Source organism: Thermobia domestica, chromosome 1 (genome assembly GCF_964235325.1).
Source record: "Thermobia domestica chromosome 1, izTheDome1.hap1.1, whole genome shotgun sequence".
In the NCBI taxonomy this organism is placed as follows: Eukaryota; Metazoa; Arthropoda; class Insecta; order Zygentoma; family Lepismatidae; genus Thermobia; species Thermobia domestica.
The window spans coordinates 313781887-313911938 of record NC_137454.1 but is presented as its reverse complement, the minus strand read 5'-3'; the positions used below and the strand labels follow the sequence as shown (position 1 = coordinate 313911938).

Genomic DNA, 130052 nt, shown 5'->3' with positions numbered 1-130052 from the left:
AAAGGCAAGATGTAGGTGTGAAAAGTGTAATTTTAATGACGTGTTGCATCCCTTGAGTTGAAAACTGCGCACCATGTTACTAACAATAGCTTCATAATTTTCAGTCTTTACATTTTCAACAAAACCTGAACATACCGATTTAAATGCCAGCCAAGCTAATTTCTCAATTTCAGAGAGTTTAGTTTCAAAGTCTTCACTTTTCATGGCTGTTTTATTACTCCTTTAATTTTTGCCTCACTTAAATTTGGGAATTTCTCCTCAAGGTGCGTGAAAGTAAATACCTCCTGTATCTAGTCTTCAACAAAAATCTTCATCAACCCAAGCTTGATATGTAATGGTGGCAAAAATCAGGGTTCACATTTTGTTTACGAGGTATGTTCTTGGTGCCAGGGATGAAATATTATATTACAGACATAGTGGTTCGCTTTGTCACGGCTGTCCCACTCACATAGAAAACAATACTTTTTGCACATTTGTGCCATTCCTGTGAAAATACGAATAACTTTCAAATCCCAACACATATGCCATTTGATTTTTTATATTCAATGAAGTCCAATCTCGCATTCATAGCTTCATACGTCTCCTTTGTTAAGCCGCATATGTTATAAGAACAGATGGGTGAACATTTTCAATATGGAGAAACACTGCCTTCAGACTTAGCTTTGAGCTGTCAATAAACAAGTGCCACTCAGTGCGATTATGTCCATGTCCCAAAGAGTGAAATAAGCCATCTACATCTTTGTAATAAAGAATGTTTCCATTCTCAACAAATCAGTCCTCAAAATGACTTTGTCGTTTTCGAAACCAACTTATTTTAACATCTTGAGCTGAGAGATTCCAACCTTGAAGCCTGGTGCTCAACAATTCCACTTTTCTTTTGGGAAGATTTAGGAGGGATCCGCTTTACGTACAAATCGTTTAGCTCTTGTGTGATCAAATGAGGTGAAGTTGACTGCGATGTAGATGGCGGAAAGTCTACATCTTCGCCGTTGTTTGGAACGTCTGAGGTATCTTCTTCTGAATCAATAGAGTAATGTTCTGGAGCTTTAGATAGTGGAAGATCTTCACTGTAGGGAACTGGTCGAATAGCTGACTTTAAATTAGGGTACTGTTTAGATTTAGAGGAAAAACACTTTACATCTGTCAAGCAAAAGTAACACTCAGTTACATGATCTCTTTGTTTGTACCAAATAAAAGGAACAGCAAATTTCATAGAGCTACGTTTTTCTTGTAGCCAGTTTCTCAAATTCCTGGAACACGTAGTGCGACATATGTGTTGGGCCCAAGACTTATCTGGTCTCGAACCTTACATCCAAAATACAGTTCATAAGCTTATTTAACTAAAGGTGCAAGGCTGCTTTTTTTGAGTTTTAAATGTAAGTTCACCACGCACATAATAAAATTATTTTTACATGCACGACACACTGCACTCCACTGGACGTGGCTAAACATTTATTCAACACTTTCTTGAAACCCAGATGCACAGCACACACTACCACAAAAAGACACAACGTGGTAAATCCGATCGTTCCAAATGAAACACAACTCACTAAATAACAATACAATCGAACCAAACATTACTCAGATGCTAGAACATCTGGCAGCAGAGTTAGGCAACACAAATCTGAACTCGCTTATTACTAGATGTTAATATGCTGCTACTTGAAATGAAGACAAAGAATGAAGATAAATATGAGAAACTTGTGTTCCCTATTATATCGCAGAAAAAGACTTACGCAATAGGAGAAAATTGGGGGATGAGGAGAATTCCTCTTTAAATAGTGTATTCCTTCTGAAAAGAGGAAAAATTGTTGCTTGGATGATGTTTAAATGAGAGTATATTATGAGGTGTATTACATATGCAACAATTTTTATCTTAAGCACATTTTTGCCCTCCCTTCCTGGTCTAGTGGTTAGCACGCGCGCCTTCGGTGCATGGGGTCTCGGGTTCGATTCCCGGTAGGAGAACATTAAACTACGTGGTGGCTCGGATTCCACCTTAAACTGTAGGCTCACGTCTCATATAGCCTGGCTGCTGACAAGGAACGCTAATTTTCAACAACCAAAACAAACATTAATCATATTTCATCACCACCCGCAAAAATACGTTATTCACAGTACAAAATTTCAAACTTTTAAATTTTTTACAAAATTGTTATGTGATACATGAAAAGTAATTATAGACTTGAGTTTCTCATGCAAAAATACGTAAGAAAATTATATTCCCATGTAAAGGACAGATTTCGTGTTCCACAGTGACGTTCAGTAAAGTGTGTCGTCAGTCAAAAAGGGTTGAGAACCATTACTCTGATCAATCAATCAATCAATTCGCTTTCCTTTTGATTGTATTGAATGCATTGCTGATCGAGAAGACAATAAGTACTTTTCAAGTGCATATGAAATAAGGCGGGGGAAAGTCAAGTTGACGTTTCGAAGTAGACAGACAATTATAAAGTAATGTTTGTATTATCTAGACTTCGGAATTTTAGGCACCAAAAAGTTTAATTTTAGGCGCCTAAAATAGGTACTAAAAATAGGAAAATAGGCGCTAAAAATTAAAAATAGGCTCTAAAAATAATAGTATAAATTATTACATACCCCTTTTTATTAACATCTTTTGTTTTCAGTGAATCAGGTGATTCATTCAGTACACAACTTGCTCATTCGTAATTTTGGAAACAGTAAATTACCAACAGTTTCTCAAAGTTTTCGACTGTCAATCTCTCTCTTTTGTCTGTAAGGATCATCTTTGCTGCCGAAAACGATCTTTCCACTGAGACAGATGTTACAGGAGCATACTTAAATTTCGATACATTTTTCATTTCCACTTCGTCGGGGATGGTTTCATCCTCTCCCATCAAAACTTTCCCTATACGAGCCAACACAAGAAATCCCTCATTCTTCTTCACTACACTTTCCCACTTACACTGCACTTTTTCCCCAACTTTCCCCGTAGCACTTTGGATTTTCTTTTCGGCTTCGTTAACTACTGACACCTGTTCACTAAGTGGCTTTCCCGTAGCTTCCAACTTAGTGATCGTCGTAGGTAAGAATGAAAAATTTGACTTGATGTTATACAAGATCTCTTTTGAGAATGGGATCTTTGAAAAGTTCCTTCAAAACTGAAACACTTGCAATGTTTTCCACACCAGGAAGTTCGCCAACAACACCAGCAATAGCGTCCAAGTTCTCTGCGTAATACAAAGCTGCTTCAAGCCATGTTCCCCAGCGCGTTAGGACAGGTTGTGGAGGAAGAGAAATGCCAGGCAGTTTTTCTTTAAAGACAGCGATTCTCGATGGGGCTTTGCAAAAAGTTTTTTTCATGTTAGAAATGAGGGCATTGACTTGAGGAAATTCGTTCCTGATTGTTTCAGAAATTCTATGAAAAGCATGTGCTACACAGGTAACATGGATGAGGTTGGGGTAGAAAGGTTTTAGGTTCTTAAACGCAGCAATCATGTAAGAAGCTGCATCTGTGCAAAGAAGAAGAATTTTAGAATCATCCACACCACTAGGATACAGAAGTTGCAAACTTTTGTTCACGGTGTAAGCAATTGTCTGGGCACTCACTTTCTTAATTTCCTTGCTACTTAACAAGTGAGGAGTTGAAGGTCCATCTTCATCAAGTTTTCCTACAACAACATTCACTATGTATCTATTGCATGCATCAGTAGTCTCATCGACGCCTACCCAAATGCTGGAATCGCCAATATCCTTTCTGATTGTATCAAGTGTATTGTTGTATTCAGAATCCAAACACGTTTTCCTGAGTGTTGACTCACACGGTATCGATTGCTGGCACCACTTCTGTAAAAACTGTCGGAATGTTTCATTTTGAAGTGTGTTCCATGGGATGTTGGCAGCGACAAGGGCTCTAGCAAGATCCGCATTAAATGTGTTCGCAGTTCCAGATTCAGATCCAGATCCAGAAGGCTGAGTTAACTGTGTCTGTTTCTGTTGTTTCTTCGCTTTAGATTTGGCAAGATGTCCAGCACCATCAATGTGTTGCTTTAAGTGGCACTTCTTTTCCTGAGAAACCTTAAAAAAAAAAAAAAAAAAAAAAAACGCTTAGAAATATATTTTCAAATGCTTCTTACAAAACTAGTGAAGATGGTGGCGTTTTAACTTTAATTTCGGTTTCAAATTCTCTAATTTTCTTCGTGTACATTGCGACTAGTATTTTCAAACGGGTCAGTTCGGGTCAGCTTATTGTTGGACACCCTCAGTAACGGGTCGGGTCAGGTCAGCCTAACTCGGGTCACGAGTCTGGTATCGTTAGACCAACTCAGTTCACCAGTCGGGTCGGGTCAAACTATCTCGGGTGACCCGACTCGACCGGTGAACTGAGTTGGTCTAACGCTACCCGACCCGTGACCCGAGTTAGGCTGACCTGACCCGACCCGTTACTCGAGGGTGTCCAACCAAAAGTCGACCCGAACTGACCCGATTGAGAGCACTAATTGCGACAACTACCATCACTGTTTGCTTGCCTTTCTGGTCGTAATGTGCTTTTTTTTTTTTTTTTTTAATCGGTGAACGTTACATTATTGATTTAAAGTTGACAAAAAGGCAAACTTGTTGGTCTACCTCGTTAAAGACCAATATACCCCAGTCCCATTTCGAATCAGAACAGATCAAATAAAAGACTAATCGATGAGCATTTTACTTCAGAATAATCCCCAATTTACAGACAGAAGCAATAAAATTGTATATCAATATCTGAGAAATAATATTTAATTTTAAGCACTGTAACTAATTTAATTTTAAGCACTATATTTTATTTAATTTCGAATGCTGACACACTCCAACTTGGCAAAAATTAAAACATAATTTGGCAATATTTTGTTTGAGATTTGGATGCCAAAATAATTGCATGAAAAATTTCAAAATATCGTCCCTTTAAAATTTTCTTTAAAACTGTAATTTACAAAATTTTTAACTGATTTGAACCAAATTTTCCCCAAAATATGATTAAAATGTTTCAGTGTGAAAATCAGTGACCTGTCAAAAATTTAAAATAAGGGCCGTTTTAAAATTTCAAAAATTCAAAATTTTTGCAACTATCAACTGACAGAAACCAAAGTTAGAACGAAAATAAAGTATTAGCAATGCCTTAGTTGAGCGTGAACATCAGCATGATACAATAAATAAAATTGGCGTTTTTTAATTTTTTTTTTTTTTTTTGGAAATTAGTTGTCTCTTGCGGCCCTGCGACAAAAGGTGTATGGATATTCTTCATCAGGAGAGAGAGAGAGAGAGAGCAATCGATTAGAATTCCTTTTTTTTTTTTTTTTTTTTGGCTTTGGGGAGAGAACATCAGAGACAAATTCTTCCTTTCTTAAGATCTGTCCTAAAATAAAATTATCCGCAATTGTAATTCTTGTTAGACGAGTGTCAGACTGTTCTTTTCTTGCCCCTGTGTGGAATTTATTTGTCTGTAACTATGGATGGAAATCAATAGCATCTTAAGACAATAGACAGTAGCACCTCGAGCAAAATTGATAAATAAAAAAACAAAGAGACAAACAAGTTTCTGCTTCGTAAAACAAGTTCTGAGACAATCTATGAACCTCAAACGCCGTTATTTAACTATTAACAGATCTTTTCTTTCTTTTTCGAGAAAAATAACAAAAAAAAAAAAAAAAAAAAAAAAAAAAATGGCCTTTAAACATTTTTCCTATCTTTTATGCTTTTCAAGATATTGACATTTCTAGTTTTTCTTTCAAACTGAAATCCTCGTTTTTAGATATTTTCGGGATGAAAGGATATATCCAGTTTCCTTAACTTTTTAAAGATAATCAATATTGGCATTGCACATTTCTTCTTTCAAACTTTTGGAACTGTTGGCATTTTAAAAAAATTGAATCTTCCTTTCTTAACTTCTTTCGTATTTTTTTTTCTTTTGAAAAACGAGATAGCAAAAATATGTTTTCTTAAGCTCCTGAAACTGTCGAGTAATTGCTGGCATTAAACATTTTTCTCCGAAAAGAGGACCCCTTTTGGAGTTACTGACACAATATGTCAACTTTAACTTACATTGTTTTTAACCTTTACCGCTTTTTTTCGGGGGGGGGGGGGAGTCCTTCGGAAAGAACCGAGAATGCCATGTCCGCTTTTCTCAAGATCCCCGAGAATCCCTAAAACTGTTGAATGTGTAAGTCTAGACACTTTCTTCCATTAGCACTTTCAAAACCATCGTTCATATATTTCATTTAAGCAGGCTGCTAGAAGTCTTTACATTTTAAAGATTTTCCTGTGTTACAGGATTATTTTTATGTTTTTTCTTAACTGATCTAAATTCCATGTAAATTAGATTTTCACGAGTTCAGCAGCTCAGTAACGTTGTCTCTTAAAATAGTTAACCTCCCATTGATAAAGGTTTTACTTTAGCTAGCTATACAGAAACAAGGAGGGGGGGGGGTGTACAATTGATTTAATTAAATTTATAAATTCTGTAAATAAAAATAGCTTTTCTTACCTGCTTGCTGCACAATGGACAAAAGATTATTCTTCCATCGTATGTTAGATCTGGAAATTCTTGCAACCACTGGCGAATCAAGGTACTTTTTGAAGACTTCTCCTTTGGCATTGTTGCGTATGATACAAAACTTCTTTTTAAGAATCCTCAAGATCTGTGACTGGGCTGTAAGCCGTTGAGTCCAATTGTTCATGCGTTGTAGAGACGATGTATCGTTCTTGAACTACGTGTTTAAGATAAATCACTGCACTGACCCGAAAATGATACATGGATGGATACTCCAGTCAACTGAACCGCGTCACTTCATGAATCGTTTCTGTTCGTGGACTTTGGTTTTTCCCAAATATTGAAAGCGAAGACCCGAAGAGATTCTTGCTTCAATAGAGCTGTGTGTTGATTTGTGAATGTGTGTGTGTAAACTATTGTCCAAATTCCAGAGAGCTGAACGGATCACAGAAGAGCTGAAGTGAGCCGCTACAGAAGAGAAAAGGTGGAATAGTTCCAAGAATGCAGAACGGCAGGGAGGGGAATATTGGTTACTGCGATATGCACTTAGCAATAGCTTTGGTTTTGCCCCTGGGGAAAGAGAGACAGACAGAAAGAGATAGAGATCTTTCAGTACAGTGTCTGCAGGATGCAAAGGGATGGTTTGTCTTTGTCTTTCACAAATGGGCTTGACCTTGAGCAGAAATAGCTCAACTTTTAGAAACAATTTTTTACATACAACCACCCTCTGCGTTTCACTTCTTCATACGAGTTAGACTAAAATTAGCCTCGACAAACACACTCACTCTGCCTTCAGATTTGTCAATTAAATTTCACTCAACACTAAAAAAAAAGTTTATTTAAAAAATACAGGAATTTTGTATTTTTTGCAGTTTTAGGCATTTTTAGGCCAAAACGGCCAAAATAGGCGCTAAACTCTATTTTAGGCATTTTTAGGGCACTTATAAAGTGTTTTAATAGGCTTAATTCCTCATGATTCGTAAAGATCCGAAGTATTTTTTACTTCCTATAAAGGGAACAAAATAGGCATTTGCCTTAAAATCCGAAGTCTAGTTATAACGAATAGGTTTAACGCAAGAGATAAAAGTTATAGGGAAACTATTTTGAACATATAATACAAGAAGATAATTAACATAGGCCATTTTCATTAGTGTAAAAGTATACTATTTCCTGCCTGGAGATGCATTTCGATTGATAATCTTCATAAAGAATTGTAAGTTGACTTCATAACAATATGCTTTCCTATCAGCTGAATTGTCTCTGAACATTCTGTGTTTTCTATATTTCACTTACAAGATACATTCGCCAAGTATCCCCTCGAGATTCGTGTAAAATTGATTTAAATGCAAAGCTCTCCGCGGTCCAATGTATATTGTACTAATTTTAGAGACTCATACCGGTAAATTGCATATTTATGGGCCTTCATATATCCGAAATTCAATCATACACTACCATAACGCTTGGGACACAAAATTGCTTTTAGTTTCTTTAGATGTAACTGGACATGAATGTGGAAATATGCAGAATAAATTGGATTAAGTTACCACATCCCCCCTCTCCCCCCGGCATCATACTGGATTCAACTTTCAGTTTTTTAAATGGGAATAGGTGCAAGTGATACATCAAATTCATGTACAATTTTCTCGGAGATTCACTGGTGTAATGAGTTTTACTGTAGCTTGTACCGTTTGCAAGATATTGCATGTTAAATCCTTCCAGGCACTTCGCGAATAGACATTGCAGAGTAATATCAGTTACGCTTACGTTTTGGTGTTGACAAATCAAAGCTAGTTCTAACTGGAAAAATACTGTAGGTATAAACAAACTCTATAACATTGGTGTCATAATGTTATTACATTTCTGTGATGATTATTATTATTCCCATGTTATATTATAACAAGGAAGTATTGTACTACGGTCAAAATGCCTAATGTGAATACCCAGATTTGGGTGAAGACCTACCATTTCCGTATTGACATCTGTGTGTTTGTATGTATGTACATTCAGAGAACATTTTGTCAACGATAAATGACGTAAAATATCACATATACACACGGGACACTGCATAACTTTTATTTAGTTCAATATTCGTGAAGTGCCTGACATTTAACATGCAATACCTTACAAACGGGACATGCTACGGTAGAACTCACTACAACAATGAATTTCCGAGAAAATTGTACATGAATTTGATTTATCACTTGCACCTATTCTCATTTGTAAAACCGAAAGTTGAATCCAATATGGCGGCAGGCCCGCAACCAGCCATAGATGTTTGGGGGGAACAAGTCGTTAAAAATTCTCTTACAAATATCTAAATTGTGTTTTTGTATTGAGTCTGGAGGTGGCGAAAAGTTTAGGGGGGCAGGCCCCCGTCTGGTTGCAGGCCTATATGGCGGCAAGGCTGGATAACGTCAGAGAAGCAGTACTTGATCCAATTTGTTTTACATATGCCTACATCCATGTCTAGTTACATTACGGTTGCCATTCGTTCCGGAAAATTCGGGGCCGTAACGGAATCTAGATCTGCGTCCAGAAAGTATTTCTCGGGACGCTTAAATGTCCCGGATTTCAGCGAAGAAAAAAAGGAAGGGAATATTATAGTTTGCTTTTTTCACAGGATTAGGTATATAATTATTCAACTTTTGAATATGGCAATTCAAAGTTGAAAAAAAAACGAATACATAAAACATGGATTTAATTAAATTCACGATTTAAGTACTTTGACGTTGAACGAAGCATTCTATTCATTGGGCCAGGAACAAAAGATTTTACTCCCAATCTTACTGTTATCTTCAGTACTCTGTTTCAATCTGCATCTTCGGGGCGCGGTGGCTCAGTGGTAGAGCGTTCACCCTCTGGTGCTTGGGGTCCCGGGTTCGATCCCAGCCCCTCGCCAAGTGAACTTTGTGGTGGACAAACACCGTGTGCATGGGTTTTCTCGGAGTTCTCCCGTTTCCTCCCACTTTCTTCATTCCATCATTTTAGTCATTACTCGTCATCACCGTCTCCTTTAGCCTAACCGGCATAACCGTGGGACGTAAAACTCAAAAATTTCATTTCATTTCAATCTGCATCTTGCTTTAATCAATATTTTAATCAATAATCTCTGATTGATATTTTTGGTAATTTTCTGCTGACCATTCAAGAAGAAAAATATATTGTTTTAACTAATAAAACCGAACAGACATCATAACTTGAATGAGCTAAAACAGACCCTGACAGCCACGAAACATAACAGATCCTGATAAATTAAAAAAAAAAAAAAAAAAAAAAAAAAAAAAAAGTAATGCAAAATCTGATTGTGTAATACTTGAATACCTCTACTTAATGGAACAAGTAATTAGTATAAAACACTTCTTTTCATTTCAAGCATTTCAAAGATGCTTGTAATTTAGTAGCGTCCCGGATTTTCAGTTTTGAAATATGGCAACCCCAAGTTACGTCTAAAGAAACTAAGAGCAATTTTACTAATAAAACTTTAGTTGACCCAAGCAGTATATATATTTTAAGATTATATATACTGCGTTGGTCAGTTGGAGTTTTATTAGTAATCTTGAATTTTCCAAAGCTACAATGAATAATTTACAAGAGCAATTTTGTGTCTGAGCGTCAGTAGTGTAAATGATTGAATTCCAAATATATATGAAGGCCCATAAACATGCAAATTACCGGTATGGGCCTCTAAAATTAATATAATACACATTGGGCCGCGAAGAACTTTGCATTTGAATCAATTTTACACGAATCCCAAGGGGACGCTTCGCGAATTTACCTTGTAAGGGCAAACCCAAATTTAATGATTATAATTCAGGAACCGAATGCCTGCATACTATAACACTTCACATGCAGACTAATCACGTTGAAGTCTATCACCATGCCACGTTTAGTCAAGATCGGATTAGTTTTAACGATAGACTATGATATACAATACTCTTTCACTAAGTCCAAAGCCAACTTTGACGGCGAATAACTCGGGAACCGAAGATCTACACAAACTTTATTTGATATTCATACTAAGTTGTCAAGATCGGATGAGTTTCATTATTCGTGTTATTCCTTGTGATTATTTTTATTTTTTAAAAAATTCAAATAATGAACGAAAAGAAATTAAAGAAGAATATAAAAAACATTGATTGAATTTTCAGTTGTCCGGTGCTCTTCAAGAAGTAGATATATCCAAATCCTGCAGTTCCATTTAATTCTAACTTAATTATAATATGAAATTTCTGAATGAAGAGCTCCTTCGCGGTTATATGGTTAGTGTCCGTGCTTTTGTCGTGGAAGATCCGGGTTCGATTCCCTGTGGAAGCTCATATGGTTCGGATTCTATGTTAAGCCGTAGCTACCGGGCTCATACAGCCTTGGTGCTGAAAGGGATGTTAAGCTAAATTCAAATTTTTGAATGAAGTGTGTTGTACTTAATTACCTAACAAGTATCTATTCGTTATTATTTAGGATACACAATAACGCAACTTTCTTTATATAATGGTAACAATTCAAATCTCAGCTGTGATCGGCAGCATCTCTATTGGAATAAAACTCGAACTATGGACCTTTTGAGTTTACTACCGATATTAACGACATCATGCGGTGCAGTAATAAAGCTTTTGTTTCCACTGAGTCGACAAAAAAAAAAAAAAAAAAAAAAAAATCAGTTGGCGAAAGAAGATTCAGTGTGTTGTAACGTGAACCCGCTTGAAGAACATTCTTATCAGTAAGCTCAAAGGTACTCACTTTTTTTGCTCCTTCAGATCCTTAGATTTTTCAAAACATTCCATTAAACGTTGAACTTCCTCTGACAATTACCACCATTTTCAAAGACCTACGTAAGAAGCAGTATTTTGGTAAGGATGGAGAGTATGGAAATTAATGTTTACACTTTTTAACATCTTATTGTTCAACAGAATATTATTCCAACTTCTAACTAGAGTGAAACTGTCCAAATTTAATTTTGGTTCTCTTGTTCGAAAAAAAAAAAAAAAAAGTCTTGTATGCCTGTACAAATGATGATTGCTTTTTTTAAATCAATTTGACTTTCTTTGAGTCTTTCAGGTGTTTCGTTGGCATGCCGAATATCATCAGCTGGCTGACTGACATATCTTCTTTGAGTTATTGTCAACTATGATTATAAACTAGTTCGAAGTATCACCTCTAAACCAATAGTAACACTTACAGGACTTCAGAGAATTTAGCGATAACTCAATTTCGTATAATAATATTAAAAACATACGATTTTAATCCCACTCTTAGTTCACGATATCATACGCACTCAGACTTGGTCATGCTAGCATTGTAGAAGTAAATAATCATATCCTATTGTTCTGTTTGTCTAGCAGTCATGGGTTATACTTGCTGTAGTCGAGTGGCTGTATCAATAGCATATGTACTTTCAGAATGGGAGAGTCAGGTTCGATCTGACGTTAATTTGTACGTCCACGTTTCGTATAGCCTCCGCGCTGAACAGGATTGTTGGAATTTTTCCCAGCGCAGTTTTTTTTTTTAAAGGGGAAGATAAAACCCACCCAAAAAACTTCCAAAAATATATATACTTCAAAACTTGAATTGGAATGTTTAATTTCTTAATCGTATTTCTCAGTACACGCCTAGTTTCAAAGATTTAGCTTAAAATATATATGTATTTATCAAAAGGGCTCTCGAGAACAATACCATTTAAAAAAGTTTGGGAATTGTGCATAACGAATTTTGTTAGCGCTCGATCAAATTCGCTGTAATAATAACCAACTGTAATCTGGAATATAAAGCAATGCGACTACATTCCCTTTCCTTTTGTAATACATACTCGTATATTAATATTAATATTTTTTAAAAAAAAAATCTCCACGTGTCAGTTAATTACAGTGAAACCTGTCAACTTGGCCACCTGCTTATCTTGGCCTAGTTCGTCTTGAACCTGCATTTTCCCATAAGACATTCATTACTTACTACTCTATAAGTTGGCCACCTGTCTATCTTGGAAGTTGGCCACACTGAAGCTGTGTTTATCCTATGATGATGATGATGAATTTACCTGCGTATCTTGGCCACGCAAAATACCGTTTTGTTATTTTTCTTAACTCCTTCGTATTCCCATATGAGAGGCAGATGTTCTGTATTTGTGACTGGAGAAAAGAAGCAAGGATTCGCGCGATTTGCTCTTGGAGGTCAATGGCCAGAAGACTACCCTGATAAAGGGGTAGTGAAGGAAGATGTGAATAAGAAAAAGCACGTACAGGAATTCAGGAAATGGTTGTACGTATTTGTTTACCCTGTCTGTTTTGGTAAAACCATTAGCTAGGCCCTATATCAGCTCCTCTCATCAGTGGGGAGTTTTAGTAATGCCGGAAAATTCTCAAGGGTAAAACTAACCATCTCAATTGTCAACTATTGGCACCTGTCGGCTTGTCAAGAGATAGCGGAGTTTTTGAGATATGAATTCCCTCAAGATTTTCTCAAAACATCTTTTGCTCCGAGGGAAACAATTCTAGCTCCTTAACAAGAGGTAGTAACTACAATATTAGAATGTGCATATCTGCCAAAAAGAATAAAATAATACGTTTAGAATGAAACACCATTCAGTAACTGAAAAGAAGTAATATAAATTGCATATGAATTTCTCAATTTATAACTTAGCTTTTCTTGTTTTCAATCTAAATAACTCAGCGTGCATCAATTTCAATAAACTGCGTACATACGCTTCTATTTCATGGTTGTTTCTGTTATTATCTTTTCAATCCGAATAATCCAATGTACCAGACTAGTTTTCAGGAAGAGAAAGGTATGCACATATATTAAACATACTATAGTAATTTTTCTAGTACTGTATATTTTTTATGATTACTCTATATGCATTATTTATAAGTAGCTGTTGTGCCACTGCTTATGAAAATTTTACAATCAAGTAATACTAGAAATCCTATTCTAAAAATACACCAATCACACTTGTTTTCTGTAAGTTGGCCACCTGTCTAAGTTGGCCAGTTTTCGATGGAACCGATGGTGGCCAACATAGACAGGTTTCACTGTACAAATCGAAAACGCTTCACTTAGAGGTATATTTTCAGTAGTTTCCTTTTCTATTTTCTCATACACACACAAACGAAAAAGAAAAAAAATAATGAAATTATCAGTTTAACGCCCCATGCTTATGCCTGTTAGGCTCAGGGAGAATCGGTGGAATGAGAATGTGGAAGCAAACGGGAGCATCCCGAGAAAACCCAGAATACTACATATGTTGTCCACCACAAACTAACTTGGCCGGGGACCCCACTCACCAGAGGGAAGCACTCTACCACTGAGCCACCGTACTCCGAACACAAGCGAAAAAGAATTACATAAAAATCAAATGAAATCTTCTCTTATGATATTTACAAACGTTGTAATCCAAAATTTGAATATAAACTGCTACAAACGCTTTACTTAAAGGAAATTACTAAAGATCTACCTCTATTTTTCAACACTCAACTTAGATGATTAAACACACGAAAATGAGTTGTATTAGGAACGAGGTCGGGAATCTACTGCAGTGTGACATATTATATGCTACTTAAGTCCTTTAATCGTAAAATCTACTCTTAAAAAGCAAATTGCTAACAGGAAATGTGGTTTTCTTAAAAAATAAATAAATAAAAATAAAAAATCAGTTCTTCATATTTTTTAAGGGTCATTTAATACAGACGCTTTATCTCTGGCTCCTGACCTTGAGTGTTTTGAGGGAAACTAAAGGAATTTTGAGTCCAGATGGCTGATCCAAAGATTTGAATCCTGAATGTATTGGAAGATTTTGTTCCTATTCTATATTGTATAAAATTGTCTACCTCTTTGTTCAACTAACTCTATGGCCTATGGAACCCGGAGGTTTAATATCGCATTCACGAAAGCTGTTTTCAACCAAACTGAATACAATTGCTACCTTGTATTCCTATTTCTGCCAGATCTTAATATTGTTCTCTTTGCTCCTAGATCTTCTTGACTGCCTTTTTCCGATTTGGATTCCACTTAAAATTTTAAAAGCGTTCTTACTTCCCTCCATTCTGACTACGTGACCTGCCTATCTGGGCCTCCTAGATCCTAACAGGGTTAAGTAAACCATATAAATAATGCATTTCTTCGTTACAAAATTTCCGCCATTCCCATCGCTCTTGGATAAGAATATTCGCCTTATGACTTATGCTCAAATACTTTGTGTTCTTCCCTCAAAGTAAGCGACCATGTTTCGCAACCGTACAGCACAACAAGCACAGTTATGATTTTATATTTCGTTTCAAATTCTTCGACAATTCGCAAAGGCAAAACATTTTCGATTGAATGGTAACAAAAGTTTCCTGCTTTAAGTCAACATTTAAGTTATTTCTGGATATTATTTTGTTCTATTAATGTTGACTCTAGATATCTGAAAGTATTTGATATTTTCACATATCCATAATTTGCAATATTACGGTCACGGCGAATTTCCATGTACGAGGGCTGGAAAGAAATAAGTGGCATCCCGCAGAGATTTTTGTTCGAGCTGCTGTTGGCAACACATGTAGAGGGTGGGTGGAGCTATACAACGCGGGTGGCAGCGGTAGTGTAGGTGCTGCAGTGATAGTAGTGGAGTATGTTGAATGTAGGTTGTCAAATCACACCGCTCTAAATGAGATGTTTTCCAATTTGGAACAACGTGCATGGATAAAGATCGAAGTGACCCGTGAAAAAAAAAAAAAAAAAATGTCACTCTGGACTACGTGAAGCATGCGGTAATGACGCATTGCTGTAGCGGACTGTGGCATGTTGGGTTGGCTTGCAGGACATGATAGTGTGCAACAGGAATCAGGTGGAGGTCGACATGGGGTCGAAAACCGAGTCATTAAATTGATTCAATCTTTGCTGCATGTGGACAGGTAGGAACATCGCACACGAATGTGTTGCGGAATGTCCTCGGTTACCGAAAAATTGCATCGCGGTGGGTACCACGCCGCCTTACACTTTCAAAAGTGGCACAGATACGCCCTCGCCGGTGATCATTTGGCACATTACAAATGGGAAGGCCGCGTGTTCCTGAATAGGATCATCGCACTAGACGAAAATTGGGCGCGCTCTTGAGCCAGAACTTAAGCGCCACCCGTCGTTTCCTCGATTCAAAAAGCCTCGTCAGGAACCGGAGAATGTGAAGGTGATGCTGATAGTGGCAAACGATGTACGTGGTGTCATATTACGGCAAGCAGTTCCTCCAAACCAGACCGTAAATGTAGTGTACTACTGCAGGTTTCTGGAACATTGTCCTACACTACGCAGGAAACGACCCAATTTCATAAGGGACTCATTTATTGTTTTGCATGACAACGGCCTGTTGTCACAACGCAGTTGCTGTGAGGAAACTGCACGATGGGAATGTGAGGTTCTAGAGCATCTACCTTATTCGCCGACTATGAGTCCATGTGACTTTCATCTGTTTCCTATGGGAAAAAAAAAAGAACCACTCCGAGGGATGCGTTTCCGCACCAGAGATGCCATACTTCGAGCTATAGGGCGTTCTATTGCAGACATCAACAAAGAGGGCACCGCTGCTGGTATCCTGCGACTTCCCCACACCTGGCAATGGATGCAACATGCTGCAGGAGATTACGTTGAAGGCCTGTAGAAGTCTCATGATTGTACAATAAATGGTCCACGAAAGATTTATATGTTGCCACTTTTTCCTTCCAACCCTCATTTTCTCTGCATTTACTGTACCTGCAAGTGTTTAATAAAACCTCTGCATTTCTTTCTACTGTCCTCGTATCATCCCTTATCAGATTTACATAAGCAAAAGTCATAACCTGGTAAGTGCCATTCAACTCTAGGTCTTGGTTGCTCTTTTGATTTACTAACGTTTTATTTTATGGTTCATTTAAACATATCTTATTTTACTAGCTTATTCGGTATACAACGTTTCCTTCTTAATCGAGTTGTACCCCTTTCTGAAATTAATAAATAACTGATGTACCGGGGTACTGAATTATCATTTCTTTTCAAGTATTTGACGAATGGTAAATATCTGGGTTTAGGATGGATTTTACCTAAATCGCACTGATAATCTCCAATGTCTAAGAGGATTTTATAGGATGTTGACAAAAGAGAGATGAAAGTAATCATTATTATTACAATTAGTTATGTGGCCTTTCTTGTGACCCACTTCTTTGTACTTTACAAAATTTTTACTTTCTTCTTTCCAGAAATCGAAGTGAAATAAAATCTAAGTTTTACGGCCTACGCTTATGCCGGCTAGGATAAAGGAGATTCACTGTGATGATGAGAAATGAATGAAATGGTGAAATGAAAAAAGTGGGAGGAAATGGGAGAACTCCGAGAAAACCCACGCACACCGTGTTTGTCCACCACAAAGTTCACTTGGCGCGAACTCGGATCGTACCAAGGACCCCACGCACCCGAGGTGAACGCTCTACCACTGAGCCACCGCGGCCCTATAAGCAAGTGACAATGGTGGAAAGTGTGTTCCACGAAATGCGGATGGGGCTTCACGGATTCCCTTTGTGCAACAAGAGAATTCCGTAATTTGATGTGTACAATAGAACATGAATGCTTACATGGTATTTTAACAAAATTTAATGAAATCTAATTTTATCCCATAAATCCCACTAGGCTTATTTGTTTAAAGACTGGGTTTTACACCACCTTGGTGCATTTAACGATAATCTGTATAAATATGTAAATGTTGTTATGGACAATGGTCCGGTACCGAAGATATCATTTTCTATGTCCAAGACCTGTACATTTACGTTGTAATTTTTATGACCAGACAGATTTTTCTATGCAGTTAAGATATAATACGTAAAGGACGCCATTATGAATAGGTGTAGGTTCAATTTATAAAGAAGAAATTTTGTGAAAATATAAAATAAATGTTGAAAAGTATTCGAAAATAACTAAGTTTAAATCTATTTTACTCTGTGAGTTATCATTCAAGAGGTAAATTACGTCTTAAGCAGTTTAATAATCCTATTTTGACAAACTTACGGCAAATATGTAACTCTGTCCACAATCAGGGTTGGCAAAAACCACGATTTTTATTGAAAAAAAAAAAACGGGTTTTTTGGTTTAAATAATTTGCTCTATGTATTTATATCACATATGGAAAGAAATAAGTATATTTCGCCGTGGTGTTATTATGCAACAACAGGTTTATGCTGGAAAGGGTCACATAAGCTTCAAGCGGAATCCAAATCGCTTCTTCTCTGACATACGAGAGAAATTGTCCTCCATTTAAATTCGAAATCGGGACTTATTGGTCGTAAATGCGATACGTCTGCCGACACACTCACGAAGGACTCCTGATAAAAATACATTGTACCGATCTTTACATACTTGTTAGTATAATTGTCAAGAATCATTTCAGAAGAACAAAAGGATAAACAGTTGCACAAGTGAAAAAAACATTATACAAGAATTGCATATGGACAATTTCAAAGTATTGCTGAGTACAGAAGAATTAATTTAGTCTAATTAAGTTAACTACGACTTTTATTAGTCCAAGTTAAAGAAATATGACGATTTATTTTGCATGTCAGTACGAAAAGTGAATAAAGATACGAATTATTTGAGTCCACTTTGGCTCTGACCCATTTATACATAAATAGATACCAAAGATACTTCTCATTTCAATAAATGCCTCTCGAGGGATTAAATTCCCCCCCCCAAAAAAAAGTTGTTTCGATGTATTTTATCATTTGTAAACATTACTAAAACGAAACAATATTTAGAATTTTTCTTTGATTGCAATTTCATAATAACCTATTAAAAAATCACAAAAGAAACATTCATAAACTTTAAAAAAATAACCGAAAGTTGATTTTGTAGAATAATCTGAGTAATGAATGGGGAATTTAGGTCTGAATATAATACGAATAATATACTTGAGTGAAACATGATAACCTACAAATGTGTATTCATCTAGATTATACGAACACTTTTACTTTTACGAACATTTTTCGTTTTTTGTTTAAATCAGCCAAATAGTTGTCCAGAATAGTTGAAGTTACTAATATAAATGTTACATGCTAAAGAGGACAAACTTCAAACCAAGCAAACATGGCTACAGCAAAAAATTAAATTTTCTTTCTTGTGCTCAGGTTTGTTTTCATTATTATATTACTTACCATTATGATGCAATATTAGATACATTTTACAGACTTATAAACATAAATATGCTTATTTACATATTTTCTCCTCCAGGCTAATCATTGGGTGGGATATATTTAAAAAAAAAAAAAAAAAAAATCTTTAATAAAATAACTTAGTTTATCTCCTCTTCCGGATTTTAAGAGAGAGATACATAGTGTTAAAAAAAGAAGTTTATAACATTGCTTGATTACCAATGTTGCGTTTATGTCGCATATCCAGTGTTCTGATTCTCAGATTATGTTTGTTTATTTTATAATCTGAAACACTATTGATGCCTAATTGCTAAAATAAAATAAAAAAAAAATGTGTTTGAGTTCTCTCATAGACCTTTATTGTACGTACACACACTCACACAGCATTTACACACACAGGAATAGTACAGTTGGCAAACAGATTACATTTTGAACTAAAAAGATTGTTTCATTTCCACTGCTTTTGAGTTAGACTATCAACTGCTATCAGTTGTTCTGAAATGTTCTTCATCAACCGTGGAGTAAATATGGCCTTCTGCACTGAGGAAATCCAAGATGTTTCTGAAATTAAAAGAAGGTATACAGTAACAACAATAATATATAGTAATTAACAAGTCAGTTAACCTGACAAATTAGTAATACCGATGTTTCGATAAATAATTTTACATCTATAATAATTCTACAATATGATGTGTCAGATTGACAAATGATAATATCGAATATGTCAAATTTTTAAGATTCAGAAATCAAATGTGACACGTAAACACTAAAGTTGTATTTGAACACACTATTGTTGAATACACAAATAATGAAAATAAATACAAAAGGTTAGCCCACATTTATGGAAACGAATTTTCCACTATGATAGAAGCAGTGTTTCCAATGAAGGTGGTTTTCATTGAGGATAGCTTATCAAGTTCGTCTTATATTTCTTGCATATTTTTCACAAACCAGACACTGTGCTTGAACGATGTTTCGCAACTGCTTTCTTCAAATGCACAAGAAGTTATTGGTGCACCATTCCAAGATTTCATAAAGATATCTTTGAAAGCGGGCCCATGCAACAGTAATTAGAGCCGTATGGCTGAACGCTTTATCTTTGTGAACGTACATTCTTGAAGAAAAAAAAAAAATATAACAGTTCGAGGATATACTGTTGATAATATGCTGCATTTACTTTGACATTTGGCGCATATCTATGAAGCAGAAGTTAACTTTAGCAGAAACATGCCGCTATGAATTTATGAAGGAAACTTTCGTGCCATATGCGAACCCAGTTTCTTGGGTCCTTCGGATTGTGGTACACAGCACGTATCTGCCTGTAAGTTAAAAATGTATATCTAGGCTTCATCCAAGGTCAGAACATATTGCCACTTGTCACCTGATAAATACTGTTTATACAGACGATTGCACTACATTCTGTGTTCTCGGATGTGTTTGGTGAAAAAGGGAACTTGCGAATTATGTCTCACAAATTATTCTTTGCGCGGTTTTGAATTCTCACTCTCCTTGAGTAGATGGATTTTTCTTGCTGACCAGTCATGTCGAACCGTATGAACTTACGTTTGGTCCTGGGGTTTCGTCACTGTGGAACAACTTGCTTACTCTGGAAGTATAGTATTGTGTTTGATTTTGATCACATTAGTGATAGCCTAAGGTTCTCAGACGTTACATTAATTTAAAGCAAAGTCCTCTTCATGACTGAAGTTGAAAAGCGTCAGCGGAATCACTGAAAAACATCCAGTAACCGTATACTCTTCTTAGATATTGTGAGGGTCCCCGATAAACACAGGGTACAGTTACAGTGTAATCAAATTCCAATGTAGGAGAGCTCCCGAAACTATATTTTCGAAATCATTGTATGAACAACGAACTTCACTCTTAACAACGTACACTGTAATGTAAAGGCTTTTTGCATCCTGCATTTTCTTTCTCACGTCACGATTGTAGCCCCCTTAGAAATCGTCCAAATTTATTTATTTCTACAAATGTGGACCGACCCCCTGTGAATAATAAAAGTACAACGAAACTCTTAACGTGTCATAATATTGTAGAATCTAAATTTTTTTCGTAGGAAATATACTTATTTTCTATAAATTGGGCAAAGCGTTGGAACTTGTTTGTATGGAAGCCACTTATCATTGAATGCCATTAAGTAAATTGCGAGTGCTAGACCTTAAAGTAAACCTTCCCAGTTTGGGTTTTTTGTTGGTAACTTTAAAGAAACACATTTCAAAAGTCTACATTATTGCTGTTTGACAAGGTCAATGGTCAATGTTATGTAGAGGAGATACGTAGCGAAGAATAATTGGCTTTCAATTAAAAGCGACTACTCAAAAATACACGAAACTATTGTTTACTTGTCATTGTATGTTCGCAAGCCTTTCCAATTTTTCACTACAATCCGATATTATCTCATTCTCATTGGTTGTACGGTTTTTTTGAGCCACAGATTTCCTTTGTTTCTTTAGAAGTCTAAAGTTTCTCTCTCTGTTGAAGAATATTCACAGTAGATGAGTAGAATTGAACGGAGTCATGTTACCAGGTTCTTCAATAAGTTTTGTCGTTCGATATGAAACACAATAAATGTATGAGGTGATATACCTGTGATTAGTCAATGTACTCTCTCTAAACTGCAATACACTTTTTACAGTGCTCTTCCAATTTATGGATATCCTCCTTGAAGTGAGACTCTGGAAGACTGTCGAAATATGCGTCCATGGCTGTTATGACCTCAGCATTCGATGCAAACGTTTTTCCACGCAGGAATTTTTTGAGATATGAGAACAGCCAGAAGTCTGAGGAAGCTACATGCGGCGAACAGAGTGGATGTTGCACCAATTCGTACTTTAATTCATTGATTTTGTCAGTTGTTTCTGGAGCTGTGTGACAGAGTGCGTTGTTGTGATGGTAAAGGATTTTTCTTCTGTAAACCATTTTTTTTTCCACGACGTTTGTCATCCAGCTGGTTCAAAAGGTTACAAATAATCTGCGTTGATTGTTTTATCTGTTTGCAGGTAATCCACGAACAAAATTCCTTTTGCATCCCAAAATACCGTTGCTAACACCTTTTTCGCCGATTTCTCGACCCTCACTCGCTTCGGAGCCGAAGTACCGGGTTCACACCCTCCTTAGCCTCTGGTTTTGATTCAGGATCATGGTAATAGACCCACGTCTCATCCACTGTAATGAAACGATCTACAAAATCTTTTTCAAATGTTGCTGTGAAAGTCATATTCGCGTGTGTTTTTGTTCCATTGTTAGCGAATGCGGCACCCATTTTGCACACAGTTTTTTAAAACCTAAAACGTCAGCCAAAATAGATCTCACACTGCCTAGTGAGATGTCTAGGGCTTCTACTAAATCTTTCTCGGTGACTCGACGATCTTCCAAAACCATACTATGTATTTCTGCTAAGATTTTTGGTGTGAATTAAGCAAAACTCATCTTTCTACTGTTCTCAGTGACGGTGAAGAGTCCTTATACACTTTTACCAATCATTTATGGATTTGTTTTGGAGAAGCACCTTCCAAAACTAGGAATTTTATCACTGCACGATGTTCAAGATTAGATACTTTTAGATTTCTCGAACATCGGTTAGTACCAGGGTGGATTGATTTAAATCAGTCTGATTTAAATCACGATTTAAATAAAAATCGTTGATTTAAATCGAATTCCGAAATAAATTAAAGTGAAAATAAGTAAAATCCCGTTTCTGTTCTGTTATTTCGATTATGGAAGTTAATAATCGTAATACAATGAGACTCAAATGTACAGTATAGTATGAAAAAAGTGTCATGCAGAGGATGATTAGGGAAAATCCCGTTTTGAACAGGTAATGGAGCAATTGCTTTCTTTTCGTAACATTGGGTTTGGGTTTTAAAATCGTTAACTATTCCAACAGGGAAGTCGCCATCGACATTTAAGACGAAAATTATTTTTGGTGCGTGTCTGTTTGTTTGTTTCCAGATAATAGGGCGTATTTAGAGGGGTCCTATCCCCTCTCCAAAATTTTCTTTGTTAATTTTATAACTTTCGGCGAAATTTATGTATTTCATGGCGCAAGCTAGTTCTGAGTTTTTAAAAATAGGCCCCTGTCAAGTATCAGTAACTTTTGTGAAAAAACTGTCATTTTGATAAACGTTGCTGTACTTTTTCCTTAATGTTTAACCTTTTAAATTATATCACCTATTTTTAGGTGATAGGGTAGAATCTTTATCAGGGTGTCTACTGGTCATGAAAGTCATGAAAAAGTCATATATTTTGCTTAGTGGTCATGAAAGCCATGAAAAAGTCCTTTATTTATCCAACTGGTCATGAAAATCTGAAATCTCAGAGTATATTTTTATACTTCATACTTTTATACCCCATACTGCATGTACTGAAACAGTTGTATCAGGTCAGTAATTGTGAGAATTTCCCCCACCAGTTAGTGCTGGCTAACTGGTACTTTACTGTCTTCCTAGCTGCTCCCCATTTCATCTTCTAGTCTCTGTAATATAGTAACAACTTTTTACTGTCCAACTTTCTGATCTGCTATTTCTTTACTTCTAAGAAATGTAAATTGTGTATGTTTGGAACTCAAACGTAAAGCTCTCAGTAACTTCAGAACTTGATGGAATTGATGTTCAAATTAACTCATTGAAAAAGAAGTTGAACTTGTGATATTCAATCAAGATGTCCATTTTTGTGTTCACTTTTTTTTAAGTTTTGACGTGATACTAGTATGCAGACTGTGAGAAAAAAATATTTGTAAAAGTACCCTTGAAAAAAGAGAAGGAAGAAGGCATCAGACCCCATCCAGGATGAAGGTTCCATTATGAACAAATTCAGTAGGTCTTATCAGTATGTTTATGTACGCTAATTTCAAATATGACACGATGGAAAAGAATTGTATATTTACGTAATCAGTCTTTTCTTGTAAACGAAAATTATAAATTTAGAATTCAGAGTACATAAAATGCAGATAAAAAACCTAGCTGAATGTAACGGGACTGTTCACAAGATTTTTTTAAATCTATAGAACCTGGTAAGCCTTAAACCCATACTTGAACCGCAATTAAAAATGTGTTTACTGCCTTTTAAATTGCTCTTGCATTTTAAAATTAGTTGTCAGCTAATCGACATTATGTACATTAGACAAATAAGAACATAATGTGATCTTCATCTTAACCGATGCACCACTGATGGTAGGGGTTTATTATTACTAATGGTAAATTTTTATCGCCATGGTCATGAAAATTTGAGCAAAAAGGTCATGAAAAGTCATGAATTTACTTTCTGGTATTCCAGTAGACACCCTGTTTATTATTCGATTAAAAAAGTACCAATAAGGCTTTTTACTTCGTTTTCTTCAAGACTGGAGGCATTTTAGAACAGGTTACATATGCTATCACGCCATTCTGCGTTGAGGCATAGTGTGTGATGACGTCATAAATTTAAAAAGATATTTTTTTATGCGTATTATTATTATTTTTTACGGGTTACATTTTGCATTCAGAAAACAAGTTTTGCACACTCGTTCAGTGCACCCCTTAATAATTTTCAGATGTTTTCAGATCTCTGCGTGGAAATAGCAGGGACCAGAGGGGCAAAAATGTTTAAAAAAGATATTTTTAACAAAAAATAGCTTTTTTCGTGATTTTCCTGTCTCAGATGGAGACATATGAATGGTACCGTTTGAAAGGCTGTTCTGAAGAAAATGATGTACGTACTATGCTCCTAAGACAAATGCTCCAGGGATGTTTCAGGAAACTATTATCTGAGATCCTGTTTTATACGGGAATCTGGGGTATTTGGGTAATATTACTTTTCGCGGGCTTACTTTTGCACCTACCAGATTGAAATTTTGCACATTTACTCAGTGCAAACCTCAGTATTTTTCAGATTTGTTTCAGGTCTCTGCCTTAAAACAGGGGGAGAGGTCCACAAAGATTAAAAAAAAAAAAAAAAAAAAAAAAAAAAAAGATGTTTTTTTAAAAAAAATCCTTTTTTTCGTGATTTACCGAGACATTTGAAGGGTACAGTTTCAAAATTTGTTTTATTTTGAAGAGAATAATGTACAAATCATGATCCTAGGATAAATAGAGATGTCTGAGGAAATTTTTATATTACATCCGGGTCATCTGAGGCATTGTGGGAATGTTTTTAGCTCATTGTTAAACAGTTTCTTCACCTTTACTACTCAAGATAGAAGCTTGAAATTTTGTACACACATTTAGTACACCCCTTAGTATTTCCCAGTTGATTTTGAGAGCTGTACGTTAGCACAGAGGAATCCAGAGGGGATCAAAATTTAAAAAGTTAAAAAATGCCGATTACACTCAAAATTTCCCGCTTCAGGGACGTGATAGGGAAATGTGAATGTTACCGTTTCAAAAGCTGTTCTATTCTAAAGAGAGTGATGTATGTACCATGATCCTAGGAGAAATAGGAATGATGCTGTAGCTGCTTAACTGAAAGTCTATAATTTACCTTTAAACAGAGCCATAATTTAAAAGGGTTAAGAAACATTGTTTGGGATTGATATAGATTAACGATTGGGGATAATTCAAAATTCAACCCCAATACTTTCACTTAAATGGCATAATTAGCATTTAATACTAATTCCTAATGCTTTTTCTTCAGTTCGTGACTTGTATTATACGAGAAGAAAGATTTGATTTAAATAAAAAAAATCAATTTAAACCAAAAAAATCAACAAAAATGATTTTTTTTTAAAAAAAATCATGATTTTTTTCCACCCTGATTAGTACGAAGTGTAGACGGTCACTGGAAAATATGCAGATTGGAGTGGAAGGGGATGTACATCCCATTATTTCTAGCACTGTCTCCTACAATGGAAATTGTGCTGTAAGGCGATTGTCAACGATCAAAAAGAACGCATAGTATCATTAGGGATTAGGGATTTCTGGGCTGTCGTCATCATTTGAATGAGGGATGACATCCCTCGGCGAGCACACAATCCGATGAAAGGGAAGGCAGGAAGCGGCATGGGACCATTATGTTAGGTACCATCCCGGCATTTGCCTGGTGTGAAAGAGGGACCCCCCCCCCAAAAAAAAAAACACACACTCCAGATGGCTGGCCTGAAAAAGCTGTTACACTTTTTCGACCGAGTGTCTCCACCGGAAATCGAATCCGAGACCGCTCGCACCAAAGGCGAGAGCGTTAACGACTACGTCACGCGGGGCTACACATAAAGCAAATGTTTGCAAAATCATCCACATATACCGATCACTGTTCTACAGTCCGACAATACAAAAACATCGCCATTGATCTTTAATGATTAAATCATCGAAGGTTTAACATACTACCTTAATAATCATTAAAGGCCTGACATTTGCATTTATTTCAGACCTCACCGAATACATTATTCACCACTATAGCCGCATTATTCTAAAAGCTTCCGAAGGTTTCAATGATAAAAGAATACTTACTCGATCTCTTTTGCATTTAGCTTTCCACGTAGGGACATAGCCAGCTCATCCTTGTGTAAACCAACATCAGATGTACAGGCCTATAAAATAACAACATTCTTGTTCATTCCAAATGGTTCATAGAGCAAAAAGGAAACGTAGGAAAACATGAAAACACAATCTACCATAATGCATCTCATTAACATCAAGAAATCCATAATTGTTAATAATGTTTGTTGCTGGCCCACCACAGTAAAGCAACTTGAGAAGATGCTTGAATTAATTACTACGTTCTTTTGATGCAGAAATTAAACAACCATGGTGCTATATTTCCATTTATATTATATTATTCGTATGTGAATGTACATTCATGAGAAATTTTCCCTATGCAGAATGTGACTTATTCAAGACAATGAAAAGTCAAATAAGTGATGAAAGAAAAGAATACTATCCGTTCTGTGGCGAGAATTTACATAATATAACGCCGAAGATAAGTGGTAATGTATTAAATATTCTTCCGCGACATATGAAACCTCCATGGTGTTGATTTAATTTCTACATCAAACGAAAAGACATGGTAGTGGAAATTTTAATAGTTTATCCCAGTCATTCTTCTTTCCTATTCTAAGTTTATTCTTGTAACTTTTTGCTTCCGATAAAATATACAAGACAGAACATAAAAGTTAATGGTCGAGTTAACAGCTGAAATACACAAATTTCCAAATACAGTACGCGAAAATGCCCAATAATCTGCAAAAACATAAATAAGTTAATCACTTTATTATTATTATTATTATTATTATTATTATTATTATTATTCCGCCTGGAATTGAATGTGTTAAACGGTTTCGGTTACCTTCATCAGTATATTTAGGTCCTTCAAGTCTATTATAGTAGTTGATTGAAGTTCGCAGTCAATATCTGACATCATAATTGGAATTACTATTCTCATTAACAAAAAGTGTTTTTAGATTTCAGATTTAATTATTTTATCATTTTAACTCTTTTTGTCCTTGGTTTGCTATTTACGTTTATAATACCTAAACTCTATTCTAAAAATCAGTGTTGAACATTTTATACATTTACCTCGTAATCAAGAGATTTCAGTTTGGCCTCTTGATACTAGTCATATTAATGATGTTTCTCATCAATTTTAATGGCTGTAAACACACCAATCATTCGGATACTCAGAATCTTAGTAAGATATTAGAAATTAACGATGTAGTTATTTACATATAACTATCTGCAACCTTGTGGCTGAAACACAATGTAGAATCGAGAAATAAAAATTCTCACACTTTAAAAAATCGTAGTTCAGGACCGTACAGTGAATGTTAGTTCGAGATCGTAAATTGAATGTTTGTTATTTGCGATCGTACGTTTAAGGACTTTTTATTGCCTATAAATTAAGAGGAGAAAAAATCTTACTACCGAAATACACACTTAACCCATCAATTTTATTCTACATGATGGACAATCAGAGAATTTCATAATCACATCTTTTATGTAGCAACAAGTTTTCTTTAGATGTGCTAAAGAAGAGGTGATGAATGCTCGAAATCGCAGATTTTGTGCTTTTGACTGTTTTAACGTGAGAATTTTTATTAACTGTTTATAAATATGAATCCCATTGTTCCATTAGTAATTATACAGGGTTAGCATAAATGATTCATTCGTTTTGAGAACGCTATATTTTCACAAGTATTACACGTACCCACATGAAATATATATATGAAACGAACCACAAATTCACCAAGTTTGTACTGTGTGGCAGTACGAGTCCATTATCTATCCCAGTTCGTGACTACCTGAACGATGAACTTCCGCATCGCTGGACTGGGCGTATTGGTGAGAATGATCTAGCTTTGTTCCCCTGGCCTCTCCCAGATCTCCTAATTTAACGCACTGCGACGTCATCCTATGGGAGTACGTTAAGGATCTTGTTTACGTACCCCCACTATCGCAATCCTTAGTGGAGCTTAAAGAACGCAGTGCAGACTATTGACAAGACTATGCTACAAAAAGTATGGAATGAGCTCTAGTATCGTCTGGACGTGTGTCGTGTCACCAAAGGGGCACATATTGAACATTTGTAGAGAATGTATAAACTTGGTGAGTTTGTGGTTATTTTCATATATCTTTCAAGTGTGTTCGTATAATACTTTTAATAATAATATAGCCTTTTCAAAATGAATGAATCCCTATACAATACTGAACTATTAATATATGAAGTACATTAAGCTTTCCAATTAAAGCAAGCCTGTAGCACGAATAAGATATTATCGTTCATTACCTGCTCGCAAAATACAAGATTTTTCCACTCACCGCTTAATCGCATACAAATTTTACTTTTGTTTCGGTGAAACTACCTTCTATGTTTTATCTGCATATCACGTTAATTTGCTGCCTTTGAGTTGTTCTCAAATTCAGAGCAAAATTTTTTAAAAACACAAGTTACTGATTTGTAATCTAAACTACCGGGATATATTCTCACCTGTAGGGTTGTGTATACTAATTGCTGCTGTGGAGTCAAACCATCCGCACCTCCTCCCATCATACCACCTAAATTTCCACCTCCAAAACTAGTTCCCATCAGCGAATTGGGTAGATTGATCTCATTTCCCAAACGAATCGGATTGGCCTACAAAACAAAAAAGTTAAAGAATTAAAGACAAAACATGGCTCATTTATTTTACAAATGACTAAAATGTTTAAACTGCACATGACGACAATAGTATAACTCATAATTTATTACAACTGATGTATTGGGAGATCAGACTGTGTTAGTTTCTTCTTCTTTTTTCTGAAGGTAGCTATAACACTGTTGGCCTACATAATAGGAAGAAAAGTTACGTAACTATCATAGTTTGTGTCGTTAAAAGCTGACTGATAAAACAGACGGTTGCTTCCGTTAGTTCGCCTCAATAAAAGCAAAACTTCAATGAAATTTAAGTGGACTAATGAACAATACATCATTTTCCCAATTGCAGGAATGCTATTCTAATTGATACCAACTATTAGTAGGCTGATGAAAATATCAATAGTTTTTTCGATTGAATATAGACATGATTTTTGAGAAAGAAAATGTCAAATATTATGTTTTCTACTAATTAGTGTAAATGAAGTAGGTAGTTTTTTAGGCAGTGAAAAGCACCATTTATTTCTAAAGTAAAGAAGTATTTTCATACTTAATAAAACGATACCTTACCCTAACAAATTTTCTAAGCAACTGAAGTTCCTTAAAGGATTTGTACTGACGAAAGCAAGTCATCGTTACAACGTCCAAGATCAAAATTATTCCTTTTACCCGTTCGGGTGTTTCAGTCAGTACAAACTATTTTGATAATGAAGGTATTCAATGTTTCCAACAGCATTATATGGTCTTCATAACAAGGAAATTGGACTAACTAAAGAGTTAATCTAGGATTTATGAGAAAAATAAGTAAGAAGAGAATTGAACTGGTACATCTTACTGATTCTTCATATAATGCACTTACCTTTATTAACGTAAGTCTTTATCTTCTTTTTTATTTTTAAATGGGTCATGAAACAATTGAGAGAATAATTTAGTTCCTGCATTTCCCGAAACGTAGATACTACAGTTTACCTTAAGTACTATCTACAGGGTGTATCAAAAAAGGCTTTACAACTTATACCTGAAGAGGTTGAATGTGGCTTCCACTGGTGATGCGGTACACATTGCATCTGAAGTCTCACTTGCTCTACAACGTCTTCAGACGTACGGGGACGACCTGAAGATTTGATGTGCCTTACCGAACATACAGTTTCAAATAAAATACTTACGCCACTGATAAATGATAGGCCTACAAGGAAGATCTTTACCATACTTTGTACGAAAAATACGTTGCAGAGTTGCCGCAGACTTGGATTCTTCAAACCAAAACACACAGCTTGCACGCTCGGGACCAGTAAAGGCAGCCATCTTTACTGCAAGTGCCGCTAGCACTTTCGGTGGCTTACTTCTGAACTAGTGTACTACGTGAGACAAAACTTGATATATTTTGCTACAAAATGACACCAAAACCATGTCTGTAAGATAAATGAATAAATCAACGAGTTTTCAAAGTTGTAAAGTCCTTTTTGATACACCCTGTATTTTGAATGCTACAATATATCATACTTATTTTCGAACCTGTTTCTGCTGCAGCTTCTCCGCTTTCAGATTACAATGGATAACTTCTAAGATGTGAGCTGTCAATTCATTTAGATCCGTTAATGGCCTGATATTAAATATCATAATATGCTTCATATTATGTTGACTTCTAAGGGATCCAATAATGCGGCAATAAGTTTTCTCTACCAGCCGTGGGTCACTAGATTCCTAAAAGAAAATTCACCAATACTAAATATTGCAGGCATAATTTAATATTATATTAAATAAGTGTTTTTGACAATGTGTAAAAATGAAAAGTGAACGTATTCATAGTTGCTCAATATAACCTTACTCCTTTAAACTGTTCTTGTTTTACGTCGCATGCGAGTGTTAAGTGATTTATCACAGTTTCAATAATTTGAGTTAGATACACGTGAGGTAGAAATACAATTCGTAGTCCAGCAAAATCTATGCATTTGTGCAATTTTTGTCGTTGGCAGGATTAAATATACTAACTCACATATAATTGTCATATATGACAACGTAAATCTTTGCTTTTGTGACGATCATTTTAGAGAAATGCTTGGCAAAACCTGTAAAGTTCTTGTATCAGAAAAAAAAAAAAAAAAAAAAAAAAAAAACTTGGAATCCTTGGGAAATAAAAAAAGCACAAGCAGAGTTTGCAACTGAATTCTGTAGGTACCATCTCGTTTGGTTGTCCTTCCTTCGATAATGTAAGAAGAAATATACAGCGTGTCCATAAAAATACTATCTATCTATTAAAATGCTACGATAGCAATTGAAATGCCCGAGCTCCAACCTATAACTATGGCTTTCAAATCTTTCATTTACGGTTATGTGTGATTTCACGTTTAACAGAGACAAACATTTTAAGTATGAGTACTTTAAATAAATCAGTTAATATATCTTTTTCATAGCGTTTATGATATAAAATTGTTGTTCAAAGCCTTTGCATTTTAATAAGCCTTCTCTAAAATCAATGCACATGAATTGTGATTCCATCTTCTGAGTTCTTTTAAACTATATGTTGTGGAAATTTATGTGTTTGTGGCCAATCCTTTCGACAATGAGATCTCGGAAACTACAGGCTCTAGGAAGATGACGTTTTCACTGATCGATTGGAAATTTTGCGTAAATTGTCCAGTTCTAATTGAATATTTAAAAAATATGGCCGTTATTTCTTTATTACATTTTTTAGGGTACACTGGAAGCGTTGAAATTAAAAATAAAAACTAAAGCATCATATCCTACACGTTCTACATTCCAACACTACGTTGTTGTATAGGGATTGCTTATGTCTCAGGCGTTTATTTCATGGCCAAATAATAATGAAAAAGGAACGATAACCATTTCTCCAGTCTAACCAGTAAGATAAATCTTTATTTTTGGAGTGTTTTACCCAATGAACACCATATATAACTGGCATTATAATTAATTGTATATGTAATGTATTTGCTTATTACATACTGTACTGCAAGAAGAAAGAAAATACTGGTCATGCATGAATTAGAAACTCCAACCGGAAGTAGGCTCAAATCTTGCAAACGGTGCGAGATATTGAGCTCCCCTTTATGATACGCCTTGCCGATTTTTTTAAAATCAAGACTTCTTTCACTTGTGTCTGTAAAGGGACATGTACAGATGTTGTAAAGAATGAGAAGGATATTTATGCTCATATGCGAATGATGCGCTGTGTAGTAAGCGCAGGTTCAGCTAGTCATACTTTAAAAAGGTACTACGTCGCTTTGGATAATCGTATCTAAATGAAATTAGCCACAAAGCTTAAATATTTTTTACTATACCTCAAAGACATTGAATGTGGGCCCCGCGAGTGGCGATGCAGACATCGATATTCCCATTCACGATCAGCTACAGCATATCTGATCAAATGGACTCGATGGCAACACTAATACGAACTTGCACTTCTTGCAGGTTTTGAGACAATGAGGGTACATAGACAGAATCCTTTACGTAACTCCATAAAAAGAAGTCACAGACCGTCAAGTCAGGAGACCTCGGTGCCCCTTCTAGAAGACATCATCATTTCCGGCACGTCCAATCCAATCTTCCTGGAAGCCGCTCATTCTGATGTTCCCGAACATGTAAATGCCAGAGAGGTGGTGGAAAATAAAGGCGTTGCCTTCTTCCAATTGTGGAAATAACCAATCAGTGAGCATGTCAAGATAAGTTGGACCTGCGACAGTGGCCTCTCGAAAGAAAAATGGGCCATAGACTTGACGTTTCGATACGGCACAAAAGACGTTCATTTTAGGAGTCTCTTTCAACTTCCAAAATGACCTGTGGATTCTCGCTCCCCAAAATCCTAACATTACGCCTGTTCACTTTACCACTAACATGGAATGTCGCCTCATCACTGAAAATCCTGATAGTTTTCCCTGATAGTTCTTCATTATCCTTCGTTATAATCATAAAATGTTTACAGAAATCTAATCGTTTTACAGTGCCGTAAGGTTTCACCTAATGCATTAATTGCAGTTTGTAGGAGTGAAACTTACGGTATCTTACATACGGTGGACTTAGGGATGTTCAACTGCTGACTAGCTCTACGGACAGACTTCTTAGGGCTACGTACAAATGCCTACCGCACTTGTTCCACAATTCCCACATTGACAGACGGTCTCCCTGAATGGCCTTTCCTCTGATAACATATGTTATACGTCTGATAATATACGCCTAATTTATTACATAATCATGGTCGGTTTATTTCCTTCAGTAGTTACATTACTCCAGTAACAAAATGGTACTTCATCAAATTGGTAATCAGTTTCGCGAGTATTCGCTTACTAATAATTTAACTTACCTGGCCTTCCATCCAATGCAAAGCTGATATTTCACCCGTTGTGTCAATAATTTTGTAGGTCGTTTTCGTGGAATCAGTAACAACGCTACTAATAATACCCACAATGGTTACCTGAAATTACAATTAATTAAAACATAAATAATCCTAAAAGGACAAATTAATTAGTGTGCTGTAATTCCGTCTGGTTAATCTAACATCTGTTTAGAAAAACGAAGAAATGGAACATAGGACGTCTTCAAGGGGAGAACATATACTTATTGTATTGTAGAAATTGGAAACAGCAGATCTCCTAATACTTTAACTGTTTACAATGTAATAATCTTCAATGGTAAAAAATATTTTTAAGACACACAGGATTTAAATTCGTCTTCTCTTAATAAAATGTTAAAAATAATCACATGTTGCTGCCACTTTTACTTGGACTTTGAACCAGAAAGAAAATCGGTGTAATTCAATAAAGTGGAGAACACACAAGCTTCAATAATAGTAATCAAGGTTAAAATTAGCTAAAGATAACATTTTCCTGATTCGTAAATATGTTGACATAGATTTTACCTTGATTCATAAGTATAGCGTTAATTTCAAATAAATCTTTTTTTTTTTTTTTAATTATTATTAAAAAAAATGAAAAATGACTAAAAGATTGTTGAAATACATTCTGAACAGTAAGTATGTACATAGTTCTCCGCTCTAGTTCTATCAATTAACTCAAAATGAATATATGTACAGAAAATTTATCAATTTCATTTCTATTGTGCGTGCCTTTTTCTGTCAATATATATTGTCGCAGTATGCGTGTCACGACACTCCAAAATTATAGAAAATGTTAAGATTTAAAATTTATTAATTTCATTAATTGGTTTAAGAGAGAAATATTACAATGTTTTGTTTATTATTCTAAATTGCTGTAATTAGGTTGCAGACATGTTATATCATTATTATGCATTGCTGATGCTTGTTGTTTCTTCTAGAAGTAGACACGAGTCTGCAGTGTCATAATAATAACAAAACAAATACGAAACATATGAATGTCAAACGTTGTGGAAATTCTGTAAACACAGACACATAATTAAAATTAGGTAAAAGTGGAAATTTCGCAGACATAAGCTGTCTAGAGAATTTGGTCAATGAAAGAAAATGCAGAAATTGTGAATAAGCCCAATTTCGGCTCAGAGATGTAAAACGTCAGAATATGCAATCAAGAACAACAAAATTCGTCATCACGAACATGATGATAAAAACCTAATGTTTGAGGGAATCAGGATCAGTTCTGAGAGACCCGTAGAGGATCAGTTTCAGGCGGTCTCTAACATCAGTCACCGGAGAGCCATTTGTTGGATCAGTCTCCATGGATTAGTATTCTCAATAGAGTCATTATTGAGATCAACAGCGAACTACGTTCCAGTGGACATCCATCCACTGTGAGGAATTGGAAGACGAACTTTGAAGTCTGAAGTTCGAACCTCGTTCATCAAGGTATGCTAGAATAACATCTCTGATATTCAATCTTTGACCAATTCATAGATAGTTCTATGCAATGCGAGTTAACTATTTTACTTAATATCACACATACAAACATCCTACTAAAATTCTACTATAAATGATAATTGAATAAATGAGTACCATAAAGATAAACATTCTTAAGTTTAATTATATCACCTTTCGCATGTCATTCAATTAAAAATCCTAAAAGTTTTAGGTTGGTGGAGATAGAAGGAGTTTCTGGTTTCCTACCTACTCTGGATAGTAGGTAGAAGCAACAAATACTGTGCAACTAGTTTACATCCCTATATTTAGACCCAAGCACAGTCCTTTTTGTTGACAATATATATATATATACTACTTCCCACTCTATACATTGAATTGTGTTATATATCGGCTTAAAAATGTAATTTTTTGAATTGTGGAGTTCATCATATTGGCCATTTTCTTCTTTACTGATCTGATACATGGAACTAAGCGCATAAATAGTCCCTTTCCAAGCAACGTACTCTTCCCAAACATAGAGGCAATTTTTCTTGTATTTTATTTCCGGGCTTTCGCCAACTGCGTCATTCTCGTATACACTACAAAATTTGAATCCGCTTTCACTGCACTAACTCTCAATTAAACTCAAAATAAATGTTTTTATTTTCCACTTGACATTTCATAATTTTTAATCTGTATTTAAAATAATATTCAAATAAAAAAAATCGACGGAAAGTTCTCAGAAAGCATTGCTACGGTTTTAGCCCATTAACGTACAGCATCCGAAAAGTCGGATGGCGATGCGATATATTTTGTTGAAGTGCTAATTCATTTCCAAAATTTTGTTCTTGTTACAGTCTTCGCGACATTTAGTACTTTTTCTTTAAAAAAAAAAAAAAAAAGCCATGCAGTACACTTCTTTCGTGTAAGTTCACATAAAATAAAGAATATTTAATGTCAGGTCATCCTTCAATTGCGCATCCTAATTAAAGGTTAGACTATGAAGTTTTAAAATCCAGTCGCTCGATTTATTACTTCTTTCAGTAATGGGACTATGTGAGCCGTGGCCTTATAACTTAATGTGAAATACATACTCATTTCTTGTACTGGAACTCACACATTAAAGATGCCTGCTTACACTAGCAGGTAGACCCGGATTCGATTCCCGGTGGGAACATGTGGTTTGGATCGTACGTTAGGTTGTAGGTCTACTTTTCTTATAGCCTCAGCGCTAAAAGAAACTACATTTCAAACCAACCAACATTAAAAGATGTAGAATTCACTTCACGATTAGATTTCACTTCAAATCGTCCAGTCACAACACAATTGGTTCCCATCATATTCTCATATTTCTTCATTTTTTTAAATATGGGATCTATATGCAATATTATTAGACCCGTATTTTTTTCTTTTTGCTGAAAAAATTCTCCGATATACAGCCTTCCAAAATGGCTACCCTCCTCTCGGATTGCTCGAAAAACTGAAAAACATGTCAAATTAAAAGTTTTATTGTAGAGAAACGAGTGTACTTAGTAATATAATTGCAATAGTAGGAAGAATATAAAGTAGTGTGTTTCGGTGGAAGGGCAAAATTCGTCTGTTGTCCCAATAGGAATCGCGCAATTCACTCACAATGTTGCCAACTTTGGTAAAAATTTTGCTAACTTCAAACCTTTTTGGTTGTCCTCACGAGCCATATATTTCGCGTTAAATCAGAAACTATGCGTTAAATTTATAATGAAATTCAGAAAGTTGATTTGTATCAATACAATGATTTTTACATGGGTAAGGGCGATGCACTTCGGTTGGCATTGTTGCCAACTTGGTAGAACTTTCATTTGTTTCCAAATGTCACTACGTGCTTTTCATTTGATATCTGGTAGTCATTAATGATTGTAAACATCACATGAAGCACAATTTTCCCCATATCGCCACAGTTTTGGAAAACTTACATGTATTTCAATAAAAGCTTTTATCTCGTGCATTTTTGATAGTTTGTAACATTTGAGTGTGAATTTCACTTGATGTTTTCCATTATTAGTGAAACCGAAATGTCGAATAAAAACTACGCCTGTTTAAGTTGTAATAATAATAATAAGAATTTTATGTCTCGGTTCAGACGAGCAGAAAAGTCTGTTGTGGACCCGCGCGAGCCGGCAATACATTGGTTCTTATCATTCATGCCACACGAGCAGACTCTCCCGCGCGACTCTGCTGCGGACTCACAGCGGGCAAAAATTGAGTTCCGGGGACTGCTGGCTCGCAGCGAGTCCGCACAGGTGTAGCGGGTCGGCAAACAATTGCTGGCAATGAGTCAAACCACACGAGCAGACTTTCCCGCGCCCGCAGAAAAGGAAATCGAGGAACTGGATGTAGAACTATTCATTAACGAAATACAAAAATATCCCGAGATATGGTATTTAAAGTGTGAAAAACATCGAGACAGAAATAAAAAGCGAGAGGTATGGAACAAGATGTGTGAGACCGTAGGCCCTATGTGAGAAATTAAAGAACAAAGAATAAAAACAGTATTGGTATGTATTATTATTACTTTTTAATGTGAGAATCTAATATTCATGTTGTGACATAGTGACAAGAGTCAAGATATCATTAAGTCTTAATTGTTTTGTTTTTCATTTGTTTGGTTTTCTTTTTGCTTTGTTTTGTTTTTGTTTATCAATCCCTTGTCTGTGGTTGTCTCTGCTGTGGTGGCCTTCCCTTCCCTGTCCTTTTTTCTCCCTTTCTCATTTACTTATGAAATAAAGGATACGAAAATAATAATATTAAAAAATGAACATTCCCAATGATGATACCTCACCGGTTTTGAATGCTCAAGGCACCGGTTGAGAGTTACGTGGCTGAGGGAATATAATAATAATAATAATAATAATAATAATAATAATAATAATAATAATAATAATAATAATAATAATAATACATTTCTCAAATCGTTTTATAGTTATTCGTAAAATATTTGAACCACCTTTCCCTGATGATCGCATTTCAATAAAAGTGTACTTACAAAACTCCATTAGATACTCTATTTTAGGCATAGATTTTGAACTCCCCTATCCACTTAGATTGTAAATAAATAAGTGGAAATTTTGATATATAAATTACCGTCCTTCCTCTTTTAGCAGTAGAACATACGAAAGCCTTGAAACATGTTCCATTGTTTTACGTAAGAGTTCACATTTGGAATTCACATCTTTAACTTAACAGACTCTCACACACGGCACTGTATGAATAAATAACGGGAAATGTTACAATTATAAAAATAGTACCCTTTTTTCACCTTAGAATTGGACTATTTGGAAACACTAAACCAAATATTTTTATTTACTTAAGAGTGTCTGAGAGAAATTACATTCGGAATTTCACATCTCCAATTTAAGCGAATCCTCACATTGAACACTTTCTCAATATATAAAGAGAAATTTCACTACTATAGAAATGGAATGAAATCTGAGTTTTACGTCCAACGATTATGTCGGGTAGGCTAAAGGAAACTGTGAAGATGAGAATGAATGAAATGGTAGAATGAAGAAAAAATGAAATGAAATCTTTGAGTTTTACGTCCCACGGTTATGCCGGTTAAGCTAAAGGAGACGGTGATGATGAGTAATGAATGAAACGGTGGAATGAAGAAAGTGGGAGAACCCCGAGAAAACCCACGCACACGGTGTTTGTCCACCACAAGTTCACTTGGCGGGAGCAGGGTTTGAACCCGAGACCCCTTGCACCAGAGGTGAACGCTCTACCACTGAGCCACCGCGGCCCCAAGAAGAATGAAGAAAGTGGGAGGAAACGGGAGAACCCGAGAAAACCCAAGCACACGGTGTTTGTCCACCACAAAGCCCACTTACAGCGAGCTGGGATCGAACCAGGGACGCCACGCATCAGAGGTGAACGCACTACCACTGAGCCACCGCGAACCCACTACTATAGAAATCCGCCTTCTCCTCTTCAAGAGAAAAATAAAAAACGCTGGAACCTGTGCTCCATTGTTTTTATTTAGGGGTTTACATTCCGAATTTTACATCTCGAACCGAAATAAATTCTCACATTCTGCTCTTTGTGAATAAATAAAGAGAAATTTTACTGTTACTGAAATGCTTCTCTTACTCTCTTAGGAGCGAAATATTTAGAAACGCTCAAATAAATGTCTAATATTTAATTTATAGTTGGCAACATATGCCAAAAATTGAAATTAGTCACGCGACAGTTAATCCACGCTAGTGGACGCTAATAACAATTGAAAATGTCTATAAATAGGTCCCCGAATGTCCTGCTTTCTGTATTCACACAAATGATAGTTAGTTAACATAATTAGCTTACATTTAATGGAACAGCTAACATTTGAATTGGTGGCATCGGAAGTCTTATGATGGTACCTTCTGCTTTAATTTTATCACTTAACTTATTATCGTTAAAAATTCATCAAACGAAGTGCTGCTCATGCGAAAATAATTTAAAGAACTTCTCTTTGTCATTGAGTAAATCAATAAACATGGAAGACAATTGTACCTAAAAATAAAATAAACTGTTTTCTATGTTGGACTGAAACGCCCGCCCGAGTTCGTTGCGAGCCCGCAGCAGACTTTTCTGCTCGTCTGAACTGGTTTATCTGTGACGTTCGCGCGAGTCTGTTGCGGGCCCGCAACAGACTTTTCTGCTCGTCTGAACCGAGCCTATTATTGCAGAATCTCTCGTAACTCAACATATCAAGTTTGAACTTGTTCAAGCAGTTCTGCTGCAACCACGAAACAGTTTGTTACGTGATTCGATGTCGTGAACATCGTTTTAGTGTTCTCTAGAAGCATGAAAATTATCACTGGTAACATGATATTATAGTGCACTAATTACAGTGTTTGCATGAATAACAACGAAGTCTTATTACGCAAGATAAAATTTTTATCGAGAATTCTTGCTACCAGTGAAAACAATTTTCATGCTTCCAGAGAACACTAGGACGATGTTCACGACACCGAATCACGTAAAAAACTGTTTTGTGGTTGCAGCAGAACTTCTTAAACATGTTACAACTTGCGGAGAAGATATCACTTCGCTTCTTCAACAAGTTCGAACTAGATGCGTAGAGTTACGAGAGGTTCTGCAATAATAAAAAGAGACATTTTCTTTTTATGAGATAAAACCTTTTAATGAAATACACGTAAGTTTTCGAAAACTGTAGTAATGTGGGGAAAATTGTGCTTCATGCGATGTTTACAATCATCAATGAATACCAAATATCAAATAAAAAGCACTTAGTGACATTTGGAAACAAATGAAAGTTCTACCAAGTTGGCAACATTGCCAACCGAACTGCATCGCCCATACCCATGTAAAAATAATTATATTGATGCAACTCAACTTTCTGAATTTCATCATAAATTTAACGCAGAGTCTCTGATTTAACGCGAAATATTTATTTTATTTTCCATTGTCACGAGCCGATTTTGGGTCCCGAGTTCGAAACCCTGTAAGTCGAAAACGAAGAGAAATTCGACTCATGTTTATCGGAACTTTTCTACTTGAATTGATGTCAGCATTCAACTTTCAAAATTTTCATACTGCCTTTCAAATCGCCTTGTGTACAGGACCTAAATGCCCACAGGAAATATTTACATTCCAAGTACAAAAACCGAAATTTCAGTAATTAATTGCGAACGTTAGGGCTGCAGCCGCATGAACGGTTAACAGATATTAAATACTTAGGTACTTCTCCAATAGTTGGAAAAAAAATAAAATAATAAATGGTGGGGTTTTTGAGAAAATGGCGGCCAAACATGGTGTCTTAATGAAATTTTCAGCTTTTCATCATACTATAACGTAGGATGTAATAATCAGAGAGGTAAGTCCTTTACATTTTCACGAAACCTTATCGAGTAGATTTCGATGCTACAAGAAGGTGGTTATATGGCTCGTGGGGACATAAACAAAAAGGTTTGAAGTTAGCAAAATTTTCACCAAAGTTGGCAACATTGCGAGTGAATTGCGCGATTCCTATTGGGGCAACAGACGAATTTTGCCCCTCCAACGAAACACACTACTTTATATTTTTCCTACTATTGCGATTATGTTATTAAGTACACTAGTTTTTCTACAATAAAACATTTAATTTGACATGTTTTTCACTGAGAGGTGGGCAGACATTTTGGAAGGCTGTATATTGAAATAGAAATTTTTCCAGTAAAAAGAAAAAATCGGGGGGGGGGGGGTCTAATGTAGTCTCTCATTTTAAAAAATAAACTAAATCTGAGACAGTCGTGTGGACCACCCTGGACAATTTGAAATGGAATCATTCTGCATATCAATTGGAAGTCTACTGATCATAAGAATTCCAATAGTTTTTTTCCCATATCTATTAGCTTTAACTGTCAGCTGTCCAATGACGTTAACCTTACCTGCTACGACTCATTTACCCTGAAATTTGAGACATCACTGCCGTCACATCTACAAAACGCTCAATTTTTAGGCTACTTGATATTATATAAAAAATAGAAAAAAAAAAACAAACAAAACAAAGGGAAAACTATTTCATATTACTTATTTTCGAATTATCCTACAAACCCGTGTGGTAAAACTTTTAAAAACAAACGAACAAAAATATATAGGAAATAGAAGATGCAGAGCACACTTGAAAAGTCATTATTTCATATCAATACCTAATTGTTGTGCGAAATCTGTATGAACTACGAGACAATTTATAACTAAACGAAACTAATAGAAGTCTTTGCTGGATAATATAAATTGAAAACCACCTATATATAATTCATGGAGTTGAAGTAAGCAATCATACTTACAATACTAAGTTTCCGAAAAGAAGGTTATTTATTATGTCTTACATTGATCTTTTTCCAACACTACACTTTAAAATCAGAGTAGAGATTGGCTTACATCATCTTCCATGACACTTCTATCTTTATTTTACCTTCACATTCATTTTTATATTGGTATTGGCAGTTAAAAAAAAATCTCTAGTTTCCTCTTTGAAAATAACTTCTGATCTGAAACCTTTTCATTGATGGATTAGAATAATAATACGGAAAAAAATGGGCTAATACTAATTCTGTACTAGTTGAATTATTAAAAAAACAAGTAAATTGTGAACGTACCAGATGAACATCGCTATCACCTATTTTCAAACCGTCCTCTGGACATTCCAGTATCTGTTTAATAGTTGCAGGTACTAAATTCTGTGCTCTCTGAACCTGTAAAAGAAATATCCACCACACCTTATTTATATAATTTACATTTTCTCTCCAAATTACAGTGTAACTATAACTCATACAATAACTATAGTATAACTCATACAATAAGACATTGCTCTATCTTCAACATTCTTCGTACGAATAGTAAACAAACAATATACAATAGTCTCACCATATTCAATGTTCTTCATGAGCTTAATTTTTCATTTGAACTTTCGTCACAACTACTGTATACTTCAAGCGTACAAAATACATTACTTAGATCTTACGTCATATGTAAAAAGTCAGTAGTACATGGGTTACTGTTTCGTTATTTTCACACGAGTTGGTTCACCCACTCACTCTAAAGAGAAAATCATCTTGTGTAGGATCAAGTCACGAGAAAACGGCTGAACCGTTTGCAATAAATTTTTGGATATAATTATTAACTACCTCGAATTGGATTTCTATCGTGTTACTTTGATTAAAATGCATTCTAAGAATGGGAGTTGCGAGCGAGATGTCATAATTTACGCGAAAAATGTAGACGTCAAATCAGAAAGATGAAACTTGGTATATAAAATCCTTATTAAAAATAAGAGATAAATCCCAGGACAGGAGGCGCATTTTCAATATAAATAAAAATAAAATGTAGGTATGTCTGATGACCAACTCCTCCTAGCCCTCTGCACCGAATCTGATGATTTTTTGGTACATGGAAGGACTGTGGCCTAACTTAGTTTTATCATATTATCGAACATGGGAAGTGAGAAGGAAGACACAAAAACACTCGAAAAAGATCGATATTAGTGTGCAATCCAATTTGCTGGGTCACTGAGATGAATAGTGACACTCTCGTTCCATTTAAGTCCTAAATTCATTCTCCATCGGATAGAGGAGCGAGTCAAGGGCAGGGTTTCTCCAAGTAGACTTACCTTAAAAACCGGAAAGCATACCTGGGTTTTAAACTTTATATAATATATCATTGATATAACCAAGCTTTATTACACTGATTTTCTTTAACGAAGCTATTGGACTTTCGTTGTATGAATTAGATTAGACACTTCCACATATTAGATATACTTCGTACAATTTTTAAGACCATAGTGAAATTCTGTATGTATATAAGAAAATTCTACCAGAAAAGCTCATAATAGTATACATTTAGCACATACTCAAGAGAATAAAATGATACCATCTCGATGAACAGCTTCCTTTTTTTTTTTTTTTGTAAGAAGCGGGGGGAAGAGGTAGCAAATATATTATTCTTGGAATCAAGTTATTCCCAGCACAAGTTTCTAGATCAAAGACATACCAAACCGTAAGCTGTTTTCAACTAATAAAGCGCCCATTTCTCATTGTTAAAACTTGACAAAAAAATAAATAAAAATCTCTCCTAAAGAACATTATATTAGAAAATTTATGTATCAGAGTTATTCCACAAGTAAATAAAAATTCACAACCATATATAGCAATTATAAAAAAGTGCCTGAATCTTTTTTAAAAAATTACGAGAATAATCTTGCAAGATCCTATTATTTCTTTATTTTTATGCACCAAAAGTAATAGACTAACAAGTATTAAATTTTAAAAAGGGATGGATTAACTTTATATATGTACACCCATATACAAGTATATATAACTCCACAAGTTGCACAAATTATATATTTGTGCAACTTGTGGAGTTATACGAGGTCTGCTTGAAAGATATATGGACTTGGTTCTTTAAGTGGATTATAGGCAAAATAGTGGTACGCTGATTATTTAATCATGAACATATGGTCTTGGTAGTAGATGATTGTAATCTCAGCTATCTACAACAGTTATTTAATTTTATATTTATTTATTTTATTTTATTATTATTATTATTATTATTATTATTTTTTTTCATTCTGTCTTTCTTGAACATGATTTTGTCCACACTTTTGATTTTTCTGGTAGCTGAATTATAAGAACTGAGAAACATGGAGCAAAATACCTGAAATTTCTGGAACAGTTTGGGAAAATCCTACATCAAGTGATGAAAAGAGTACTTTTTCAGTGGCACAAGAGGTTCAACGAGGGACACGAGGATGTGGAATAGGAAAAGCAGGTGTCGTGTGGTGATTGTCAGTTGATTGTTCGAATGATCGCCAGTCACTTGGGCACAAAAAAGGACAATATTTGGGAGATTATCACCAAAGATTTGAGCATCACGATAAAGCACCAAATCACAATGCTTTCTTTATTCGGCATTAATCCTAGCCAAGAAAAATATCGCCGTCTTGGAACACCACCATATTCACCAGATCTTGCCCCCCCCCTGTGATTTTTTTTTTTTTTTTTTTTTTAAATCTGCAAGTTAAAAAGGATTATTAAGGAAACATTTTGAAGGTGTGGAGGGCATCAAGATGATCATAAGGAGCATAACAGAACTTCAAAAATCCCAGATCAATCCTTCCAGCAATGCATACTGGCGTGGAAGAGACAAGAGGACAACTTATAATTTGTTGTTTGGCATAGAAATAAATTGTTAGTGCCACCAGTCCAGTTATTTATTAAAAAGCCCTTGTACATAGTTTTTTAATATAATATTCTTTTGGAAACTTATTTTTGTCCAGATTCAACACTGAAGTCTGTACTGAAAAGATGGTCGGCTTGTCACTTAGAAACAATTTACATTTCAGTGTGTGATTGATCTGAAAATATTTTGCTGAGAATGACTTGTTCTCAATAACATAATTGTTAAAGCAAGAAAAGATATCTAACTTATTTTCATATCGATCTCAATAAGGTGGCACACTTGTCATCGAAATGATAAGAGAAATTTGGGATCTGAATAACTGAAAACTATTTATTCTCCAGAAAAGATACGTGATCATTTTACAGTGCTAAAAATACACTCACTATGAAACCATAATATAGTGGAAGATAATATTACTCACCCTTTTCTTCTCTCCTTGACTGTCGGATGGGGAAAACGTGGTTGACGAGTTTAAGAATCCACCTTGATTCCCACCACCAAATCCTGAAATACAAAATACTATGTATATCTGCTGCTTCCCTTTGGCTTAAAAATGGCTGTTGTAGTAGAACCCATAGCAGAACATGCCGCGATCTGCGATATGATCGCAGTTTTTTTTTTTTTTTTTTTTTTTCAACGCGTAAAGCGTAACTGAAGGCTCTCCTTAAAGTTGCAGTGACAGATTTCCGAGATAAATACTCTGTTGCAGTAAAGGTATTGTTTTGTTTGAGTATACCATATGTGAAAGTTGAGGTAATGTGATGGAGAAAAGATCAGCAGCAAGGGATGGACTTAGTAATGATATTGGAACAACAGACCAGCTTACACACGTTATCCTAAATGGACCCATCAGATTATATTTAAAAAAAAAAAAAAAATCCTTAAAGCTGCTCTCATTACAAAATACCATATCGTATCACATCATAAATATTTTAAATCTCCTTTTTTTTAGCAAAACTCTTTCAAAAAATGTGCCTTCACAGGTTGTTAACTACAACTAGGGATACCGCTGAAAACTGTTTACCATGTAACGCTGTAATAAAAACATGATAATATCTTTTCTTTCTTTTTCTTTTTTTTTTTTTTTTTTTGAATTCCTGCAGAAAATTTTTGACTTACAAAAGCTCATCGCAGAAAGACAATGAAAACACCGACAGGGGGACATTATTTGATATACTCTGTGATACCACCAGGTTAACGGCGTTGTCAACCCAACATAAAGTTGTATTTTTCAAATTGCACTACGTCAACTTATTACGTATTTCAAATCTATATGTTAAAACGAAAACTTACAATATCACATTTGTTATTCACTGTCGCAAACTAAGAGGACTCCAGTATTACAAACGTTCAAATTTTGATGACCCCTAAAGCACTTTACTGTCTAATACTTGTATTATAATAAATTGATGAATTTCGAATGAATAGGAACAAAGTTACAAGGGATTGAAAGTTTGACTTTTTTCAAAAGCCTACCTCGAAAAACTGCTTACATAAGTACCACATTCAATACCTCAATAGATAAGTACCTTATAAGTGATTCAACAGATGTTAGGATCACAATGCCATTTATAGTAATTTTGTCTCAAACCGTTCTAGTAATATCACAAACAATGGTAAAGTTTGCAGAACTGCTCAAAATTATGTAATTCCGAGAATCTTTTCTAACCTTCCTGCCAAAAACTATTGTTGGGATCTTGGAAAGAAAAGCAACAGTGGTTTTAAGAAGTTCCCAAAAATACGCCATTTTAAGTGATCTTCATGTCTTTTCAAAATCATCTACGTGATTGGATGTGATATATATATATATATCTAAAGACCTTTGAAGAAAGTTAAATTGTCAATTCCTTGCAACACTGATTCTACCTGTTCGAAATATGTCACATGGTGACCGTAGTATTTGACACTAAGGTACACTGGATATGAATTGTCAGTCTTACTTGCGTTATTGCTGTTGTAGAAGAATCCAAAATTTTATTTCTTCAATGTTTGTGATACTGCAACGACCTTAGTTTGCAACATTACATAATAAATGTTCTATTATAAAGTTTTATTTAATATGTAGATTTGAAATATGTAATAACTTGACGTAGTTCCATTGGGAAAAAAATGAAACCCTGTTGAGTTGGGTACACTGTTAGTTGGTTGTATTCCAGAGTGTCAGACAAGTCCCTCTGTGCTGAGTCACTCTGTTCTATATCATCACTTACCCTCTGTGCTGAGTCACTCTGTTCTATATCATCACTTACCCTCTGTGCTGAGTCACTCTGTCCTATGTCATCACTTATAACTGTAACACTTAAGGTCATTTTGAAAATATGTGACTCCTATAAAAATTTAAACTGCATTATTACTCTGGAGACACGTTTGTACTTCTTCAGAATCACAAATTAGTTCTCAGCAAAATCACATTGAAGCACTAAACATAGTTTTTCAGCCCCTACTTTTCCTCTGTATTATTGTTGCAATTTGTTGAGATATTGGTTGATTGATTCAGCTTATTGCTTTCATTGTCCATTTCACAAGTTCGTCAAGGAAGGTATCAATAACAATTTCCTTAATGAGTTAATTTTCCTCACATGTCGCACATATAGCCTCAGATAAATCACCTGCTACTTTTTCCAGTCCAAGTGTTCGTAAGCCGAGTCCTCCCTTTCTGGTACAGTCACTACATATCTCAAACACGTCTCTTGTTGTACATCACAGACTAATAATGACTTCACAAGTCCAATCAAGGTGCCAAATGTCACACCTTAAAGTAAGTTCTTGCAAGTTACCACGCAAAGTGCAAATCTGGCACAATTTACGCAGGCAGACATCTCTAGATGGGTATAGTGGTACTCCTACTCGTAAAGGCATAAAATTTTGATCTTCCAATGTAGAATATTGAATGTTCCTTCTTATATATGGCGAGTTTCTTTAATACTGCGAGTCATGTACTTTTTCACTTTCACTACTTCTTCCCCTGCTCCTGTTAATAATGATAATGTCTTTTTTTGTTGGTGCTATGGCGAGAATAGTCCCATATGTGCTTCAATCACAAAATAATAACAGGATCCGGTCTTCTAAACACACTTTTGCTGTGACCTCACGTTCCTAGTACCATGCAGATGGTGCAAAATTATGCAGTATCATGAATTTTATGCATGATACGTCGCGTTTCTAGTATCATGTATTTTATTGCAGATGGTGCAAAATTATAAAATGTGGTGCAAAATTTGTACCTTTGAAAGGAACATTGGGATAATTGACAACTTTTAAGTTGTATCATTTCATTGTTGGATTTACACGATTCAACAACCAAATTGATGTTTGATATAAATTTCTAGCAAGCTACAAGCTTCTTTTGGTTCATTTCTTGATGGAATTTCTACTTTGAAGAATTTGGTCACTTATTTTATTATTATTATTAATTTTAATTTACTCACCCACAGCTGTAGTAACTTTGTTGTGCTTATGGTTACACACAGCTTACGACTTGACTTCAATAACTTAACTTCTATAGTTGATTGAATCAGGGAATCCACATACAAAATCTTTATCATACACATGGGAGACTTTTTGTTGTTCCGTTAGTGTTATCGTTGATATTCCACCAAAGCATTAGAACACAGAAACTCATCACTTGAAACATCTTGCTTGATTTTGAAAGTCTTGAAATGAAACGAACATACTTCATTCCAACCTGAAGTTTTTTTTTTTCTTTCTTTCTTTTTTCGCTAATCTTGTATATCACTCTTTTACGGATAAGAAAATAGCCAGCACACTGCACTTTCGTGTTACCCAATCAGAAGACATTTCAAACTCAGTCCTTTTCACAAAACATGCTTAAACTCAATCAATCAGCAGGATTCTGACAAAATCTTACATGTACTGCTGGACCACGAATTTGGTGAACTGCTCTATTTGCCTGTTGTCAACTGAAGTGTGAATTCATGTGTCCTCCCTTTTATATCCTAGGCCAAACACACAAAATTATGTAGATGGTCCAGATTGTTCCAGAAGACCTATCATAATTTGGAAGGTTCTAGCTAAAGAAAGCCCAGAAGAATAAAAACATTTCACCAGTACGAACTGTTTAATTTATAGTTTTTATTCCATCACTTTGAGCACATTGTTAAAAGGTTTTTTTTTTCTTTCTTTTTTAAATCATTATGAAAACTACCAGAACCAAAGTGGCGTGTTTCCCTTTTCAGGACATTTACAGTGAGAGCGAGAGAGAGAGAGAACCTTCTGTCCAATTCTCAGAATGTTTGGGACAGGTGTATCTGAGACAACAAAGTAAAATACAAAACACTCCGATGAAGACATTAGCACGGAAGATGAAACATAAATATTGTTTTAAAACCTGTTGAACTCAAAAGTGAAAGCTCTCTTTTTCAGGCAATGCAGTATTGTACTGATCAACATCAATATTTTGGAACTGGTATATATTTTTTTTCTAAAAACAGAACATTTAGAAGACTACAGCAGGATAACTTATTCACATTTCCAAACGAAGAATATCATGGGGATCAGTACATTATCTTTCAAAATAAACGAAAAGGAAGAAAATATCTTGAACCGTTCAAAAGATAGAGCATTTGAATATTTTTCTGAAATTCGCACGTGAGAAATGGTGTCATCTTCGGCGGCCTGTATCTAGGATCAGGAATATTTTGAACAAAAAACTGTCTGAATTTTAACATCTATTAAATTCAATAACATCTGGGACTATCGAGGTAGCCTCCCCGCCTGAATTATTAGGGACTTTGTCATTAGTAATTAGACTATACAGTAGCAATAGACTTCTTCAAGAATATAATCTAAAATGTAAAGAAAAAATAGAAATTTTAATAATTTAAACAAATATTAAACTATTACATCTCACACGTAAACCCACTCTTGCACTTTACTAATGTCATCATACACAATATTACATATTGGTTACTACTATTTGCATTACATTGCGTTACTAAACTACCATTTACATTACACAGTTCACTATGAATGTATTCTTAAAATTCCGTCACACTGTAGCTATATACAATTTCGTATTAATATATTAATAAAGTGTTTGGAAAACTGCGTATTTTTAAAACTACGTATAAATACTGACTACAAATTTAATATATTTTTTTTATTCCATTGCATTTAAAGTTTTGCTGAACCTTGAATAATTTGACGTATGGTGTTTCTAATTCTGTATGTGGCTTGAATTATAATCGTTTACGTTAGAACGCAATATACCTAGTCATACCATAAATATTGCTTCAAAACTTTAAGTACATTGATATAAAATGGTTCGAGATATTTTAGTATCCTAATAATATGAGATACATGCATGCATTATGAACCAAAATCACAAATAATTATTCAAAATGGCCGCCATCAGTGTGCACACAGTCCTTAAGTCTTTGTGACCACTAATCAATTGCATTACGCAACACATCGACTGGAAAATCTGCTGCTTCCTTCCGAAGAGACCGCTTTAAACTTTCAATATTGGGACGTCTCTTTTTACAAATCATCTCCTGAAGCTTGGGATCACAATTTGTAGTCCAAAGGGTTTAGATCCGGAAGTGCAGAAGGCCAATCTGAAGTGGAAATGAAGTTCAGAACACTAGCCTTCAGCTTGGTTGTCCGTGTCTTGCGTGCTAGGACTGAGTCTTGCTGGAAGTTCCAGATCTATCGATGGAAGAGGACGTAGGTGACATTCTTGGCCAGTCTCTCAAGCACTGTCCGCTGGCACACTTTGGCTTACGTTTTCACCCCCTTAACGCAGAAATGGAGTTCCGTTGTGCCCTCGCAACGCACACACCACTACACTGTGACTGAAGCAGGATGTTGACTCCTCTGGAACCTTGGAGCCTTTTTAGCAGCTCCTCTAGAGTATGTGGTATATACCCTGTCATTTTGGGCATTTAAAGTCTCCTCAATCCTCATCAGTGAAAAGCATTCGACGCTGCCCATTTCCTGCGTAACGCTTAAGTAAGTGCTTTGCTTTTAGGAGTCTCTGGCGCTTCAGTTCCTCTATCAGATGCAGGGTGTCTACTCAAATTCCAAAATGAAATTTCGTGACCTTTTCTTTCCCAAACCATAAAGTTTAGAAACATTCTGAAGAGTGAATTTGGGTGCGAATTGAGCCAGATTTTCATACATGCGATAGAAATGTGCTGAACTTCTGTACACTGAAGTCGTTCTATAGGCCGCGATGGTGGTAGTGCGTTCACCTCTGGTGCATGGGGTCCCTGGTTCAATCCCAGCTCGTGCCAAGTAAACTTTGTGGTTCACAAACACCGTATGCGTGGGTTTTCTCCGGATTCTCCAGTTTCCTCCCACTTCATTCATTCCACCAATCCCATCATTACAGTCCTAGCCGGCCTAGCCGGCATGAGCGTGGGACGTAAAACTAAAAGATTTCATTTCATTTCATTTCATTTCATTTCATTTCATGGAGTCGTCCTAGAGCGAATCTACAGAGAAATGCAAGTGCACACTCCAAAAGTGATCGTTGAAGATTAGATTTACTAAAAGAGAAATATATATGCAATGAACGTATATACGGATCCGCTAACTTAACATAATCTAGTGCTTTTAGCGACATCCCCGTTTACGCGAATCCTCACTATCGCTGACGCGCCTCTGCTGCGCTCCTCGGTAGGTATCATTCATAATTTTAGTGTCCGCCAACCACAGGTGGGTTTGTGGTTTTACAGTGTAGTTTTTATAGCTTATTTCCGGACGCAGTTTTTACATCAAATGTGCACAGAGGAACACTTTCTAAGATATTGACAGTGAATTTCCTGATAAATAGCTGAATTTTAACGCTTTTAAGCCTGAAAACTCTGGACCTACTTTGCAGCACGAAGGAAAGTATACAAAATAGATCCCAAATTCGCAAAATACAGCTGAGGGAGTGAAGGGGGAAGGTTCTAGAACGCAGGTCTCTCCTATATGTTACCAGCCACCAGGTTGGTATCTTTCTGTAGTACAGCTTAATACTTAATTCACGCAGTATTGCCGAGCGAGAGAGAGCGAGTGAAGGCGGGTTAGCAGTCCCGCAGGGCACTTTCTTTCCTACCTTTAGTACAACTCAATGGAGAGGGGGACCAGTGTTCTACAACCCTGCCAACGAAGGAGGTTAGATGTCCCGCAAGGCTCGTTGTCTTCTAGCTTTATCATAATTTAGACAAAAACAAGTTACGGTACTCGGTCCTGGAGTCCGTACTTACCTTCGTAGTTTGCATTGACCCCCCGCAATTTGAATTAACCCAAATACTTTTAAAATTGAACGACCTCAGCAGAACAGCAAGCAGTCTTTTATCTATACAATAATAGCTAATAGCGAAGGCATGTATTAGGAACTGGGAGGCCGGAATACTTTGCTTAAATTTGTGCTTCCTTGCTTTATTTACTGTATTTTTGATGGTTTAGGTAGGTTGGGTTAGTTTAGGTTAGGATACTTGATTGGGAGGGAGGGCAGAATTCTTTGCTTAAAATTCGTATTTCCTTCCTATATTTCCTGGGTTTAGGTTAGGTTAAGCTATGCTATGTTAGTACTTAACAATTACACTTACGGCACATCAACTCTTTTCGGCCTATGTTTAGCAGAAGGGGTCCAGCTTTTTTCTCTAAAAAATGATACAATTTTGGTAGTTTCTGTTCACATTCGGTTAGTTTAGGGTAGGGTTGGTTAGTTTAAGTTAGGTTAGGCTAGTTTAGGTTACGTTAGGTTATGTTATATTAGTGTAGGGATCACGCATAATTTTCCAAAAAATGATAGAATTTCGCTTATTTCTACTAATATTACGTTAGTTTAGGTTCGTTCAGGTTAGCTTACGTTAGTTTATGTTAGGTTAGGTTAGATTTGGTTACGTTATGTTACGTCTAAGTACTTGCATCATTCATTTCTCCTGTAAATTTTGTGTTTTTTACGAGCTTCTGGACCCCTTGTACTAAACATACTCCCTCTTTTCTCCTACAAACATGGTGATTTTACCTGATTTTGGTCCCCCAGTTTCAAAATTATCCCATAGCGCGTGGTTTTACTATACGGATCCATAGTATAAGTAGTAATAGGAGTAGGGGTAGGGGTAGCAATGGGTTATAAGCCCTGCAGGGGTTCGGTTCTCGACATAAAATGGTCAAATTAAAGACTTCCCCACTTTTTTCCGTACATTTTACAATCTCTGGATCCGTATAGTAAAACTGTACCTCATAGCGAATCCCCTTCGCCTTGAACATCCTACTAATCAGTGCTACTTTCTTGCCTCAGATCTGTTTGGCCCACCAACACTTGTATATGGGTTACCAAAGATCCCCCTCCTACTACCTAGTAAAAGTGAACAGAACATTAAAATAACAGTCTTAAGGCACTTACTGTCATCATTTCATGTTTGTACCCATATTCTATATCTGTACAACTTAGAAAGCGCCATGAATATGAGCTTTGTATCTGTAGATTATTTTGTCCAACAAACATGATTTTAATCGTTATTATCTGATGCTATCACAATTTCTAATTTACACGGTTTACCTTCTTTTATCTATTTATATATAAATGAAAATGTACGTCGAAATACAGAACATAAAGAATATTACAAATAATAGGTATGTTGACAGATACATTTGTTACTAAATAATATCATTTATTGGAAGAATATCATCGTAAAATTACAGAATAAAAATTGACATACCTTCACTTTGCCCCCACATTATTTCACAGATCTTTCCTTGAATACACAAATGTATTACCAACTACACTATTGATGCAAAGATAACTGACATCAAAAACCCGCGAAACGCGTACATGTGCAATCCAGTCACAACACAACAGTAAGTACGTCACACAATCCGACAGATGCGTCACAAATCCGACAGGAACAAATGAAAGGAAAACAGCGTGCGGAAATTTGAACAAACAGAAAATATTAATTTTACTTAATACATAAAATATAGAAACAATAAATTCGGAAAATAAGTAGTGTAAGATATCCAGAGATTGTTTCATGCAACCCAAAACAAACACTTCAAAATAAAACAAATATACAGGCTGTTAATGAAATAAAATTGGTAGGTGATTCTGCACACCAAAATACGAAGAAAAAAGTTCATACATGACCTAAACTGCATATTTTCAAATGAGAGGCTGCCGAAAATGAGAGAACGCATCCTTAGAAAGTGTTTCTAAACATGCAAATGCACATCTACTGGTCTAGAATTTCGTCACAGATACTACCCTGTACTATCAAAAACCGTACATGGAAAGCGCTCATCACTAAGAAAAGGATTCCCCACAGTACGTGAGGGATTCACCAGTCTCTAGGAAAGAAAAAAAAAAAAAGGTGGGTCGAAATAAGAAGGAATGGAAAGAGGCATTACTAACATATAGTAATTCGTTGTCAGCAAACCAATATTGCAATCAAATTGAAATAACGGAAAATTTTATGTGTTATGCGTCGTTACATAACCAAAGATGAGAAATGACTATTGTAAACGTGGAACGGATCTCGCGGACAGTCATTTAAGAGGCACGGCACACAGGTCCGGTTCTAGATATTATTCTAGATAGATATTGAAGCAAACAATATTCATTTACCCCCAACTAAATGATAATAAAAGAGTAGAAAGTTGTAATGGACAAAAATTCTTCAAATAATTGTTTCAATCGCAATTTCTTCAATATCTGTAGTCTCCCTATAAATATTAACTAATTGGCTGTGGATGAATATTGAACAAAATTCCAATTTTAATATCTAATAGCATTTTTATTAAATAAGCAAAAAACACAACTAAGATATATGCATTTCGAATAATATAACAGTTGAAATATAAAAGTCGAAACAGAATAAAACTTATGAGTATCAAATCTAACATTAACACAGGTTTGATTGTAACAGGTAGAAGTATGCTCTTATGCTTCATTAAAAGCATATTTACATAGTATTTTTTAGAGATACGATTATGATCATTCACTTAATCTCCCGTTTTCTCTTTTACTGAAAAGTTAATGCTGAGTATGCCATTCTTAATGGCCATCAAAGTTTGTCAACTTAATCTTTCTTGAGATATAGTTGATCTTAAATAATATTTTATTAATTTAAGCGTTTCTTTAAAATTAAAAGTTTTGGGGGATAAAAACTCTCAGACCACCTCTGTAAATGCATCCTTGAACACAAGTAATTAATGATCAAAACTCTACTTTGCATTAGGACTCTTACCAAATGTTTAAAAATATCGCTTCAACTAAATTTAATACGAGAGAATGAATTGATAATGATTGTTACACCGTTATAATATAACGACCATATGTATACGTGGCTGTGATTAACAGTGGGAGCTCTGAAAAATATGTTTTACTTTACAAGTGACCTTTCGATTAAAGTTTCGATTTCAATTATAGTTACCCTTTCGAATTATATACGCATATACTGCGTAAAAAACCAATTGTATTCAAACAAATTTTGAAATACATTAACTGTAACTCATACCCGTAACCGAAAAGGCCATATCCTTTCCATTTTAATTAACTATTAAATTACTGCAATCAGGTAAAATAAACACACGTTTCAAAACTTTATCGGCTTGCAAATGCTTCCTTAACAGTAATTGGTATTGGCTACTGCAGCACCTCAACATTTGTATCATTAGCACTTTCGAAATTTTGTCTAGAACTCGAAAGAAACTTTTAGAGCCTTTCCTTGCCTTTCACCTTCTTTCAAGTTTCGTAGCTTTCTTTTCGGATAAAATGCTCACTTGGATTTTTATCATTGATCATCATTATTCTATGAAATACAAAGTAGAAACCCTACTATTGAAAAGTGAAAAAACACATTGTTATAAATAAAAAAACGAAACGACTCAGGATAGAAATGAAAAAGTTGACGAATGACATATAGACTAGTAGACATGAACAAAATTAGCATTAAGCACTGGGCAGCTATTGTGAGCCACTGATATTAGGAATTAAAATTTTCTCAAAAATGATCAAAACTTCCATTTGTACTGCCCGTGTTTGCTTAGTATTTGATTCCTCCCTGGACCAATGGACAACAAAAGCCTAGTCGCTTGAACTTCAGAAATCTGCATTTCATTTAAGCTGACCTTTCTCAACCCTTAACCGAAGCACTTATTGGGGACACTTGAAGACACTTCCTTCTACCATGATAATGTCACCCAATCCATAAGCAATACGTGGAGTTAACTTGCTTTTGTTTGTTGATCATTTCCTATCTCAAAGACATACTTGGTAATGATAGTTTCTAACAAGTTCGCGGAAGGGTTGTTGGGAGAACAATGAAAGGCCTGTTATATTTGTATTTTGTGCATATAGTGAGATTACGGAAAGAATGCCGCTATCTTGAGTTGTACCGCCGTAGTGCTTAATATAACATCTATTGAAAATCTGAATATTCCTACGTTTTATCTCATATTCGTAAAATCTCCCTTTTCCCTCTTTAACCTCTAGAGTTCTGACACAAGTGGTCCACTTTTTTTCTTTTGTAACTATCTCTTGAAATATGATGATTGTTGATGTCATCTAATGAACAAGATTAGTAATAAACACAGGTGGAAGGTACACAAACGTTACAAAGCAGTTTCTACTACGATACAAGTCTGAGAATAGAAGCAAAAAAATAAAAACCAGAGGTGCACATATGTACATCTATGGACGGAAAAAGTTAAACAATCTTTCCTAAATCTCCCTGCACCGCAGGACATTTTCCTGAAACTAGCAACACTTGTGAATGTGGCATTTGCGCCAATTAATATACGAGTTTTACAGTCAACTGCAAAAAGATTCGACTTTATTGTCCTTTTATGTATTTGATCTGTACCTCAGTCTGTACAATATTTATTTGAAGCTATTTGGAAAACTTTTCATCGAAGCATTAACTCTAATAGATATTCACAATTAAAACAGAAAATTCATTCTGAAGTTTGATGCCTCATGCGAACGCGTAGTTCGCAGGATTCAAGATCCGGCCCTGACTACAACTAGATGGACATATATTTGTATCACGTATCCGTCATCAGACTAGGTACAGACCAGCAACTAGACAAAGATGTTTAGGAGGCTACAAATAATTTAGGAGGGGCAAAGTTGTTTAAAATTGTAATTTTCATTAGAACCTTCACTATAGCATCTAATGCAATAGTAATAATAATGAAAGTTTCAATAATGTTTTTGACCCATTATACATATAACATGTACAAAGAACTGCTATAGGGAGCTTTAGAAGCTTCTTGCGATGAAAATTTATTATTGAAGTACGTTGTAAGTAATTCAACATTTTAGTAACATAATACAACTATAATTTCATAATTAGGTCTACTGTAAATCAAAAATTGTCACTTGCGTTATTACCATTGTAGAGCCCCAAAAATTTGTTGTTGAAAATTTGTGTTGTTGTAGCGTTCTAAATTTGCAATACTACACAGTAAGTGCGGTATTGTTAGTTTTCTTTGAACATGTAAATTTGGAATATGTAATAAAACTTGACGTAGTGGCATTTAAAAAAATACAACTTCATGTTTGGCTGGTAAGACTAGTAATCCGGTTGCATTGCAGAGTAATGTCAACAATATCCTACTGTAGATATTTGCAATATAGTGTTGTATGTATTAGTTTAAAACTTACAACAGCGTATCAAGATAAATGGTCCACCCTATATGTTTCCAAATCTCATCGTAATTAATAAAGATTTTTAAAATTACCGTAGCTCAATCGTATTTGGAGAATGAGATAAGCTTACCACGTTTTAATAAACTACTTCTGTAGTTTTGAAATATATTCCAGCATAGAAAGAGTATATTCCATGTGCGACTATTACATTATAGTTCATTCGTAATTTCTTTTCCCAGTCACGCATATATTGTTGCCCACACGAATCTGGTACAAAAATACGAAAACCAATTTTAAGTTTTATAAAATACGCTTCCAGCGCTCTGTTCGTTTTAATCAAGGGTGAAATACGCTCAGTTCTAACGCTTCTTTGAAACTGAATTTTTAAGTTTCCGGAAGTTAATGAATTTACGCGTTAATCTGCGAGAACTGCTCATTTGCAGTGTTGCCAATTTAGCGACTTTGTCGCTAGAACTAACGACTTTTGGAAGTGTCTAACGACAAAAATTTTTATTTAGCGCCTAGCGACAAATCTAGCGACATTTCGGAATTCAAATTTTTGTTCTGTATTTACATTAAAGTTTCCAAAATTTTGCAGTTTGTGATACTAATAATTACTTTTACACACTCGGTTGGGCTAGTGCTATGAGCGACTTACTTCGTTGGATTCATCGCTGCTATGGGGATTATGCCCTTCTTCACTGCGGTTCGGAAATCCGAGAATTTCCCATATCTAACTAGTTGCGTTATAGCTGGCAACCTCTTGCATTGCACAGTGCGTACAGTGACAGTGATGTTGGAGAACATTGTGCTTTTCTGGTTCAGTGTAGTGCGTGTGATTTATATATTAATTTAAATGCGGTTGTTCTTAATATAAATTATACAGAAATTTCGTGGGGTGAGTTCGGTGAAGTGTTCCAATACGAAAGCAACATGAATTCCTCCCCCCCTTCCCAAAAAAAGATAATCGTACTCTATAAGAGGGAATGAGGAAAAGTTATCCAAAATTTTAAGTATTTGCAAACTTTTAATGCTATATTTATTAACTTTGTATTCTTCAAAGCTCATAGTGCAGTGGTTTTGTCAAGATGGTCAATTTTTTAAAAGAAAAAATACTCGAGTTTTCCATTCTACATGAAAAATATTTAAATTATTTTAATTCATTTGTAAAATTATATAGCGACTTTTTTTTAGCGTCTTGGCAGGATGCGTTTAGCGACTTCTAGCGACTTTAGAGTACTAAACTAGCGACATTTCACACTGGAGAGTTGGCAACAGTGCTCATTTGGTTGGGAATGTTTACGAGAATATACCGGAATGAGTGGACTGTGAAACGAGCTAGTGAAAGAAGAAAAAGAAACGGTAACTAAAGTATAAAATTGTGAATTTTTTTTTGGTAGTATCCTTGAAATATCGAGTAAATGTAAGGAAGAATAAATACCCAAAAGGATAAATAGAAGATTTAATATACTATGTCTTGAAATAGAAATTCAATTTTTGCCAGTAACTAGCTCCGAAAGGTGAGAATTTATAGTCATGCATTAATACTTAAATTTGTTTTCGAAATATGTGTAAATGGTTTAATATTAAATTTCTTCAAATTTTGTAACAAAATTAACAATACATATAGAAATGGCCATTAAAATTGCATGAATTAAGAATAAACCAGCATACCTGTAACAGTAGTGTTTCCAACGAAATTCAGGATACCCCCAGCGGTTTAGATTTTCAATAAGAGTCTATAAATAAGTTCATTATATGTGTTCACACTGTCCCTACATTTACTCTTAGTATCTTCAAATAATTATTCTTATAAATGGGGTTATATTTGTCGGTGGAGGTTCACAAGCCTACCTATATGAACTTGTGCAAGGCGATTACTACAGGCAAGATTCGTACCATTCTGTTTCATGGGGGCATATTTACATTCGTGGAATGTTGTCGTCTCTTAGCAGGAAATGCATTTTTACTGTTTTAGAAAGTATTTCTCGTGGAGTTTTACTATACAGATGCATAGTATAAGTAGTGGTAGTAGTAGTAGGAACGGGAGTAGTTGTGTAGAAGCCCCGCAGTGGTTGGCTGGGTTCTGTTCTCGACATAAAATGGGCAAATTAAAGACATGTCCAATTTTCTTTGTACTATTTACAATCTTGGATCCGTAGAGTAAAACTGCACCGTTTTTCTTTAAAGAGGCGTAGCATTAATGACTTCCGAGTGACTGTTGAAGGGCTTATTATAAATAGAGCGTGTGGACGTAAGGTTTAAAAGCTGCAGAAAATAAAATATAGCATTTGTGCTGTATCTCCGGACCACACGAAAATCGAAAAAAAAAAAAAATAGCTATATTATATTTGGTTAGATTATATTACGTTAGATTAAGTTGAGTTACAAGTCAGTTACGTTCAAAGCAGAGGGGTGTAAACTTTTACAATTTGGAATAGAAACTTACTATGTTCGTATGATATAAATATAGACTTCGGACGTATGACATAAAAACTATAGCGCAAAAAGCACGAACCAACCTATGCTGAGTAGCCACTATAAAGCACGAATGCTATCTAAACAAATCAGGACAGGGCGAAGCTATCCGCACGATAGATCGGGGGTGCATTCGAGGGAAGGAGGCGCGTCAGCGACAGTGGGTATGCGCGTAAGAGAGTAAAGAAACTTTTGGGTTTTGGAAATGATACGAGTTTCAGTAGCTCTTGTTATAGTTTCATACTAGTAATGCTCCACTAGTAACTATAAAATACAGCTTACACTGTACAAAAAACACCACCGTAGTAGCCACCTAGCAGGCTGTGTTAGGTTACACGCTTGTTATTTTTGTATAATTCTATAAAACTCGAACACGATGTATTACTATCTTGGGCATATATTCCGAAGTTGGGCGTCCGCTTTCGCCACGTTTTTCGCTCTTATCCCCTTTCCACATTTTCTGCAACTTGTTATTAGGTTCATTAATCCGTACTCTTCACAAAGTCTTAAAAGATTTTGCTCGTTGTCAACGTATTGCTTCACAAATGTTAAAACTGTTAGTTCATTGCCCTTGTACATTCGCCATGTTGATAACATAAATGCTCGTTTCTTTCCCACAATGCAACTGTTCGGTTACCTTGCGCCAAGTAGTTCTCTCCGCTCGCCGTATAGTCCCATGTTTATAACCGCTTATATATAACAAATAAACAGATTTTTCGAGACTCTTGTACATTATCAAGCACACAAACGATCAAATTATCCATATCTTTCCTGTAAATTTTAAAAATTTTGCTGGAAACGGACGCCCAACTTTGGAATTTAACCCCTATCTTGGCATATGTGCGTCGTTTCCACACTGCCTTTCCCGCCACTAAATCATAAAAGTGTACATCTTCGCCAAATAGTTCTTCCGCCTCCACATACAGTTCCGCTTACAGCAAAAACAACCAACAACAATTTTCTTAACTTCACCTATTCCCCTCACCTGGCTTTCACTCACTCTTCGCCACAAACGAAAGCAAATTCTCCAATTCACCCGGTAAATTTCCTAAAATTGGTCCGGCAATAGAGTCCGTAACCTTAAAACACGAACTAACTTCCGCTATGTAGTCACTAAAAGCCACGAGTGCTACATAACCAATTTAAGTGTGAGCACTACGGGGGGTCGTCCGTGGGGGGAGCGAGCTCGTCAACGACGGTAAGTGTATAAATAGACGAGGATGATGGAAAAAACACTTCATATGGCATAAAGTCAAATTTCTTGTGTGGGGGCATAATTTTGCGACAGCTATCTTTCGAGATGACGGCCCCAGGTTAGACCCACATGAACCAGTTTTCAGCGTTGTATTACTATTTATTTATTATTATCTTAATACACCGCACCTAGAATTATTCATTTTTATTCAGTCGTTCACACTTACCTGTTAATCACAAATATTTCTTATTGTTGTGCTTTGTCTGCTCTTCACTAAATACCTATTGGTCTGTATTGAATTACTGCACAAAAGTAGTACTTTTTAAATTAGGAATGTGCCGATACCGATATTGAAGAGGTCAGTACCGATACTTTTGGACACTTTCTTATATATTATCAGGAATTTTCATAATAATGAAATGATCAACATTGTAATAATGCATATTAGATTTAAAGCCAAAATTTGACAGACAAAGACAAAAAGCAGAATTTCATATTAGGTTCCACAGAAATATATTTCCTCTAAATTTAACCTAGCTCACATAAAATGAACTAAAAGCATCAAATACTTATATATTGTAAACTTAATTCTAAGACTCAGTGATTGATATTTAGAGTGATAATGTACTTTGATAGTTACATTGTACGAGTATTTACTAGTCTCTGTTACATACATATAATGTAAAGGGATATTACCGTTACAAATGTTTATTGTTTACAAAATTATAGTGTTCGTGTTGTAAAGCATTTTCCCACAAATAATTAGTCATCAAAGACGCCAAGTACAATTTATGAATTTAATCCATCGTAGAAAATGGTGAACTTCGGAGCCCAACCATTGAGGTGTGGAGACTAGTAGCTTTATAATTGTTGTTGTAGTATGTGCAAGGTAACCTAAAAAATTCTTGCCGTTGTAAAGCAGTGATAAACAAGAGTAATATAGTGGACGATATGTACACTCATGTCCAAAATGATTGTCGCATATCTATAACTGTCTTCTTGTAAGAATATAATTTGATAATGATTTTGCGGGTACTTTTAATACTGGTATTATATGTATAATCTGTAAATTTATATTAATTTCATAGGAAAAGAATTATAAATACAAAAAATAGAAAGAGTAAAACAAAATGGACAAGAAGGTTTTATTTTCGTTTTATTGTTCTTATTTACCGCTCTTTTGACATGAAATTTGCTACATACATGTCTTTGCCGATTATACACATACTAACGTTATAGGAAATACCGGGCGAATTCGCTATCAAATTATATTCCTACAACAACATATTTATAGACACGGCGACAATAATTTTGGACATGAGTGTACCTTTAGGTTTCGAAGTAATCTCCATCAACATCCAATGGTAGTAAAACTCGGCTGTCTGGAATGCAGAGAAGTCCGTGAGTTCGTTCCGCAGATCTCCCTCATTTGCGAAGGATCTCTCACGAAGGTGGTTGTCGAGGGAATAAAGCAGATGCAGGCTTGTTTTTGTTTTGAAAGAAAGAGGCTGAGGCTATCAAGTAAAGTACTCTCCTATGTAAGTTTATATGTTGCGGGGGGAGTAAATTGAGAGGATTGCACCTAATCATTTGGGGGAGATAGATACTTCTAAATAGAGCATAAACGTGTAAATTTATTATTAAAAGTAGGCCTTATAAGATTTTTTGTAAAGTATTGCATATGAACTACCATATTTTCCTTCTTTACCTATTTTCGTCAAAAATGCATTCAAAAAGTGTTTTTCTGCTCTATCTGAATGCAATAAGCTTAGTATCAAAACCAGAGAGCTTACGAGGAAAGGGCGCTATGTCACTCACAGATAATTCCACCAAATTTGGAGTAGGAGTAGGTAATGGGAACACAAAAGAACGTGTGGAAGCATTCGTTTCGCAGGTGTTCGGAATCAGAAATAATGGCCCCTACAGGAAGGGGTATGGCCTGTCAATCAGGTATTGATGAGAAGGTACCTCTGCTCGCTGTTGCGTCCAATGCAGAAGAAGCTAAATAAAGTAGAATGTAAACAGAAAAGATGAGCTGAACAGAAAATGCGCTAATGTTTTTAAAATTTGTTTTATAGCCATATCATCTAATTGTGAGGGAAAGTACATTAAAATAACACAATATGTCTCACGGAAAGGAAGTTGACATGGAGCGTCTGCCGAAGGAGACCCATGAACAGACATTCAATTCGTGGACAGTCACAGTGAAACGAAGTCACATCTTACAGTCGAAATGTTCGGATGTAACCAAGTGCACATCGGCAGCTGGTGATAGCGAGGATGAACTCTGTCCTCTTTGTTTGTGAGTATTTCTTTGTCTTGTAAATAAAATAAAGTCAAAACGTGTATAAGTATTTGCTTAAGAGTGTGTTCATTCAATCTCTATACATAAAAACAAAGATAATGGAGTAATTTGCTATCACAGCTCTTAACAACATATGATCGTTTATTTTTAATATTTACAATATAATTGAGTCTGTCTTTCAAATCTCTTGGAAGCGTTATAGTGTTGTTTCGTAATTTTAAAAAATACAGATTTATATTTTGTAATTTAAAAAATATACAGTTTTCTTATAATAAATGCTGGTAGAGAATAGAGTTTGGAGTTTCATAGATATGCTTATATTACCATGTTCGTATTCAAAATATGAAAAACATTTACTTTTGAGAGAGATAAAACAGGTTGTTGATTTCTCGGTAGTAAAAAGAATTAAGTTAGATGTTAGTCTATTTATATTATATACAAAATGCTGAATTTAATTTAGCCATTCATACAATAAAATTACGGAATTTTGAATTGAATAGCTCAAGCCTGTCAAGGAGGAAGACCTCCATGCACTATGACTTCTTATATATTGTTTCTTTACATAATTGAAGAAGGATAGTTCAACAAACTAGCCCATTTTGATAAGTTAGACTCTGGTTGTCAACTAACTTGACTAATACTCAAATACAGATTATAGCGTCGTCTTTGATCCATCTGTCTCTATTGACGTTCCTGAGCGTTCTGACCCTTCGTTTATTTATATTTGTTTCTGGCCTTTCACCTGTATGGGTTCTTTGTCTGTGTTTTGTATTTTTAACATTGTCACTTTCATTTTCCTGATTTCACAAAAATTTTATATATATATATATATATATATATATATATATATATATATATAGAGAGAGAGAGAGAGAGAGAGAGAGAGAGAGAGAGAGAGAGGGGGGGGGTTGTTCAGCCTACGTTTGGCCGATTTCGTTCCTTCCCCCTCCCGGGCAGAATGGACTCACCCGACCTGGCTCGTGGCGTCCTGCAGTGTTGTGCAGTGGCTTCCTGGGAACAAAGTTGTTTTTCTGCGCGGACGACAATAACTCACAAAACAAGACCATTGGTGTGAGTGGTGTGTTAAATTTGTTTCCAAGTGTGTGGGTTTCCGCTCTGTGACCAAAATGCCGCCCAAACTAAGCCGGTTTTGGGAAGGCTATGTTGCGGCTCTTTATCCCGCCCACTTTAATGTTTCTGTCATTAGAAAACAGTGCAAGAAGAATGGTTGCAACATCAGTTTAAGTGGAATAAAAAATGTTATTAAAAAGTACAAGGGCAACGAAGCTCTACCATTTGAATCACCGACGAAGTTGCCTAGGAAGCGGGAATGCACCAAAGCCACCTCCACCATGCAGAGGAAACTTCGCAAGATGGCAATGCAAGAAAATCCGCAAACACAAAGGTGTATGGCTAATCGTCTTGACGTGTCTTTGGGGACTGTAAGCCGGATGTTACACCATCAACTCAAGCTGGAAAAAGTTAGAAAGCTCGCTGCCATCTTCTCACGGATGCCCACCAAAAGGAACGAAAGTGTAACGCCTGGAAGCTGTACGAACGGCATCTGGTAAAACAAAGGTGAATGTACGTCGTAACGCTCGATGTAGCATGGATTTACCTTTCCGACTGCGGCAAATCGAGATTCATCATGTACCGAGAGAAAGGCGCCAAGAACTTCAGAAGGTGGGTCCGTGTCTGTAAAGAATCCTTCCCAAAAGGGTTCATGGTCGTTACTGGCTACTGTTACCGAGGTAAACTGACGATTCTTAGGGTGGCGAAGAACTGCAAAATAAATTCGCAGTATTTTCAGGAGCAGATCATGCGGTCGATCTACGAGCATGAGATTCCAACAATGTACGAAAATGACGCCAATCTGGTGCGCATTCACATGGACAAGGCCTCATCACATACCTCACGATCGTCCCTCGCATTCTACAGGGAGATGGAGGAGGCAAGTGGTATACAGGTGATACCTTTCAATGAGGTACCTGTTAAATCTCCAGATGCAAGTCCTATGGACTATTGTGCATTTGGATTGCTGAAGCGGGCTTTGGGAAAACGGCGTGTGACAACTGTGGAAGGACTTTGGAAAGCTGTGCAAGGGGAATGGGACAAGATCCCCCTCCCAGTTCTTCAGAGAAGCCTATTACAGTGGAAATTACGCTGTCGGGCTATTGTTAGGAACCAAGGGAAACACATCGAGCACTTACGGACCTGGCGCCATGGATTCTTCTAAATTTTTAGGTAAGTCGAAATTGGCCACATGTAGACTGACCAACCTCTCTCTCTCTCTCTCTCTCTCTCTCTCTCTATATATATATATATATATATATATATATATATATATATATATATATATATATTTGAGAATTACATTACAGTGTGGTGAATTAAAGCCGTTCTGTGGTAACTAGTTTTATTTAATGGTCTGTGGATGTGTCAGTTGAATCGTATTCAAGTCCCAACGCAGTTATAGAAATGTTAGCCTCGGTATTGTGTAAGGACGTAAAACAAAACCAGTCAATCCATTATAAATCCAAATACAGTGAAGGATATTATAGAAAATTCTTTAAAATAATATCAACTTGCACGTTAGTGTTAGTATTCGCCTTAATAATGTGATCATTGTAGGATTTCCAAACTTAGTCACTTTGGTTCGACTAGTCATAACTGCCAAAATATCCTGCTGATTCCAATTGTAGATCAGCGAAATGACTTGAGAACTGCAAAATATTTCTTCGCAATTCTCTTTGCCCAACATGAACTTGTTAATGCCATTATGTCAGTTTTTGGGAATTAGATTTCTGGGCTGTCGGCAGCTAAGGCCATTTAGCCCGTCACGTACATGAGGGATGATGTCTTTCGGCGAGCACACTATCCGATGAAAGGGGAGGAAGGAAGTGGCCTGAGACTAATATTAATATGTTGTGAACGAGGGAAACCCAGGAAAAACCTCACTCAAGATGACTGGCCTGAAAAAGCTGTTACACCTTTTCAACCGAGTATCCCCACCGGGAATCGAACCCGGGACCACTCACACAAAAGGTGAGAGCGTTAGCAACTACGCCACTCACTATGTCACTATATCGGTTTTGCTTCAGGAAGGAAAATCAAGACTCTCTTCCTTTTTACCCGTCCCTTTTGTGTGCAATCAATGATAAGTAAATCATTCGCTTTTCCTGTTTGATGTTAGTAGTGCTGCGTGTAAATTATAAATTTCTCTCATACCATCAACTAATTGAATAGCAGTGACTGTCTGTTGAAAAGAATAGGTATATGGGTCTTTCAGACTAAAAGAGTACATTTTCATAATCAAAGACAAAGGAAACGGAAATTGGTTTTAGTTCTCGTATATTCCCCAGATCTTCAATAATATTGAGATATTCTTAATATGAGAGCCAAGGATATTTTGCGTGTAGAAGTTATGAAACTATGGCAAGTAATGAAGAATTGTCTTTTAATTTTGCTAAGTGAAATGTGGAAAATTATCTCCCTTATTTTTTTTATTATATATATATAAAACCTAATAGCCTTGATCGATTAGCTTATTTTCTGTATAATATGAAGTTTCTTTCTGGGAAATTTTGTCTGAATACGTCTCTGATAATACACTTATTTATTTATTGTGCGACATTCTCAATTTCTTGAAACAAGGTAACTCCTTGATCATGATGTAACCTTTCGGAAACGTTTTTGGTAATGGGTTGACTGAAGAATTTAATTAATCCTTTCACACATGAATGCTATTGCGCGTACCTTTTCAGTCAGGTAAATAAACAGGCTATTGTTATTATAAAGCCAATTAGTCTCTTGTATTCTCTGGTGCAGTCACAATCAGAAGTCGAAACCCTTATCTTCAGTTTTTCGTAATAATAAGAATTGGAAATGGATTAGGTCATTTAAGTAAATATTTCGGTAACTTACAACTAAATATATTTTCTAAAAATTCCGTAAATCATTATTCAGATTCCTCATTCGTTGCATTATTAATAGAATATAACTTTATGTTGCCAATTTTCAGATTTACATTTCTGTTACAGTTACAACCGCAAATTGGGCCTTCCACAAATTCCCGAAATGTTGTTTCCAAATAATGTATTGATGTTGAAGCATGTAAATGGCTGTGGCATTGAATTCAATGCTCTAGATTCCTTAAAGGAGGTTATCAGTGGAAAACTGCCGTTAAAAATAGCTTGTGCAGATGCATGGAAAGAAGCCAGGTAAGTAAACGTGGTTGGAATCTTGCATTTTCGATTGACAGTTGTATTGTTATATATACAAATGCCAACAGAACCATTTGGAAGTAAGAAAAGCTTTATATATTATTCGTAAATATAAAAGCACAGTAATTCAATATTCCATCTGATTAGGTCGTAAGAATTTTCATGCTAAACAGGCGTACAGTAGTATATTTCAAACTACGAAAAACTTTTGTTTGTAATGTTTGTTACCTTTGGATATATCGATAATATAAATAACTTAACAAAATGTTGTTAAGGCACTAGCTATGTATATTAATAACTTGTTCGACAGTTTATCATCTTGTATATTAATAGAATGTAATGTTCTTTGTGATCGCACTACGGCCGAACGTCTAACCGATTGATACGATTTTTTAAAATACTTTACTGGGTTTTTATTATTTCATTTTCATTAAAATTCCCAGGTAAGTAAACGTGCCAGGTAAGTAGTAAGGATATTGCAGGAGTTCAAAATTTATGCCAAAGGCAGTATTTTATTCTGGAACTATAGATTCATTAATTATCACATTTAAATATTATCTATTTTTCATTGTTACATGCAATAAAATGTTTTCCATTGTTTCTGACGTCGATTTTCAACATAGGCTAAACTAAATGTAAGGCCAGCAAGAAAACGAGTAAACTTAGGAAGGGAAATCAGGGATGCTATGTCCAACAGCAGAGGAAGTCATACGTAATCTTGCAACCGTAGTAATAACTTGTACAGTTTCGGCAGTTTATCATATGAACGAATAACAAAATTTGACCAAAGCACTAACTGTATTAATAATAATTTGTGTTAGTTTTCACTATCATTGGGCTTACCAGACCCGTTATATATCCTAAGGATACAACTTAAATATGCTTCCAGAACTGAAGATATAAAGTCCATCTATTAGCCAACCAGCTATTTTAATTATATTTTTCACAGTACTGTACTTTTAATCAAATATAAATTATAAACAGCGTTCACTTTCCCTCTGAAAATAAGAAAAAGAAAAGTCAATGAATTATTCAATTGTAGTTGTATTCTCAGTGAAATAAAGCATTAAAATAAATATAACCAAAAGAGACAGAAACAAGTAACCCACGAAAAGATAACAACACGAGTTGGAAGTAAACAGTTATCATATACATTGAAACTTCCCTTCATGGACATCTCCATAACATGGACAAATGTTTTTTGTACTGGCAAAATTATATGTATTATTACCGGACAGAACTCTCCCTTTGGACATCTTTTTCCCCGAACCTTTTGCTAACCTCTTCATAACCGACAGAAATTATTTTCAGTTCATACGTGTTTAACACAGAAAATGCTTTCCACAACTTAAAAATCAGTAAAATCCCTTCCCCACAAAATGTAAATTTCACAATCTTTAAATGTTATGAACTGAAAATTGTCATGAGTACAATCTGCACGACATGTATAAGAAGATAGAAGAGTATCGAGGCCATGTTTGCCAAGTAGAAGCTCCTAATCCCTTAATTCTTTCATGTAGTATCTTTGAGTACGACGGGAAGAGTGGCCATTTTTGCTGCTATGGTTTCCTGTAACAACTTTTTTGCCAAATTGTGTAAAGCGCTAAGTGGCGTTGAAATAGCTAACATAAAGTCGTATTCTCTGATATATTAATTCTATATGCAAAAGTTACTGAATTAAAAGACAAAGTTATAATTTAAAATCTCAATCTGAACACTACAGTTTCGAGCTATTGTTTAACATCACCTTCCTCTTCAACAATGGGTTTTGTATTTTTAATTCATACTTTAGAGAATATAATGGACAGCTATGATTTCAATTCTCTTTCGTTTTCGTATATATAGTGTGTCTGTATTTGTAAATGCAGTTCACAGTTCAGGAAGTTACAGAGTTTTTAACTATTTTACAATCGTTTGACATAAAAAGGAAAGAAATACCAGTCTTTTTCTTGCTTCCCGTACCTCCTTTGCAGTCAACAAGATAGTTGTAGCATGGAACAGAATTTAAGCTGTGCTTTAGAGTTTGAATTTTAGAATTGCTGAGTGAAAATTGTTTTTAGAATTGTGCTTTCTAAGAGGGTGATTATATTCAGTTTTGGGGGTGTATGTAATATGTAAAATGTGAATATGTGTTCGTGGGCCTACTACCTTCAATATACTCTGTTGAATTCCTGGATTGCGAAGCATATCCATATATATATATATATGAATGGACATGCCAATATATCCAGAGTCACCGCCGCCGCCACGACCATTATCATTATGTTATTATTATTATTATTATTATTATTATTATTATTATTTTATAAATGGATTTGTTTCAGAAGTTGTTTGAACGTCCGTATGTACGACTAAACCACTGGATAAACAATGGTAAAAAAAATAGGAAAAAAGACAATCAAAAATTTGATCGCTCCTTTTCTTTTATACTTAACGAAAGAGCGGTCGTTGCATTAGAATATATATAGCTGTAAAGCTGTATGAGCAGTATTAAACATCTGTGCTCTGTGTTTTCTGATACAATTCATTGCTTGAAATTTAACTAGGAGGCTGTGTGAATATGGATTCAATCCGAGACTACGTTTACAAAAAACATGTGTACTAGCTATGAAGGGGCACCCGCTCCAATTTTTGATTATTCATCAAGTTCTAGGTAAAAAGGTAGATGACTTTTTCAGTAGTCTCCGTAGGCGTATTACGAGGTAATTTCCTGTTTTAAACAATTACATGTAATATTTTGTGTACTGTTATCGCAAGATCAGTTGGAAGTATTTATTATTGCAGACCCGAATCGGAGCAGCTAGATCAAGTGGTGCCACCGTTCGATTGGACATTTACAACTGCTTATAAGGGAACTTTGCTTGGGGACATGAAAGCCTCAGAAACCAAGGAAAGAATCGATATAGAAAAACTAAAACAAAAAGAAAAAATATTGTTTTACGAAGATATTACATTGTTCGAAGATGAATTACATGATCACGGAGTTGCTGTGTGTTCAGTAAAAATTGTAAGTATACACGAAACTTCTTTTATATGACTCCATATAAAATTTATATGCCATCTGTTGAGAAAAAAAAATGTTTCCATTGTTTAATGACTAACATTTTATTTACTTACCTCATATTCGGGTGTGCTTTATAGATTTATTGGAAATCTTCATGGAAACAAGTAATGTATTCATTTGTTATGAGTTTGCCCAAGCGCAACAGACGTCACTTGTAGTATAGCTTGAGTGATCTAAGGTGTACAACTCATTTTCAGGAGTAATATCGGTGGCTGATGAGGACGAAGGTAGCGTAGTAGTAGTGCACCAGGGCGATAAGCTGGAGAGCGGATTTGATCCACGTCCAAATGGTATATATTCACCTTTCAAACTTTAATTCCGGTTGTGCCACGGAAGAATTTGCGACCATATCCTCAAAAAAGTGGAAGTACTGTTGGTTTACTAGAAGTATCTTGTTTATTTAATTAGTTGTCAAATTATTTAATTATTAATCAAAGAAACTGTCCACTGCTCTCGCGTAACATTGTAAATAATGTTCGTAAAGCGAGAAGTTGTAAATATATAAATTTCCGTGAATAATATATTTAGAATCCGATATTACTACTACTTCTGATACAAGGAAGACTCATAAGTCTTACATTATTCTGACACACAACATCCTTGTATGAGTAGCTTTTCGCGTTGGACCGGCTCCATCTACTTTTCTACCTATTTCTCTATTCCGCGTCGATAATACGTCTTGTCCTTAGAGGCAAAAAAGTCAATCACTTCTGTTTCCATCTCCTACTGGTTCGTGAAGGATCGTAATTTCAGGATGTGCGCCATGGACTGAAAAAGCTAGTAATCCGAAGGGGCAAAGATAGTATTATATGCCGGGTGTGACAGTTCGAAGCCATCAACTTCCTGTATATTTTGTTCAGTTTATTGAGCCAAGTGAGGTTTCATTTTATCCTGTTGCAGCAGGGCGTGATTTTGGTTCTTTAATGCAGAATATTTTTGGCGTAGTGCAGCATACATCCTTTCCAAATGTTTTAAATAAAAATCTGGCATTGATGGTACATACGTTAGGAACGAACTCGAAGTGAATTACCCCATCTTAGTTTCACCATACACAGAGCATGGCTTTATGCTCGAAACGGTCCTGTTTGACGACCTTGCTCAACGGAACCCTTGCTCAACAGAAAAGAAATGAAATCTTTGACTTTTACGTCCCACGTTTATGCCGGTTAGGCTAAAGGAGACGGTGATTATGAGAAATGAATGAAATGGTGGAATGAAGAAAGTAGGAGGAAACGGGAGAACCCCGAGAAAACCCACGCACACGGTGTTTGTTCACCACAAAGTTCACTTGGCGGGAGCAGGGTTTGAACCCGGGACCCCATGCACCAGAGGTGAACGCTCTACCGCTGAGCCACCGCGGCCCCCTTGCTCAACAGAGCCAGATTTGGGAAAACATTCACTTTTCATTGCTTGTGACGATTCGTTTCGGGAAACGCACATCACATGGATTTTGCAGCAGTTGTCAATACACATCCACTGTCCTCTGGACCTGAACTGAGGCAACACATGTGGCAGTTCCTGATGGTTTTTCCGAGTTCGTGAAAGTAGTGCACTACAGTGGACTGGGACGTGGTCAGTTGGTATGACCTTGGAATCTGTTACTCTGGGTCGGCCAGGCATTAGACATTTCTGTTGCTTTGCTTTGGTTCACTGCTCTTTCCCCTTTTGCGTGACAATTGTTTTGAAAATGAAAAGAAATGAAATCTTTTAGTTTAATGTCTCATGATATGCTCCTTAGGCTAAGGGACACGGAGGGATAAAGCAAGTGAAAATGATGGAAAACTGTAGAATGCGAATGTGGGAGGAAATGAGAATATTCCGAGAAAACCCCGAACACGATGTTATCCACCACAGACTTACTTGTCCGGGGATCGAGCCAGGAGACCCCATTCACCAAAGGATAGCTGTCTACCACTGAGCCACCGTAGTTCACGTATCAGACGTTGTTCATCACTCATAGTCACTGTCACTAAAAACTGACTGAAGATACTGAACGAGTACTTGACCTCTGTGCTAGATAATTCTCTTGCCACACTACTTCTTGGATCGGTTTGACCTTGTACTTACGGTCGCGTACAGTGTATAAGCATGTTTACTGTTTGAGTTGTGGAAATATTGCAAGACTTACGACTTATCCTTCTGTAACAAACGCTTAGAATGGACACGTACCCCAATAATGCAAAATATAATGACCCTCTTTTCTGAATTATATAATTAAAAAAAAAAAAAAGAACCTTTAAGCGAGAAGTAAATACAAATTGCGGACGAGCAGTTTTTCCCAGCAAAGAATTTTGTTTGTTTGTTTGTTTGTTCGTGTATGTGAATGCATTTTTTCAAAAATTCGTAGAAAAGATTCGCTTAACGATAAGTATAGAAACTACAAAGCTTGCTATAAAATTATAAAGCGAAGCTGCTTTTAGGAATCACATAAAAACCTTAAGTTTAACGTTTGGTCTCGATACGTTGAATGATATGCTCTGTAGGAGAGTGTACTTCAGGACGAACAGACGGATAGATATCTAAAAATAACTTTTTCGTTATCTATGGGCCATGAAACGTGTAAATCCGTTGAAATCGATTTTTTTTTCAAGATCACAATACTTTCTTCTCTTCTTTTGTCGCTCGAAACTAAAAATAAGGGAATATATGTGTCAGCGGTTTCAAAAATTTAACTTCTGAGGGAAAAGGAGGGAGGAGTCATTTCTATGAGATTCGTATTTCCCATTAAGCGAGAGAGTGCCGACTTTCATAATTTACTTAAGTTTAAGGTGTTCTGAATTCCTAATTAGAAATAAAGAAATACGTGCTTCAGCGTCTTGGAAAATTTCGCTCCTTTTTACGCGTTGTGAAATGCGAAGTCTGTAATATTTCACTGGTTGGCTTCTGTCAGCTTGATCACGTAGAATTTTTAGTGTGAATTTGTGAAACCTGTAAGAGCACTGGGAATAATGAAACTTAGCTTTAAAATACACTGAACTTGAGCATGAATGGGTTACCATCTGGCAGAAGTCGGTCAGTGAAATATTGCGAACTTCGAACGTCACAACGCAGTCAAGAAAGGAAGGAAGGAGGGGAAAAATTTTGATCTTACTATCACGTGTGGATTTTAAAATTTCCCTAATTTTAAGAATATAATAACAAATCAATCCTTTTTTAAATACTCAATGAATCCTGTGAAAATACTGTTGTCGACATTTATATGTATGTGCGGTTGTGTTTATAGTATATGGTGATAAGCAGCTTTTCTCTTTTTTCCCAACAGAGGGTAATGCCTTCAGGTTTCTTTGTCTTATTGAGGTACTTCCTTCGTGTGGATAATGTGATGCTTAGGATAAATGATACCCGAATTTATCATGAATTTGATAAGGATTACTTGTTGAGGGAATATACTTCAAGAGAAAGTAAAGTACAAGATCTCATGGTAAGTAAGAAATTGATAGTTGTTAATATTTTAATTGGTAGTATAGTATATATATATATATTGTATTGAGTTACGCCATTAAAACTAGTAGTTATGATTGCAGATAACAAATGTTTTGCATAGATTGATGAAGTTAAAAGATTTTGGAATTGTATAATAATATCCATTTTCTTTGCAATTTTGTTTGTTTCATGTGTAAATGTAGTACTTTCAATGTAGCGGTATAAAGCGAAATAGTACGTCTCTAGAGCACCTTCATGGCTATGCGAATAGCGTACGCGCCTTTGATATGGAAAACGCGGGTTCGATTCCCGGCAGGAGCTCAGGCGGTTCGGATTGCATATTAAGCCGTACGTACATGTCTCATATAGCCTCGCTGCTGAACGTTACGCTAAATTCGAATCCAATCCAATCCAATATTACATGAAAATTTTAAGTAAAGAACGAGGTGAAATTATTTTTCTTAATGGTTAAAGGCGATGGTTGCCTACGCTATTTTTGCTTGTTAACCCATTGATTTATATTGGGAATTGTTTTTCTTTTTTTAATGAACTGGAATTTTAATTATGGCTTTTTTTCAGGTTTAATTAAATGTCCCTTGCTTTTTCAGAATGAACTTACGCTATGTAAGTTTAATATTAAATGTGATTATTAAATAATACAATTATTCAATGCAAAATTTACTTTTTACTAAATAAGGGACGTTTAAATAATTTGAAGATTTTTTTTTTTTAAATTTAACGTTCCACGATTATGCACAAAGGCTAAGGGAGACGGTAATGATGAATTGGATGATAATGGAATTACGAATTGATAGGAAATGCGAGAATCTACGCACACACTGCTAATCCACCACGAAGCTCACTTGGCAGGAACTGGGATCGAACCTCGAACCCCACGCGCCAGAGGTGAACGCTCTACTGCTGAGCTACCGCGGTCTAGATTTGAAGAAGAAATCTGGAAATGAAACTTTTAAAATTCGTTTACTTTTAAAAAATCCCATATAAATCTGGTTTTTAACCTTTTTTGAGTGACGACACACTTAACTGAACTTCCAGGACCTCGCGACACACTTGTTTGATACTTTTATTATTATAAATAATAATAATAATAATATATCTGTTGTAATAGTAAAACCAAATATTTTTTATAATGACTCTATATAGCATTGAGTATTATTGCTACCGGTGGAGGTGTTGACTCGTTCAGTCTATTTCGATTTTAACTAATTATTATTATTAAACTCTTCATGATTTTTAAATTCTAAAATTTCGCGACACACCTTAGGTTGAGAACCACTCAAGTAAAAGATAAAGGTGGCACAGGTATTCAACACCGTTAAATATTTGTCTGATCCTTCATTTTGTTTCAATTACATGATCAGAGATTAGGTAGAAAGACTTACGTTTTCTTGGAATCCTGTTTTGTCCAATGTCTGAAGTTTGTATAATATAGCTACATACATGTGAATAACGAAACTAATTTGTTTATGTTGGTACTCGATGTGTAATTGAGTAATTTTCTTCTTTCCGTCTCATGAATCATGTAAAGTACTCGTACGTCTTTTATTCTTTTAATGATATTTCATTCTGTAAATTTTGATAGAGAAGAATAATGCAATAACACCAAGTAATTTAATTAACGAACTATCTAGAATGAGCAAAGTTTGTACTCATCCATTTCTTCATAATATAAATAAATGTCGATCTTAGAACGGTAAAATTTAGTTTATAAATGCTACATAACGTAAAGTCCAGGAACTGGAAGACGAAATTAAATTTACGATGCAAAGATCTCATGCTCGTAATTACGATGCATATCAACACTATGTGTCAAGCTTTAAGTCAAACTGCGAAAAACATATGAAATAAACAATCGATTTCAGTTCTTTCTGTGACTCTTAAAAACTATTTTTCATCGATTTTTTAAAGGCGAAAGATAAATATGGGGTATTAATTCACATTGAAGCAACTGTGCTGAGAATATATTTTGCAGCAGACAGACTGTAATACTAGCGCTAACCGATTTCACTGCTCGCATAATACACAATTTAGCGCGATTTCTTTACTTTATGTCAATAAAGTAACACTCAAGTAAAGCATACGCTGTTCATGATAAACTGTGTTACTCATAGCGCCATTGATATAGCTAATAGAATACCGGTATCATTAAAGAGAAAAGAAATGACACCGGTGAACATAAGAGTTAAGTGAACACAAGAGTAAACAGCAACTCTACTCGTGCAATAGGTCAATATTGCATATGTTTAAAGTATAGACTGGAATAGTGGTGACGTCATTTCCTCTCCGTTACCATGGTGATCGCCATTTTGTTTTCTATACAAACGTGAGAGTGTAAATGAGATGTTGAGTAAACAATGGCTGTGAAATTATTTAGAATTTTTAAATACTTTGAGAACGAAGTAAAGTTGGTGGAAAAAGGCGAAAATGCTCCTGAATCAAATCACGTGTCTTCCGTAATGTAAAATTGTGAATTTAAATATTTAAAAGGCAGAGTGGAGGCAGACATGAAGAACTGAAGTTGAGGTAAGTTTGTATCCATTATTTGTTAATATAAATGCCTCGATGTATTGCACAGAAGGGGAACAAACCTTATGTAAAGATCGTGTTGATTTGTCTGTATCATGTAATATTACAATTGTGTGTTCTGATCGAATCATATTTGCTCATTTATTTTGCCTTAGTAATTTTACGTTTACGATTAAGAATTTTATGTTGGCTACAGAATATCGAAAATCTTTAGTAAAGAATTCTAGGATATTGCTTGTTCCATTTCTGCTCAATTACATTAATGCTTACAATCAAATACATAACATATCACCATTTATGCGTTATTTCTCAGCCTTCGCTCGTGTTTGTATAGAAAATAAAATGGCGATCACCATGGCAACGAAAAGGATGTGACGTCACACTATTTCAGTCTATTATAAGTATCCGAAAGTGTCAAAGAATCCAGAAATTCAAGTTGAGAACACCAGTCTCACTCATGCTATAGAAAGTGAAAAGTATTTAGTCGCAATATGAATGGCTGAAAGCTTCTATTGTGAGGAAACAGTCAAGGAATTAAGCACATTTACCCTTTTCAGTTATTCAGACATTACGGACTTTGTTATGTTCACATTTGGGCAAATGATATGCCATTATCAGCAGCTTGTGGTCATTTGCAATCTCCTAAAGAAGGGAGTCATTTTCGATTAGATTGATTTCGGTAGGTAAAAGTAGACCAATTCCCATAACATTCATAAAAAAATATAATGACTTCCTGAAGGGCATATGCCTGTCTAACCAAAATTCCACCCCGTTTAAAATTTACAAGAGTAATCCATTAATGAGTTCGTATCACCGAACCGGTTCGTAACAGAGAAGCAAATTTAAAAGTGAAAATCTTCGGAACGACAACAATTAAATACATTGATTTTTAAGTTTATTCTTATTTGGTTAGTTTTGTGTGCCGAAAGCACTAATGTGACGTTGAAAGGATGTATTCCAAGATTAATACAGTGGTATTATTCACCTAATACCTGGGGTATTAGACCTTAAGCTTATGTGTTATTTATAAAATTTTGTTGAAATAGAATTGATTGGGTGCGATTTGTTTTGCAAATTAAATTATTTAAAAAGTATTGAACATTCGGAGTCAAAATTGAGAATGCATTTATTGTGATTTGAAAATAACATTATTGAACCACATTTGAGTAATTGTGTTCGATGACTTTCTGCCATTTTTCCGGCAACACCGTAATCTCCTCGCTGTAGAACTTACGTCGTTTCTGGTTTAAAAAGTACTAATAATAAAAAAAAGACACGTGGTTTTCACAATCCTCTTTTTGAAACTAAAGTAACACAATTCAGTGAGTTCTGCAGACACTGAAACAAATGATAATCTGACGGTGCCAGGACCGGGCTATATGGTGGATGCATTAAAACCTTCCAGACAAGTTCTCTCAATCTCTGACAGGTTATTAAAGATATGAGCGGGTTGTATGCGGTCTGGCGTTGTTAGCGTGATATACGACACCCTTTCTATATACCAGTTCCGACAGTTTCTTTTGACAACAGTATTCACGCTAATTGACAACAGTACAGTCTGAGTCTATTCTGCCTGGCGGTAGCAGCTCGTGGTGCACGATGTCCTTTCAATCCCACCAAACGCACAGCACAACCTTCCTAGGCGTGAGTGTGGCCTACTGCGAGGAGCATCTTGGACATCGAAATTTTCAGAACGAAGGAGACAGATTTTTTTAAATTTTATTTTGCTCTTGCTTTTGACAACGTGTCACTCATAAACAGCACGAATGTCTTCATGGGCCTGCGCTGCATTTGCACCTTTATCAAAATAAAATTGTAAAATAAAGCGAAGTTTTGCGGGAAAGTTCAGTTGTCTTCATGGCGCAATACCTTTCATCTGATTCTAAGAATTCCAATACTTTTTACTCATCTACTAGCTTCAACTGTCAGTTGTCTAATGACGTTAGGCCTGACTCGCTGCGATTTGGAACACAAACGCCATTTTATGTGCAAAAGACTCAATACTTTTTAGACAACCTGATATTATTTGTGACAGGGTTGGCTGGTTTAAACCAAAGTGGTTTAAACCAAAAAAAAAAAAAAAAAATGTTCGTAAAAGTGTAAGTGTTTGCAAAATCTTGATGAACACACATTTGTGGGTTATCACGTTTCACTCCCGTATATTATTCGTATTATATTCAGACCTAAATTCCCCATTCATTACTCAAAAAGATTATACATACAAAAGCAACTTTTTTTATAAGTTTATAAATGTTTATTTTGTGATTTTTTGTAGTTATTATTGTTATGTAATTGCAATCGAAGAAAAATTCTAAATATTGTTTCGTTTCAAGGTTTACTATTGATAAAATACATCGAAAATGCCGTACTTTTTGTGTGTGTGTGGGGGGGAGGGGGGTCATACAGACCCCACAAGAGGCATTTAGTGAAATAAGTATCTTTAGTATCTATTTATGTATAAATGAGTCTGAGCCAAAGTGGACTCAAATAATTCGTATCTTTATTCACTTTTCTTATTGATATGCAGATTAAGTCGGTGTATTTCTTTAATTTGGACCAATAAAAGTCATTGTTAACTAACTTAAACTAAATTAGTTCTTCTGTTCTCCGTAGTACTTTGAAATTGTTCATATGTAATTCTGTGTAATGGTATCACTTGTGCAACTGTTTATCTTTTTGTCTTTGTGAAATGACTCTTGACAGCTGTATTAAGAAGCATGTAAAGATCAGTACAATGTATTTTTTTTTATCAGGATTCCTTCGTGAGTGAGTCGGCAGACGTATCGCATTTGTGGCCAATTAGTCCTGGTTCCGAGTTCAAATGGAGGACAATTTCTCTCGGATGTAACTCGAGAAGCGGTTTTTATTCCGCTTTAAGCTTATGTGACCCCTTTCAGCATAACTCGGTTGTTGGATAATAACATCAAGGCGAAACAAACTTATTTCTGTCCATATATGATATGAATATATAGAGCAAATTATTTAAACCATAAAAACCTGGTTTAAACCAAAAAAAAAAATAAACAGTTTTTTTTTGTTTTTTTTTAAAATAAAAACCATGGTTTTTGCCAACCCTGATTTGTGACATTTTGTGGTAGGTCACCAAACCTACCTATAAACACCCCATACTGTGCTGACATAAGACTTGTTCATATCTTATAGAGTTTAAGATGGGTTCGAATTGTTTTTGAATCGGTAAAACCTTCTTTTTGTAACGTTCAATAAACGCCAGGACGATTATCTTCGATAGATACAAGTAATTCCTTGACAGACCACTTCATTACTCAAAATCGTCTTTTTACAGTGTCTTTATTACCATGCTTTTACAAGTAATGGTTTTTGCGAATATTTTGAATAATTGGACACATATTTGCTCATTTCTGAGCTGCACATGCTACAAAAGTTTGAAAACAAGTCAAAGTCCTGGAATAGCTTCATTAAGTATCCTTTTTACAGTAGTAGTATTTTTCTTCTTTTTTTAAACCTGTTGATTTGTCTTCTGAGTTTGGGGCGATCAGACACTGTCTTGATATGAAGCAGTTTGATTATGAATATTCGACTGACTGATTCCATCATTTACAAGTTCCTTTTCATTCGTAGTTATTCTTTGACATATCTTGAGCAAGTAATAGAAAATAAACATACAGACAGACAATTTTGAGTATCAAAATTTCATTCTACTCATCCCTGCTTTCTTTTCCACCGATAATATTATGTCAATTATATTTTTTTGCATGCCCGGAACTACATTAGCTAATATCAGTAATGGGATTTGGAAAGGCATTGAAACAATGGAAAACCATTTCTTTTCCCCTCGGTTGACTCCAAGATTTACTGCAATGTTTATTATATTGCTTACGACTCCACCACCAACCATCTCAAAACACTGTCCTACCTATATATTTATTTGAATTTAATCACATAGAAACTGAATGTACTAGGTAGAACTGGATTTAATATTGGTGAGGCCCTAAGCTATTGAAGGTAATGGAAAGGTGCCCTTCGTATTGTCCAGCTGTGGAACCAGTCCATGCAAAACATAGAGACCCTATATACAGAAATGAGCAAACGTGTAGGGAGCACGCTAGCAGAAGGGGATACATCATAGGAGGGTACACAACACAAATAATTGTTGCTATATGTAGGTTTTATTTATTTATTATTATTATTATTATTATTATTATTATTATTATTATTATTATTATTATTATTATTTTATAATCTTACAGTATTCGGAATAGTACATCCAGTTCTCTTTTCCTTAAATTTTTTGGGCGTTCAAGAGAGTGGGTTCCTAAGCTTTAGCTTGTTTAACTTATACATAAATCCGGTACTGGTACTAGGCAGAGTACCCTGGCGAAGTAGATAACCAGGATACACCTGATACGCGGACTATTATTTATTAGTACCCACTAATCCGCGCAGTATCATTGATTTGCTTGAATTCTTTCACACCTGTCTTCAAGTACTGAATAGGAACTTTTCTCTGACTTTACCAGCACATGAATTCCTTCACATTTGAAAATCAAACATTTGAGCGCAAATCTGCTTCTTGCTATTGTTCACATATTCTAATATTTCTTCACGTTACTCTGAGCACTAGGCAGAAGTTTACGATAGAGTAGATGGTGAGAACAAGTTGTCTTCCCATTATATCATTGATAGAATTTTCCGTCCATAAGGCCACTACCGAAGCTCATAGCGGATTGCCCTCCATTTCCAAAGCGGTTGCTAATACTCATATAAGAAGTTGGGTAATTAAAGGATTGTATGATTAGTCCGGTCTGGATTAATCCATTGTAGTAAATATATATTCAATATGGGGGAGAGGGCACGGTGGCTCAGTAGTAGAGAACATATATCTGGTTCGTGTTCTCCCGGGTCCCTGGTTTGATTCTCGGCCAAGTAAGTTTGTGATGGACAACATCGTGTCCGTGGGTTTTCTCGGTTTACCAATTCCATCATCAGTCCTCGCCTTAATAATCGTTTCCCTTAGCCTAAAGGGCATAATCGTGGGACATTAAATTGAAAGATTTTATTCAATATGTTCTGAAAAACTCTACCTTGAGGAATTGCAAAATATATGAACACCAAAATTATGATTCTTATCTAGTGGTCATTTTTCCATACAGTGGAACCAATGTGGCCATTGGTTCCTCAACGGGAGCTGCTCCTACAGGATTTTTTTCTCGAGGATAGAAGGGAAGCAATAACAACTCTTCTTCCCGCCGATGCCTTCCTTGCGTTGGTATCTGTATGCCACAACATTGGCAGTTCTTTCATACTTGCTAATCGTATTATTTTTCTTTTGTGATCCAGTACAAGGCATCCTGCTTTTTGGTACGTAATTTTATTAATCTGTTCGGATCGAAATTACAATCGCCCCGAGGTGGCTCAGTGGTAAAGCGTTGACCTCTGGTGTGTGGGATCCCTGGTTCGATCCAAGCTCGCGCCAACTGGACTTTGTGGTGGATAAACACAATCTGCGTGGGTTTTCTCGGGGTTCTCCTGTTTCCCCCACTTTCTTCATTCCACTATTTCATTCATTTCTCGTTATCACCGTCTTCTTCAGTCTACACGGCATAACCATGGGACGTAAAACTGAAAGATTTCATTTCATTTTCATTTTTCGAAATTGCAATCAGTTTTTCATCCAATTGTAGCGACTTCCGAATTTTTGTATGCATTTTCTTTCTGATGATAATTCCGATCTAGGCTTTGTACATTATGTCAAAATTAAATGTAATGATTGTTACGTGGGGGGTCCGTACCTTCAACACAAGCGGCATTACTAGTTTAACCTCAGTAGGCCTAATTCGACTAGCAATAATTATATTTCAATTTTTGTGACTACTTTCAGGTACAGTGAATTAACATTTTTCATTCGACATTAAACTATTTAATGTTTTTCTGTTTTCCTTTCTCAGGTACCCCCCTGCTTGTTTACGGAACCCAATGAAATTGCATCGTATCTTCCTCTTGTCAAATCTCAGTTTGAAAAATTGCATTGGTAGTTAACATGGTGATTTAGGAACAAAAATGATTACGACCAGAGACGAATTAAACTGAAATGGAGACACGTAAAAATACATGTTTTCCAGTGCTCTGTTATAGAAACATGGTGAATAATACATGTTGTGGATAAGTTTAGTGTATACAGAAAACATTGAGTGTATATTTGAGGTGTTTACGTTATTGTGCCATGCGTTGGATTTATCAAGACACTAAGTGACGAAAACTTAACATAATCGTAATTAATTGTCTGTTTGTGTGCTGTACAAGTGAATTGTTCTTAAATGCAATTAACTTGTTTTATTTCTGCTTATACTGTAGCAGATGTCGAAATAAGATTCTACCTGAAACCAAAGTGTGTCTTTCCTGAGTTTCATGAGCTAAGTAAAGCCGAAAAACAGATTTGGGTAATGTGTATCAATACATTTGCTGTGCTAAGTATATACTAGAAAAGGATATGTATATACTAATAAGTGTGTTCAAAAAGTCACGCAACTATTTTAAGTTTCGAAACATATAACTCTTGAAATACACGAGACAAGAGGAAACTCTTTATTCAGAGATTAAGCTCTGTATATTGAGAAAAAATTCGTGATGTTAACAAGTTAATCATGATTTATCATTTAATGATAATAGTTAATAATACGAGGGGCAGTCATAAGTTTTCGGAATGTTCTAGTTTTGGCATTTGTGATGTAATTACAATGAATCTTGTACAATACAGTCCTTAGTTTCCTAATTATGAATTTGACAAACACATCATAACAGGCAATGTACAAGTAATATATCTGAACGAAGGAGTGTGTGGCAATCAATTTCACAGTTCAAGCAAAGCGCAAACATGAAGTTCATTTGCAGATTGGAGCAAAACTGCTTCAGAGACTTTGATAGCCTTAAAAACAGTTTAGCACCGTTGGATGTTTGTCTCTTTGCAAAGCTAAAAATGGGTCTTTTCCATTTCGCCAACGCAGAAGAGATCAAAACCAACCTGAACTTCGTAAGATACCAAAAGAGGACTTTCGTCGATGTGTCCACCAATCACAGGAGCGTTGGATCAAGTATGTGTGTTCCGAAAGTGCCAACTTTGTTGGCGAGTAAGTAAATGTGTACTTGTATTGTGATAATAAAGAGCTACAACAGAATTCCGAGAACTTTTTGACTAACCCTCGCATTTGGTAAGTTAACACTCACTTTTTAGAATTTCGGTTAATAACTTAAAAACAATTAAGAACATTGAAAAATGTACAAAGTGTGCCACCTAGTATCTACAAAATGCTATTTAAATAAACGTAAATAAACTGTTTCAAAACTTCTCTTACGGACCAGAAATTCGGGCGCACAGTTTATGACATCATGATTTTTGGGCTCTCAATTTACACATTATACGAAAGATCTTGAAAACAGTTATTCACTTATGTAACAGAATTTTGCAGATACTATCTGCCTCACTCTGAATGTTTGACGTTCTTCATTGTCTTTAATTTTTTAAAATTAAAATTTAAAAAAAAATAAACTGGAGGGAAGCGTAGCGGAGGGGTTTGAAAAAATAAATAAAGATTTTTTTATCCAAAACATTTTTATGTAGTTGATTGTAACATTTCTTAATATCATTAAGCAAGGTGCATTGCCACCGATAGAATGTTTCCAGATGAAGCCTTACAAATTTCAGAGAAGTATAAATGATGAATTACAGTTTTTAAGTAATAATTACACTTGACAATCCTTATATTACACAAGGCAAACTTTCAAAATGTTTGTCGTTTTTAGGATTTGCAATTAGATTTCTGGGCTTCCGGCATTTGTGGCTATGTTAGCCCGTCATATATTAGGGACGACGTCCCTCGGCAATCATACTACCCAGGGAATGGCGGAGGAAGAAAGGAAATGGCCTGGGACCATTATGTGAGGTACTATCCCGACATTTGCCTGGTATGAATGAGGAAAACCTCTCTCACGTAACATTTCGCTCCCTTAAATCCGGAATGGCGGAATACGACACACATCCAGAAAGAGCCAGTCTTAATGAAGATGCATATGGATTCCCAACGTCAGTCAGCAGTGGGTTTGGGAGTTATGGGCCTGTAAAGTTAACGTAGGAATCCATAGGAAATACAACTTCCTTCCCTCTCAACCCACTGATTGACAGAATAGAAAAATACAGACCTAAGTCAAAAATGACGATTAAATCCTCCTTCGAACAAACGAAGCAAATATCTGCTTCCAATAACAAGATAATACAGCGACCACATATTTCAATTCTCGGCCGCGCTGTACGTCAAATTACTTCCAAGTCCATTTATTTCTCCTCAAGTCGCAGTACCAGTTACTCCAGCAAAATTTACCACGGATCTTACGCGCTTTTAGAAGCGGTTCAAAAACACGAGGCGAGCAAGGTTACCAGACATTTTCAGGTCCAAAATATTACTAGTTCTTGACATATCTATTTATTACCGTTTACCTTCTCTTTTTACTTTATTTTTTCAGGACACAAGACACTTTATTTAAATAACAAGTACACTTCCGAACCAGCAAATTCTTTCATGTAAACATTTTTATTTTTCTCATTGTTCCTTTTCTCTCTCTCTCGCTTTCATATGCTGCCGAAGGTAAGTGCTATACATTTTTCCAGTTGGGATCTTGGGATCAGCCTGGGATATTCAGACTCTTGTGACGTGTCTTCGTCAACAGCATTACACTATATTCAAATTAGCACAAAGATGCATCAAGGAAATGCCTAGACGTTGCATTTCTTATGGATTCCTATGTTAGCTTTACAGTCCCATAAGTTCTGAACCCATTGCTTACTGATGCTGGAAATCCATATGCATCTTCATTAGGACTGGCTCTTTCAGGATATATGTCGCAGTCTGCCATTCCGGATTCAAAGCAGCGAAGTGTTACTTGTCAGGATGGCTGAACAAAAAAATGTACACTTTTTCGACCGAGTATCCCGACCAGAAATCGAACCCGGGACCACTTGCACCAAAGGCGAGAGCGTGAATGCTACGCGGGGTCACTTTCATTGTTTTTGTATTCACGTAACTTGATACTCTTCATCATGTTTTAGAAGCCTTGAGTATAGTAAACAGCATCGATATTTTGGACTTTCTATATTTCGAGATTTACACCGTACTTAGTTTTATGGCTATTTAACTAAACTTAACAGAATCGTGAAGAAGGTTACATATGTCATAATTAAATAGCCAAGAATGAAATACATCAATTAGTGAAACCTCACAGCACCAGTTGTTTCCTAGTCTTAATGAAGTTGCTATTTATAGTCTTCACATTTTTCTTAAGCTGCTGGGAACTTCAACTTTCTGGTTCTATGGTCGATCTTGCACACTATTCAGTAATGTTGAAAACATTTGCTATTAACATTTGTAGCAAAAATAATGCTTGATTTATTGATATTGCGAGATTTTTCTCTACACCGTACAGGACTTAATCTGTACACAAGCGGGAGCTCTCTCGTAGATAAGCGGTTACCGTACGCGCCTTTGGCATGGAAGATCCGAGTTTGTTTTTCGGCTGGAGCTCGTGTAGTCCGGATCCCAGGTTAACCTGTAAGTTTACGTCTCGTATAGCCTTGGCGTTGAAAGACACTAAACTCAAAATGAAATCAAATCCACACAAACAGTTTCTTCTAATAAAGTTTTTCGGAGTTCTATGCTTCGAAACTCAAGCTTGCGTGACTTTTGGGCAGACTATAATCCCGTCAAAATGTAAGCTTTACGTATTTGGAAATGTATTTGTTAAAAGTGTTCTCGTTTTATGATCCATAAATGCCTATCCACTTGTTAACAGTACTAACCAAAGAATCGATCTAATAAAAGTGAAAACTTTACCTGAAAACTTTTCAGATATTAAAAATACGAAACCTTGTATTTTGTCTGGTAATGTCAGACATATTCATAAGTAAAAGAAAGAAGAGAGTGGGAGTAGAGTAGGGTTTCTCAAACTGGTTCGCGGTCCACAAAGGGTCGTCGAATTTTAGCCCTTGACTATATATAAAATTAGAACATATATTAAAGTTAGAATATGTATATATAGTTCTCATGTGGAAAAGAAGGTTGAGAAACGCTAGTGTAGAGGATAAAACTGGTGTGGAGTTTACGTAGTGAAATGTGTAAGTTGTGTATCACACAGCTGGGACATATAAAAAAAAAGTGTCTTGCTTATCTCTTGACTGTTAAGCGGCGTTTACCTATGACGAAATAAAGGTATTTACGAGTGATATTTTTAATATTGGTAGCTTTTCAGGTAGCCTATAGATTTTTATTAAATTAGCAAATTTCATCTTTACACGGTCATTATTAGTGCTTAATAGATGAGTAGAATTTTTCTCCAGAATTTGGGGAAATAATTCAGTTGATTTGAAGCATTGTACTCCCTTTTATGTTCCCGGGAGCATTTCCTCGTGTAATTGGCCAAAATTCTGACATTATTCCGTACACAGTGATCATCCTAATCCATGAAAACGAAATAATTTCAAGAAAATAAATTGATATTGATCGAATAACATCAGTGCTCAGATGATTCACACATTAAACTGTTTTACAAATTTAAAAATATTGAAAATTACAGGCAGAATTCGTAATTTTCTGAACATTTGCTTGACAGTATGTACGCACATATTAGTATTTCAGTCATAGAAAATAAAATTTATTTTTCATTTATTTATTTTAGAAAATAGTAAGTGGCCCAAAATCAAGTTTATATCATTTCATTGAGTAATGTAATCTGATTTCAGTATGTGTTCTAAATCACAGACTGGTGAATACAATTTTTTTTTTTTTTTTTAATTTCCAGTTACCTTGTTTCTCAGTTTTACATGGCTACATTTGAATAATCTCGAAACTATTTTGTTTCTTTTTATTCCGTGGAAAATATGGTTCTAGATTTTTAGGAACGATAAAATTGAGTTTACATCAAATAATTCTGGTTCGCAGAGATTGTAATATAGTTTTATATAGCACATATATGTAGTACAATGACTTAGATTATGTATAATAGCAAAAGCGTTACTTAGTTTTTATATGTGAAATGTAATTGCTGTTCGTGCAAGAAAGCAACAGAAGAATGAAAATACCAGACCATCCTTGTTAAATATTTGAAGTTTATACATTCAAATGTTTTAAAAGTAAAGAGAATCCTATTTCCGTTCCAAGTACATTTAAATAGCACGTCGCAAAACTTGGTAAGATTTCCTGACAAATGGATGCTGTTCAACCATAATAGATCTCAGATGTTAAAAGAAATGTAGCAAAGGAGAAATCGAACTTTGGTGTATTTGCGAAATTGCTTAGTTTGGCATCAAACATTACTACCTCTGAGTCCAATTCCTAGCAGTGCTGACGTTTCTCATCTGTCTAAAACCGTCTCTTTCCTCTATATTTTTATTTTGCTAAAGAGATTTCATTTATAATACCGATATGATAGCGCATAGCCCTTTCACTTTTATATACTGACCATTATCAGCAAATAGCACATTTAAGTGTTTTGTCTTAAAGCCAGAATAAATATATATATAGTGGCCCAAAAGTAGGTATACACCCTGCATTGATCAAGCATAACATTCTAGTTAATGTGTTTTTACTTACATCTTAAGCTCGGAAGAACCGAAGCAAATAAACATATAAAGAACAAATAATAAAAAACTAAGTCTATCTGATGGATAACAATAAGAAATGATATAAAATGCAATGAGCTGATCAGTACGGTACTGTATACTACTTTTGGGCCACCCTGTATATACATATACTGTATATAAAGGGTTTTCTGGAAAGACAGGATGTATGAGAATTACTTACATATGAAATGAAAGATTGAAATTATTTACATTAATGACTGAAAATAAATTATTAGCTGCTAGTTGAAACATCTTAAATGTTTTGTTCTTCTTCTGTAGTTTGTGACAATGACCTGTTTGATTATACTTTCGTTAATCCTAGTTTGAAATGCCTAGTAGCAAAGTGAAATAAATTTACGCAGTTAAAAACATAAATTCTGTATTGGTTTGTATCGAGGAGCTTGCATGATGTTTCATTACTGAAACATAACCATGATAACAAGCAGGGTTTTACACACATTTGCTCAGAAAAGTTAATTCTGAATTGGTGCATAATTTGGTAGCATTTTCTGAATTTCAAGAGATGCCTTTTTATTAGAAGTTATACATAATCTTGTTCTTTATTTTTAAAAAATCGTCAATAGTTTTTGTCACATTATCACTGGTGACGATAAAAGTCACATCAAGACGCACTGGTAACCAAACAAAACCCTATATGAAAGGTGAGTCCACCATATCCATGCTAAGTATGGTGGATCTCGTAGGGTCAAGAGGGCATCATACATTGTAAATTGCTTTCGAAGAATAGGACCAGGAAGTTTGGATTTTAACTCCTTGGTTGCTTTGATTGCTGTAATGTCAACTAAATTTTAAAACAGAGTAAATATAATAATAATAAAAAAACTACTAAATTATGCAGCAACTTAATAATATACCGGGCTTTTGTAGGTTGTCGAGAATATTTAGCTTCATTAAATTCTGTATATTTACCTAGATCCATGTCTCTTTCCTCTAGGAGACTTTTGGTCAATAAACACACAAATCAACAAAGGGAAACATCTCTCTTTTATGAATAAATTCGACAAACACCTCTTTCTGATGTGAAGAACTAAAAAGGAACCTATTATGTAATTAATAATGCAACATGTGGTTGGGTTTCTGACAATCGACAATCAGGAAATAAAATTTTAGAGTAAAATATGTATTGATCTGTACAATTCGCTCTTTAGTGAATCATCTTTGTAGCAAAGGCGCATGTTTACCTACCTCAAAAGGTTCGTAATTTTATTTTGTAGCATATTGTATATACTTCATGGTTCTTATATAAACTGTCGAGTGTGTATCTGTTAAGCAAACAATATTAAAAAAAATAGTAATATCAGTTTCTCTTTTCTTCAAAATATTTCATTATCACAAATTTAATTTCCAAATCACAGAAAATGGTAAAAGAACAATCAGGCTATTTCCGTCTCAAGTAATGATACATCCCGCTAAGATCGTCATTTCAGCATATGAAATGACCGTCCTGTCCACTGGTAAAATTATTTTATGCACTTTTTTAATATTTCATGCTGCTTTATGGAAAATTACATGATATGGGAAAAAATATATTGAATTTTGGACTACGAATTGAATTTAATGTAAAATTATTTTGAAATTCTCGAGAGTAGCTTTTGAGAAAAACTAATTTTTATGGTGCTAAAAAGTATGTCGTTCGACGTTATAGAGAAACACATACTCCTAACACTGACAGTAGTTAACTGTGCTACTTGTAAAAGAACAAATAATTCGGATGGCACAGCTGGTGAGTAGCTTATTCTTTTGTTTGATTTAATTAATTTCAGGCTTTCCTATATATTTGCGTCTCTTCCTATAAATTCCTACATTTTAACTAAACCCTATATTTTTGTGGCATTGCTACATTCCACTTGTGAAAATAACATAAGTTATTTGCTCAAACGTTAGTGTTGCCCAGGCAATGCTCCAGACTGCATCCTTGAAGATGAATGAACTACAGAAAATTCAAGACAAGCAGAACAAAGAGAAACGAAAGATGGCAAATAAGCATTTTCAGGCACTGAAGAAAATGAAAGTGTGACTGATACTTTTACTGTTGTATATATTTCCTTAGATGCACTAAGTTCTGTGTGCAATTGTATATTTAAGATACTTAACAAACCAACTCTTTGTATCATGTGTTTTGTGATTTTTTAAATGAATTTTTATAGATTTTTACAACTTATGTATATTATTTCGAGAAAAAAGGAATTAACATACGCGTAGAAATAATAGTATCTTGCAAGTAATGAAATTAGTCACATCTTGGAGACGTATATTTACAAACACTGATTTTCTGATGCAGGTCCTTATGGTCGTTGCTTAGTATTGGTGAGCCACGTATGAAAACATTAAGACCTCGTATAAAATTTTGCAACGAGATAATTAGTCATTTAGTTATGTTTAGAGTAGAATGTATGTTTATATAACAATTGGTGTAATTTCCATTGTGTGTTTTTCCTGCCTATTGGATAATTGAAATGTTCCTTTTTCACAGCTTCACGAAACCACCATTTTTTTCGTCGTGATTTCCTATATATTTTTTTTTTTTCATTAGCATTCGAAAGCCTGTACTTTTTAAGTGCAGAGTAGGGACATTAAAACACAGAAGTGACAACACCAACATGTAATTAAATTCATTTATTGATTAAGGGTGTACCTATTACTTGTAAGCACATACGTTTCACTTTAAACGAATGTTTTCACAGCTGATATACCTAACTTCAGTTTTGATTTCAAATATTTTAGTTACAGTATATGCTCTTTTCCTTCCCCATCTTTTTAAAAAAACAAACAAAAAAAAAAGGTATATTATTTAAAAGTTTGAACATATTGACAAATTCTGGGTAAGCGTACTGACAAATATGATTATTTATGTACAGAATAATAATAAATAAGTATCATGCTAGAAGTTTTTGTTTCCATTACATAATAAACGAAACATATCATAATTTTTAATCATCAAAAGTTGAATATATATCACAGCACCATATAATAAAGGAATAAATGTCAACATGCATATGCTTACATTGAGAAAAAAAATGAACTTATATAACAATGATTCATTCATATTCTTATGCTTTTAAAAAATCTGCATTAATTACACATATATCATTATTATTATTTTACGAAAGTAGTCACTAACAGTATTGAGCTTAAGCGAGAAAGGCACCCCAATTTAGTAGTGCAGATAGCTGTTGTATGTTTTTATTTCCTTAGGTTCAGGGAAAAAAATAACTGCTCTGCAGAAATCAATTCAAAATCGAAGATCGAATATCTCATTAGCGATATACAATTCATTAAAATTAATATCTCAGAAATACAAACTAAATCTTTTGGTTATAAAATAGTTTTGCATATATATATATATTACTGTATATTTTATAATAATTCTGCTTGAATCAACCTGCACAACGTAAATGCAGTTTATTCCATATTTGAAAATATTCTACTTATAAAACAGATATTGAATTCTATATCCATAAAAATGTTCCAATCTCATCAATAAATTGTCTTTTGTAGGATGCTATCATGTTAATGGTATGCCTGAGTCGGTCGGCCAAGTCCCATTGGGGAAGAACCCTTGCTGTAAGGATTTGGTTGCTGTCCTGGGTTCGGAACGCCACCTGCCGTATTGACACCTGGTGCAGGCATTCCGCCAGGTACGCTGGAAGCTGGAAATCGCCCAAAACTGGGTGCGTACTCCTGTGCTGGAACGTACGGGCCCTGTGGTGTTGCAGATCGGAATCCTGGTTTCTGGACACCCGGAAAGCTGAAATAAAACAGATGATGAACTTTATATTCCGTTACAAAAACTAATCGTTACAGTAACCATTATTATCACCCGATAACCTCTCAACAAAACTTAATTTGCGCGTTTCTCGCAATAATCAGAGAGCACGCCAGTAATGCTTACGCTCCAAGTCGACAGGCATAATGTTGTAAGATGTACCACATTTTCCGCTTACTTCACCGCATTTTGAAAATTAAATTAGCGTTCTGCGTTATTTTTTTTTTTTTTTTTTTTTTTTTTTTAAACGTTAAGCTTAGCTAAACTAAATATATCCACTGAAAATAAACACTAACGCGTCTTTCGGGCAAAATGTTAATATAAGATTTTATCTTATTTTCCGGGAAAGACGGTACTAAAAACGTATACAAGAAAATTAATTTAAACATTAATATTTAGTTTCTGTAATATTTTGAAATAATGTGACTCCAACATACTCAAACTGAAGGTACAGTCCTTGTGTAAACTTGTTATTCTGCATTATGTAATTCATTACCAAAATAAGAGAATGGAATGTAATAAATTAAAGCAAACCATACGAAACACGAGTTTCAAAAAGAAATATAAATAAAAAAAAAAAAGCTAGTACTTCCGCAAACCAAAGTATTCTTTAAAAAAAAAATTCGGAAAACCCGGTTTCCAACTTCAGCTTAAAACAGTTCGAAGTGAATTTCAAGCATGGAAAGAAATATAGATGGATGAAAAAATGGTTAAAAAGGCATAAAAAGTACGTGAAACACACAATTTCTTGTCACACAAAGGTCAAAACATGTTATTAGCCACTCATGGATCACTGTTTTTTGTGTTTTCTTTCTAACCAGCGGACATACATGATAAACTCATTCCAAATTGCATTTACGAGGGCGGGGTGAAAAGTTCTCGGCCTAACAATGAAAGACTGCGAATTTCAGTTAAAAAATAATTTTATTTTTTAACATAATCTCCCTTAACTTCAATACACTTGGTCCAGCGTTTCTCCAACATCAGTATTCCTTCCCGGAAGTGAGAGTCTGGAAATAGTCATCCACGACCCTCTCAACTTCTTCATTCGGTGTGAAGCGCTTCCCAGAAAGAAATTTCTTCAGGTTTGGGAACAGATAGAAGTCCGATGGTGCGAAATCAGGAGAATGTGGTGGATGGCCGAGCAAATCGTACCCAAAATCCCGCAGTTTTCCCATCGCTAACGCACCCTTGTACACAAGTGCGTTGTCCTGGTTAAAGATGATTTTCTTCTTCTAGCCAGGCTTCTTCTTACGAATTTTGGCATCCAGCTGGTCAAGAAGGTTTGAGTAATATTCGCCTGTAACTGTTTTCCCTTTTGCAAGGTAATCAATTAACAGAATCCCTTTCGCATTCCAAAACACACTGGTCATAACCTTTCCGGCCGATACGATCGTCTTCGCTTTCTTGGGCGCTGCACCACCGGCTTCCACCCACTGCTTGGACTGTTGTTTAATTTCTGGCGTGTAGTGGTGAGCCTATGTCTCATCCATTATCACAAATCGCCGCATAAAATCGGTCGGATCCTTTTTGAATCGGTCCAAAGATTGCTGCGAAAATAGTTTTCGCATGTGCTTTTGGTCGGCAGTCAGCAAATGTTGCACCCATCTTGCGCAGAGCTTTTGCATCCCTAGTTCTTTGTGCAAGATGTTTCGCGCCCGTTCCTCCGGTATCCCCACTCTCTCAGCTATCTCATTCACCTTCACTTGCCTGTCGTCCAACATGATATCATGCACTTTTTCGATTGTTTCCGGTGTGGTTGCGGTTTTCGGCCTTCCTTCACGTGGATCATCTTCGAGGGATGTGCGACACGTTTAAATTCAGCTGCCTACTTTTTAACGGTTGACATGGAAGGAGCAGAGTCCCCGTAAACTTTTGTCAACTTCGGGTGAATTTCCGTAGGGATTAATCGAAAAATTTGATTACCGCACGATATGCAAGTTTATCCATTTTCACAACTAACACGCAAGACGTCTAACTGTAACAATGACTGCACACAAACTACTTGTGAGAACAAGTTGACACTTGTTACACGAACAACTGAAAAGCGCTCCCCAGGCAAGAACAATAACATTTTGCTGATTGGAGTGCCATTTCTGGGTCAGGCTGAGAATTTTTCACCCCGCCCACGTATGCTTCCTCTGTCTAAATTAAGTGCAGGTTACTCTTTATGAATATAGTAGGCTTCTTTAATTCTGCGTTCTGTCATTGTTTTTGCTCTCTCTACTAAACGTAAATTAGCAATATTGGTTGTTCTCCTTGATGTGCGCTGCCAATCCGGATAACTGCTGTGAATGGACTGTGATGTACGAATGTGCCCGGCCAGTCTTGTATAAATATTCCTCTTCGTTTGATTTTTTTTTTTTTTTTTTTTTTTTTTTTTTTTGTACACTGACACTTAGCTCGGCAAATACCACTACATTGTTGAAGGTCAGTGAAATATGCTTTAAAATTTGTTATATATTTCTCTATGGATTTACGGGGAACTTCTGAAACCTTGATATTATGTTTCTGTAATATCTTCTTAATCTTTGCAGAGATGTGTGGAACCAGAGGGGCACCAATCCATTTGTCAGCTCCAACATCTGTTGTTCGTTGATGGTGGGAACTGGTGATTTCCCGTTGTACTTGCTTGTACCATTTCAGTAATAAAGATTTCTGAAAACTATTTTCTTGTCTAACTTTTATTAAATATTCAATTTCCTGGTTAAGATCAACAGGGAGATCTGAAAGTGAAAGGCTCTGGTAAAGAAATTTTTCCAAACGTTCTGTTTCTAAAGCCATGAATGTGTGATGATTTGAAATTAACATACTTTGTACCAGCAGAAGGTTTGCGATATATCGAGATAACAAACTTATTGACATGTCTTTTGATAGTAACGTCAAGGAAGTTAAGAGCTCCATTTTCTTCAAGTTCCATGGTAAACTTAATTCTAGGATGCATCTGATTGAATTCATCAAATAAATGCTTTAAATCTTGAAATTCCTTATACAGAATCAAAGTGCCATCGGCATACCAAAAATACCTGGTGTGTGAATTTTTTTGGGAAGAATGTTGGTTTTAAATATGTCCAATACCAAATTTGAAAGTATTGGGGGCAGAGTATTACCCATAGCCAATTCATTATCTTGTCGAAAGATAGTATTTTTTTTTTTTAAATCCATATTTCTTTTCCATGTTTTAAATTTACTTCGGACTGTTTTAAGCTGAAGATCGAAACCGGGTTTTCCGAAAGCGCTACTTCAAGAATACTTTGGTTTTCGGTGAGTATTAGCTTTTTTTTTTAATTATTTTTATTATTATTATTATTATTATGTTTCTTTTTAAATGTAATCACCGCTCGCACACAGTGATAAGGGTTTCAAAACCCAATATTCCTTTTTGAGATTTGTATCTCACTTAGAAGACGACTTATTTACATTTAGTCACTCATCAACCTCTGAAACTGGCATTTAAATGATGTTCCGATATTAAGACTTTTAAAGCTTCTATATAAACTCCACAGATGGCAGAGCAATGCCGATATTTTTAAGACTATTTAGCGAGTAAATGCTCGGGATTCCGTCCACAGGGTAGGCATTTGAATGGAGAGTGCGTACTTGGGCTCCCCGCTTGAAGAGTTAGGTTGCAATGAAATGGACAATAAATACCAATAAATTTTGAGTCTCTAGAGAAAAACACTAGAAAATTCTATCCTGGAAATACCTCTGAAATATGTTTTCAATTTTTACACGTTTTCTCTAAGCTTTTAACGTCTATTACAAGCGTGCATTTGAAAGCGTATTTTTCGTAAATTTCAACACCCCCCCCCCAAAAAAAAAAAAAAAAATTACAAATGCTAAATTATAAATATTTCCTGTTCTTGCACGTACTTTGGCTGCTGTACTTGTGGATAACCTTGGTATCCAGAGTAAGGTCCTTGGGTTGCTGGTTGCTGCATGATCATGTGAGGGTTAGCCTGACTCACAGCAGGAACACGAGGGTAGCCAGTCTTATCTTGAGTATACTGTTGCTGCTGCGGATAGTTGGGGTAAGCTGTGAATAATGAAGAGAGAAGATTGCAATTAGATGATATATATATATATATATATATACACATTAGCAACTTCACAACATAAGACAATAGAAGAATAATCTATTGTTCTAGATTACTTTCCAAGAGATTAACAAATGAAGTAGATTCGTTTATTTATGACACTAAATGTGAAACAATAAAACCATAATCAAAATTTTACTCAGTAACAATCTCCCTGCTTACTAGGAATAAGTCAGCTGGCGCCCACTGGGAATTTTACGAAACTTGGACACAATATACAGGATAGTTAATTTTACCTAAATACAAAAGTTCAGGTGGAAGATGGAAAATGTGCGCACGCAGCTTTAAAGTTTAGTATTGAAAGCCAATAAGAAACATTTGGATGATCGTGAGCAACCTTAACAAGTCAACAACAACTGTAGCGCACCAGGTCAGTTCAAACACAAAATATGAGCTACAAGGATTCTACGTTCTCGTAGTATAGCCTAGATATTGCTAACAGTGCCGATTTACTATAATTAATTGATCACAATTGTTTGAATCGCAATTACTTGACTGCAATTCGTTGTTTGTAATTAGCTGATCACAATTGATTAGTATTGGTTCATCATAATTAGTTGACTATGGGGTTAAGTAGATAAATCATTATCGCTTCAAATAACAGCTTTATCAGTATGCGAACATGCTGACGTTGCGCTCGTTTAGAAGTGATGTTCTTTCTGTGATAGCCCGTTGTCAACCATGGAGTCCGTATTTGGACTGGCGAACTTGCTGAAAAGCGAAGACAAGAACACAATACTTAAATCTCTTGATAAAAACATTAATTATGAATGTATATTGCATTGGTTGCTATTGATGTTACTTTTTTTTTCTTTTTCAATAGTGTATCTTTGCCCCTGAGCTGCAGTTCCGCCCAAATTTCCACTAAGAGGTAGTGCCAAGCCCAGTTGTGTTTAAAATGGTCAGTTGTGCTTCAGTTATTGCTGATCTGTTATGGCTGCACGCGCGCATCAAAATCTGTTTCTTTTTACTTTCAATGCTAAACTTCAAATCCCTATAACTCCTCCCCCTTCCGCTGTGTGTACTTCCATCTCAGATTCTGTATTTAGTCACAGCGGACCATCCTCTAAATTATGTCCTAGTCTCGTCAAAGTTCTAGCTTATTCCAGTTGCCATTTTCCTAGTTAGTGGTACAATAGGAAGCATATTAAATAAATAATAAACTCACCTTAAGCCTCTACTGAATAAAAATATGCATACAACTTCAAAAGCTTTTTGTCTCCCCAGGCTTTAGAAAATAAGCCTTTGAAACTGCATGCTAATTTTCATTAATTGGAGGTTTAAAGTGAGTCTTGCTCTGGTTAATCATATATCTTCTGTTGGAACTTTTGACTAAAATAAGAAATAGAAACTTTAACGTAGTCTTCTCACACATGAAAACAGGTGGAGTAAATAAAATGCAATGCAAAACAGATCAAACGCAACTGCGTCTCAAGTTTTAGTTTACTATAATGAACGGACACATTGTATCTATCGCATGCGGTTTTATCATTTTCATGTTTCCTTATCTATAAAAATGTAATTAGATACCATTTAAAAAATAATGTTCCTCGATCACTATAATAAGCAGTAACCAAATTGTTAACGCAGTATATTTGTTTCTCCTTTACTGACGGTAATGGTCAAGGTGATCTATGTGATTCGAACCATTTTTTTAAGTCTGCCAATGATTTAATCTCTGAACTAGTTTTCAACAGGATCCAGCAATGAGATGTCATGCTGTTGACCAATGGTTACAAAAGCACGGATACTTTTTCTCTACAGGCATTCAGGTGTTCCAAAAGAAATGGAAAAAGTGTGCTGCTACTCAATGAAATTATAGTGGAAAAGTGACAGTGACCTTTACTTTACGTTATTTGCAAATATGTTCAAACGCAAGCTTCTTGGACGTCAGCGTGAATAAGCTTTTCTTTTTTCTTTCTTCGCCATTCTCTTTTTGAACTTTATTATTTACACAGAAGGAAGGCGAAAGTAACGTTCACCTTCATTGATTTAATAAGTTTAATCTTCTATTGCATATAGTGTGACAAAAATTAGTAACAGTTTTTGTTTGAACTACCAAATCAACAAAAATAAAGTATGTAACGTCCTTCCCTAGCCACGTGATATAACTATTGGTTGCTACGATTAAAAGGTCCGTATTTTATGTCTGGTGGAAAACTACCGTCTGCAACGCAATCAATGGATAAATCAAGATCACGCATATGACATCATAAACTCCGTACATATTCAGAAAACAGTCTGAAGTATCTAGTCTGACAGGAGGCAGCATGTTGTTGAACAGAGTTGTGTGAAATCGCACCACAGGAAATACAGAATCTCCCGAAATAACTACAAAAAATATACCACGAAGCAGTAAAAGAAGTGTAATCAAAAATTATTAACATGCGTACATTTCAGCCGTGAAATAAATCGTTTACGAATATTTCTGAAGATAAATGCAGCTAAAGCAGTTCAATAAATATTGACCACTCTTTTCTATGATACAATATGATCGATAAATTTACTTTTTAATAAGAAATAATTTCTGAAGCGCGTGGATGAGACACCACGTTGTATTTATTCGTAACTTGACCACGAAAATAAAACATTAATATTTCTTAAAGTTCGGAAACCAAGTGCCACGCTGATTACAATTGGTAGTGTGTTTACAGCTACTAGTTTCATATAAGTAACTGGGTAGCTTCAATACCTACCAGTTTAAAAATATCGAATTACTTGTCGGTAATCAGTGCGTTGACCTTACAAAAAGAATTTCAATGCAGTTCGGCGATTTTCCTTGTAGTTTTATGACGATTACGAAAAAAATCGTCTGACAATAGTACGGTCACCAATCAAAAATAAAATTTCGATTACTACATTTGAAGAGTAGCTAAGAAATTGTAATATATTAATTAAGATGTTGAAAGCAAGAGTGGTCTATGTTACATTTTTTGAATTTTTTGAGATATTGGTACCTACAGGTCCGAAAAATGTAGAACTACTTGCTGGGAAAGTGGCATATGTGCATCTCAACTGACTGAGAAGCTATACACAAAAGTCTTATTCGTGTCTTCATAACATAACATGAGAGATGTGTAACGACCAGATTTCTAGAAATACTTCTTTTGTAACACAGACCACTCTTGCTTTCAACGCCTCATTATTATATTAGACCTCTTTCTAAAAATTAAACCTTAGTAACGAAGTATGAATGATATTATAAAAAATATGTGAAAAGGAGTGGGAAATTAAGATATTTTGACTTAACATTATCAAAAGAAGTAAAATCCTAATGAATGCTACGTTTAAACCATTACGATAAAGATTACTATGTACACTATAGTGTTATATTAACCGCTAACCTTTTTCATGAGCCCTGGGATCCTATCGGATGATTGATTTCCTTTCAAATCGTAAATTGTGTGTATAAAATAGTTGTGTATAAGATTGTTTTATTTATGTAATAGCTGTGAGAATCCGTCGTTACAGGATCTTAACCCAGAACCCGGGCAAAAAAAAAGTAAGCACACATCGTTGCCGAGACTTAATTCAGTACTACGATTAAAACAGAAAAAAGGTGCTTATTTTATTCCCTGGTATTTATCCTATGTTGTTATGTAAATCTGAAGATATATAACGTAGTGTGGATTGCATATATATCACGTTCTTAGAAACAGCGAAAAACGCGCATAAATTTTCGTATACACTTTTAACCCCCATGGAAATACGGGCTTCGTATAGGATTAGATCTATCTCTGTACAAAAAATATGGTGGCTGTAGGTAACGCCTTTATATGCGACCCCCCCCCCTCCAATACATATATACACACAGTATTTTATTATTATTAGAGATGAATATTGTCTCCCAAGTTTTGAACTCGTGTATGTAGGTGCTCAGCAATAACTGAAAAGCGTTGCTGCTATTAGTATTTTCTTTTAGAAAGTGTTAAGTAGAATAACATCTTGTAAAAATTTTTATGGAGCTTATATTCTTCAATTAGTATCTGGCGGTAGATGGCAGCAGGATTGGTTGACAAAATTATATCAGTACATCAATTGTCCGATTAGGATTCCCAGGTTATATAAATAATAAAGTAATGGTTGTTAACTCTTTTTAAAAAATGCCAAACTTTGTCTATGTTAAAGTATTTTACAGTTTTAATATTCAATGTAGCGCTCATTTTGTACAAATTGCAGTTATTCATAAAGATATCAGTACCTAGGTATTTGAACTAAATTTCCTTAGTCACGGTAGTTTTTTAAGTAAGAGCTGATTACACAAAAATACGCAATGGTGGCAACACTGAATATCTCAAAATTATATGTTACAGCAATTTAAACACAAACACATCAGATTTATTTTCTTTGACACTATTAATTCATATTAAATCAGTAACCTTAATTTCCTATTGCGAATTCAGATAAAATATATATATAAAAAAAATTATTTCTACACACAAAAAAACCTAAGTGACTGAGATTACTTTTTACGGTTTTACATTCTCAGTGGATTTAACGAAAACATGTTATGTAATACTTCTGTTAATTCAAGCATAGTTTTCAATACTTCTAATGAGCACCATTCAATCTACAAATACAAATCCGTGATCTAGTGTTATCTCTATGTACAGTCATGTTAATAACCTGAACACTCATCTTCCTTATGAAAGCACAAATAGGTTTCACATGTAGGTGAAGCCTAGCGTTCTCCTTTTACAATCGTAAGACTTGAGTCTTGTGGCCAGCCATCTCAATTGAGGATTTTTCAGTTTCTCCTCAGCCCCACAAGACAAGCTGAAATTAAATCTTAAAGATATAAAACTGATCGGCTTGTTAGAAAATTCCTACGTATATTTCACTGCTAACTGTTCCCAGTAAGAAATGGCCTTCTGCAACTGTATTTGGAACTTCAACAAATAAATGCAGACTTACAAGAAAGGCTTCCAAATAGTGAATATAAGCCTTTATTTGGTGCAATCTTGCGTAGGAGTAAGGGTAAAGCTTCTAAAAGAGAGGTGGGTGTTCAAGTTTCTCTTAAAAATACACTCTTTTTTAATTGTTGTAGATAACAATATTTTACTGACCATGCAACCGTCTTCTTTAGCTGAAAACCTACTAATATGAAATGATACGTATGAACTGGGTCACTATTTGAGAAATAAAAAAGTCTAATTCATGCTGTTAAAAATACTTTTCTACTAGATAGAAACTTCAAGAAATATACAATTACACAACATGCGGGGACAGTAAACAAACAAAGGACTAAGTTAACGGAAACTAGCTAATCTACGAGTATTTACGGTTTTTCAATTGCATACGCAATGCCACTAACCTGACGAAGGGGGATAAACAGATTTGTTCATTTGATAGGGATTTGTATTTTGTTGAACTGAAAGAAATACATACATCATCATTACAGACTAGTTATATTACACATTTTATCAAAGAATAATTCTCCTTATCTCAGTTCAGCTTCACTGGTCATCTTTAAATACATATGGTATGGTCTAAAATAGCCAAACCAAACTAAGTACAATAATCTACCGTATTGAATGTATAATATTTGGGATAGAATAATTTATCTAAAATAATAGACTGCTTTAGTAATATTGCAACACCAATCGTTAAGTCGAATTTGATATACAGTGCAAAAGTGACCTCCATTAGCGTGCAAGGTAAAAATAAAGAGTATAAAACTAAAACATAGAAGATTAGATGACTTATTTCCAGTATTCCGATCAAAATGGTCATTTAGTTATTTACTTATTTAACCTGCTAATTTTGATGCGATTACACGTTAATGGTACAATTTTGAGCATTCCCTGTATCTGTTTTATTCCAACGTACAGCTTTGCAAAATTAATAAACTTTTCAAATTACAATAGAAATTCTACTATTTTCATTAATAACATGGGCATTGCGTTGTCCAAGCACAACACGAGTATTAAGTTATAGTACATCCCACGTCCTCTCAGTTCGAACACCAATCTCAAACTATTTTCTGGAAAGACGGCGTAGTATAGTAGTTATTCGCATTGACACGGTAAGGCCTAAACTCAGATTCGATCCCTGGCACAGTCATACATTTAAATTCTTTAAATTTGATTGCATCTATACCAACACAGAATGCGTCTTCTATTTCTCAACATAGCTACTGAGTTTCAAGTACTTTGTATTGAATGCCAGCTCTCGTATAGGAAAATACTTTCATGGCAAGATTCTTTGGCAATATTTATATCGATTATTGAATTTCTTCACCCGTTAAAGAAGTGTGAACTCATTATTAAAGAAAAATGAGACATTTTGAAACGACTGGAAAAAAATCTGGATTAGTAATACAGGATGTCTACTAAAATTACAAAATGAAATTTCGTGATCTTCTCTTTACCAAATCCTAAAGTTTCCTAATATTTTCAAGAGCGAATTTGGGTGTGAATTAGGCCGAATTTTCATCCATGCAATAGAAACGTACTTTGCTTGAGATTTGGTAGCATCTAAAGTTGACGATAGACATTTTTGGTATTGAAATTTGACGTTTTATAGAACAACATTTTTCAATCTGTACTTTCATGACCGTTTTCTGATTTCGTGACTTTTTCGTGATATTCGTGACCGATAGACACCCTGTAATAAAACGAAGAAATATTAACATAAATTTCTTGCAATCAGAAACTTGTAGTTGGAAATGAAGTCAACATTGTTTCAGAAGTTAAGTTGAGTTGATTATGAGTTTAACGTCCCTTTCAGCAGCAAGGCTATAAGACGGGACCTACTGGTTAACGTGGAATCCGAGCCATATGATCTCTCGCCAGGAATCAAATCCGGGCCTTCCACGCCACAGGCACGTACGCTAACCGCATAGTCACGAAGGAGCTTTGTTCCAGAAGTTGTATGTGAAAACGAAATACTGAATAAATATGTATTGGCTATTTAAGGCAGGAATATCCAAAATTCAAAATATCCATATCTACAAATAAAAGAGCAATTACACGATTCTCTTTCTCATTACGAATTTACGAAGCGGTCTGCGAATGAGTCTATGAACACACTACAACAGAGACGAATGTAGGACCAATCGCATTTCGCTAAACAAGGTTATAGAAATGCGGTACAAACGAAAAAATTGGATCGCAAACTGTGATGCAACTATAACCGAAGTGAGGTAGTGCAGCAAAAAACGGAACTGATTCTTTTGCTGTAAAGTTAGTTTTGGCAGGATTGCGTGAGATTTTACGAAAATGTGAAGGAAACTCCAGCTCGACTAGTCGCCAGTGTGACGTGAAATATGACTGAATACGGACTAGTGTTGTCATATCTCCAGTAGTCTCAACAATGGAACAAAGAGTGAATAGGTGTTGAAAATGGTCATTGAGAACAACTGCCTTTCTCGTTTCCGTGTTTCTGAATAGGTAACAGGTTCAGTCCTGGAAAGGAGTATGTGGAAGATGAAGAGTGCCCAGTTACAAGTAGACCTGTTATAACAACTGAAATGACTGACAAGTTGGGATATCACTTTTCGCAGTGCACGTCTCAGGACAAATCAGACCTTGTGGAGGTAAATAAGGAAACTGTTCGCCAAATGTAACGGAGAATTTAAAGAAATGGAAGCTGTGGCCACGTTTTGTGCCCAGCTCCTTAATGGAAAAACACGAGGAAAAACGTGTTAGTGAAATTTTGGCCACCCAGCATGCTTGAAGACCTGTTCCTCTTTGATTACTTTCTTTTCTTAAATTAATAGCACCATTGAAGATTTCGCTCTGGTACTTTACTGCATATGCATATAAAGCGCCAGAATTACCATAAGGCCCCAACTGAACTTCCGAAAACTAAATCACTAGCAAAAAATACAGGACTTTAGCAGTATCTATTTTTCTGCCCTTCCATCTTTTCCTAGTTGTTTCAAGTTTACTAGTATTTGTTCATAATAATGCAAAATAAGGCTGTGAAGAGAAACAGCTTCAGATTACTTTTTATTTATATATTTACTATTATGTTCTAATGGGATTTCGTCGAATCTGTTTTCATTAAAAAAAAAAAAAAAAAAAAAAAAAAAAAAAAAAAAAAAAAAAAAAAAAAAGAAACACAACTACAGATGATCCTTACCCCAATCAGATTTTACGTTTTATTTGAGAATAAGTTTTTTTTTATTTTTCCATGATATTTTTTAATATTTATTTGTCGTTTATATTGATTGGCTTAGCCTACACGAGTCAAATTAATTAGAGAGAAATGAACCACAACAACTGTTCATTACTTTCATCCTATGAACTACGAAAAATGAAAAAGTAGGAAAAGCAACTTAATTCTATCCTTTACCATTTTTAAGGCATGCTATATACTGAAAGATAAACATTTTATATTTTAAAGAAAAAAAAGCTACTAAAGCATTGTTGGTGTAAGCGGGTTGAAATGGTATCTTATAAATAACCTCAAAAGGTTGTTCTGTGTTCTACTTCAAAAATCATGTCAAATTTTCTTTGATTGCTGTGTCGACATTACCAATACAAAGACAAGAAACAAAAATAAGATGATCCTCATTCATCTTATCTTTACTAAACTTTCTTCTTACGTTTGTTTTTACAATGGTGACAATAGTCAGCGAAAATTTGACGTGCAAATGAGTTTTTGAGAAGTATGGTTTACCGAAACTTTTTTATGTACAAGTATTTACCCTGTCTGTCCATCCGAAAGACAAAAACTCTTCAAGAATTACTTGATGGATTACCATCAATTCTGACTAGGGTGTAGAGTCAAATGTCACGAATCAAATTCGTTGATATAAGTAATATTAAAACCGGAAGCGGCAAAAATCAACCATGATCACTATAGAGCAAAAACGGCAATAGATAGCGAAAAGCGGTTTCCTGCAATCGATTAAGCATCCTACGAACACTTTCATCTTGTCCATAACACTCTCCTAAAATCGGAAGTGATACAAATCTTCTACAACTTTTGGTTTCAATATTGATCTACATAGAGCAAAAATAGTAACAGATAGCGAGAGAAGTGGTTTTCTTTTTCCAAGTCGATAGAGTTTTCTACGAATAGATACCGTCAAACCGAAAATGCCAGAAATCAACCACTTTCGGTTTTAACATTGAACGTTATAAAGTAGAAACAGTAATAGACAGCAAGAAACGGCTTTCTGTAATCATTTAAGCGTTTAAAGGATAAATTACACCTCCATTCAAATCTACTACAGTTGGAAGTGCTAGAAATATACCACCACTTCCAGTTTCAATATAATTGAGAAAATACCACGCCATACAAACTCCTCCTTCCCGTGACACAGCTACTTGTTGAAGAAATATAATACAAAAGAACCAGCTACGAACCTTTTGAGTTTATTTATTGTTAAAGCAGTTCATACGGCGACAAGTTTAAAACGCTTCGACATTAGCTATCTGTTAATATTTCCACCCACCTGGCATCTGTCCTTCTGGTGGGAAAGCCTGTGGCATCTGAGGTTGAGGTTGCTGTGTTTGAGGTGCAGTCGCTGGAGGCTGCGGTTGGGGTTGGGGAGCTCCAGGTTGCGGTGTTCCATTTCCATAATTCTGCGGATAACCTGTGGGTACTGGCGTACCTGCTGTTGCTGTAGGCGTAGCAACTGATGACACTTGGCGGGATCCCGAACTGCATATACTATCTGGTGTCTCAACTCTTCCTTCACCGGCACCTAATCATATAAAAGTTAAATCAACATTACAAATATAATACAAAATTCAACACAAGTGATAATCAGATGTTTCTCTAATGAACATTGCATTAAAATATAAGCATTATCAGAAATAACTTATAGTTATCTACGCGAAAATGCTTTTGTGGACATTTGGAAGTTGACATATTACTGTTAAAAGAAGGCGTACGTTCCTAGTTTAGAATATGTATAAATATGTTGTTTCTATACTCGAAGCAAAATAGGAAACGAATTGACGTTACCCTGTAGCTACATCGTGAGCATACCACTGAAGCGTTCGCTATAGCTATCTGTTCACGAGGAAAATGTTTACTTTTTATTTGTTTGGATTGGTGAGATGGAGTGTTTGTTGGTTTGTATGTGAGTGAATGAGAAAGATACAGGTAAAGGGGGGACAGAGGACCGAAGAAGGGAAGGAGGGAGGGCAAGCAAAAATAGAGAATCTTTATCTAATGATTATTAAAGATCCTTTTTTGTACAAATGAATAATGTTTGAAAAATCGACAAGAGAAAAAGAAATAAACCAAAAACAGCAATACAGTTTTCCGTGTGGAAATTTATATTTAAATCTGGTGAACATTAACTGCATATGAAGCTTCTTTTATTTCTCACGATTTGTTGGTTTGTTTGATTTAATGCTCTGTCATTTCAGCAATGACGATATATGAGTCACTAGCATACAGTTAAGTGTGGGATTCGCACCAGAATTGCTCTGCACAAAAGTGAGTCCAAAAACTGAAGAAAAAACAAATTATTGTAGAATGGTTGCACAATTTCAATATTACATGCTAAGAAATGCATTAAGAGTTTATTTACAAGAAAACCTGAAATCCAGACCATATACAAACACAGATATTACTTTGTGAACTAAGAAGTTACACTAGAGCTCTTTCCATCTCGTTATGTCAAATATATTTGATTATATGTTACATGGCGGCAACATCATAATGTCCCATTCTATAGATCCCTCCACTTGTAACTATCAAAACTGCGTTTATAATTGGTCCCTCTTCTCGATGATCGTAACACTTTAAGTGCCAGGTGCATATATTTTATGCACACTTGGCCTATTATTGGGAGCTATATATGTTATGCACATGTTAGTATACTTCAGCAGACCACGCTGTTGGCCCCAGAATAAAACATTTGATTCTGGAGTTTGTCGCTTGAAGTGTTAACAACTACCTGACATACATTCCCGTCTTAACACAAGTTTTCATGTGGTTTTGAAGAACTGTCAATTAATTTCCAGTCTTTTTACATGTATAATACTTGCGGTTAACGTACACGCATTTGGCATGAGACCCGGGTTCGATTCCCGGTGGGAGCATATGTGGTTCGAGTCCCACGGATCTATAGATCAACGTCTCAATATAGCGTCGCTGCTGAAATGGACGATAAAACTCAAAATCAGTCATCAATGTATAACACCGAAATTTAAGTAAATAATAATCGTCCAATTCAGTGTGATATGTTTTACAGACTGACGTCGGTTAAGGATCATTCAACTTGAAAGTAGTTGATTCTCAAACTGAAATAATAAAAGCCCATTTCAACTCAAGTAAAAATTCATTTCAAACGAGTTGAGTTGATTTTGAGTTTAACGTCCCTTTCAGCACCGAGACTATATGACACGAGACCTACTGATTAACGTGGAATCCGAACCACATGAGTTCCCGCCGGAAATCGAACCCGGGTCTCCCATGCCGAAGGTCATTTCAAACAATTCAGCAGTTTTGTAGTGCAAAGGTGACAAAGTCTATTCTATTTTTATATATAAATATTAAATCTTATTTTAAATGGTGAAGTTAAAGCATTCTGCCTTGTCCTACAGTTAAACATTTGATATATTCATGTAAGAAGAGCGAATACATCGAAACAATATATATAATACGTACAGCATAACCCAAAAGAAAAGACTCTTTAGAATAGAGGAGAAAATATACGAAATAATAAGTTACGAGACAGTGATTACAAGCAATCTGACTCAAGAAAAAGCTTCTTAAGTTTCTTTTAAGCAGAGTTGGCAAGTTTTTATTTGTATCAGAGATTACATTCTATTGCCATATAGGGGATTCTATAAGAGATTTGGAACAAAGATATCTTTTATGCACTGTAATTTTTAAAAACTTACGAGATCGTGTTTGTATGGAGTGAAAGGTTCTTAAAAATTGAATTGATACAAGTACTCAAGTTACTCTACATTTAGAACTTTGTGTAACTCAGACTCTAGTAGGAACGCAGTCTTTTCAAATTAAGCCACTGTCATTGCTTTTATGTAAGGAGTCACGTGATCATATATCTGTGGGTTAAATATATATTTATGCAGCTATTTGTGTATCCTCTGAAATCGAATCCCCAGTTCTTCAGTTAGATCTTGACCCACTGTACTGAAATATACGGTTGGCTAGTGTAATTTTTACAACTGAGGAAACAGTCTCTGTAGTGAATATAAAGCCGAGTAGTGTTTCTGCCCACTTTCCCCATACGATCTAATCAAATAAGATTTATTATTAAATATCTTACTGAATGGAATTGTTATAGGTACAATCTAACTAACAGATAATATCACTTCGTCATTGATTCTTACTGTTGATCTCGAATCTATAACAACAGATTTTGTTTCAATAATTTTTAATTTTTTAGCTATTATCTTTAGACCACTATAGAATGTTATTTGAATCATTATTTCAATAGATTCACGCAACTTCGTTGGCGAAGATGCAAAATTTCACTGTATGTCATCAGTAGGGAGCGGAAGTTGAAGAAATGTAATATTTTTTTTTTTTTTCAGGTATCGCGGACACAACGCCCAGCTAATATACAGGATGGCCCAAAAGCAAGTATACACCCCTGCATTGATCAAATATAACATTCTAGCTTATGGGTTTATTTGCCACGGCTGTTCCGAGCTTAAGATATACGTAAAAATGCTTTAATAACGAATAATGAAGAAACTAAGTCTATCTGATGGATAACAATAAGAAATTATATAAAAAGCAATGAGTTGATCAGTATCGGGCTGTATACTTACTTTTGGGCCACCCTGTATACATTACACTTCGTTCTGAAACAAAAAATGATAAAGTGCATATTATTTCCTTCTTTCTTTTAGGATAATTTTCAACTTTCAGGTTTTTTTTTTTTTTTTTTTTTTTTTCGATTTTAGATCCTTTTTTGGTCACTTTTCATAAGATTTTATGATATTTTTCGTTATTTTTTGGTAAGGATCAGTATTATTTTCGTTATTTTTTTGTCATTCATTTAACTTTGGTTATTGCTCGAGACTTTGCACCGAAGAAAACACGTTTTCTCATACGACGACAACTTGCAAGCAAAACAATGAGAACCAAATTACAGATATTACTCTTTGTTCCTATGTTGTCAAGACAATAGTGATGTACTGCAACTCTGTCTAAGGTAAGTGTAATAAATTGAAACTTTCATTTTCATTGAATATTTCCAAAATTAATTTGTGTGTAATATTTTTTTTTTAAATAATTTCTGACGTTTAAAATCTAACTTTTTCGACGGTCTCTTATTTTGGTAGAAAGAGACATTGCGCCTAGAAAGTCCCCATCCCTCGCCCCTCAAATGTGTCCCTGATTTTCATTTTCCAATTTTTCATATATAATTTGTTTTAATTCTACACAATAATTACACCGTTTACGTGGATGCGTTACTTCTTTATCTTTGCAGTGACACGTAAGACAAAAAACATCCTATACATAGTAGGTCGAGATGCGGGAAATTAGTGCATTTTACGCAGAATGATTTACTGCATTTGCCTTATTCATTAAATTCTTAAAGTTTATATTTTATTTCGTTACCTTCATTTAAAATCAATTTTACATATTTCAACTGAAGAAGCTACGTCATTCTTTTTTGATAACGAGGATATCATTTGGTATGTTCGTTGTATTTCTTTAAAGTAATAGTTTCAAATTTAATCGTACTTTTTTAAAAATAGTTTTTAGGTAATTTTTGCATGTTTCTTAAGGACATTTTATAGGTCATACATCTATATTTTTTTACGTCATGAACTTTCGCCCCCTAATCATCAGCATATAAATAGTTAATTTGCAATTTTTATTTCACTTGTGAGGTCGTTATTACATAGTGAGAAAAAAAGAAATCCCGAACCACATTTCTGTAGAACACAACTACTTATTTTAGTAAGTTTTCTCGGGCTATCGGACAGATGAATGTATTGACATCCGACGTTTCGAATGCAGACATTGCAATCATCTTCAGATATAGTAATGAGGAGACTGGAGATGCGAACATGTATATATGGTGACTACTTAGAGGCAGAGCTATAAACAGGGGCTTGTGATTGGCTGAAGGAATGCTGGCTTCTGATTGGTTATTGATGTAGCTACGACAAATGGCTGAGTTGAAACCTATTTTCTTTATTGAGACTAATACAGTGCCTCCATCATAATAAACATGATTTCATCCACCGAACTCAAAATTGAGAATGATTTTGTTGGCTGGATTTCGGCGTTCCTTATCAGCACCAAGGCTATATGAGACGGGATCTACGATTTAAGGTGGAATTCAAATCCGGGCTCTCTCAACGGAATCAAACCCGGGACTTCGTGCACCAAAGGCGCGCTCTAGCCACTAGATCAGCGAGTGATTGCAGTGCAGTCGTAGTTAGGTACCATGATCAATTGTTTGAAAATGTTTTTCTGAAATCAAACAACTCCAAAATAGTTACTTTTTGCTTATATAGGACATCTCTAATATCATCCGTTAATTCCACTGATATTTTATTTGTATTATAATTTACAAGGAATTCGGATTGGATACTATTTCTTGAGCTTTATTTTTCAACACTATGATTTCAACAAAGTCGAGGGTACAGTGATCGGCAAAATTAATCTTTTATCGAAGACAGAAAGGACACGTCATATATCACTCTGCTTTCTTTCTAATCATGGCGCCCAACTAGAAGCAACTACTATTATTCCGTACTTTATTTCTCCCCCCCCCCTCTTTTCCCTATATGATGACACCGATCACCCTTGGTGAAAGTGACTGTAACGTGCTTTCTTTTGAGTTAGATGATGATTTCATTGCTTTTTGGTAAGTAATCTATCTTCCATTCCTGCTTCGGAATTTCTTAATTCTAACGTATCACCTGAACCTTCCTTTGAACAAAGAGTTTGTTCATTTTCTCTGCTATCACCTACAGCGTACCATATAACAATATCTGATTCAAAAGGTTGCGTATTAATGCAGAATACTTACCCTCCTGAGCTCCTTCCTCCTTGGGCAATGACGGATGACTAGGTTGTCCTTCATCAGTACGCTTTTGCTGTTCTTGCAATGGGTCGAACTCTCGTGAATTCATGTTTCTAGCAGCATTAGATTTCTCCGGGGATTCAGTGTCTAGAAAAAACGTGGATACACAATATATTCACAGAAGTGCAACCAAAACACAGATAAGCAAAAACACTCTTCAAAAATATCAGATATATAACTCAGAAGAACGGCTTGGAGCAAATGATTAATGACTCATCTACAATGGATCATTCCGAAATCACAGTAAGAACACTCTGAAAAGTAACATTAGTGTAACTTCTAGCTAGTAATGACTCTTTTTGTAGTTCTCTCACTGAATATGAGACAACTTAATTCATATGTTCCTCTACAAGGATCGATTCGGAGAATGTCCGCATAGAAAGAATGCATACTAATTACTCTACTAGTCAGAAACGCAACATGAAAGCTATTAATCTAACTTTTAATCTATTTTTCCCTTTAAGAATTGGAAAGATTTCACGAATACAAGAAGCAACAACAGAGAGAGAAAAAAATGAGTGTGATAAGAATAAGGTTTAAAATCTTGTCTTGTAGTATAGGCAGATAAAAAAAATCAGACTTGCTAGAGATGAGCAGTTATTAACATAAGGAGATGTTTCCCAAATTAATGTCAGACGAAAATAAGTTTCCGAAAAAATAAATAAATAAATAAATAAATAAAATAGATGGTGGTGCTTTTCATGGTGCAGAATTTTCGGTTATCTTGTTTTAGATTGAGAATAAAACTTCATCTACGAATTAGCTAATCTAGGACATAAAAAGAAAGAAACAATTGTGACACAGAATTTCACCAATGCTTCGACTAATTTATTGGAATATAAATTTCAGTTATGTTTTTGGTATTAACGAAGTGTAATAATGCTTTCTTCTAAGGACTGAAAATTTACCTTTATGTGAATCTACGAATCAATGTAAATATTCCTTAACCAGCGTTGATTACCCACTTTGCTGGGTTGAAATAGAAACTTTAAATGCACAACTCCTTACGTCATGTGTGTGGTAAAGATTAAATATTACTATTGTGGGCTGAATTTGGATGTAAATGGCATCGGAAGTGTTACTCTTCACCTCAGCGACCCCGAAAACTGTGGATTCGACACTAATATAGGTCATTTTTAAATATCTCCCCCTCACCTAAGTTGCACCGTCAAAGTGAAATGATAAAAACACTCCGAGACACGAACCTCATCTATGTTGAAAATTTGATCGAGATCGGTCTGGTGGTTTAAGCGGCGCGAAGTCACAAACATACTCACTTTCATTTATATACTGATGACGAAGACAAGCAAGATACCAATAAATCAATAATGCGAGTGCTTAAGTGGAGTTCAAGCTTAATATTTCATTAATACTAATATTTAATAATTAAGGATTTAGGATTTAGATTTTTGGGCTTTCGGCATCTAAGGCCATTTAGCCCTTCACGATTTGAGGGATGACGTCCCTCGGCGAGCACACAATCCGGGGAAAGGAAAAGAAGAAAGGATTGGGGGAGGAAGGAAGCGGTCTGGGTTCTATAAGTTAGGTATCACCCCGGCATTTGACTGGTGTGAATGTGAAAAACCCAGGAAAACCTCATTCAGGGTGGCTGGCCTAATAAATCGTGTTACACTTTTTCGACCGAGTGACCCCACCGGGAATCGAACCCAGGACTGTTCATTTAACATTGTTGCCAATTTCATGTAATGTCCATCATGACATTTGAAAAATCCACTACAATCGATACCTCAAAATGCTAGTTTTTGAAACTTTTTACAAAATAACTTCAATAAAACTGCTAACGTATTCTGAAGATTTTAATTTATCTTCAATGCTCTTTCTTCACTTAGATTGTGTTGGACACAAAGTGTTTATAAGTGCGATACGTACTGTTACCAAGAAAAAATTGAGAGTAGCCTGTGCAAATAAGATATAGAATTGAGACAGCCTGATTATGATTAAAGATGACCAGAAGATTACGAAGAAATAAGATTTAAGAGTATGATAAATGGTACGAAAGAGGGTTATAGAAGATTAGTAATGTAAGTGAATTATAAGATAGTTATGGCAAAGATAAAGAGATACATAAAGATATTGAGATTTTCAAAGAGCAGAAGTAGTTCTGGTTGGTAAGTCACACAGTTTGTGGAATACGAAGAGATTTATATTTAAACTAGCTAACTGGCATAGATCAACTTTAGGAAATAAAAAATTCCGCTCTTTTTTAATTTGGGAATATTTTCTTACAGATTGAACGTTACTTTTCTCTTGGAATGAGTTAGCACATTCTACTTACTAATGACAACTAGTTGTCTCCCCTATGTCTTCGGCTCTTCTTCGAATTGCCTCCACGCTAGCGACAACTATTAGCCTGACTATGAACTATTAGCTTGACTAACACACTGAGGTATCTTGCGTTTATAATATTTTCGCTTAGTGTTTTGCAATCCGCAACTCTTAAATGCACTGTAGTTTGCATATAGCGTTACTCACAGACTGATATGTTTTTTGCATTATACATAGGATATATCATCACACGCATACTAACTTTGACTTTACACTTGGTTAAGTTCAAAACATGCACAGTCAGAACTCTTTAATTGTCTTACCACACTGAAAGAGCACTGCAAGTGTAAAAACCGAGTCCACTTACAAAATAAATTACCATAAATATCTTATCTGATAGGCCTCTAATAATTGGCATAGATCAGATCAGTCAAAATAAAATAAAATAAAATAAAATAAATAAATAAATCATACCTACATATGGAAGAATATCAAAAGAAATAGGCAAAAGAGTGAATACTGTTTGTCAAGTAGGATTACTATCACTGTTTCAACTAGCTTTCTCATTTCGCAGCTATAAAAATACGTATAGAAATCAAGTCATACTTACATTGATTTTCCACAGTGGAGCTACTCACTTCCATCCTGGGTTCTAAACTATCTAACAGGTGGTTCACTTGATCTCTTATCTGCTGTAATTCCTTCCGAATGTGATGAACTTGTGACGATTCCAAGCCTTTGCATTTTGTTGGACCTTCTCCATTCACAAAAATGGATAATTTCAATATTCGACTGTACTGCACGGCAAACGCCAAGTCAGAACTATCAAATATTGTTATTAAGTCCCCATCTAGAAAGAAAGAATATAAACAAAGAGAATTAGTCAAGAAAAATGTAACGGTCTAAATATTTAAGTTTCAAGCATAGCATTAAGCCATTCCACATTGAAACATTGAACAATATTTAGACCATGTAAACCATGATAATGAACAAAGTAACTATACACATTATAACCTACAAATTGTTTTCCACAAGCTTTTAGCTCTCTGTACGCTATAGGTTAAAACTGTGCTTAATTAACAGTTCTGATATTCACATTTAACTTTCTTTTTAGTTTATCCACCAAAATAACTTGCGGTTACACAAATAGTAAAGCTCAAGTCTTAAACACGGTTACAGTCTATTAAACTGCATTGTTCTTAAAGGTAAACGGTAACAGCTGTCTGTGGTTTATATACTGTGTTCATGTTGCTTTGTTACTAAATTATAACATGCTTCCTATGCAATAAATACTTGTGGATTTTATATAAATAATTTCAACCTTATTTATATTCAATATGGTCCTTGTCTTAATAATAAAGAGCAGAACATATTCATGTTCAGCATCATCACTATCCATTTTCAAATAATTAAACTGAAAAAAATACATACAGATAAAATTTGCAAACGGTGGTAACAGTCAATATAGCAAACAAAAATAAATAGAAAGCTTTACACTTACCGTGAGAGTCAAAAATATTAAGTAGTACTTTAGAGAAAAACGGTTCTCATCTTCTGCTGATTTACGTGAAGTACAAGTAAGCAAGCTGACGATGAGAACCGTCTTGTTCTAAAGTACTAGTACTACTTAATATTTCCGACTTTTCCGTATGAAACTTTCTGTTTTAATTTAACTTGCTATACTGAAACGGTTTACTTTGCAGTTTAATCGTTAAAATATATTACTGTAGAAATACACAAATAGTAATACTCAAATCGAAACCTTGTTACGAATTTTGTCCTATTTTGAAGTAACTACATTGAAACAATGCAGTCTTTAAGTTACAATTATATCGTCACAATAGTTATAAATCTACAAATCGCCTGCACGCTAACAGCACCTATTGAGTTCAGGCACGCAGGCAGCGCACGTAGCCGAGCAGCAACTCCTAACTATTATGAATTAGCATTACTCACAGGCTGAGACATTTTCCTTTTATAATAAGTAAATGGAAAAATACAGAAGAATCTAATTAACGGTTGCACGGTTTCTTTTACGAAAGTCATAGCGGAATGTGATATTTTCCTTTATTTACTTATTTCTTGCGGGGGGATACTTTTCATCAAGCACGTTTGCTTAGAAATTGGGGATTAAATTCATTTCTTACCTTTGTACGATTTCACGCAAACAATAGGAATGATTCTTCAGCCCCAAAGGAATACATGCATATTTCATAAAACCAAATATTTTTTTACAAACGCTATTGTGAAAAACTGGGTATGTACCATTCCCAGCTTGGGGCTAAATATATGTTCAATCCAATCAGCAATGATTATATCCATAGCTGAAATTCAACTGTGTATTTCCTTTGATCTGCTTGACCAACCAATGAAAATCTCTGTTTTAAAGGCTTCCCAACGGAACGCTTTGTACAATTTCGAAATATATACTATGCAATATGTGTTGTTCGGTTCATCTTCGACAGTTATCTGCATTATATTCTGTAACATGTCCAGTCCCCAGTTAAGAGCGGACGTGGTCGCGTAATGGCTAACGCATTGTTCGGTAAGTCACAGACCTGGGTTTAAATCTCGATACAGAGTGTATTTTTTCTTTCATTTGATATTATTGAATTCGCACTTACACAGAGGCTGTTATGCGTGTATGTGATTAGTCACGAAAATCCATGGTGGCACATGTGGTAGTGCTCAATGTGTCCCATGGTTCTGAACGATAGTCGGACAATGTAGTTTCCATTGCAGAAAATTCCGTCGGAGAACTAGGAGGGGGATCTTGTTCCATTCCTGTTTCACTGCTTTCCAGACTCCACTTACAGTCGCCATATGCTTCTTGCCCAAAGATCCTTTTTAAGTAATCGAAATAATCCAAATCCATAAAAGACCTGCACTTGTATGGAAACTTCTCAGGTATCTGTTTGTTTCATATCTTGATAGAACGCGAGGGATGATCTTGAGCTGTGTGATGAAGCTCTGTTTCGATGGATCTGGCCCACGTTGATCTTGTTTCCGTATATTTTGGTAGCTCTTGGTTTGCCAGATGCCGCTGTATAGCTTCCGAGAGTTACACTTACATTTCCGCCGGTGGATATCGGTAAGGAGATGACTGCTATCCTTGAACACCTTTCAATTGTTGGTGCAAGATGCAATTAAAAGTTCCCAAAGGCACATGTAGGCAATTCACCTATCTCTGAATCGAGGGATTCTCTTGCACAGCCATTTTGCGAAGGTTCGCCTGAACGCTGGTAGTCTAAGCCGTGTTTAAGTTCATTGTTGGACAATCGAAAGCTAGGCGCATGGAGCCCTTAAACTTTTCGATCACACTTTTGATTAAAGTCTTGATCACTGAAACACTAAACTTTGCATCTTAACCCGTTATGTACTAGCGTGACCACATGGTCACAGTACGTAGCGTTCTATATTTCAAACTGTACGTGTCACTACTTTAGTATTATTTTACTCCTATCTCTACCTAGCTTTCAAAGACATGTGACTTATCACCATAATGAACTTCGAGCAGCTTCTAGTGTAGAGTCCTCTGGTGGCAGCAATAGGAAATTTAACTTATTTTCCCTTCCCCAGAAATGCCAGCTCCTAAGAGGTAAATCGTACTATTCTTACTTTTCCAATTTTGCAGTTATATTTTACCCTGTCAATATTTATACTAGAAGCATAAAATTGTAACTCTGTTTTGCCTGTTTGATTGCTTCTTTTATATTAACATAATAAAGACGATTTTTATTTAATGTGACCATATGGTTATGCTAGGCCTTTACGAGTACATTTGTTCATTATGGTACGCATCACTGCAATTATGTTCCTAAAGTTTCACAGTTTCTCAAATATTTCACAGTACACAAATGAACGCTTTGGAAAACCAGTAGAACATCGGTTAAGTTTCATTAATAATCTTTCAGTATCAGTAAAATAATCATCCTTTAGGATTTGTTTCGATAGTTTGTTTACGAAAATACATTTACTATTTATTTTAAAAAAACATTAAGTATGGTGCAACTGGTACTTTACTAGAAAATCGTATCCCAGAAGACTGTCCTGTAAGTAATGCCAATAAATGAAAAAAGTAAAACCTTTGGCGGATTTAGAAGTTAAAAACTGCGGGTAGCCAAAACCCAGACTACGATAGGTATATCATGAGTTTACTATAAAAAAAATTATTTATATATATATATATAAAGCTTAAACTATTTTCGTCACACAAGAAACTTGGGGGCCTAGGCCCCCCGGTAACGAGCTAGACCTGTCACTGGATAAAGGCGAAATAATAGTAGTCAAATGGACGGACAATTCAGCAGTAACAATTGCATCAATTGTTCATGAAGTATTACGCACGGCTAAAAGTAACTGCTACTATGGTTTACAACAAACTGGTCAGGCTGAGACAACCACATATAGTGTATATAGCAAAAGGAGAACATAAATTTATGAGTGGAACCGACCAAGTGAACTCAGATATTGTGTGCTATAGAATTGGTATCCGTCGAAAAAAAGTATTAATAGATAATATGTGCATAGCTTATACCACAGTAAACAATGCTTGAACACTCGTAAACTGTCAGGTAACCAATTCCACAACACAACTTCCGAAAATACCTTGTTGAAACATATCTTCTAAAATATCAGAATTTACGGAAGAGCCCCATCTTTCGAAAAGTGACATACGAGTATTGAGTGATGTTGGTTAAATAAGAGGCATCGCCTATGCTGCAGAGGCCGTGAAAAATGAAAAAATATGTGCGATCGAAAAATGAAATGAAATCTTTGAGCTTTAAGTCCCACGCTTATGCCGGTTAGGCTAAAGGAGACGGTGATGATGAGTAATGAATGAAATGGTGGAATGAAGAAAGTGGGAGGAAACGGGAGAATCCCGAAAAAAACCACGCACACTGTTTGTCCACCTCAAAGTTCACTTGGCGGGGCCTGGGATCGAACCCGGGACTCCAAGCACTAGAGGTGAACGCTCTACTACTGAGCCACCGCGGCCCCCATGTGCGATCGAGACTTGTACCATGGTTGGCTGTACAAAATGCAAAAAATATAATGTTGGTCTGTGTGTTCCGTTCTTCCTTCATCATATTGCATAAATCATCTTGAAAGTAAGAAATTCACGAGATACAATGTAAATAACTAACAATTAATAATAATTTCATTTTTAATAATTGTTCCCACTTGAAAGATAGATCAAACTATGGACGTAAATTTCGCATTAGAAAAAAGAACACATCAAGATTAAAACACTCAATAAAATAATTTAAATATCTACACTTTTTACTCGTAAAGGACTAGCGTGATCATATGGTCACACCCCATTACGTCCATAATAAATGTGTGACGTCACAAATTTTAGTAGTTCTGATTCATTTTATTCCTAGGTGACTCAAAAATGAGAAAAACTGTCTTTTCTGAGACAGAAAAAAAAATCAGTCCCTAACAGGTTAAAGAACTACAACACAACCCTCCCCAAAGCGACTTAGTTTTGGCAGTATTTCCGGCCAGTGAGAAGCACAAAAACTTAGAAATGTTACACAAAACGCACTCGCATATGCATATTATATATATATATATATATATATATATATATATATATATATATATATCTTTAGAAGAACTTCAAAACAAACAGGCTGAGTACTGTTTCTGACAAATTGTAGAGGATTGTGATATTTGTATGTCCACATGTGGAAAGGTTCTATAACACAGTTCCACCCATATAGGTTAGTACTAGGTTGGTTTCTTTCTGTACCAAAGTTTAATATTTAATTTACATAGTATTGCCGAGCGAGTGAAGGCAGGTTAGAACCCCACAGGGCACGTTGTTTTCTATCTTTATTACAGCTCAGTGAGAAGGGGACCTGTATTCTAGAACCTTGCCTCCACATGCTATCAGAATTTAAACAAATTCTTTTACTCTATAGTTGTTGACGAAATATGAGGTGGAGTGCAGTTTCTCTGGCTCTGGCTACTGAACATATACAGAGTTTAACATTCAACGATTCGTTCATTTCTTTTAAAGACAAGATATTTCTATCTGACATAAAAATACAAATTAATTTGAATACGGAGGTTAGTACCTTCATCTTTATATTTGATTGTTATATCATCGCTACTGCTGAGTTTTCCTCTAAAAACTCTCTGCATCATCAACACCAATTCATCGTAGGTAATGGCTTCATTGTGGATAGGGATTCGTCTTATATCATCCCCTAACTGAGCCTGAAAACGAACAAAAATAAGAATTCTTACAATAGTTGTGTGTATTGGCATATTTAAAAAGAAAAACTGGCCATTAACATTTCATTCAAAGACACATTGACTAAAGTAGACACTACATTTAAGTAACTTTGCAAGAAAGGTTCAAAATGAGGTATACAAAACAAGCTCTTGTTTGACACAAATTCTCCTATAAAGAAGAATACAGAGCTATTTAAGTGAAATGAATCGCCACGTATTTTAAACAATATATAAACATTAGATCAACGTGTATTTTACCGGTAAGTGGAGAGGGATCACATGGAAATGTTTCTATCGACTTTTGATATTGAAAAGATAAAAAGCATCTACATTATTTTCAAAGAAATATGCAATGTTCTACTTGTGACAGTTCCTTGCGACTTCCCCCCCCCCCCCATCAAATACGGTAAACAAATGTTTTCATATTTAAATATTTACACCGATTTGCTGACTACAACTTTAATTTAAATTCACTTACAGAAGAGTTCACTCACCTTCCAAAAGAATATCCCTGCATTCATTAATGGTGGTAATACTATTAATTAGTATCAACTGCTATATAGTTACTGAATATTATGTGATAATACTATCCACATATTAAAGAGATACATGAATAGATTCTCTACCAGAACTCCCGAGTTTACCGCAATTTTACATAGAAAAATAATGAACGATCTAACGTTTTCTTACAGAAATAGCATGCACGAAGTATTCACTAAGAATCTGGATTACATTAATCTGGCGATTATTATCTTCTTCCCAGCTTAACTACATTTACTGTAGTCGATTCTAATGCAATACTTCAACTCAGCTCTAAAACGGACCATTATTCGACTTTCTATTTATTAGAACAATTTTAGGAATAAGAGACTTGACTAAGTATAAGGAATCGTCCCTCTCACTTACCTAAAAATTGTCTCTACATATTAAATATCAACAGCTATCACGAAAATAAAGAAGGATTCAATACTATGTATTTTCTCACCTTGATGATAAGCTTCCCACTCAAGTCAAGCTGCGGATATGATTGGTCCTCATTCCCTCCTCCATGATAAGTATTCATTTTTTACACCTGCTGGAAAAAATCAAAGTTAGTTGATTAATGGTAAGAGTACAAGTTAGCTGTATTCAAAGCTTTTTCCGAGGCTGGTTTTTCCCATCGAAATTTTATACCTTTCATAGTTGCATTTTACAGCAACTCCTCTCAGTCGTGAATCTTTTTTGTATATATATATATATATATATATATATATATATATATATATATATATATATATATATATATGTATATATGTATGTATTTTTTTTTCTAGATTCTGAACATTTCTATTTTCTTCTTACAACTTTGTTATACTGATCACTATCACGAAGTTAATTCTATACTTAAAATTGGTTTTCAAATGAGATTGCAGCTTCCCTTGAATTCTTCAAATCACTTCCTAGACTTCATATAAATCAAGAATTGAGAGCAGAGGTTTAACGTGATAGAAGCTTTCCCTTGTACGCAAAATTTTCCAAGTATTTACAATATTTAACAAAAGAATTATTTTTTTAAAAAAAAGTTTTAACATAGGGCATACAGTATTAGGATATACATCATTATATTATTTAATGTTAGGTCCCCACGATTGTTCTGTGGCCAAATAGAACTGTTAATCATCTGGTCAATATCCTTTCACCTAGTCAAGCAAAGAAACAATTCTTAAAAAACGGTAACTGAGTTTTGCTTTAATCGTGTACTTTGAAAAATACTGGACTCATCCAAAAATCAACAAAAATAGCTCTTTTTCCTCGGACTCTAACGTTCTTTTGCAGCATCAAATTTATCAGACTATACACCAATGGACCTAGACGTAATGTTGATTCCGAACATAAGCCCCTACAGTTAATTGAAAATGAATCTCGTGCACTGAAGACAAGAACGCATCGTGGCTATATAGTTAACACGCATTCCTTCCTGTGGGAAACCAATGTTCGATTTCTGACGTCAGATCATTGATTCGAATCTCAATTACGCTGTACGTCCACACCCCATAAGGTCTCAAGAGCTAAAAAGGACACTAAACTATAAATCATTAGATAGCGACCATTTAGCCACTAGGTAGCTCTGGAAATCCATTAGCGATTTATATATACAATACACAATGATCACTGGGTAAAGGGCATTTTCGTGTGTGTCTGACTAGGGATTGTGTGGTCGGAAAGTGATCGGTACCTCAGCTGTACTATGAGATATTGGAGAGCAGCTTTATTGAAAGTGTATAAACAGTGATGTCAACAGGGCCAAGTGATGACGGTGTAAGACTGATCATCGGAGTGAATCTGTCGAATTCTGCTATTCACGGGCTCAAAAGTGCAACCTATTTAATACAACCACGTTTAACTTAATAAGGCTCCTTATAACTGGCTGGATATTTACATGTATGAGTTATTTTCCCTTCCGTGTCACCAGTTCATCACAGAAACGCCAGTAAACAGTTTTCAGCGGTATCCTTAGTTCGAGCTACAACCTGTCACATCCTTTGAAAAAGTTTTGCTAAAAGAAGCAAATTTAAAATATTTATACGATACACTGTATTTTGTAATGAGAGCAGCTTTAAGGATTTTTTTTTTTTTTAAATCCTGATGAGGGGTCCATTTAGGATAATGTATGTAACTGGTCTGTTGGTCCAATATCATCACTAAGTCCATCCTTTGATGCTGGACTTTTCTCCATTATATTAGTAACCACTGAAACCCAGTTTTTACATATGACCTCAGACAATGGTATACTCAAACACAATCTTAGTTTTACTGCAACAGAGTATTTGTTTCGGAAATCTGTTACTGCAACTTTAAAGAGATTCTTCAAATCAAAAATTCTTTCCTTCATTTCTTAAGCTGGTTACCAAGTCCTGCATAGATTTAATGAAAAGCTTGTATTCAAAAAATTATCTACTCTGATAAAGAAATTTGAAGAACACGGAAAGTCCTTCTCTGCTTGCTCAACAGAAACGTTACTTCTTGGAAAAGTTTAAAAATCCAAAGTAAACAAGAATTCTGACCGAGATACTGTTTCAAGAAGCTTGTGTCAGCTTCAGACTCGTGCATAAACTTCAAATTGTCCCAGAGGAGAATTTTTAAACTTCCGGTATTCTTCAAACATGTATTATTAAAGCAATACAGCCTCTTCATCCTCTTCCCCCCCCCCTTTTTTTTTTAACCATATCTCAGATATTTTCAACTGATGGATTAGTGAACTTTTCTGTTGGGTATTTTCTTTTTCCTCTGGCAAATTTCTGCACAGGGGCGGCAAATTTTCTGCGATCAATCGCAGATCGCGGCATTTTCTGCTACGGGGAATTAGAATACTGAATCATATGTGTTACAAACTATAATTACTCCTGACATAAATTGGCATACTTGAAATACTAACATTTTCAATCTTTTGTTTATGTCGCCACTTACGAAGCAAATTCACATGCTAAGAGCTTCCTCCTGATAAACTCAAGAGCAACATGAACGATCTTTTTTATAAATAATTTCTAAATGCACAAAACAAAATAATCATAATTAACAGTTTCTCTTCCATACTGATTCTGCCTGAATACCAAAAAGTAGTGCTTCCCCTTCAGCTGTATTGCTCAGACAAGCTACACAAGACTGATAGCGTTATATTTGGGCAATGTTATAGATTCTGATACATCACTCACAGAAAATTACTTCCTATAAGTATTACCGTTAGAAGCATGAACTAGAGACTACCACAGCACACGTTATGACTATGCACTAAAACTTGTCTCTCCATATCTGTTATGGTTTCCGTGCTATCCCATTTTATGGGGACATACTTACATTCATGAAATATAAACTTCTCTTAGCAAGAAATGCACTATTACTGCCTTAGAAAGTTTTTTCACGGAAGAAGTTGCATTAGTAAGTGTAGATTGACTTTGTGAGACTGAGTAAATACGGCGTGTGTATATACGGCATTAAAACTATTGTGCCTAAAACAAGAATCAACTTGCGCTAGGTGACTACCTAAAAAGAAGAAGGCTATCTAACCAAGTCAGAGTAGGAGCGTAACAGGGTATCCCACACAGCAGCGCATCCGTAAGGAGTAGGCGCGTCAGTGACTGCACATACGCATAAAAGAGAATAGTGGAAAAGCACTTGGTAAGTCTTTACTTTGGTCATTTCATTCAATTAATGGATTCGTAGCGAACTGGTTCTTCGGAACAGTTTGTTAAACACCACTTGGAACCAGTTCCTCACGAATCTAATTGGAAAGAAATCATGGTGTTTCTGATTGTAATGTTCCTACAATTATTTTAAACACTGTCATATTCAAATACTGATAGAAGTTTTAGAATTTTCCATCATCAGTGTAAAATGACAGAAAAAAACTACAGCAAGAACCATCATATTTCTCGTCTCCTGCAAAGGATACACAATAGACAATAAGAAAACAACAGCAAATTATCAAGACCCGAAAGCTAAAGTACAAAAACACCGAAAAGAGAATAAATGATAAATATGAATCAAATATTAGAATATATATGAGAGGGAGGACAAGTCCCCCTGACCTTCTCTGAACAACAATTAATTAAAATAAAAATACTAAAACTAATGCGAACATCTCACATTATATACTTGAAAGGAAACAAGCCTCGACGACAACCAATTGTGTATCTTAAAATAACGAAAATTTAGAAATATCAGAAATGTTACTGCGGTAAATATACTTCGGCAACTTGATATGAATCAGTATTTCTCCCCAATATTGTAACTAGAACAAAATTTCCCACTCCATAAATAGACAAACTGCATCACTATTCCTTCTTAACCACGTGTACAGCTTAACTCCTTTTCGAATGGCAATAAACGTGATCAATATTCGGGTGTGTATGTCCCACTAACAGGTTTGACGAAATTATTAGAGTGGTTCACAGTTAGAAATCTCCACTGACCACTAAGGACAAATAACCATTGTACAGGAGTGTTAACTTGATTGACAAATACTAATGTTGACAACCGATATAAAGGAACCGCATTAGACATGACTCGCCAGGAAAACCTCTTAACACGGTACAAAGTAACATAGCAACAAGCGCGAAATTCACCAGTAACAACGAAGCACAGCACAATGTTTGTGGTTTGTGATTTTTTGCCTTTCTTGCACAAATTAGGTCCATTATTTTCAGGCCTGCAAACGTTAAAATTATGTCATTTACCAGGAAATTCACTGTTATTACCTTAGAAAGTGTTTCTCGAGAATCCCTCGTTGCACATTCACTTAAGAAGCCTTCACCGCTTTCTGTTCAAATATTGCGCCCGGAAATTTGCCATAAAACTAGTATAAAAAACACAAACCGAACTGTAGTAGGTGGACACTAAAAGCACGAATGTCATCCAATCGAGTAAGGGCAGGAACGTCAGCGATGGTAGTATGCGCATAAACAAGGATGTCGCTAAACCACTATGTTACATTAGGTTAGTTCCTTAATACATGCAGTGCGTTTACTTACCTTTACGGTTTGTACAACACCGGCATTGCCTCCGGGAAACTATAAACAACTGACTTGTTTGTGGTAGAGGACATGAATAAATATTCTGATGAATAACCTTTTTATTAACTTTTAACTTTTTTTTAACTGCTAACTTTTTTTTTTCTCACACCATCAACACATTTGAATAAGAAACTGTTCCTCTATTTCTTCCTATATCTGCCACCTTTTGCTCAATTTCAATAATTTGTGTCGCTCCACAAAACGTAAGAACTCTTCTTCTTCACCAACATACGTTCTTATAAAATTCAAAATCGAAATGTTATATCAAATTGTGATCTTTCAATATGGGGAACTAATTTCCTCATTACATTCTAACGTCTGACATCACCATGACACCACTCAAAATAGTACCAACCATGTGTATCTTTTCACATTTGAGAATACCACATTTAACTTATTTCACGAATTTCACGAAAAATAACCTATTTGCCATTGGCTTGCTGTAAATTTTACTTTCTTTTATACATTTCTGAATCTTCTCTCTGGCACTTAACCCTGGTCTTTAAGCCGTAGTTTTTAACAGCATATTTCAGGATGCAGTATTTACACGCAAAACGGTGAAGTCCTTTTAAAGTGAACATGCACCGAGGAATTCTTAAGATACATTTTCTAAGGTAGTGACAGTAAATTTCCTGATAAATGACAAAATTTTAACGATTTTAATCCTGAAAATACTGGACCTACTATGCGACACAAAGGCCAGACTTTAACTATTTAACAATCCGGTTAACGGCCGGAGAGTAGGCCCAGAAATCTGAAAAAGTAAAATTTTTAGGGAAAAAAGGTGGACTGCTTATTTTTCATGAAATTCATGCTAACAAAAGAAGTAAACTGTAGTACTTTAAAGTGTTAGAAACAGCGTGTTGTTGCTACTATTTTAAGTGGAGGCATGCTGAGGTCAGACATTATGTACGTAATGAAGAAATAAATTCCAAGCATTCAAAGGCGGCAGTTGCATGTGACAGATGTGACATTTCGATTGTCTTATAACAATCTACGTCGTGAAAAGAATGAGGTATTACGTTGTGTGGAGCAGCATGGATTACTGAAATTGGGCACAAAGTGTGAAAAAAGTACGAGGGAATTGAAAATAAAGAAATGGAGACACAATTATAATTTAAAATGAATATGGTGTGAAAATGTCATTGGCAAAAATCAGCAGTGAAATGTATATTTTTCGAAGACACAAATTGTCAACAGAGAAGGTATTATTATCTATAGTGAAAAATTAGAACGGATAAACGTAGTCTTTTTGGCATTACTGCTGTATCGCCGGACCAATTGGAAAATAGAAAAAAGTATCAAAATGTACTGCATTCGGTTATATTTGGTTGGATTACGTTACATTAGATTAAGATACTAGGCGTGTAGTTTTACTATACGGATTCATAATATAAGTAGTGGTAGTCGGAACGGGTTAAAAGCCCCGCAGGGTTACTTGGGTTCTGTTCTCGATATGAAATGGGCAAATTAAAGACTTGCCCAAATTTTTCTTACCCCTTTTACAATCCATGAATCCGTATAGTAAAACAAGTGTACCTCTCCGCGAAATAGTCCATCCGCCTCCACATACAGTGCCGCTCATAACATCAAAAACAACCAAAAAATACAACCATTTTCTTAACTTTTACTATTCCCCTTACCTGACTTTCACTCACTGTTCCCCACAAATTGAAATAAGTTCTCCAATTGACCCGGTAATCATCATAGGTATTCTGCCTTTATTGGCAGGTCACTTGCCGCAGCTGAGAAGCTTCCATGCTCCACGGTCCTCCGCTAACATTTTCGTCTTCGCGTATGATCTTTCTGTTTTAGTATCATCCATTAATTGTAGTCTCCTTCGCCCCCTCCATCTCTTTCCCGCCACCATACCCTCTAGGACGTCCCTCATAATACAATCTCTTCTTAGGCAATGTCCCAACCAGTTTCTCTTTCTCTTCTTAATAATATCTAAAAGTGTTCTTTTCTCACCCACCATTTCTAACACTTTTAAAGTAAACATGCACCGAGGAATTCTTAAGATACATTTTCTAAGGTAGTGACAGTAAATTTCCTAAAATTGGTCCGGTGATACAGCAGTTAACCCGTCTTTTTTAGCCAAACTTCGTTTACATGCATACATACCAATGCTGACACGCCTGCTCCCTATGGGGACTTCTCGCTTCCGCTCGCACCCATGCTCAATTTGCTTGCACAGCACTCGTGGTTTTTATTGGGCACCTAGTACAGATCTGTTAGCGTTCTTTACACTGCAGTTTTTATGGGCAAGGTTCTAGAACAAAGGGTCCCCCTTCCGCTATAGTTGTAATAAAGACAGAAAACAACATGCCCTGCGGGCCTCTAACACGCCTTCACTCGCTAACGCTCGCTCGGCAATACTATGTGATTTAAATATTAAACTTTGTTACAGAAAGGAACCAACCTAGCCACTAACCTACATGGGGGAATCTGTGTTCTAGAACCTTCCCACTTTTATGCCATAATTCCAGATACAGCAGGCCTACTTACACACAAAACGGTAAAGTCCTCTTAAAGTGAATATGTCCCGAGGAATAATTAAGGAACAGTTTCTAAAGTAAATAACAATGAATTTCCCCATAAACAACAAAAAATTTGTTTTTTTTAGCCTAGTAGATCTACTCTGTGGCACAAAAGCCAAAAAATTAAAATGACAACGTAATATACCAACGTCACCAAACTACTTTCATAACAATCCGCCTCAGGGTATTAACTAACGAACCAGATCTGTAACTTACTTCGAAATCATTTGTTTTACTGTTCAGTAATAATTTTCTACTTAAATACTAACTTCTACGCCAGAAAATTCTCGATCCGCACAATGAGTCGAGTATTTGCCTTGTAAATTTTGAAAACACCCAGGAAATTTTACCCTAAAATTTTCTCTATGCTACTTAGCACGTAGTATAGTTATCATATCGACTACTTGACGACGATAAAGCTAAAAATACAAGCATGCAGCAGACTTGTAAACAGTGTGTACCATAATATGTTATGGTCTTTCAAATACCTATATTTTTAGAAAAATAAGTATAATTTCCTGCTAATTTACGTTGCAAATTGTTGCATTTATTGCTACAAGTGACCCCACGGACTACTACTTTCAAGAATCGTATTTAGAAATTACACAATTTATACTTCGATCTACTATACCTTGACACTGTATCTCCTTTCACAAGAGGTACAATGTGTCACCTGCATAAATTAAAAAAAGGGGGAGTGTAATCCAGTATCATTTAACAAATACATTTCTTTCCGCACATTTCACCGCACCAGAAGTACTTGCACAGATTACCGGCCGGTTATGACAGCAAACAGGAAACGAACAGTAAATTATGTCGAACGTTTTGCCTCTTCCTCCCAGATGTTCATATTTTCAATCCAATAATAATAATAATAATAATAATAATAATAATAATAATAATAATAATAATAATAATAATAATAATGTTTAGTGTAGCTTTGTATGAAGAATGAGTATAGACATTTGTACAAAATTGATTTGAAATGCCTATCAATTTCGAACGACGATATGACAAAAAAAAAAGTATGGTAAACGTGAAGAAGAAGAAAAAAAAACGAAATTTTAATGGAATTTGTTTCCATACCTCGGACTTCATTCTATAACGGTCTGTATCAATGCAAGAATAAATCCGCCTTATGCAGAATCGTTTTGACGTATGATTAGAGTCATAAGAAACATTTGTTAGTCGAACTCTTTAGTATGGCACTAATTACACGACAGGAAGGGCCTTATGCAGAATCGTTTTGAAGCGCGATTAGTCGGTACTAAAGAGTTCGACTAACATAAGTCTCCTGCAGTAGTCAGTATTTTAGTATGATGCTAATCATACTTCGAAACGACTCTGCATAAGGCGAAATGACTCTGCATAACGCCCAATGTGTTTAGTAGTATGTCATAATCGGCATAGCAGTCATATGGGCACATTCCGTAACGGTTTGCGTCAATGCAAACGAACGTTTTTTATTTACGGCACATTAGTTATAATGGACCTTATGCAAGTCGTTCTGACGCGTGATTAGTATAATACTAAAACGTTCGACTAACATATGTTGCCTGCAGTAGTCAAACTTTTAGTATGATGTTAATCATACGTCAAAACGATTCTGCATAAGGCCCAATGACTTTTAGCGTTATTTTTATGTTGCATTGCTACCGCAGAATTTCGAAAAGACCGGTACAAAATGCCCCCATGGCATTATTTGAGTTTCGTTGCGATCTATGTATTAAAATACTACATTTATATGTTGGTGGTCAATTTCTTTCTTTCAACAATATCTAGTAAACAACAAGGTTTAGAAACATTCTGCTTTCACTGGTCCATATTTTGTGTAAATTTGCTATTTCTCATTGAAAAAAAGAAAAACACGTTAGTTTCTATTCGACGTTTTAGATATCGTTTTAAGCCCATAAGATTTACGTCGCGCTAGGACATTGCAAAGTTGATAATTTTGTGTTATGCAATCAATATAACGGAACTGAGCAAAACTTACAAACAACTTAACATAACATTATGATTAAACTATCAAAGAATGTACCGATGAAACACCACATTTACACAAGGTATATAAAATTTTACCAAGCACTCCCCAGAAATAGTTATGTCTCTAAACGATCGCCCGTCTATATCTGAATACTAAGCAATTTGCCACATATCACCCAAAATCGGCAGTGAGAAATGCTACACACTGGAATTCTAATCCATGACAAGTCCGCTTACACACAGATGCTGGTACTGTTGAAACAATTCAAAAACTTTGAAGGGAATTATTCAGTTGTTCCCTTGCAGCCCCGACCTTGCCCCAATGATTTCTTTCTTTTTTCTCCACCTAAAATAGTGGCTTGCATCCAAGCATTTCAACGACAGTTCAGTGTTCAAGACATCAATTTTAGACTAGCTGCACTCTCAGGCGGCAGATTTTTACAGAGAGAATATGCGGAAGCTTTTATCCAGAAATGTCTGGAAGTGACCACGTCGAAAAATAGCCAAGGTATGTACTTGTGTATGAATCACAATAACTTGTTTCTCCAATCGTTTTCGTGTTAAAAATAACTTTTTGACAGACACCTCGTAATGTCTGTCAAAGACACCTCGTACTGTTTTTGTTTAAGTTTCCTCCAACGCAATGCAAAGTTTTTGACGTCGTAAAGCTCATCAACTATAAACAAAGCATCACAACTGGACAGTCAACTGGAATGGGCAATACATTGAACATGCCCTGTAGCAGTGCATTACTGTAATCGTATGACCACCCTCTTTTGTTGGGGACACAACAAGAAACAGTCACAAATTCGTAACAATTAGCGATAGAGCAAAGATAACACTGCGTTCATTTGTTTACGAAAACTTGCAACTAAAATGACATATCATATGCTGTGGTCAGTGACGCAAATACGCTAGTTGTTAACCGGGGCAG

General features: G+C 35.4%; 3 protein-coding genes across 7 annotated transcripts; 1 reads left to right on the top strand and 2 right to left on the bottom strand.

Annotated features, from left to right (window-relative positions):
• Positions 1–18952: 18952 nt before the first annotated feature.
• On the bottom strand, positions 18953–52990 carry RPA2 (Replication protein A2). The gene is made up of 8 exons (XM_081727938.1): positions 52834–52990; positions 44577–44659; positions 41578–41673; positions 32993–33103; positions 30190–30378; positions 28531–28677; positions 26058–26137; positions 18953–19179 (listed from the first exon to the last, which is right to left on the bottom strand). Exons 1-8 carry the CDS (start codon positions 52850–52852, stop codon positions 19095–19097), a joined length of 810 nt encoding a protein of 269 aa, XP_081584064.1. The 5' UTR covers positions 52853–52990; the 3' UTR covers positions 18953–19094.
• A 5039-nt stretch (positions 52991–58029) lies between these two features.
• Positions 58030–94094, top strand: LOC145662386 (TIP41-like protein). Of its 3 annotated transcripts, XR_014127029.1 has the most exons (7): positions 58062–58282; positions 62514–62737; positions 66781–66960; positions 69748–69970; positions 73290–73448; positions 81925–83184; positions 93966–94094. XR_014127029.1 is itself a non-coding variant. In XM_081727924.1 (6 exons), the coding sequence occupies exons 2-6, from the start codon at positions 62559–62561 to the stop codon at positions 82009–82011; spliced, it is 828 nt and encodes a 275-aa protein (XP_081584050.1). In that variant the 5' UTR covers positions 58030–58124; positions 62514–62558; the 3' UTR covers positions 82012–86257. The 3 variants fall into 3 exon arrangements, 2 of the variants coding, with proteins under 2 accessions (XP_081584050.1, XP_081584037.1); XM_081727924.1 differs by lacking the exon at positions 93966–94094 and having other exon boundaries at positions 58030–58124; positions 81925–86257; XM_081727911.1 differs by lacking the exon at positions 93966–94094 and having other exon boundaries at positions 81925–86257.
• On the bottom strand, positions 90264–127930 carry LOC145662366 (uncharacterized). Of its 3 annotated transcripts, none has more exons than XM_081727890.1 (9): positions 127767–127930; positions 120032–120121; positions 118887–119028; positions 113411–113650; positions 110461–110601; positions 104932–105183; positions 100840–100896; positions 95302–95464; positions 90264–91410 (listed from the first exon to the last, which is right to left on the bottom strand). In XM_081727890.1, exons 2-9 carry the CDS (start codon positions 120107–120109, stop codon positions 91173–91175), a joined length of 1311 nt encoding a protein of 436 aa, XP_081584016.1. In that variant the 5' UTR covers positions 120110–120121; positions 127767–127930; the 3' UTR covers positions 90264–91172. The 3 variants fall into 3 exon arrangements, with proteins under 3 accessions (XP_081584016.1, XP_081584007.1, XP_081584024.1); XM_081727881.1 differs by having other exon boundaries at positions 120032–120118; XM_081727898.1 differs by lacking the exon at positions 100840–100896 and having other exon boundaries at positions 120032–120118.
• Between the last annotated feature and the right edge of the window lie 2122 nt (positions 127931–130052).

Excerpts from the sequence above, each read along its gene's own strand:
- RPA2 (XM_081727938.1), bottom strand. Across the intron at positions 41,674-44,576 it reads GTCAAGGAGAGAAGAAAAGG|GTTCAGAGAGCACAGAATTT; the intron begins GTGAGTAATATT and ends TTTCTTTTACAG. Across the intron at positions 28,678-30,189 it reads AGAAGCTGCAGCAGAAACAG|GCCAATCCGATTCGTTTGGG; the intron begins GTTCGAAAATAA and ends TTTGTTTTGTAG.
- LOC145662386 (XM_081727924.1), top strand. The coding sequence starts at position 62,559 with ATGTCTCACGGAAAGGAAGTTGACATGGAGCGTCTGCCGAAGGAGACC. Across the intron at positions 66,961-69,747 it reads GATGCATGGAAAGAAGCCAG|ACCCGAATCGGAGCAGCTAG; the intron begins GTAAGTAAACGT and ends TTATTATTGCAG. Across the intron at positions 69,971-73,289 it reads CTGTGTGTTCAGTAAAAATT|AGGGTAATGCCTTCAGGTTT; the intron begins GTAAGTATACAC and ends TTTTCCCAACAG.
- LOC145662366 (XM_081727890.1), bottom strand. The coding sequence starts at position 120,109 with ATGAATACTTATCATGGAGGAGGGAATGAGGACCAATCATATCCGCAG. Across the intron at positions 119,029-120,031 it reads GTGGGAAGCTTATCATCAAG|GCTCAGTTAGGGGATGATAT; the intron begins GTGAGAAAATAC and ends GTTCGTTTTCAG. Across the intron at positions 100,897-104,931 it reads ACCAGAAGGACAGATGCCAG|TTCAACAAAATACAAATCCC; the intron begins GTGGGTGGAAAT and ends TATTTCTTTCAG.